Below are 144179 nucleotides of genomic sequence, written 5' to 3'. Positions count from 1 at the left end.
TCAATGCCTCTCTCGCGCCATTTAACGGGTATTAGCCAATAAAAAGTTTTAACCGACCAAAGGTCCTTTTTATTTGTTTTCTTCACAACTAACTGGCTAACCATCGTCCCCTGCCCTACTGAACCAAAATTCAACCATTTGCGACTAGTACCAAGTCGAACAGCTACCCATCTTATCAATGAAGATTTGCATACACTGCTACCTATCAGTCGATAACAAAATCATTAATTTTCCAGGTAATTCTAGTCGTTTTCACCCTTCTTTTTTAGGAATGGCTTCCAAAAATAAATCTAATTTTATGGAAAACCCCTTGCTTCCCCCTACCATCGGTTTAGATAATCAGCCTTTAGTTGACCAATACTTCAAAATTGTTGAAACCAACTATGAGTTTGATTTCTATGAACTCCACAGTTGGTTAAAACATAAATTCATTGAAAAAAGTGATGAAATAAACCTCTGGTAGTCCTCCTTACCCCAGTTTAGAATTCCATAGACCCACCATTTCCCAGATTTTGTTGTATGGTGTCATGATAGGTATATTCCCACTCAAAGAACAGTAGTTTCTAAAAACAATGAAGTTCTCTTTACCATTACTGCTGAGTCAATCAACCAAATGCTGCAGATTCAAAACATTGAACCCTTACATCCATTTTCTCTAGAATCCCTCATGGACATTTACAAAAATCTTGACTTTCCCAGAGAGCCAGAATTTTTGAAACCTTTTTACCAAAAGATGTCCAATTACCTAAACCCAACCCACCTTATTAGTCATCTATGTTTCCAAAAATGACGAAGAATATTATATCCATTGCGTCATGTCTGTTAGGTTATCATTTTGATCAATGGGTCGATGAGGTCTTAATAGGTTTTCTATCAGCTTTCTCAACAATTTGAAAATCCTTCTATGATTTTCAATTATTGTGGGTACTTAGCAGAGTCAATTCATGATCAGTTCATGAAATTACCTGCCAAAGGAATGTTCAAGTATGCCTCTATTTTAGTATACTTGTTTTTTTTAATCAGTCAGAGAGGTTCTCTTTTCCCCTACAAAAGATGGACAGTCAAGGGAATCCACACTCATTCATCCATTGGACTTCCCTAGTGAGGAAGAACACCACTAAATTCACATTCAGTGATTTTGTAGATCAATTCCTATATGTTGCTACATGTTTATTCAATAGTGACGTAGAACTAAGAATTGGGACAAAGATCAGGAAAATCCTTCATCTCAGCGAACAAACCATAATGGGAGATTGGTATTTATACCAAAATTATACAAATATTGTGATCTATGGAAGTGAGATTCCCCCATTCAAATTACCTAAATTTGTTCATATTCGTGTATTTTCATTAGATTATATCAGACAAATGATCAGCATGGATCACCTACTTTTTGTTGCAACAAAGAAAAAGGCTCAGTTTAAGATTAAAACTCAAGTAGGGCCCTTTATTTGTAATGCTAGAGCAGTAGGCAAGGAAGTAGAAGATCTCCTCAGATAGATGAAATTTAAGCTTAGTTTCACCTGGTCTTATGATCCCCTAGGAGTAATTTCAAAACTAAGGGTAGAACAAAAAACTACCCCATATACTCACACTCCTAGGCCTGAGATAGAACAATTTATGAACTAGGATGAATGGAAGGAAAACACACTTCAGGAAGCAGAGGAACGGGTTATAACATCTACATCATCATAGACTCCTCTAAGAGAAGAAAAATAGTATAAAATTCCCAAAAATAGTGCTTCTCCCATGGAAACACAAACTTCATCCAAGGAATTTAAAATTTATAGTAAAAGGCATAAGACAGCTAGTACAAGTGATACACATTCATAATACACTACATAGCAACGCCCAATTATCCTAACATCCCCATTCATATCATCATCTCCTAGGAAAGAAGAAATGGTTGTAGGCTCTCCTTTATCTTTATCCAATCCAAATGTGCCATTATCTCATATAGGAGAATTGTCGCAGAATCAGAAAGAGAAGAGTATCTTCACAATTTAAAAAGAAATCAAGCAGAGGAATGAAGCTTTGAATGCTTCCACCTACATGGTTTTGGAATCAGACATCATCTACTCAACACAGGCTACTTTCTGCCTTCGACACTGAGAAGGGAAAAATGAAAATAGCCTTTCTAGAGCCCAAAGTCACTCATCCTAGGAGTGTTGATGATTATATTAAGTCTATTGTTACTTTTGATACAAATTTGATTCATCCTATTGACCAAATTTACCTACATGAGCAATCTAGTAAAATGATATATTCTTCCCTTACAAGTTCATCTATGGCAGCATCTAAACTTCAACAATCATTAGACAATGTATATTCTCAGTTAAAGTTAGAAATAGTTTCTTCTTCAGCAAAAGATACCAGGAACAAATCCTTAGAAGATTTAGTGATCAAGTTTGGATATCATCCCACAGATGTAAAAGAAGCAGAAGAACTTATCAAGACTAAAAATGCAGACATAGTTGCTCTAAGAAAATAGCTTAAGCTGCCATCTACAGAAGATCCACAAGCTAAAGAGATAGGTCAGCTAGAAATAGAGAAAGAAAATATGTTGAAGATCATAATTGAAAAAAATGTGCAAATAGAGAAAATGGAGACTGAGATTGAAAAGCTTCTAAAGGAAAAAGAATAGCAAGGAATCCTGGCTATGATAGAACATCAGCATCTACATCAACCACTACAATAGCATAGGGGACTACATCTATTGATTCAGCAAAAGAGATGGCAATGGCTATAGAATATTTATCAATTAAGGGGCAAGAGGTCGAAAAACTAAGGAGTCAGCTTAACAATTTACAAGAACATAAACTAAAGATTGATAATGCTTATTTAGTTGAGTTGCAGAATTCATATAAGCTAACACAAAGAGTTCAATTCCTAGAAAGCCAATATGTTATGATTGATACTATCACACAGGCTAGAGAATGTATCTGGATCTAGATAAATAAAACCATCACTGAGATATGGCCTTCAATTGAAATAATCTTTGAACACAATGAACTAGTACAGAGGGCCAAGCAAGCCATAGCAGATGTAAAGAAAGATTTGGCTTCAAAACCAGGAAGAGCACATGCATTGATAAGGGTTTTGAATTCCAAAACCAAAGATGAATTGGAGGAATATGATATAGAAGACAGGACATAGACCATATTGGAAGTGAGAAGAGTTCTCACTAAGAATAATTTGATGTTGCAGCTGGAAAATAAGTGCCATAACCTCGAATCAAGTATCCATAGGTTTCACAGGAAATTTTCAGTTTTACACCAAAAGGGATTACCTGGATTACAAGGAGTGGCAGATAAATTAATTGATTTAGAAGAATATCAAACGAAATTATGTTCAATTTCCAATGATAAATCCATGTTTGCAAAGATCAAACGAATAATCATAGGTAAAGGGTTTATAGAAAGCCTCAGTTATGATTTACTTATCAAGCATGAGATAAATCATTTATTTGTGGTAAAACCAACTTTTCCAAAATATATTGAGGTAGATGAATATTTTAGAAGATTAACCAAATGCCAGATTTGAGATGAAGAAAGTTGGGAAGAATTATGCAAGTTACTGAAGTAATGAGTTAGAAATAGTCATTAGCAGATTCAGCAATAGAATAGCAGGTTTATCAGTGACATCAGCACCAGAATCCTCGAACCTAGAGACAACAGATTCAGCAGTTTCATTTCCCTATATTTATGTACTATTTTTTTAGAAACAAATATAGAAGACAGGTCAGAGACCATACTGGAAGTGAGAAGAGTTCTCACTAAGAAGAATTTGATGTTGTAGCTAGAAAATAAGTGCCATAACCTCAAATCAAGTATCCAGAGGTTTCATAGGAAATTTTCAGTTTTACACCAAAAGGGATTGCCTAGATTACAAGGAGTGGAAGATAAATTAATTGATTTAGAAGAGTATCAAATGAAATTATGTTCGATTTCCAATGATAAATCCAGGTTTGAAAATATCAAAGGCACAATTACAGGTAAAGCGTTTATAGAAGGCCTCATTTATGATTTACTCATCAAGCATGAGATAAATCATTTATTTGTGGTAAAACCAACTTTTCAAAAATATATTGAGGTAGATGAAACTTTTAGAAGATTAATCAAATACCAGATTCCAGATGAAGAAAGATGGGAAGAATTATGCAAGTTACTGAAGTAATGAGTTAGCAATAGTCATCAGCCGATCTAGCAGTAGAATAGCAAGTTTATCAGCCACATCAGCACCAGAATCCTCGAACCTAGAGACAATAGCTTCAGCAGTTTCATTTCCCTATATTTATGTACTATTTTTGTAGAAACAGATCTAGATATTTTTCCAATGTATCTAGATATTTTACTTTAGATAATTTGGGAACATTTTGTATAAATAATTCCCAATTCGAATTGTAAAGGGTTGCACCCTTGGGCTAAGTTTATTCGAAGCAGAATTACATGTATCTGAAGTTGTCTGATATCAATAAAAGGATTCTGAATTTGTTTCAAACAGCTTGTTATCTATGTGAGTTTTCTTTATGTTATTCATTCCATTATGTTATTTCAACATGTATTTGGTTTTATGAATAAATCTAAGACATAAACTGAATTTCATTCTATCTTAAATCTCCTATGAAGTTATAATATTTTACAGAGATTAGTTCATTAGACTGTTTGTCTAAACAAACTCCTCTACGTCAATTAATTGTCAATTCTTCATGAATTTGGATGCATTTTTGTTGGTTAGTGAACATAGTTTACGAGCCTCTGTCTTATGATTATTTTAAATATTCTATCCGAATACTTAAAACTCATATTTTCTCTGAATTCTTCATTCCAAATCTTTTAAAGCTAAATTACTATTTAGAAATGAAGAAACAGCCCTTTCATTGTGTCGAGAGAAATTAGGACACAATACCCGTTTACATAAGCTTAAAACATTGGTCTTTCACAAATTTAAAAACAACCAAAATATTTTAGATGCTCTGGCATAATTACCTAACCTAACATCAGATTGGCATCATTGCCGAGGAAATAAATTTGAATCTTTCTCCCAGGGACAATGATTAAAATTTTCCTTTAAGGTGAATAAAGGATTATCAGGTTGAAATATTTCACGTGGCAACTCCATAAGCCAAACTGGCTTCTTCGAAACATACTAGATCCCACTTTGACCTTGAACTCTTTTCCCCATTATCAGATCCAAGGAGACTGGTAAGAGGAGCTTTTAAGAAGAAGATTAGAAGATTCCACTTCTTTTTTTGTACTAATACAACCTAAAATTGTTTCAGTTACTTATCCTTTTGAGCTAGTTCCAATTCCCCCTAAATTGTCTGATCTACCCCCTAAGGTATTAGAACTTTTGTCCAAAGGAGTTGATTTGCAGTCAGCCCTTCTAGTCCATCAATTAGAATCTTATCAAATCCCTGAAACTCTTTCAAAATCACCTAAGTCAGAACAAGAATTAGATTTACACTTGCCTGAGTTAAAACCTACCGATTTTATCTCACCAGTTGTACATTCTTTTCCATCTACTTCTGCCAAGCCTGAAGACACTTTTTCTGTCTATTCAAATCCTTTATTTGAAACTGAAGGAAAGTTTGAACCAGAAGTATAGAAGTTAGTGCTTCGATCACCATTAATAAAATTCTCAAGAGGTCCTCCATCTCCTCCTACAGAGTCATCCTCAACATAATCATCCTCCTCTTCATCTACAACATCTTCTACAGAATCATCATCGTCTTCAGATATGGCTTTTTAGCCTACCATTCAAGCTAGGTATGATGCCTTACAGCTCCCTTGTCAATTTAATAATTTTCCTAATGGCTATTTAAAGCATCTATCAAGATTTAATGGAGAAATTGGTTTGTCTGTTGAAGATCATTTAGCTACCTTTTTAGATTTTGTTGATAACATGAATATTGAATATGAAGATGTGTATATGAGGTTGTTTGTCCAATCACTTGAAGGAAATGTTAGAATTTGGTTTAGACAACTAAGAGAAAATTCTATTCCACCTTGGAATCAGTTAACAAACGTCTTTAAAAATCAATTAGGGGTTAAAAAGGATTATGTATATTTTGTTACAGAATTTGAAGAACTGAAAAGAAAACTTGGTGAACCAGTAGCTGACTTTATAAAAAAAATTAACAAATTTTATCATAAGATGCCACCTGACTGTAAACCACCAGTATCAGCAGCTAAAGTTAGATTTTCTAAGGCTTTTGATGATGATTTCGCATTCATGCTTAGAGAAAGAACATCCATCACCCTAGAAGACATGCAAACAAATTCCATAGAAGTTGAAGCCAATAGATAAGCATCAGCCAAACTTAGGGCTAAAGAAGAAAAGGTTGAAAGAAAAATAAAAGCTAAGGAAGAGGGTTCTTCATCAAAAAGTACAAAGGAAGATCAAAAGATAGATGAAATCACTTCACTTCTTAGAAATATTTCAAATAGGATCTCAAAAAATGGAGGCTCAACCTAGAAGAATTCAACAAACAGCAAATAGACCTCAAGCTCCATTCAGAAGAACTACTCAACCTCAAATTTTGAAAAGACCTAATATTGATCAGCAAATTCAACCTCCACTAATGATTGATGATCAAGAACCTAAATACATTGGCCATCTAATTACATATGACATCAACAATTTTGATAACTCATCATTTCAAAAATCCATTGCCCCCCTCCCTCAAAATCAATTCCCACAGAAAAATCAAGAAAATTCACAAGTGTCAAAATATCAAGCCTTCTCTGAATTATTAATTGCAGAATTAAATAGAAGATAAGATTTAATACCAAGACCAAGGCTTGGTAGACCTCCTAAAAATCCCATTGTAGATGAACCACCAATTAAAACCATTGAAACTCAAACAACAACAATTCAACCATTGAATCAATCAAATGAACCAAATTCAGTTGATAAAATAGTTTTAACTACTTTCAATGTGGAAAGAGAGTTAGAAAGGGTCAAAATACCTATTCCCTTATCTGAACTTTCCAAAAATCCAGGGTATAAAAATCAAGTTTCTAAATGGATTCAATCTTCAAGTGTTGATGTTGAAGGAGATGTTATAAGCTTGCAAGATGAGAAACCTTCAATAATATTTGGTCCCAGTTCTGATATGATTGATGAAAATGTACCACCTTTTTATGTCACTTTAAAAGTTCATGATTTTCTCTTATACAACTGTATGTTAAATTCTGGGGCTTCCCATAATCTGATGCCTAAATTGATCATGGATCAACTTCAATTATAGGTTACTAGACCTTATCATGATTTATATACTTTTGACTCAAAGAAAGTACCATGTCTTGGACTTATAAAAGACTTAGTTGTCACTCTAGCACAAATCCATATTAAGAGTGTAGTATTAGATATTGTAGTTACAGATATTCCTCCTAAATTTGGCATGTTATTGTCTAGATAATGTTGTGCCAAATTAGGAGGAAGTTTGCGCATGGACATGTATTATGCTACTATCCTTGTATATGGAGGTGAACAACTAAGATTATACGAGGAGGTTAGATTCATTAATATTGTTTGTAGGGTTGATTAAGAAAGAAATCATCCCATTTATGTAATTGATCAAGATTTTTGATGTTTCACACTGTTATCAGATAATATACAAAACACTCAACTTACCATTGAACAGATTGTGGATAAACCTAAGACTGTCAAAACTGATATTTGGAAATTATACTTTGATGGAGCTTTTTCAAAAGAAGGAGTTGGAGCTAGTATTATACTTATTTCATCAGATAAAGAGAACATAACTCAATCCTATAAGTTATAATTTGATGTTACAAACAATGTAGCAGAATATGAAGCTTTACTTCTAGGGTTGGAATTAGCTAAAAGTCTTAAAATATAAAATTTAGGTGTAGTTAGTGACTTAGAGATCATTGTTAAACAAGTTAGGAATATTTGTCAAACAAAACATCCCAAACTTAGATCATACAGAAATGAGGTATGGGACTCAGTGGATAATTTCTTTCAGGCATTTAACATCATTGTTATTCTAAGAAATGAAAATATTCATGCAGATTCTTTAGTTGTTTCAGCTAGTTCTTTTAAAATTCCCAATCAAATACAGTTACAATATCATATTCAAGTAAAACATAAACCATCAATTCCTGATAATATTAAATATTGGCAAATATTTGAAGATGATGAACAACTAAAGCCATTTTTGCAGGTAATTAATGAATTTTCAATCTTACAAATCGAAGAAAAACAACTTGATGATAAAGAGCTGAATAATGAAAATGAAACTTCACAATTAAACTCAAAAATAGTTGATCATAACATCATTCAATTACCCACCAATTTCATCCCAAAGGGCTTAGTCCCTCTTGAAAAACTGTTTGACCATAATGATGTTCCAAAAAACTGATTATCAGATTCATCTGAAGAAGATATAGAAGAATGCAACATAGGATCTCAAGAAGAAACCAAAAATGTTAAAATATCTGCATCATTACCAAAGGAAATAAAAGATAAATATCTAGCTCTCCTTAGGAGTTACAGAGATGTTTTTGCTTGGTCTTATGATGAGCTAAAAACCTATGATACATCACTCATCGAACATAAAATTCCTTTGAAACCAGATGTTAAACCTTTTAAGCAAAAGTTAAGGAGAATAAATCCAGTCTTGCTACCCACAATTGAAAAAGAACTTAAAAAGCTACTGGATGCCAAGATCATAGTTCCCTTAAGATATTCTGATTGGATATCAAATTTGGTTCCAGTTAGAAAGAAAAATGGTGAAATTAGATTGTGTGTGGATTTCAGGAACTTAAACAAGTCATCCTTAAAAGATAATTATCCATTACCCAAGATGGATCAATTACTTCAAAGGGTTTCTGGTTCTAATAGAATTTCTATGTTAGATGGTTTTTCTAGATATAATCAGATTATGGTGAGCCCAGATGATAGAGAAAAGACAACATTCACAACTCCTTGGGGTACATTCATGTATGCAAGGATGCCTTTTGGACTAACAAACATTGGAGCTACTTTCCAAAGAGCCATGGATCTAGAATTTGTTGGTAATATTAACAAGTTTGTTGTCATTTATCTAGATGATTTAACTGTATTTTCAAATTCATATAAAAAACATTTAAAACACTTGAGAAAGGTTTTTGACAGGTGCAGGAAGTTTGGGATATCACTAAATCCAAAGAAGTCCTTGTTTTCCATTAAAGAAGGAAAATTATTGGGTCATATTATTTCAAAGTAAGGAGTAGTCATTGACCCAAAAATATTTTCATCCATCCAAGCACTTTCATTACCAAGGAATAAAAAGGAAGTTCAAGGCTTTTCTTGGGAAAATCAACTTTCTTAGGAGATTCATACCTAACTATGCTGAAATAGTTAAAGATATCATTGATATGCTGAGAAAGGGCCATGAGGTAAAATGGACAGTTCAAGCAAGATTTTCTTTTAACCAAATTAAGAAAGACATCTTTGAATCCCCAGTATTAGCTAGTCCAGACTATTCTAAACTTTTCAGCATATTTTCCTTTGCTTCTGAAAATGCATTAGTTGTTGTCCTTTTGCAAAAAAATGAAAATGGAGATGACCAGCCTATTGCCTTTTTTAGTAAATTCATGAGAGATGTTGAATTAAAATATGACATTATTGAGAAACAAGCTTATGCCTTAGTTCAAGCCTTGAAATCTTTCAGAGTCTATATTCTTCATTCTTCCATTATTGCCTATGTTCCAAATAGTGTTGTTAAAACTGTCTTATCACAGCCTGATACAGATGGTCGAAGAGGAAGATGGATCACCAAGATATTAGAATTTGATCTCATTATCAAATCTACAAAGTTGATAAAGGGTCAGGGTTTAGCCAAACTGTTAGCATAATCCAATTGTAAAGTTTTGGGGATAAATTTTGTGATGCAGATTTCAGCTAAGAAGAATCCACAAGAACCTTCTCCAACAGAGGAGAATCCACAAGAACCTTCTCCAACAGAGAAGAATCCACAAGAACCTTCTCCAATAGAGGAGAATCCACAAGAACCTCCATCTTCAGCTGAACCCATTCCCCTTCCACTCCACATCAATGAGAAATTCCTTCTTTCTAAATGGTACATTGATATTGTGCATTTTCTTCAAAATTTTGAGTATCCACCTGGATTCACAAAAAATCAATGCAAAACCCTCAAGCTAAAGGCCATAAAATATTGCATCATCAATGCAAATCTATATTGGAAGGATCCATTAAACATCCTTTTATTATGCTTAACAGAAAGTGAGACAGAAGGAGTTATAGATCAATTTCATGCAGGTATTTGTGGGGGTCATAATGCTTGGAGAGCAACAGCATACAAAATTTAAGAGTTGGGTATTATTGGCCCAAATAATTTGCACAAGTAGGGGCAAAGGTTAGAGATTGCATACCATGTCAAATTTTTTATGGAAAGAAAAAATTATCATCACTCCCTCTAGTTCCAGTTTTAATTGAAAGACCTTTCCTATAATGGGGAATAGACTTTATTGGGGAAATTTTCCGAGGCTTTAGTAATCAGCATAGATGGATTTTTACTACCACAGACTATTTTACAAAGTGGGTAGAATCCATACCAATCAAGAATGTTGTTGATACTGTTGTTACTAAATTCATAGAAGAGAACCATCTATCTAGATTTGGACATCCTCAACAAATAGTTACAGACAATATACAGGCATTCAGTGGTGTCAAAATGATTGAATTTTTCCAAAAAATATTAAATTCTTATATATCATTCTACTCCTTATTATCCTCAAGGAAATGGATTGGCAGAGTCATCAAACAAAAGTCTAGTCAAGGTCATTAAAAAGGTACTTGTAGGTCACAAAAGAAACTGGGATAGCCATCTCAAGTATGCAGTCTAGGCAAATAGAATTTCACCAAAAAGATCAACAGGTAAATCACCTTTTCAGCTTGTTTATGGCACTGAGGCACTTTTTCCTACACAACTAGCTTTTCTTGTTATCAAATTCTTACAAGAAGCAAACGAAGAGCCTGATGATTTTTCTAGAAGAATCAATCAGATCATAGAACATAATGAAGACAGGGATGAAGTCCAATATAAGCTTAGGAAATATCAGAACAAAATGAAAATCTTATTTGACAGAAAGGCTAGAGAAAGAGACTTCAAGGAAGGAGATTTAGTACTAAAATGGGATGCTAGAAGAGAAGAAAAGGGAAAGCATGGAAAGTTTGACAATCTCTGGTTGGGACCTTTCAGCATTGCACAAGTTAAAGGCAACAATACTTTTGTTTTGCAGAACTTAGAAGGCCAATATTCTTCATTTCAATGGAAAATATTTGAAACACTACATTCAGTATTGAGATTTCTTTAATCATTCATCATTTGTACATTACCGGTTTGTTACATTTTTCTGCAAGTGTGATTATTTTTTTCAGCAAAGACTCCATTAGCCCGAGGAGAAGGCACTTGGATTTGCATGTTCTCTGCATCCTACAGGAGGAAGCAATCCCCAGTTGGAGCTGATGTTGTAACATTATTTGTTTTTATAAGTTAGATGTTGAGATATAAAAATATATATATATAAAGATATTGTAAAAAGGGATAAAAGAAAAAATAGAAAATAATGAAAATCCCAAAGAATAAAGTGTGTTAGTTTAAATGCTGCTCATTTATTTATTAAATGTGTTTAATTTATTTTAAGCATGATTAGATTAAACTTAAATTAAATTTTAATTGTAAATAAGTGATAACATGACCTTTTGTCATTTGTGGTTAAAGTGCTCAAAGCTTTCAGCGGTTGAAGATCCCGAGCACAGAGATCAACGGCTCTGAAGCCACTCCGCACCCCCTAGCCCCTCCAATGTTTAATCAATGGGGGGGGGGGGGTGCGAAAAAGTGGTCCACCCCAAAACCACCTCCGCCACGTGCCCTCCACATAGCTACTCTGCACCCCCCCACTCCAAAACCACAAACCACCCGCTATCCCCCCCCCCCTGAAATCCACCTTCCCACACCCAGTCGACCGTTACGCCTCTTCTCCCACCATTTTCAAATGAAACCTTGTCCCACCACTCGTCACTCCACATACCATCATTCATCCATATCTATTTTGCCACTTGTCACCCCCTCATACGCCAGCTTCGAACCTATTAAAAATCTCGTTACCAATAAATGCCTCTCCCATGGCATTTAACGGGCATTAGCCAATAAAAAAATTTAACCAACCAAAGGTCCTTTTTATTTGTTTTCTTCGCAGCTAACTGGCTAACCATCATCCCCAACCCTGCCAACCAGAATTCAACAATTTGCGACCAGTACCATTCCGAACATCTACCCAACTTAACAGCAAAGATTTGCACACACTGAAACCTATCAGTCGACAACAAAATCATTAATTTTCCGGGTATTTGCAGTCATTTTCACCCTTCTTTTTTAGCCCTGGCTTACAAAAAGAAATCTAATTTAATGGAAAACCCCATGCTTCCCCCTACCATTGATTTAGATCATCAGCCTTTAGTTGACCAATACTTCAAAATTGTTGAAACCAACTATGAGTTTGATCTCTATGAAATCCAAAATTGGTTAAAACATAAATTCATTGACCAAAGTGATGAAATAAACATCTGGCATTCCTCCTTACCCCAAATCAGCATTCCACAGACCCACCATTTCCCAAATTTTCTTGTATGGTGTCATGATAGGTATATTCCCACTCAAAGAGCAGTGGTTTCTAAAAAAAAAAAGTTCTCTTTATCATTACTGCTAAGTCAATCAACCAAATGTTCCAGATTCAAAACATTAAACCCTTGCATTAATTTTCTCCAAAATCCCTCATGGACATTTACAAAAATCTTGACTTTCCCTAGAGAGCCAAAAGTTTTGAAACCTTTTTACCAAAAGATGTCCAATTACCTAAAAACAACCCACCTTATCAGTCATCTATGTTTCCATAAATGACCAAGCAGATTATATCTATTGCCTCATGTCTGTTAGGTTATCATTCTGATCAGTGGGTCGATGAGGTCTTAATAGGTTTTCTATTAGTTTTCTCAACAAATGAAAAGCCTTCTCTAGTTTTCAATTACAGTGGATACTTAGCAGAGTCAATTCATGGTCAGTTCATGAAATTACCTATAGAAGGAATGTTCAAGTATGCCTCTATTTTAGCATACTTGTTTTTGTTTAATCAGTTGGAGAGGTTCTCTTTTTCCCTACAAAAGATGGACAGTCAAGGGAATCCACACTTAGTCATCCATTGTACTTCCCTAGTGAGGAAGAAAACCATTGAATTCACATTCATTGATTTTGTAGATCAATTCCTATATGTTGCTACATGTTTATTCAACAGTGATGCAGAACCAAGAATTGGGACAGAGATCAGGAAAATCCTTCATCTTAGTGAATAGACCAGAATGGGAGATTGGTATTTATACCAAAATTATACAGAGATTAGGATATATGGATGTGAGCTGCCCCCATTCAAATTACCTAAATTTTTTCCTATTTGTATATTTGCATTAGAGTATATTAGACAAATGATCAACATGGATCAACTACATTTTGTTGCAGCAAAGAAAAAGGCTCAGTTTAAGATTAAAACTCAAGTAGGGCCCTTTATTTGTAATGCTAGAGAAACATGCAAGGAAGCAGAAGATCTCCTCAGACAGATGAACTTTAAGCTTAGTTTCACCTGGTCTTATGATCCCCTAGGAGTAATTTCAAAACTAAGGGTAGAACAAAAAACTACCCCATATACTCACACTCCTAGGCCTGAGATAGAACAATTTATGAACCAGGATGAATGGCAGGAAAACACACTTCATGAAGCAGAGGAATAGGTTATAACATATACACCATCATAGACTCCTCTAAGAGAAGAAAAATAGGATAAAAGGCCCAGAGATAGTGCTTCTCCCATGGAAACACAAACTTCAGCCAAGGAATTTAAAATTTACAGTAAAAGGCAGAAGACAGCTAGTACAAGTGATACACATTCAGAAGACACTACATAGCAGCACCCAATTATCCTAACAGGCCCATTCATGTCATCATCTTCTAGCAGAGAAGAAATGGTTGTAGGCTCTCCTTTATCTTCATCCAGTCCAAATGTGTCATCATCTTAGATAGGAGAATTGCAGCAGAATCAGAAAGAGAAGAGTATCTTCACAGTTTACAAAGAAATCAAGCAGAGGAATGAAGCTTTGAAGGCTTCCACCTACACACAGTTTTGGAAGCAGACATCATCTACTCAACACAGGCTACTTTCTGCCTTCGACATTGAGAAGGGAAAAATGCAAATAGCCTTTCTAGAATCCAAAGTCACTCATCCTAGGAGTGTTGATGATTATACTAAGTCTATCTTTACTTTTGATACAAATTTGATTCATCATATTGACCAGATTGACCTGCATGAGCAATCTGGTAAAATGATCTATTCTCCCCTTGCAAGTTCAGATACGGCAGCATCTAAACTTCAACAGTCATTAGACAATGTACAGCCTCAGTTAAAGTTAGAAAACGTTTCTTCTTCAGCAAAAGATACCAAGTTCAAATCCTTAGAATATTTACTGATAAAGTTGGGATATCATCCCACAGATGTAAAAGAATAAGGAGAAATTATCAAGACTAAAAATGCAGGCATAGTTGCTCTAATAAAATAACTTAAGTTCCCATCTACAGAAGATCCACAAGCTAAAGAGATAGGTCAGCTAGAAATGGAGAAAGAAAATATGTTCAAGATCATAATTGAACAAAATGTGCAGATAGAGAAAATGGAGACTGAGATTGAAAAGCTTCTAAAGGAAAAAGAACAGTAGGAAATCCCAGCTCTAATAGAACACCAACATCTACATCAACCACTACAACAGCAAAGGGGACTACATCTACTGATCCAGCAACAGAGTTGAAAAAGGATATGTAAGATTTATCAATTAAGGGGCAAGAGGTCAAAAAACTGAGTCAACTTAAAAATTTACAAGAACATAAACTAAAGATTGATAATGCTTATTTAGTTGAGTTGCAGAATTCATATAAGCTGACACAAAGAGTTCAATTCCTAGAAAGCCAATCTGTTATGATTGATACTATCACACAGGCTAGAGAATGTATCTGGATCTAGATAAATGAAGCCATCCCTGAGATATGGCCTTCAATTGAAATAATCTTTGAACAGGATGAACTAGTGCATAGGGCCAAGCAAGCCATAGAAGATGTAAAGAAATATTTGGCTTCAAATCCAGGAAGAGCACATGCATTGATAAGGGTTTTGAATTCCAAAACCAAAGATGAATTGGAGGAATGTGATATAGAAGATAGGACAGAGACCATACTGGAAATGAGAAGAGTTCTCACTAAGAAGAATTTGATGTTGCAGCTACAAAATAAGTGCCATAACCTCGATTCGAGTATCCATATGTTTCACAGGAAATTTTCAGTTTTACACCAAAAGGGATTGTCTGGATTACGAGTGGTAGATAAATTAATTGATTTAGAAGAATATCAAATGAAATTATGTTCAATTTCCAATGATAAATCCAGGTTTGCAAAGATCAAAGGCACAATCACATGTAAATCATTTAAATAAGGTCTTGGTTATGATTTACTCATAAAGCATGAGATAAATCATTTATTTGTGATAAAACCAACTTTTTAAAAATATATTGAGGTAGATGAAACTTTTAGAAGATTAATCAAATACCAGATTCCAGATGAAGAAAGATGGGAAGAATTATGCAAGTTACTGAAGTAATGAGTTAGCAATAGTCATCAACAGATTCAGCAGCAGAATAGCAGGTTTATCAGCCACATCAGCACCAGAATCCTCGAACCTAGAGACAACAGCTTCAACAGTTTCATTTCCCTATATTTATGTACTATTTTTTTAGAAATGGATCTAGATCATTTTCCAATGTATCTAGATATTTTACTTCAAATAATTTGGGAACATTTTGTATAGATAGTTCCCAATTCGAATTGTAAAGGGTTGCACCCTTGGGCTAAGTTTATTCGAAGCAGAATTACATGTATCTGAAGTTCTCTGATATCAATAAAAGGATTCTGAATTTGTTTCAAACAGCTTGTTATCTATGTGAGTTTTCTTTATGTTATTCATTCCATTCTGTTATTTCAACATGTATTTGATTTTATGAAGAAATCTGAGTAAGTTATAAACTGAATTTCAATCTATCTTAAATCTCCTACAAAGATATAATATATTACAGAGATTATTTCATTAGACTATTTGTCTAAACAAACTCCTATAAATCAATTAATTGTCAATTCTTCATGAATTTGGATGCATTTTTGTTGGTTAGTGAACATAGTTTACTAGCATCTCCCTTATGATTATTTTAAATATTCTATCTGAATACTTAAAACTCATATTTTCTTTGAATTCTTCATTCCAAATATTTTAAAGCTAAATTACTATTTAGAAGTGAAGAAACAACCCTTTCATTGTGTTGAGAGAAATTAGGACACGTTACCTATTTACATAATCTTAAAACTTTGGTCTTACACAAATTTAAAAACAACCAAAATATTGTAGATGCTCTAGCATAGTTACCTAACCTATAATTATCTCATAGGACAACACACCCGATGTTGGTCATGAAGTTGTTTGTACTTAGCATTTGCTTTGTCCAATATGTGATGGACCCACTGGCGAATGTGGTGAATGCGCTCAATGAATATGTTAGCACTGTCAACTTCATACTAGACATCAGTCGAATCTATCTGAGTAGCTACAAGTGGTATGCAAACATCAATGGAACATAATTTTTGGAATCCCAGTCCCACTTGAAAGGGGTTGTGGCCAGTTAGATGTGGAGAGCTATATTCTAACTATGCTAGACATAGGGGAGGATTTCGTCCCATGTGCATGGATGCTTCGAGTTGTACATGTGCAGGATGTGTACGATCATCCTGTTGACGCCTCTGTCTGGCCATTAGTTTGGGGCTGGAAGGTCATGGACTTAGTGAGCTTGGTATCTAACAATGACCAGAATTCACTTAGGAACCTATTGTCCCAATCTGAGATAATGGATTGTGGGATGCCAAAGTGTACCCACACGCGTTCAAATAATAGTTTAGTATTGGCTTATGTTGTGATACTCTTCATGCAGGCCACCATAATGGCCATCTTAGATAATTTGTCGATGACCGCGAAAACATAGTCGTTTCCATGCTTGGTAAAAGGAAGGCCTGACATGCAATCCATGGAGATGGATTCCTAGGGTCAGTTAGGAGTCAGTAGAGGAGAATATAGGCCTTTCTTCTTCATTGTAGGTTTGGAAATGGCGTGGTCAGTGCAAGATCTGATGTACTTCCCAACATCTTGTCGAAGGTTTGGCTAATAAAAATACTTTTGTAGCACTGCCACTGTCTTTTTTACCCCAAAATGTCCAGCAACTCGACTGTAGTGTGTCTCCCAAATCATCTCAGAACAATCACTTGAAGGAACACAAAGTTGTCCCAGGTGGCATAATAGCGTTGTTGGCATTATGATTCTGGTATGGCTCTATGTTACAGATGTTGTACTTGATGGCAACACCCCCAAGTGGCAATGCTCTGATCAGGCTCTCAAAATGTTGAAAATTAAGAAGTACGCAGGAGAACAGTTTAGAAGATGCGTACACGCAGGTACACCGTGAAGGGACCGCGGCCAGACACGCAAGTCACCCGTTCAGAAAGTGCGTACCCCCAGTTTCACTTACTTCAAGGCAGAGAAGCGCGTTCACGTGGGGTTTCCTATGTTTGGCCCGTGGTATTTAGCCCGCCGCTCTTGATTCTATGGTTTTGGCCCGTGGTATTGTTTTATATTATTATTATTATTGAGCCCCATGTTTTTTGGGCCCCTAGTATTGGTTATCTATGGTATTGATCCATGATTTTAGGAGGAGCTTGCCTATATAAAGCAAAGGAGTTCACTTGGCTAAGTATCTTTTGCAAATTGAATATCTTAAGATCTTAAATATTGGGTTGTTGTTTTAAAAGCTTGATCTATATGAAAGTGAAGTTAAAAGCGAATCTGTGAAGGGTGATCTCTCGAGCGCATGATCAGATCTGGGCACCTGACTAAACTGTGGCACACTGGTGAACTGCCAATTCGGCCCTAATCAGAAGTATGCAGGTGATTAACGGTGCAAGTGCGTGGGTACGCAGAGGAGAAACAGGAGAGCTGCGTGGGTACGCAGAGCAGAAGAAGGGGCACTGCGTGGGTACGCAGCGCGACAGAGGTTCAGGTGCGTACGCACAGTAAAGGTACGCGGCGCGATAGTGTATATGAGTGCGTGGCTACAGTAACAGTACACGGCGCGATAGTGTCTCTGGGTGCGTACCTACTGTAACAGTACGCGGCACGATAGTGTCTCTGGGTGCGTACCTACTGTAACAGTACGCGGCGCGATTGAAGAAGCAGTGCGTGGGCACGCGGTGCAGCAGAAGGCTCTCTGCGGGTATACGCAGGGAAGCAGAAGGTGAAGTGTGTAGCGACGCAGGCCAGAGAAAGAAAAACTGCGTATCTGTCTTAAGATCTTCTGTTGACTGAATATTTCTGTTGATAAGGTGTTCTGGGTTTAGTTCTGTTATTGTTGATCTGGTTACTGCAGTTGACTGTGTAATTTACATGTACTTGATGATCATTTGATGTTTATGGATCCAGTTTGAAAATTTATGAAAAGTGGTCCTTGTAAGAAAAGAAGTAGGGGGTTGTAGCTCCCTTCCAGGAGAGACTGGAAAACGAGAGAGAGTTGTAGCTCTCTGCAGGTTGCAGCCTGTGTACTGGTAAAGGACTGCACCAGTACAAAATCATTGTAAAAGGATTTTCTAATTTGAAAGAAGATAGAGACATATTGCAGCAGGTGGTTTTCACCCACATTGGTTTCCACCTTATATCTGGTGTTCTTTGGTGTGACTATCTGTTTTTCTTGTTCATGCTATTATTTTATGGTACTGATATGCAAAAATAATTCAAAGTGTAAATAAGGAAGATTTGTTAAAAAGAACTTGATAATACTGATTCACCCCCCCTCTCAGTATTATTTCCAACAAGCGCTTCCTAGAGGTGAAAGTTTGGAACTTGCTTACCTTCTAGGAGCATCTGGTATGTGGCACCAAATTCTAGCTCACTCTTGTAAAGATGTGGTCATTTTGAAGTCTCGTGTCCACAAGAGTCAAGCACAGTGGTTAGCGCCATGATCGACGGTCGATTGAGGCAGTCTGCAACATTATTGGTGTCGCTCATCTTATACTTAATGTTCAAATGGAACTACTGCAAGTATGTAGACCATTTTTTATGATGATCGTTCTGCAACTTTCTTTGTGTCTATATGAACTACAGGGTTCGGTGGTCTATGTGGATGACCGTTTCCTTCCCCATAATGTAATGTTTCCACTATAGACAGACCTGCACAATGGAATACATCTATTTTTCATACATGGCATACTTTCAAACTGTGTCTCAAAGTGTTTCACTGTGATATGCCACAGGATGCCCCCGTTGCGTAAGAAATGCACCAATAGCATAGTTGGAGGCATTTGTCTCAATCTCAAATGGTTTTTGCAAGTCTGATAATGTGAGAACTGGTGCAAAGCAGAGGCGATGCTTCAACTTGAAAAACGCCTTTTGTTGGAATTCAAACCAAAAGTGTTAGAAAATTATATATTACATAGCAATGGAACACATAAAATATTGCGGAAACACAAACACAAAAAATTCATAAAATAAGATAGACACATATATATGTGGTTCACCCAATTTGGGATACGTCCACAGAGAAATAACCAGTCCTTCCTTTTATATTATCCAGCAAAATTAAGAGATACAATCTACAGCAAATTCGCTGTAATTTCTTCTTCGCTCTGGCACAACCTCCTCTCTCTTTCTCGCTCTTAGTGATAATCCACAGTCGCGATATAATTCCCTCATATAAACCAAGGGTTGCTTTCTAGGACAAAAAACACTAAATTAACATAACTTATATTTTCATATCATTCGCCTAATGAAAAACCTAGATTGACTATGAAATTACAGTATTTTACAAGGAAATTTTTCATCTATTTTTAGTTGATTAAACAGACAGTGTTGTCACCCTGTTAGGAACTGGAATCCAGACATGGTTGAAACAAAACCTGTGAGAAATCAGGAAGATAATCAGGTTCCACAACCAACAAAAAGAACTTTTCTTTCACTCTGCCATTAGTGACTTGACGCAAAGGCCAAGTGATATGAGAGAAACTCAACACAAACTTGCGGTAGAAATTTGCAAAACCCGGAAAGTTGCGGAGCTCTATTAGAGTGGTTAGGGCTAGTCAATCCTGAATAACTTGTATCTTGGTTGGGTCCACATGCACACCCCTATCATCAATGATGTACCCCAGATATTGAACCTGGGTCATACGAAAAGTGCATTTCTCCAAATTGGCACACAATTTGTGTTGTTGCAGGGTTTGGAAGACCTGTCGAATATAGTGTAGTTTCTCTTCCCAACTCTGGTTGAAGATGAAGATGGCATCCAATACATTACCACTAATAGTTAATGAAGGGTCTCAAAATGTCGTCCATCAGCCTCATGAAGGTTGTTGGGGCATTCATCAACCCAAAATTCATGACCAGCCATTCAAAAAGGCCCTCCTTAGATTTGAATGCAGTCCTCCACACATCGGAGGGTAATATTGGTACCTAGTGATAACTGGACTTCAATTCAATATTTCTGAAATATTTGGCCCCCTTGAGATGGTCCAAAAGGTCATCAATCTGTGGGATTGGATACCTATTCCAAATAGTGACCTTATTCAGTGCCCAATAATCAATACAAAGTCTTCAAGTTTTTCCCTTCTTCTATACCAACACGATCGAGCTCCACAAGGTGATGAACTTGGCATGATGTGCCCTTTCTGCAATAACTCCTAAATCTGCCTCTTGATTTCATTTTTCTCCAGAATAAAGCATCATTAGATTGGTCCATTGAGAAGTAGCACATCAGGGGTCATATCGATGGAGTGCTTGACCTTACAGTGTACGAGGACCCCTGTGGGTGAGGTGAAGATGTCCTTGTACTCCTCCACAACCTTTTCCATCTATTGTTGTCGTGCAGAGGTGCCTTGTCTAGAGTTCATGGATGTGGCCACAATATTCTTCTTATCCTAAGGGCGAATCATCAGGAAGACAAATTTCTCAATCTGGGAAATGATCTTATTGCATTGCTTCGCAGAGATCAAAGAGATGGCAATAGGCAGTGCTACCTCCAGTATCCTATATAACTTATTTCCCAAAGTAATAATCATAGTGCAAGGTCTAGACTCATACACAGCATGATGCTTCCACAATTTTGGTTGTACCAATAATACATCACAAAACTCAAGAGGAGAAACATCACATAATACCTCATTTGTGAAAGGCTTGATGTTGTAGGGAATGCTACACTATCGGCTGACACAGAGATATCATCCTTGGTGAAGCCACCCAATGGTGTACGGATACGGGTGTGGTGTGTTTGGTAAGCCCAACCACTTCATGACCTTTGTTGAAATGAGGTTCTTTTGGCTCCCATTGTCGACAATGAACTGCAGCAGAGAATCCTTCACCCACATTGTGAGCGGAAGAGACGCTCCCCCTCCTCTCTATCTTCGGGCTCAATCTGCTGGACTTTGGTGGTGCCAATGGTGGCATTGGGCTTCACATCAATAATCAACTTCCCTTTGTCACTCCCCTTATCAAGTTCTAACTCAAAGTCAAAACATGGATCTAACTCTGAAGCCTTCAGCTCGGCCAGCAGTGACTACTTGGCTCGACACTCACTTGTGTAGTGAGTGGGGCTCTTATGGAACTCACAACATTTTCTTATGTCTTTCTTTGTCTTCGTGGTGTTTTTCTTTGCTTGCGGCTTTGGTGGGTTGTCCTAGGTCACCCTGCCTTGGATTTGTCCTTTGTTTTGCGGTTTGGGGGCGCCTTTCCCTTGCTTCAGATTCATAGATCCAAAGTCTCACTTCTTCTGTTTAATTTTTTGCTCGATCTTGAAAACATATCGATAGGAGGTGCCAAGTGAGGAGATGTCCAGGAACTCAATCTCTTCCTGGATGTACTTGTTATGAATATAATTTATAGAAAATAATGTAAACAATAATAACCATAATTAATGATTAATTAAATAGTAGTTAATATGAAGAGGCATGTCTCTAAGGACATGACCATTCATTAAAGGGAACCTGCCTAGGTATATAAGCAAACCCTCAATATAATCAATCATCTCATCAATTATTTTATACATTATTCAATATAAAATTACTTGTCCTAATATGGATGTTTATGTCTTCCAAGTCTTTTCAAAATTACTCTGTTGAATATATGAACCTTGTTCACTACATTTATTATATAAATATATTTGTCCTATCATGGATATTTACATATACCAAATCTTCTAAGTATTCTTCTTTGTATACAAACTTTGTTCACTACATTGGTATCAGAGCATTCCTCTAAGTATACGATCTTTGTTCCTTACTTTGGTATCAGAGCATTCCTTTGAGTAGACAAACATTGTTCATTAAATGCACCCTAAAGGCCTGAAGGCGTGAAGACATGTTCCTTCGCCCCTTCGGAGTGTGTCAGTGTGCCCTTTCTGTCTCCTTGAGTGCATGAGCACACTTTGAAGGCCTAAAGGCCTGAAAACTCACACCTTCATCCCTTCGTAGTGCGTCAGTGCGCCCTTGATAGCTTTATTCCCTTGCTTGAGTGCATGAGCACTGCAAAGCCCTGAAGGATCCTTGAATCTCCTTCATGGTTTTAAAGTGCGCCCTCCTAGTTTTCATACCTATTTTCTTATGCATGCAAGTGATTATGTATTATCATTGATATATTTACATGTTCAATTACATTTGATGGCTCTTTAAACATGATTTATGAGATATTGTTGCATAGTTAGGTTGCATTAAGCTAATCTTTTCAACATGAGTGTGTTGCCACGAGCAAGTGTTCGAGCTACAAGTATTGTCACCCTTTCATCATCTATTGGAGCCATGCCTCCCTCTACACGTAAAGTGGCCTCTAAAGAAACTTCAGAGGAAAGCATTGAGGAAGTAGTTGAAGTAACAAATCCAACCATTCCCATTTATGCAGACACACAATGCTTTATTGATAAGTATACCAAGGTCACGTGGGACAGTATAAAAGACACATTCATGAAAAAGAGGTTTGTTAAGAACTTAGAAGATATGCAAACATACATCAACATTAAGAGGTCCAGAATGCATAGGATCGCATGCAGATTCCCGGTCATCCCTTATGCAGAGGTGATTGAGTGGATTATCACACACATGGATGACTCTCATCTTGTGCTTTGTAGTGAGAGTGGTAGTTAGCTCGCCACCTATTATGGAGAAGATATTCATACATACTACAAGATGCTCAAGCCCACAAAATATGAAAACACTGACTTTTACACCAGATGGGTTGACCTCAACACAAGTGACATCATAAAATCATGGTGTCGAGAGCCTGCTAAGTTTCACCATCGCCCATCTGCAATCTATATGAATAAGATTCTCAAAGATATATATCATTATCTCATAACCATGTGTTTTTAGTTTCATGGGCGCAAGAACGCTAATTTGTTTGAGGGAAACTTGATATATATGCTCAATATGGTGGTAACCCATGGAAAAGTCTTCAATTGGGCAAATATATTGTCATTTGAATTGCAACGTCATGTGGGGCAGGAAAAAGCATCTTTAATGGCAAACTAGGCACCACGATTCTATATGTCTATGTTTCTTTTGGATGGAATCTGCACACAATATGCTTTCGTGGTGGTCTATTTGGATGAAATTATGATCTTCGGCCAGAGTTGGGAAGAGCACCTCCACCATATTCGACGGGTCCTCCAAACCCTGCGACAACACAAGATGTGTGCCAACTTGGATAAATTCACTTTTGGTATGACCCAGGTTCAATATCAGGGGTACATCATTGATGAGAGGGGTGTGCATGTGGACCCAGCCAAGATACAAGTCATTCGGGATTAGCCAACCCCAACCACTCTAACAGAGCTCCGTAGCTTTTCAGGTCTTGCCAACTTCTACCGCAGGTTCGTGTTGGGGTTTTCTCATATCACTTAGCCTTTGAGTCAAGTCACCAAGGGAGAAGCGAAAGCAAAGTTTTTTTGGTCTAAATCCCAACAGAAGGCATTTTCTGATTTGAAGCATCACCTCTGCTCTGCACCAGTTATCACATTACCAAACCCACATCAACCATTTGAGATCGAGACAGATGCCTCTGACTATGTTACTTGTGCAGTTCTTACTTAGCAGGGCCATATAGTGGCATATCACAATGAGACATAGCCCAAAAGTATCCCACCTATGATAAAGATGTATTCCATTGTAAAAGCCTGCTGACAATGGAAGTATTACATTCTAGGGAAGGAAATGATCATCCACACAGACCACCGACCCCTATAGTTCATACAAACACAGGGGAAGTTGCAAAACAATCACCATCAGAAATGGTCCACATACCTGCAATCATTCCATTTGAACATTAAGTACAAGAAGGGCAGAACCAAAAATATTTCAGACCTTCGGTCATGGCATCGACCACTGTGCTCGACTCTTGTGGGCACAAGACTATAGGGTGACCGCATCTTTACAAGAGTGATCCAAAATTGGGCAACACATACTAGACTCTACTAGAAGCAAAGTAAGTTCCAAATTTTCACCTCCAAGATGCATTGTTATGCCACCTAGGACACCTCTGTGTTCCTTCAAGTGAGCATGCCAAGATGATTTGGGAGGCGCACTACAGTTGGGTCATTGGACATTTCGGGGTAGAGAAAATAGTGGTAGTGCTATAGAAGTATTTTTATTGGCCGAACCTTCGACATGATGTTTGGAAGTACATTAGATCCTACACTGCCTATGCCATTTCGAAACCGGCCATCAAGAAGCAAGGTCTATATACTCCTCTTCCTACTCCTAGTCCACCTTGGGAATCCATCTCCATTGATTACATGTCAGGCCCGCCTTCTACTAATCATGGCAATGACTGTGTTTTCATGGTCGTCGACAGGTTCTCTAAGATGGCCATTTTGGTAGCCTACGAGAAGAGTATCATAGCATAAGCCACTGACAAGACCTTCTTTGAACGAGTTTGGGTACACTTTGGGATCCCACAGTCTATTATCTCAGATCGGGACAGCAAGTTCCTAAGTAAATTTTGGCCAAGTCTTTGGTTGATGTTGGATACCAAGCTCACTAAGTCTGTGGCTTTCCACCCCCAAATTGATGGCCAAACAGAGGTTGTCAACAGGATGATCGTACACATTATGCACATGTACAACTCGAAGCATCCATGCACATGGGATGAAATCTTCCCTTATGTCCAGCACAGCTACAATATATCTCTCCATAGCTCAACTAGCCACAACCCCTTCCAGGTGGGAATGGGATTATAGCCACTGTGTCCCATTGATGTGGCCATACCATTTGCAGCTACTCAGGCAGATTCGGCTCATGTCCAGTATGAAGTTGACAGGACTACCAACTTCATTCAGCGCATCTGCCAACAAGTCCATGACATATTTGACAGAGCCAATGCTAAGTATAAGCAACAACATGATCAGCATCAGGTGCCATACAAGTTCCAAGTGGGTGACAAAGTTTTGCTACATCTGCAGAAGGAATGCCTTGTTGGGCCCCACCACAAGCTTCACGCACTCCAATATAGGCCATTCACCATCACTAAGGTTGTAGGGGAAAATTCCTTCGAGCTCAGCATTCCATTTTTCCTTGGCTTGCCCCCTGTATTCAATGTGGACCGCCTTCGGCCATACTTTCCACCATTGTTGGACACATCCAACATTGCAGAACAACTCACATGAATAGATTTAAACCAAGACTGCATGGAATAGGCCACAGCTGATCGGATCATGGACACCCAGGTCAAGAAAACTTACCAACAAAGCATCTAGCTATATGGAGTTGTCAAAGTGGGCCAAATCCTTCACCATGGACCAAGTTCAACAGAAATTTCCTCACCTCATGGAGGCTCTGCACGCAATGGGGACCATTGCTTCCTAAGGAGGGAGGACTGATCCAGTTGGATATTGGTGGCCACCCGCAAATTCCACCTAGACCTCTATTTGGTTTCATTTGTTTCCTTGTTTATAGCATCATTTACTATTTTTAGCATTTTTCAGGTCCTGAACTTCCGAAGCAGTTTTGACCCCCTAAACGGCATTTTTTTAAGGTCCACAGTAGGTCCATTGCCATAGGAAAGAGCCTATGGAAAATTATGTAGTACTTAGAGATATATTTCCAACTTGGTATCATACGTGCCAAATAGAGATAATATGACCAAGTTACGACCCCATGAAGTTGGCTAGCCAACAAGGCCCACAAACTCTTGGCATTCCATCTCTTGGGATTAGGTTTTTGGTTGTTTATGGTTTTCCCTTGTTGTTAAATAATAAAAATTTCCTTGAGCCTCATTGTAACACAGTTCAGAGGCATGTAGCCGCCACATCTCTTCTTAGAGATAAGCTACCATCGCCCAAGCTAGTTTATTTCCATTTTTGTATGTAAGCATATTTCAATTCTTTGATATTAATGAAATGACATTTTATTTATTTTACATCTCTGTGTTTATGTGTATATCTGTATTTTGTTGTGTTCCTTCATAATTACAAATCAGTGGTATCATAGCGATCTTCTCTTTCTCTGTTTTCTTTGCATGTCCCCAATGAGGTCAGGGTATATGGAGTTAGGGCTCGAACTGGGTTAACCTTTGCAAGACCAACCTTGCAAACCCTGATGGTCTCCCATGGTGGAAAAAAAGAAAGACAAGGGGGCAGAGATCCTTTCAAAATATTGCTCGAGGAAGCCCTCAAGCGACAAAGGAACGCGATGATGGATAACTTTGCCCAGATCCTTCATTGACTACCCATAAGTGATGCATCTTCATCCAGTAGCCACGCTGGAGATGCCACTCCTTTCAAGGTACAATTTAACTTCCACATTCCCATAATTGAAGGCCAGATAGATTTAGACACCATAAATAGATGGTTAAATCTGTTGGAAGGATATGTTTCAGTTCATGACTTTTCCAGTCAAGAAAATATTAATTTTGCACTTCTCAAAGCTGCCCCACGTTTCAAGGACTGGTTGGAAACCTATTATGAACAAAAGGATGAGAGGGAATCCTCACTATTTTCATCCACACCCACTTGGAATTCTTTCTGAGACGCCATCAAGGAAAAATATTACCCTGTCAGGAGCTATGAAGATAAATACATAAAGTGGACCACACTATGGCAAGGAAGGGACTAAGATGTGATAGAGTTCACATTTTTTTTCCATACCCTTTGCACGAAGATGGGTATCAAGGATTATGAGTGGAATTTGGTACTCAAGCACTATGGTTGTCTACACAAGTACATCCAGAATGATATGGAGTTCCAGGACATCTCCTTGCTTGGTGTCGCTTATCGATACGCTGCCCCCGCAACCTTCGTGAGGTTGATGGACGACATCTTGCGATCCTTCACCAACTCATTCATGGTGGTGTATTTGGGTGACATTATCATCTTCAACCATAGTTGGGAAGAGCACCTCCACCATATTCGACAGGTCCTAAAAACCTTGCGACAACACAAGTTGTGTGCCAATTTGGAGAAATGCACTTTTGGTATGACCCAAGTTCAATATATCAGGTACATAATTGATGAGCGGGGTGTGCATGTGTACCCATACAAGATATAAGTCATTCGAGATTGGCTAGCCCTAACCACTCTAACAGATCTTTGTAGCTTTCTGGGTCTTGCCAACTTCTACCGCAGGTTCATGTTGGGGTTCTCTCATATCACTTGGCCTTTGATTAAAGTCACCAAGGGAGGAGTGAAAGAAAAGTTGTTTTGGTCTGAATCCCAACAGAAGGTGTTTTCTGAGTTGAAGCATCACCTTTGCTCTGCACTAGTTCTCACATTACCAGACTTACAGTAATTTGAGATCGAGATAAATTCCTCTGACTATGCTATCGGTGCAGCTTTTACTCAGCAAAGGCATCCAGTGGCATATCACAGTGAGACACTTTCAGACACAGTCTGAAAGTATCCCACCTATGACAAAGAGATGTATTCCATTGTATAGGCCTGCCGACAATGGAAGCATTACATTATGGGGAAGGAAACAGTCATCCACAGACCACCGACCCTTGCAGGTCATACAGACACAGGGAAAGTTACAGAATGATCGCCATTAGAAATGGTCCACATACCTGCAACAGTTCCATTTGAACATTAATTACAAGAAGGGAAACACTAGCAATGTTGCAGACTACCTCAAACGACCATATGTCATGGCGTTGACTACTATGCTTGACTATTGCGGGCACGAGACTACGGAGAGGACAGATCTTTACAGGAGTGATCCATAATTTGGAAAAACCTACCAGATTCTCATGGAAGGCAAGAAAGTCCCAAATTTTCATCTCCAAGATGCACTATTATGCCACCTAGGACACCTCTATGTTCCCTCAAGTGAGCGTGCCAAGATGATTTGGGAGGCACACTACAGTCAAGTCGCTAGATATTTCGGGGTAGAAAAAATAGTGGTAGAGCTGCAGAAGTATTTTTATTAGTCGAACCTTTGAGAGGATGTTTGGAAGTACATCAAATCATGCATTTTCTGTGCCATTGACAAACCGACCATTCATAAGCAAGGTATATATACTCCTCTGCCTACTCCTATTTGACCTTGGGATTCATCTCCATAGATTACATGTCGAGCCTTCCTTCTACTAAGCATGGTAACGACTGAATTTTTGTGGTCATTGACAGGTTCTCTAAGATGGCCATTCCAGTGGCCTGCAAGAAGAGTATCACAACAGAAGCCACTGCTAAGCTCTTCTTTGAACGAGCGTGAGTACACTTCGGGATCCCATAGTACATTATCTCAGATCAGGACAACAAGTTCCTAAGTAAATTATGGTCAAGTCTTTGGTCAATGTTGGATACCAAGCTCAATAAGTCCATGATTTTCCACCCCCAAACAGATGGCCAAACAAAGGTCATCAATAGGATGAGCGTACACATTTTGCACATGTACAAATCGAAGCATCCATGCACATGGGATGAAAGCCTCCCTTAGGTCCAACACAACTACAATAGATCTCTCCATAACTCAACTAGACACATCTCCTTTCAGGTGGGATTGGGATTCTAGCCACTATGTACCATTGATGTGGCCATAATTTGCAGCTACTCAAGTATATTCGATATGCCTAGTATGAAGCTGACAGGGCTACCAACTTCATTGAGTGCATTCAGCACATCCACCAACAGGTCCATGACATACTAGACAGATCTAATGCTATTTCAAGTAGCGACATGATCAGCATCGGGTGCCACACAAGTTCCAGGTGGGCGACAAAGTTTGGCTACATTTGCAGAAGGAACGCCTTGCTGGGTCCCACCACAAGCTTCACGTGCTCCAATATGGGCCATACACCATCACCAAGGTTGTAGGGGAGAATAACTTTGAGCTCAGAATTCCACTGTTCCTTAGCTTGCACCTAGTATTCAATATGGATCGCCTTCAACCATACTTTCTACCATTGTTGGACACATCCGACATTGCAGAAAAACTCACACCAACGGAGTTAAACCCAGACTGCATGGAATATTTCACAACTGATCAAATCATGGACACACATATCAAGAACACTCGCCAACAGATGATCCATCTATATCGAGTTCTCAAAGTGAGCCAACTCCTTTACTAGGGCAAGTGGTTCACCAGGGACCAGGCTCAACAAAAATTTCCTTACCTCATGGAGGCTTTGCACATAATGGAGACCATTTCTTCCTAAGGAGGGAGGACTGATCCAAGTGGATATTGGTGACCACCCACCTATTCCACCTATACCTCCATTCATTTTTATCATTTTCCTTGTTTATAGCAGCATATACTATTTTTAGTAGTTTTTCGAGTCCTGAACTTTCGGAGCAGTTTTTACCCCCTAAACGGTGTTTTTTTGAGGTCTCCAATAGAATCGTTTCCATAGGAAAGTGATTGCAACAAATCATGTACGACTGAGATATATTTCCAATGAGGTATTGTATGCGCCAAATGGAGATAATATGACTAGGTTACAACCCTGGGAAGTTGGCTACCAAACTAACCCCAACGAGGCCCACAAACTCTTGGCATTCCATATCTTGGGTTAGGGTTTTAGTTGTTTTTGGTTTTCCCTTATTGTTCAATAATAAAAAGGCCCTTGAGCCTCATTATAACATAGTTCATAGGCATGTAGCCACCACATCTCTTCTCAGAGATAAGCTACCATCACCTAAGCTAGTTTATTTCCATTTTTGTGTGTAAGCATATTTCAGTTCTTTGATATTAATCAAATGAAGTTTTTATTTCTGATACATCTTTTTGTTTATGTGTATATATGTATTTTTTTGTGCTCCTGCATAAGCTCGGAACAATCCTCAAAGGTCATTGTTATTTGTTGTAAACAGCTCCTCATAACTCAATGAAAGGGCTCAAATTCTTTGATTCTTACCTTGGCTTCTCTTGTAATGCATAGGAGATACATCATTCTTTGGAGAAGCAAGTTGTGGCTTGATATTCCACTACTAGATATAGTGTTTCATCTATGTAACAGTGTACTTGGGATATTTCATTCTTAATCAGAAGCTCTATGAATCAGTACTTCTTCATACATGTATTGTAGATATAGTAGGACTATTCTTGTTATGTTTATGTTCTATGTTGCTTTGATTACATACTAAGTTAATGAACTAATTCATTGCTTAGCTATGATTATTATTGAATAAGTGTTGTCATGATTTCATGATTATTTTTTATTATGTGGACTAATCTGCAGGTAATCAATAAGTCTTTATCTTCTTTTTGGGGTCCCCTTTCAGGATAGTACTATTACTTTTCTAAATGGAGACTCATTTTCCTCTACCAGTTGTGGAAGTTCTCCTGTGCACCTTACATTGGGTTTCTCACAAAGCTTACAAACTTGTTTCCCAAAGAGGTGTTATGATCTCTTGTGTGTGTGTGTGTAACTGAGGCATACCTTTGAAACTTGTCCAATGGTGGGCAAAACATATGCCCAGATGGGACTCATACACTAAACGGTGTGAGGTCTAATTGGGACTTCACATCGTGGAGATCCCCTTACATGTTAGCGACATCCATCATCGTCAACATTCTTAAAACAGGCTCCAAGGCAATGGTATCTAATTTGACAAGTTTATGTCTGAACAAGGTTATACTAGATGTCACCCTGACCACTGTGTTTATCTTAAAAAGAAAAATGATGGAAACAATATTATATTGCTATTGGATGTAGATGACGTGATTTTTGCAAGGGCTAACATGCAGGAAATAAATGTTCTCAAAGGAAAATTGGCTAATTCATTTGCAATGAAGGATTTGGGTGTTCTAAAGAAAATCGTTGGTATGAGAATAATAAGAGACAAGAAAAATCACAAATTAATATTGTCTCAAAGTGAGTACATATAAAAGCTGTTGGAAATATTTAATATGCAGAATGAAAAACTAGTTAGTACACCTTTGGCTAGTCATTTAAAACTAAGTAAGGAGGTGTGTGCCAAGACTCGGGAAGAGATGGATTATATGTCTAAAGTGACATATGCATTAGCAGTTGGAAGCTTAATGTATGCAATGGTGTGCACACAGCTGGATATTGTACATGCAGTGGGAGTTATGAGTAGGTATATGAACAATCCAGGAAAAGAGCATTGGATGGAAGTGAAGTGGATTCTCAAGTATTTGAGAGGTGCCACAAATCAAGCATTATGTTTTGGAGGCTCAAACACTATTTTACAAGGATGTGTATGTAGATATGGAAGGTGATAGATATAATAGGATGAGCACCACAGGTTATGTGTTTACTATAGGTGGAACAATTGTCAGCTGGGTTTCAAAATTGCAAAACATTGTTTCACTTTCAAAAATGGAAGCAGAGTATGTTGCTACTACAGAGGCTAGTAAAGAAATGATTTTGTTACAAAGGTTTATGGATGAGTTAGGAAAGAAGCATGAGATGAGCAGGTTATATAGTGAAATCCAGAGTTCCACTCATCTTTCAAATAACTCAACATTTCATTCCAAGACAAAACATATACAACTCAGGTACCATTTCATAAGGTGAGCTCTCGAAGGTTTATAGTTGAAGATGGAAAAGATACACACTAGCTAGAATCATGTCGATATGTTGACAAAGGCGGTAACTAGAGAGAAACTGAGTTTCTGCTCAGTTTCAATTGGTCTTCAACTATGATGGTGAAGATGAGAAATAGTCAAGTCCAAGTGGGAGCATTGTCCAACAAGTGAAGCATTGGTGGAGTTACTGTAATTAATCTCCAAGTGGGAGATGATTGGGTATGGAGCCTGATTATCTTCTTGATTCAGAGGTCTCATTTTATTCGTGTTGGATCCCATTTCCTAACGGGGTGGAAACGTTGTCCGTGGGATCACCATCAGGGGGATTCAGGGAGGCGACAATAATTTTATGAGCCCCCCTGGCAGGGCTTCAAGGAAAGTGCCCCTGAGCAAAAAAATAGATGAAAATTTGCCTTATATAAAATTATAATTTCATACTCAATCTGGGTCATTAACTAGGAAAAATACTTGTCGGTAGAAGTTATGCTAATTTAGGGTTTTTTCCCTAGAAGGCAACCCTCGGTTTATATGAGGGAATTGTATTGCGGTTATGCATTATTATTTTGTGCAAGAAAGAGAGAGGAGACTATGTGAGAGTGAAGAGGAAATTAAAACGGATTTGTTGTACATTGTATCTCTTCATTTTGTTGGATAATATAAAAGTAAGGCCTGGTTTTTTCTCTGTGGATGTAGCCCAAACTAGGTGAACCACGTATATCTGTGTCTCTCTTGTTTTATGTTTTTTGTGTTTGTGATTCCGAAATATTTTATGTGTTCCATTTCTCTATTATTTTATTTCTAACAAGACCAACGTTCCAATGATTAGTTACCCATGTATTCTAGTGGATGGTTATTCATTCATATGGATTCCAACATTTTGGTAATGTTTGTATCATAGAGGTATGATGAAATTTCCAATTTGGATTTGACGTAAACCTTGTTTATCAAGAGGTTCTTAAGTTCATAGTGGATCATGTGATGTAGAGATAACATATTGATGAACACATCAATTGATAGATTATTAAAACAAGTTAGGTGTTGAGGAGAACCGTTTACCCATAAGTGGGAGTGTCAAAGTTAATAAGATAAACGTTTTGTTCCAATGCATTCTTCTAAATACTCATCATATTTTGAATAAATGTGAGTTGTAAACTCATGTAGTTGTATGTCTCATCTATTTGTAATAGGTTGTTATGGTTATCTCTTGTACCTATCCCATTACTACAAATATGGGAAACTATTATATGTTTGATTAATGAATCAGATCGAAAAAAATATGCCTCTAGGTTCTACATCTGGAGGTGTTATTTTTTTGGTTTTCTATTTATGCCCCTAGTTATAACCTAGTGTTAGTATTCGAATAGAATTAATGATTCTCCCATCCGAGTCCCAATTATATTTTTATGGTGAGTTGTAGCTTACTTCCCGGATTCATTTAGGGGCACATTATTAATCTGATCAAGGGTATAAAAACCAAACTAGGTAGCATAAATGAGTTCCAGAAGATTCCAGAATGGTGTTTATCCAAGGCCCATGTGAACACTCTACCTACAATAACTTGAGGCAAGAATTTGTAAAATTGACCCCTTTGTGCAAAAGTTGCATTGGTCCTTGCTAAACAAAACCCTATCTCTGAATAGTCTCAAATAAATTATTTTTTAGCCAATGGAATCCTAGAAGAGGGGTGTCCCTAGTAGTAACCTAGTACTAGGAGTCCAACAGAATAACAGTTCACCCATTTGAGTCTTGGTTAGAGTTTTATGAAGAGTTGCAACTCACTTCCTAAATCCATTTAGGGATGCGCCAAAAGGAAAATCAAGCTACAATAAATGTAATCTAAATGCACAATTGAGCTACTACAAAACCGTGGATGATAAAATATTTTTTATGGAACTAAAAAGATGCATAAATCAACTATCCATTAATGTAAAGGATGCACAATAAATCTAAAAGAATGCCAACTAATTGAAACCAAGATGCATCATTTGTTTTCAAGCCTCTTTTCTTTATTTGGATTTTAACATGAATTGTTTTATTCCAAAGAATAAAAGAGCAATTGAAGTAGTAAGAGAAAAACTTTGTGTATGTATAACTTTCAAACAACATTTTTGTACTTATAATTATGAATTGTACTTTGCATAGGGATTTCTTATGGGATCAAATTTAGAATAAGTGTGATGATTTTTCATAAAGGTTGGAAATCTCATTTACATATGAACTGTAAGATGTTGGAAAACCTCATTTTGTCCTAAGAAGTCAACATAAGTTAGCATTTTGGGGAAACATTAGAGTAAGTAAACAACTGATCTTCATAAGGTTTTGTGTCATTTACAAACCCTAGTATTATTGGAGTGCTTGATGTGGAGAAGATTGAAGGATAATATTTTTGTACAATTTGTGATGTTAATGAAGCTGCTAAGGGGGACCTTTCGGTGTGTTATAACATCATGTTGTGGATCTTACATGAAGCAAAAATCTTTATTGGGAGAGATTGTTTGCCAAGAGGAGTTAAAAGATGAGGTTAAATGTGGCACTGCACAATGAAATTTATATTCTTAAGATTAGAGCTATGGTGAAAATCTAAGTGGTGTATGTCAATGTTATCATACAGATGTACTTGTTGGTAATGACCTATAGTTGTCACTACTCATAAAATGTTGAAGTGTTGTGTTAGAATGAAGATGTTATATACTAGACATAAAATAATTGTGTTCCATGTAAACATATGAAGAACTACAAAAGAGTGTGTCATTTGCAAACCCTAATATTCTTGGAGTGCTTGATGTGGAGAAGGAGAAAGAGCATAGATCATTTCTCATGTTTTGATTGTTCATGCGAAATTTAAAAACCTTTTTGATGTGGAATTTTAAAACCATAGGTTTGTGTAATTTTAAAACCCTGGCATTGTGGAATTTGAAAAACACTAGTTTTGTGGAATTTGAAAACACTAGTATTGTGACCCACGGGGCTTTAGATTGACAGTGAATGAGTGTACAATTAAAGCACTCTTTGTGATAAGTAAGTGATTCAAACCCCAAATGGTTGTTAGCCCACTAAGAAAGAACACATTAGTATTGTGTAATTTTAAAACCCCTTGCTTTATGGACTTTGAAAACCCTAATTGGTGGTGAAGTTCTGTATTTTGGTGGGTGCCCTATCTAGAGGTTGGAGAGTCTGATGTGTGCCATCTTTTGCAAAGATATGGTGGCTAATTATAAGTGTGGAAACCCTAGTTTATGGCTATAACTAAGTATAGAAAATCTATGCGCACTCTATCATAGATTTTATAACATAAGAGCACTAGGAGAAATAGGGCATAAAGATTAAGGACGGAGAGAGAAGAAGCCAAGAAAAGGTGTGTATGGGTACGTAATAAAGGATGTTGTTACAAGTTCTAGTAGGTATGTGAGAGAAATGAATGAGGAATAATAAGAAAAATACTTAGATATATGTTATGCTACATGGATGGATCGTGAAGAACATATCACGCTACATCTTATAGTTGATGATTAGCAGATTTGGAATAACCCAAGAACATGTGTGTAGGGGTATTAAAGGATGATGTTACAACCTTTGGTATGTTTTTAGAGAGGAAAATCCAACCATCAAGATTTGAGCACTTGGAATATGAGGAGTATGAGCACATTCTAGGGTTTGTGCCTCTTCTCACAATCTAGGCATGCAAGTGATGAAGATAGAGACAATTAACTACATACACTTATCAAAGCCATCTCAAGCCCATCTTTCCAAGGATCATTGGGGTCTTTTTGAAAAACACTATTGTTCTTATTGATGGATCTTTATGTGCCTATGATTCATTAGTTAACCTATGCACAATAAAGGACACCAGAGTTAGATTCATTCATTAAATAAAAATTCTAAGTTTGGAGAAAGTGTAAAAATGACAATGTTGCCAATTCCATACTGATGTAGGATTTGACTAGAGCACCAAATTTATAACATGATTTTCTTGCGTAATCAACATCACCAATATTATTTATTCCTACTCCAAAAACTTATTGGTTCCTAATAGATTTTTTTGTGGTAATCGTTGGCCTTTGAGCCAGATTTCACTAGAGAGAAAAAAGAACACAATTGAGTAGAAATGGAAATTCTAGAAGGCCATAAATTTATGCTCAAAGATCAAAGTTAAGAAAGAGAGTAGTCAATGGAAATATATTAAAGAGAATAATCCATTTATTTACCTATAATTTGGATTTGAGCAACAAAAATTCTTAATAAATCAAAAGAAGGAAACTAGTGACCTTAAAGAGCATAAAATTATGAATAATTGCAAATCACTAAATTATTTTTATCTAAAATAATTCAATTTCACACATATTTTATAGAATTAAAGATAAGGAAGAATAGAGTAGGTTTAGAATGAAGACTACATATATGGAATATGCACATGAAGCTTATAACCATGATAAGAAATTTATCGGTCTAGATATCATCTTGGGTGATGTAGAGACATAATCAAATGGGCATAGAGGAAGCAAAAAAGATCCCATGGAGCTAGAAAATACCATAAAAAGCTTGTATAAATAGGTGAATAGTTATAAGGTTGATAATGGAATGTTAATTAGAGCCCAAGAGGAACAAAAACACATCAACACATTCATTACAAAGCTTGAACAAGTTGCAAAAGAAAATTGTTTCTTAGTGACATATTTTGACCTGTTGTACTTACCGAACACAAATTCACTAGCTTGTCATACATGGCCTTGGAAGTATTTAAATTAGGAACAAATGGAACAAGATAATTTTTAATTTATTCAACTATGATCCTTTGAGATCTTACTTTCCCTTTCTTATACTTTGCTAGTTCTTGTGTCTTATGTTTCTCAGGTTCAGTAACTTCCCCAGTAACATATCATATTACCTCTTGTTCTATGAGTATCAAATCAATCCTTTTCTTACATGCTAGATAGTTTGATGCCCCAATGAGTGTGTTTCTATCTTTGCAGAAAGAAACCATTTGACTTGAAGATTCAAGAATGATGTAATAATGTGTTACTTACTTGATATTATGATTCTCTTTGATGATGTTTCCAACCTTCTTGATTATTTTCAAGGCCTTTGGAGATTTCTTAATGATGTCCTTGAAATATGTTCCCCTGGATTCTTTCACCAACAGTTTCCAAGATTGATGCCTTGTAAATAGACTTCCTTTTTGCAAGATCAACACCCTCCTTGTGAGATTGTTGTAGTCTTGATATTCTTTAATGTAGAAACGCTAGATTATAAGGGTCTTCTATGTACGAGCCTTTAACCATATCCCCTTAGGAGACAATTTTCTTTGTAGTCTTCTTCTTTCAAGCTTGAGAGCTTCGTATCCTTTTGATCAGCAATCATTTCTGGTGTCCTTCCAGTTTCCTTCCTTGTTCAACTTAGCTCTGATACCATGTTAAAGAAATCAATAGTGGCAACTATTAATCTTATTTTATTTTAATCTTGATACTTGCTTGTGAATCTTAATTATCTTCTTTGAGTTCTTTAGTTAGATCTCATCATCAAACAATTTCAAGAATAGTAAATGCAACAACAGAGGACATAGATATAGGCTCTCAACCAGGGGAAAACCTGAAAACTCTTATCTTCTTAGAATCTACTTCAAATGAGGTACAAAGACCCAATCCCTAGACCAAGTATCCTAGTACCAAGTTGACCCCTCTTCAAGTCCTTCTTTTAATCTGCACCAAACAGCTACACACTGCAACTTCGATCTTCTAGCTACAATACTGCTACTCGATCTGCAACTTCGACCCCACAAATTCAGCCTTGCAGCTTCTAAGGAAACCTTAGATCAGCCTCCTCTTGAGACCTTCCTAGACTAAGACAAATCCTCCTAAGGTCAACGATATCTAGATTAATTTTCTTTCCTTCCAACTACAATATGTTGCACTTCGTCCTCCTACAACTCAAACCTGCAACTTTGGCATGTTACTACAGCCCAGAAACCCTATAATTCCGCATGTGTGAGAGAGATAAAGCCCAAAAAACAATATATTTTGTCCTTACAACTTCTCCTTGACTTTCACTCTTCTTCTTCTTGCTTCCCACCTACATATTGAACTCTTCCTTATAGATCGAACTTGTGTGTGAGTGTGTCTCAAATGAAGTCGAACTACTCCTTTATATAGCCTTCTTAAGGGGTCGAATTCCCTTTTTTAGGATGACTTGATGATCTTGGTGCCAACTTGTACTCTTGGATATTCCAGGACTTTCTAGAATCAAAAATAATTATTTTTATAATCACAAATTGCTCGGAAGGGTCTTTTAAACATGAGGTTGACTCCATTGACTCATGACAATAAATCCTAAGACCTAACAAACCCTAGAAGCATGAAGAACATGATTTTACCTAGAATACCATCAATAATGAGCATGAAACCCATGCTTTAATAACAATAATTTTCTTTCTTTTCTTGTTTGTTACATAGGATACATATTGAAATGAGTACAACAATTATGAAGACCAAAACTAGTTACATTTCTCAACATAGTCCAATTCACTATATACCCATATAAACTCATACTCAACCTGTATATACCTATACAACCTCAATATTTATGAATGAATGTGTATGATTTCATAGGCCTCTACCAATTTTTGGGTACAACCTATGTGCAACCATGGGAAAGAAAAGAACTTGTGTCTTTTCACAATAGTCAATAAGCTTGACAACAATGTTAGAAACTAGCCATATTTATTGAACAACTCATTAATGGTAGACATAGACCTTTGATCTCAAAATAAAATGAATGGTGATGAATAGAGAGTTGTTAGGAATCTTTATTTTCTAAGGAAGAATAAAATTATGAAATAAATCTATAGAGCTACAACAGAGATTGAATTATCCCACCATTAAAATAACCAAATGGGCATTGAAATACAGAGTATAAATAGGAAAATTAATTTCTAAATGAAGCTAACAAAAATACAATGAAGAATATTCATTTTAGTCATTAATTGAACTACATTTAGCTTATTAACCATAGCAATAACTCATACATAATATTTTCTCCTTGCCATTCTTAATTGTCACTATTAACACGCTTATAACAACACATTAAACAGAATCAGAATAGAAATATCTCTCACATTAAATTTACTTAATTATCCCACAATCACACCATATTTAAACTAGAAACCTAAATGGAAAAACCAATTTTGAATTGTTGCTTACTGCTCTATTTCGACAATATCTAATTACAATATAATACAAGGCTATATGTGCATATTTTCCTCTTAGTAAAAAGGCCTTTTGAGAGTGAAGCTGCAATGACATATAGGAGAACTAGTGGGTAATCGAAAGGCTAAGACATTGACCTTTTGGTTTTCATTCTTCTATCTCTTTTACTCTCCTAATTTTATTTTTTTATTTTATGTAATTAATTGTTTTTCTTTGTCTCATTTATTTTATTTTTTCTCTTGCATCGTCTTTTATAATTTATCTTACCTCCATTAATTGTTTATAGGCATTGATTCTTACAATTATTTAATTTGTTGAAATCCATTTTGGATAGTCAAGAAAAGGAGGTGGGATGTGGACAATGCATAGATTGACATTTCCTACCTGCAAATCATTTGGATGATGAGGGAACTCTATGGAGAATTATTACGTTAGGTGATTGTAGAGAATTTATACTTGATCATCATTGGGTAAATGGTGCAGTATTTTAGAGAGGACATTAAGTGATTTTGTAGCTAACTAAAGAAAAGACCAAAAATTTAGATAGTTAGTACCTTAAGTGGGGCAAAGTGTCAAGTATGCTCAAATATCCATTACAAGAAGAGGGAGAAAATTATCTCTAAAAATCTAAAATCTAAGACCATTTTAGGAAACCATCTCACAAAAAGATAGAAAAGATAGATCAACGCCTTAGAATTCAGCCTCTTCGAGGGCGAAACCTCCTTTACATTACACAAATGAACAATTTTTGGATGATACAAATGACTAAACCTCCCTTCTATATATAGGATTTTAAGGGGTCACAATGTAATCAAGCTGACATAACAGTAATAACATAAGGGCACAAAAATAACAATAGTGGGTTTCTATGGGGCAAACTAATAACAATATGGGGACAATAGGGGCACAATAATAACAATAAGGGATACAATGAGAATAGTAATGGGGGAATCACTAGTATTATAGGGGCCTAACATGCCCCACTCCTTCCAAAAAGCATTGTCCTCAATGCTTGAGTAGTTCTGGATGCTTTTGTATAAAATTTTCATCCTCCCATGTGGAATCTTCAGCAGATAAGTTCTTCCACTTGATGAGATACTCTGAAATTGATTGATTTCGTAGTTGTCGAGTTCTTGTTTCTGTGAACGCTTCCGGTTCCAATATGATTTTTCCTTCCTCGTCAAGTTCTGGCAATATTGTTTGAACTGGGAGCTTGTCACCTATAACCTTCTTTAAACATGAAACATGGAAAACTTGGTGAACTCGGGAAGCTGCGGGAAGCTCCAATTTGTATGCCATAATACCAATCTTTTGCAACACCTTGTACGGACCATAATACTTTGGCGATAATTTGTTATCCTTCTTAGTTTGCTTGAGGTACATTTGTTTATATGGTTGTAGCTGTAGGAATACCCAGTCACCTACATCAAAACTTATTTTGTTGCGATGTTGATCTTCCTGTTGTTTCATTCTATTCTGCGCCAACGTGAGGTTATCCTTTAAGAGTTGCAGAACTTGTTGTTGATGCTCAATGTGATGTTCCATTGCTTGAACCTTAGAATTTTCTCTTAAATATGATGTGATGGATGGTGGATGATATCCATAAAGTGCCATAAATGGGGTCATTTTTGCTGCAGTATGGAAGGAAGTGTTATACCACCATTCAGCCAAAGGCAACCATTTGACCCATTGTGTCTATTTATCAGATACAAAGCAACGAAGATATCCTTCCAAACATTTGTTTACTATCTCAGTTTTCCCATTAGATTGAGGATGATAAGATGAGCTATGAGCTAACTGAGTACCGAGACAAGAAAATAATTTTGTCCAAAAATTTCCAGTGAAAATGGGATCTATGTCGCTTACAATAATCTTTGGGTTTCCATGAAGCTTTTGAATTGTTTCCATAAATGTAGTAGAAACTGTACTGGATTTAAATGGATGTGATAATGCACAAAAGTGTGCATACTTCGTAATTATGTCAACTACCACCATGATGACACTCTTTCCTTCAAACTTGGGTAAACCTGTGATAAAATCCATTGAAACCTCCTCTCAACGTTGGCTTGGAATGGATAAAGGTTGTAATAGACCTGGGGTCTTAATTGTTTCAACTTTATTTTGTTGGCAAACCAAACATTCCGCCACAAACTTTTGAATATCTGATTTAAGGCTATCCCAAAAAAGTTTCTTCTTAACCCTATGGTAAGTTTCTAAAAATCCTGAGTGTCCTCCTAAGGGAGAAGTGTGCAATTCCGTAATAATATTTTGTTTGAGTTGGGAATTCTTACATAGGTATAAGCGATCTTTGTACCATAACGAATCATTTTTCCAGCTAAATGTATCAGATGTACTGGGATCTTGTTGTAACTTTCGAATGAGTGCCCACACTTCTTCGTCATTCTTCCATTCATACCTTGCTTCGTTTATCCAATCTGGTTGGATAATAGAAATGGAGCACAACAATGCTTCCACATCCTCATCCTTTCTTGAGAGTGCATCTGCCACAACATTTTGCTTCCATTTTTGTAGATGATTTCAAAGTCATAATCCAACATCTTTGTGACCCATTTTTGTTGCTCTTTAGAGGATAATCTTTGTTCTAAAAAGTATTTAAGACTATCATGATCCGTTTTTACTTTGAAGTGTCTTCCCATTAGGTAGGATCGCCATTTCTTAAGTGCATGTAGTATTGCGAACATTTCCTTCTCATAAATAGCTTTGTGTAAATACTTTCCCTTGATTGGACAACTTTCGAAAGCAATGGGTCTTTCATCTTGCATTAAAACGGCACCAATTCCATTTCCTGAAGCATCACATTCCACAATAAAGGTTTTTGTGAAGTCCGGCGTAGCTAAGACCGGTGCTTGGCACATTGCCTCTTTAAGATGTTTGAAGGCCTTTGTTGCTTCTTGAGTCCACGAAAATGCATCTTTCTTCAATAATGTTGTTAGAGGTGCTGCTATTCTCCCATAATTCTTAACAAACTTGCAATAATACCCTGTCAACCCGAGATATCCTCGTAGATGCTTTATGGATGTGGGGATTTTCCATTCCTTAATGGATTTAATTTTGCTAGGGTCTACCTTAACACCTTCATGAGATACAATATGACCCAGATATTCCACCTCTTGTACTCCAAAGAAACATTTGGAGCTTTTTGCATATAATTGTTTGTCCTTCAATAGTTTGAGCACCCCGTCAAAATGTTCAACATGATCCTTCCAAGACTTGCTATAGATTAGTATATCATAAAAAAATACTAACACAAATTTTCTAAGAAAGTGTTTAAAAATGGAATTCATCCAACCTTGAAATGTAGAAGGTGCATTGGTAAGGCCAAAAGGCATGACCAAAAATTCATAATGACCCTCATGAGTTCTAAATGTTGTTTTCGGAATGTCTTCAGTCTTCATTATGATTTGATGATATCCTAAACGAAGATCCAACTTGGTGAAGTAAATTGATCCATGCAATTCATCCAATAATTCATCAATGACAGAAATGGGAAAGTTATCTTTAATAGTGAGATTTTTGAGCTCCCTATAATCCGAACACATGCACCATCATCCATCCTTGTGCACCAATACTACTGGAGCGGAGAAATAACTTTGACTAGGTTGAATTATATGAGCCTCTGGCATTTCTGCAACCATACGTTCAATTTCACTCTTTTGGGCATAGGGATATCTGTACGGGCTGATGTTTGGAGGAACACTTCTTGGAATCAAATGAATAGCATGATCATGATCACGAATAGGTGGGAGACCTTTGGGAGTCTCAAATACCTTGGAATGATTGTCCAAGGCTTTTTGGATATCTGGAGAAATAGATGATTTCGATGTGGTAATATCTAGCGAACATAATTATGCAATTACACCTCGTTGTTCCTTCTTTAGAAGCTTTGTCATACCGTTAGAGTTTATTATCTTTCATGGTTCCCCTACAATACCCCTTAATTCAACTTCCTTTCCTTCCGCACAAAATTTCATGAAAAGTTCTTGAAAATTAAAAGTTATTGTACCCAAGGATTGTAGCCATTGGACTCCTAGTACAACATCATCACCACCCATTGGAATGGAAAGCATTGGGCTATTCAATACATATTCTCCCATGGATAGCTTGATATTATGGCACTTTCCAGAGCAATTTATGGTTCCTCCACTTGCAACCATTACTTGACACTCTAGCGCTGGATATAGGAAGCAATTCATTTCATTTTCTATCTTACAATGAATAAAATTATGGGTACTTCCCGAATCAATCAACACTATTACCTTTTTCTTCTTGATATGTCCTTCTATCTTGATAGTTTGAGGAGTGGTAATTCCAGCCAATGCAGTAGAAGATATGGTCAGATTCATTTATTTTTTATCTAGGGTTTGTTCCTGGAGTATATCCTCTTCTTTTGACATTTCTTGTTCCTTTTCTTCCTCCTCTTCACAATCTATGTAGAATAATTTCTTCCCAGCACACTTATGACCTTTAGTGTATTTTCTATCACAACTGTAACAAAGCCCTTTTTCTCTTTTTTCTTCAAATTGTTGTGGTGTCAACCTTGTAGGTTGTGGAAGGATAGGAGCAACAACACTTCCATATTTATAGTTGTGAGTGGTATGCTTCCTCGTTGCCATAATTTTGCTTCCAATTTTTCTTGCTAACCTGAATGCCTTCTCCAATGAATCAGGTTCCCAAAGGTGAACCTCATGTTGGATATTATCCTTTAAAGTCCCTATGAACACATCAATCCTATGCTCCTCTGGAATATCTTTTACCCTTATGTTCAATTTTTGGAAGTCCTCAATGTGCTCCATCATTGAACCCTTTTGTTTGAGATTTATCAATTGGCTTAAAAAGGTGTTGCTTTTTGTATCCTCATAATGTGCTATCATTTCTTCCGTAAAAATTGCCCAAGTAACAATTTGTTTACGAGAGAAAAGCCATCAATACCATACAAATTGATTTGGTTCCAAATATAAAGTTGCAATATGTACCTTTTGTGTGTTTTGCACATTATGGAGATCGAAAAATTGCTCCATCTGTAGTATCCATGTTCTGGGATCCTTGCCATCAAACTTCCTCATATCGATTTTTGGAACATGGTGGGTCTTCAATCCAACATTAGAATCTATGAAATCATGATTAACATTTTGTTTGTTCTCATCATCAGTTTCCTTTACTACCCTTTCACCATTAGTGACCATTTCTTGTAGCAACTTATTCAAATTTATCTTCAATTCTTCCATCTTATCATCCATGCCATTCATCTTAGCGTCCATGTCATTCATCTTAGCTTCTACGCATTTCTTTAAACCATCCATATTAGCTTCCATGCCATCCATCTTAACTTGCATGCCATTCATATTAGCTTCCACGCCATTCATCTTGGCTTCATTTACCTTTAGTGAGAGTGAAATGTGTTGTACTTGGTCTTGTAATTTTGATATATCATGTTGCATTTATTCCTCTTCTTCACGAGTCATGCTAGAGCTTTCAGGTTGCTTACTAGGTGTTTCCATTTTCTTTCTTCGGGACATTAATTAATGCTAATAATTCTTCACTATTCCCTTTGAATTCCTTCAAACTAATTTTTCAAACCAATCTTATGCAAAATTCAAAAAAAACTACACACCTTTTTTTCACTTTCTAAGAGCTCGATATTGAATCTGTTGTATCTCTGTAACTGCAGATCTCGAATATTTGAAATCTCATCCTGCGGTATCCCTTTGAGTCCTCTTTCTAACCCTGCAAGTCTGATCAAGATTGGATTCTCCAAGGAAGATTTATGCCAAATCTCCCACGGTGACCTGATTATAGAATAGTTCAGTAGAGCAAACTTGTACGATCTGCCACGTGTCACTGTTTCAGCCTTAGTATCTAAAACTGATACGCCAACAACTACAGGCCGTCTTATTTCTGAAACTTCTTACAAAATTTCAATCTGATGCTCAAAACAAAAGTTATGATGATTTTCCCCAGGTCACCTATTTGGAATGTAACTCGGGAGTGTGAAAAAACGCCAACTTCCTCAAATCATATCTCCGCAAATATAGCGAGACAAGCTCTGAAATTTGGTCCCGAAGTTCAGACCGATTTCAGCCAAAATGGGTTTTTGTTTTAGCTTCTAAAACATTGCAAAAAAAAGTTATAGCGAAAATGCCACGATGACCCGTTTGGAGTAGCGAAACCCTAGAATCCAAAGCTCTGATACCAAATGTTAGGGAAACAGCTCACAAAAAGATAGAAAAGATAGATCAACGCCTTAGAATTCAGCCTCTTCAAGGGGGAAACCTCCTTTAAATTACACAAATGAACAATTCTTGGATGATACAAATTACTGAACCTTCCTTCTATATATAGGAGTCTAAGGGGTCACAATGTAATCAAGCCGACATAACAGTAATAACATAAGGGCACAAAAATAACAATAGTGGATTTCTATGGTGCAAACTAATAACAATATGGGGACAATAGGGGCACAATAATAACAATAATGGATACAATGATAATAGTAATGGGGAACCACTAGTATTATAGGGGCCTAACAGACCATAACCTATGTTCAATACATGATATAGATCAACCACAGCTAAGTTTTTCCAAACATATATGCCATGCAAATACTAATCAATGTAGCGATGACACATCAAATGTTACTCCATAAAATATTATATCCATGTTTCTCCATAAAATATTATATACATCTTTATCCATAGGGGAGGATGAACTTATGCAAAGGTGCATTAAACTAGTTTTGTAATTCAATAGTGGGGGATCATTATCCTTGTACCTATGTAAGACCTAACTGCTAGAGGGGTTGACCTTAAGGGAAGTCCTTTCTACTTCAATGGTATATTAGGCAGTTTATATGACTAAATGCTGCTCATTATCATATGAAAATTAATCATAGGAAAGATTTTTCCTACCCTAACTTTGCAAGAATTGATGGAGGATCTCTAAAAAGAGAGTATGTGTATGTTTGTGAATGCAAGATCAACAAGTAAGAAACTTTCCCTAAGGCTCGTCTCTTATATGTGTGAAAATTTCAAACATGAAATTCCACTACAGTAACTGATTTATTTCTCCTACTTATTTTCCACAATAAGTTATTTACAAAACCCTTCAGCAAACATCAAAGTAAATTTTACTACAATTGTTAACATAATAACATAGAGAAAAGAACAAATAAATACAAGCACAAGAATCAATCACATCAACACAGTTATTTTTGGACAATCGTCCCCGAAAAAACCCAATGCGGGAAAACCGGTGTAGCAGATGAGGGTTTATTTATTATTCTTCAGCAACAATCTCTTTACAAGAAATTATTTTGCAGCACATAGAGAAACCTTCAATAAAACACCTGAGATAATTTTCCTTCTCCCTTTGGAGAAATTCTGACATCCCAGAGACCCTCCAACCTTCACTGTGTCACATCTGCATCATCTGCGTGAGAACTGCGTCCCTAGTTGTGTTGTCTCTCTGAAGCATTGCATCGCCTCCTCCTCAATCTCTGACTGATGAGGATACCCTCTTCTTCCTTCACCCTACAACTCTCCCTCTGAAATCGAACTCTTACTCCTTGAGAATCGATTTCCCTCGGGTTATTAAGTATTTGCCTGGTGTGTCTCCAACTGACCCTCAAGCCTCCTCTTATATTTTTCTTGTTGATGAATCAACGGTTGTGATCTAATCTCTAACCAACGGGTAAGATTACATTAGACTTGATCCTCATCTCTTAGAAGCTTCTCACCCATATCTTCATTAATACCCATTAATATTTTTATTTTCCTAAGTTTAGACTTAGGAACCTAATTAAAAATATTAATTATTTTAATAAAATATAATACTTGTGGAATTTCACCAAACGATTTATGGGTCTTGGAGATCTCATGTGTTCTAGCCCCTCCACAAAATTTCGGAGCTAGAGAACATCCCATGCTACCCAAAATAAACACTCCCTCTTAGCGAGGAATGGGCTCTAACAATACTTCCTAGTAGAAGTATCACATTAATCCACAACATCGGTCCTCTGCGCTACTGATGCTCGGCCTGCTGCCCTTCATCCACTACGATGTTGTTGTTGATCTAAAGATGATCTGAGGTTGTCATTGATGTCAACCCAAGCAGCACCAAGGATGACCCTGAACTTCCATGGCACATTGGGCATAATCATTCATGGTTTCTTGTCTCATAACCATTATAGGAATACTCTACTCAAAAATATTTTTCTATCGGTATATAGCTCTCCTCGTAATTCCTCACGGTTTGCAAGTTATTCAAGATTGAAGTTAGTAACCCAAATTAGTGGGATAAAACCCCATGGGGTTGTGACATGGCATTTATCATTGATTTTGGTCATTGAATAGTCAATAATTAATAATTTTTTAAGCTCCTAAAATCCCTCCAACATTCTCTATAGAAGCCCCTCTCAACTCTATAAAAAGAAATCTCATATATCCTCCAAAAGTAGTGATTGTGGAATTTTCGCTATAAATTTATTTCTGTGAAGTATTAGATGTTGAAATTAAAACTCATTTGAGCCAAAATCCAAATGAACGTAGTGACCGAATTTCAGATCTTAGTTCGCTATATTTTTTGAGATATGATCTATGGAAGTTAGGGTTTTTGCAGGCTCCCAAATTTCATCTCAAAGAGGCGACCTTGGGAAAATCGTCATAACTCTCTCTCTGAGAAGCGGATTGGAATTCTATAAAAAGTGGCGGATAGTGCACCGACTGTAGTTTTCTATTTATCAAGTTTAGAGATGAAGGAGGAAACAATGACACGTGTCACATTGTACAAGTTCGTTGTACTGAACTAGTCCATAATTAGGTCATTATGAGAGATTGGGCATAACTTTGTCTTGAAAACTCCAAATCGGGTAAAACCTATGACATTGGAAAGAATAATCATAGGGCTACTATAGGACCAAAGATCACATATTGGGGACTTGAAATCATAGAGTTACACTAGATTCAATATCGTGCTCCTAGAAGGCAAGAAAAACAACTAGATCAAGTGTTGTCAAGGGGTGCAAAGGACCAGATTTTCTAGGGCAACAAAGAGAAAGGTGTACAAAAATGATGCAGAAGAGGTAATCTCCAGGTAAGTATCTTATGTATATGCATGTTCATCTCTTAATTGCATTAGGTTCTTTGTATTCTAATTTGTAGTTTTTGTTTAGCATTGACATTGCTCTGCAGGATGAGGTAAGTTTTGCTATTATCATGTCATGGGTATTTCCTTGAAGACTTTTTGCAGGTATTATATATTCATCAAGAGAAGACTCGATGTATAATCTAATGTTTTGAAGAGTGAGAAAGGGTAGCATGACAAGAGCAGCAATAAAGATGCAGAACAGTAGCAAGAAGTTCACCACATGAAGTCTTCAAGTGGGAAGCACTGCATATAGTCATTGTAAAAGAATCATTGTACAGAGTCATTGTAAAAGCATCATTGTAAAATTTGTACAAGTGTCTATCTGCCAAGAGTTGAAGAAACAGTGTCGGGAGGTCTAGGATCATCATTAGGTGGTTATGTCATAGTTGGGGTTATGGTCTAGTGTGTCTTCTTCTTCTACATCATTCTATATCATTGTAAAGAGGACCATTTTCCCTAGTATGGGAGTCCATTCTTATTTTATTCTTCTATAGGGTGGTAGGGTGGTGCTAAGTTGGTGCAGAAGTCACCAATAGGTTCAAGCCTGTGAAAACTTCAAGGTGGTAGGGTTGTGCTAGGGTTGTGCTCATTGGGTGTTGGGCATTCGTTCAGTTGACTACTAAGGAATCTCGGGTGTTGAAGCGTCCATCCAGTGGGAGCTGCAGAAGAATGCTTTTCTAGATTCTAGGAAGTTGGAGCTTTCTTTTCAATTGGAGTTGAAGATTAAAGAATTATTAGAAAAGCGTTCAGGTGGTTTTTGTCCCAGAGGGGGTTTCCACCTTAAAAACTGTGTGCGTTTGTGTTCCTTTTGTTTACCACTATCATTGTACAAACACTAATAATAATTGAAAATTAACTAATGCTCTGAAAGATTAATAATAATACTAATTGAAAGAAATATTGATTCACCCCCTCCCCCTCAGTATTTCCAACAATTGGTATCAGAGCTTGGTTCCTTCAATAGCAGTTTAACAATTGGAAGGAGATCATGGAGTTCAATGAAAATAATTATGCACTCTAGAAAGGAAGAATGGAGGTCTATCTCTTGGCGCAAGGTTACGAAGTATGGGACACTGTTCAAAATGGCTTTACACCAACCGCGGATGAACAAGGTAAGAAGAATTTGGTAAATGATGCAAAAGCAAAGAATATTATTATCAGTGGACTTATTGAATCTACTTATCATAAGGTGTTGGGTTGTAAAACCGCCAAAAATGTATGGGACAAGCTTGAGAATATATATGCAGGTGACTCAAATGTCAAAGATAGCTCATCATCCGATGAAGACAGTGACAATGAAGAAGAAGCCAATGAGAGAGTATTGTTTATGGCCAAGCACAATAAACAAGAGGTATCAAACAACGAAGAAGAAGGGTTGACCATAGAAGAATTTTCTAAGGAGGCAATCAAGCTTATAAAAGAGCTCAAGGCTGAGAAGATTCGTTCCAATACTCTTGAAGAACAAGTTCAAGGTCTCAAAATTGAAGTTGAAGAACACAAATGTATTGAAGAGTCACTTCAAAAGAAGTTGGAAGAAAGCAACCGAGAAAGGGAAGCATTAGAAGTTGAAGTAGTCTCGTTGTGTAAGGAAGTGAAGAAGGGAAACACTATCCAAAACTATGCCAACAGCTCAAGGGCGTTGGAAGAAATCAATAATACAGTGACATGAGACCTCAAGAGAGAAGTCCAACATAAGCAACAAGAACTCGACACAGCATTTGCAGAGATTAGCAGGATCACACAACAGATGCAGGAAACATAAATTGAAAGGAAGGAATCTGATCAAAGATACATATCTGTTGTTGACCAAAAGCAAAAGGAATTAGAAACATCTTCAATAGAAGTAAGCAGGCTCAGGATTGAAAATGAGAAGCAGAAGAAACATATACAGGTTCTCAACAGAGAAGTAGAGAAGACCACTCTTCTCAATCTACAGGTTAAGAAGGTAGAAAAAAGAAGGAAGATCTTGAAAAGATGGTTTCAAGAAGATCTTTATCAAAAGCAAGAAGAACTTGATGCAACCCGTGATGAGATCAACAAACTCAAGGGATCACAAAAAGAACACATACAATATAAAACAGATGAAGAAGCAAAAATGAAGGCAATTAAAGATGGTAAAGCTCTAGTTGATGAAGGTACAAGCTCCACAGTTTTGTAGGATGATTCTAAGAAGGAAGTTGATCAAAGTGAAAATACAAAAAAGAATGTTGCAACTCCAAAGAACAAGACCAAAGCAATCAAGAACAAAGGACCACAACAAACTACAACACCGCCTCCAAAGAAGAATGAAAAATCTTCCAGGTATGTTCATTTATTTAATGGTTATTGATTTTTATGTGCTAACTATGGACATATGGCTAGGGATTGTGAAGTTTTTGACAGGAAAAATCATTATTTGCAAAACCCCAGAAGCAAGTTTGCAGGATCACGAGACAGGTTCCACGATGATTTTTTCCGAAAAGAATACGTGCTATATGGGCCAAATATTGAATGTTTCAAATGCCATAACTATGGCCATAGCGCTCGCGATTGCAGATATCATATGGAATCGCCTATGGACAACATTGAATGCTTCAAGTGTCATAACTATGGGCACACGGCTCGAGATTGGAGGAGTAAGAAGGTTTGGAAAAGGAAACGGGTACAGGAAGACAAAGCAGATAACAAGGTTTCAGTAGTTATGCTTTCAAGATTTGTAAAAGCAAACGGTCATGAGGAATTAGCAGTTGCTTCAGATAATGACTCAAGTCAAGATGGCCCGTTAGGTGACTCACTATTTTGAACAATTTGTCTTGTTGACTCCTTAATGTTTGTACAGGAGGAGTCTATGCAGCAGTATATGGCACAAGTCTACGATTGATAGGAAGGTAGTTTGAACAAGATGGTAGTTTCATTAAAGGTTCAAGGGGAGCAAAACAGTTTAAGGATTATAGGTTACCAGGAACAAGGCAAGATTAGTCTGCAAAGGATAGGAATCAATTTTTATTTCGACGAAACATTTGCACCAGTTGCCAGAATGGAAGCCATCCGAATGTTTCTCGCCTATGCATGTTCAAGAAAAATAAAAGTCTACCAAATGGATGTTAAGTCAGCGTTTCTGAATGGCGAATTAGAGGAAGAAGTTTACATCGAACAACCTGAAGGTTTTCTACTATCAGAAAAAGAAGACTATGTTTGCAGGTTAAAGAAGGCTCTGTATGGTCTCAAGCAAGCTCCTAGAGCAAGGTATGCTCGTCTTGATGGATATCTACATCAACAAGGGTTCAAGAAAGGTATTGTTGATAGCAATCTTTACGTAAAAATAGACAAAGATAATCTAACAATCGTTGAGGTATATGTGGATGATATAATCTTTGGTAGCAATGATAATTGACTAAGTAAGAACTTTGCTACAAATATGCAAAGTGAGTTCGAGATGTCTTTACTTGGTGAGTTGACATACTTCTTAGGGCTTCAAATATTTCAGCAAGAGAAAGGAATATTTATATGTCAAGCCAAGTACATCAAGAAATGCTCAAGAAACTCAAAATGGAAGATTGCAAACCCGTCCATACTCTGATGGTAACAGGTTGCAAATTGAGCATAGACGACTCATATAAGGATGTGGATCAGAGGTTGTATAGATCTATGATTGTTAGTCTTCTATATGGAATAGCCTCGCGACCAGATGTTATGCAAGCAGTTGGACAAGTAGCAAGATACCAAGCAGCACCAAAAGAATCACATATTATTGTCGTCAAAAGAATTCTTCGACATCTAAAGGGCACAACAGAATATGGCTTGTGGTATCCCAAGGGAAACAATCTCATTATTCAAGCCTTTACATATGCAAAGTGGGCAGGAAGTGTTGATGATCGTAAGAGTACTAGTGGAGCAGCATTCTATCTAGGTGTTTGTCTTGTATCATGGTTGAGCAAAAATCAAACCTCAATCTCGTTATCTACAGTGGAAGCAGAATACATTGCAGCGGCAGCTTGTTGTACTCAAGTCCTTTGGATGAAACAAACTTTGCAAGATCTTCAAGTACAATTCAATGAGCCTATTCCTATCTTTTGTGATAAAAACAGTGCCATCAGCATCTCCAAGAATCCTATGATGCATTCAAAAACAAAACACATTCCGATCAAATATCATTTGTTAGAGAAAAAGTCGCTGAAAAGAATATCAAACTTGAATATGTTGGTACAAAAGAACAAATCTCTGATATCTTCAATAAACCTTTACCTCATGAAGCATTTGAATATCTTCGCCAGAAGCTTGGGATTCTCCCAAGTTCTTATTAGATTTTCCTTATTCAAAAAATAAAGGGGGAGTGGAAGTGTGTACAGGTCCGTAGGATGGTTGTGTGTCAGGGGGAGTTACTCTTTGCCATTAATGTCAAAGGGGGAGAGAAGGCAAGAGGAAGAGGTGCCCTAATCGCAGGGGGAGTACTTGTGTTGCCATCAATGCCAAAGGGAGAGATTGTTGATCTAAAGATGATCTGAGGTTGTCATTGATGTCAACCCAAGCAACACCAAGTATGACCCTGAACTTCCATGGCACATTGGGCATCATAATTCATGGTTTCTTTTCTCATAACCATTATAGGAATACTCTACTCAAAAATATATTTCTATCGGTATATAGCTCTCCTCGTAATTCCTCACGGTTTGCAAGTTATTCAAGATTGAAGTTAATAACCCCATGGGGTTGTGGCATGGAATTTATCATTGATTTTGGTCATTGAATAGTCAATAATTAATAATTTTTTAAGCTCCTAAAATCCCTCCAACATTCTCTATAGAAGCCCCTCTCAACTCTATAAAAAGAAATCTCATATATCCTCCAAAAGTAGTGATTGTGGCATTTTCGCTATAACTTTATTTCTGCGAAGTCTTAGATGCTGAAATTAAAACCCATTTGAGCCGAAATCTTGATGAATGTCGTGACTGAATTTCAGATCTTGGTTCGCTATATTTTCGGAGATATGATCTATGGAAGTTAGGGTTTTTGCAGGCTCCTGAATTTCATCTCAAAGAGGTGACCTTGGGAAAATCGTCATAACTCTCTCTCTGAGAAGCGGATTGGAATTCTGTAAAAAGTGGCAGATAGTGCACGAACTGTAGTTTTCTGTGTATCAATTTCAGAGTCGAAGGAGGAAACAGTGACATGTGGCACGCCATACAAGTTCGCTCTACTGAATTAGTCCATAATTAGGTCATTGTGAGAGATTGGGCATAACTTTGTCTTGAAGAATCCAAATCGGATCAGACATATGGCATTGGAAAGAAGCCTCAAAGGGCTACTACAGGACCAAAGATCACATAATAGGGATCTGAAATCACAGAGATACATCAGATTCAATATCGTGCTCCTAGAAGGCAAGAAAAAAAACTAGATCAAGTGATGTCAAGGGGTGCAAAGGACTAGACTTTCTAGGGCAACAAAGAGCAAGGTGCAGCAAAATGATGCAGCATAGGTAAGATCCAGGTAAGTATCTTCTGTATATGCATTTTCATCTCTTAATTGCATTAGGTTCTTTGTATTCTAATTTGTAGTTTTTGTTTAGCACTGACATATGCTCTGCAGGATGAAGTAATTTTTCTATTATCATGTCATGGGTATTTCCTTGAAGACTTTTTGCAGGTTTTATATATTCATCAAGAGAAGACTCAATGCATAATATAATGTTCTGAAGAGTGAGTAAAGGTAGCATGACAAGAGCAGCAATCAAGGTGCAAAACAGCAACAAGAAGTTCACCACATGAAGTTTTCAAGTGGGCAGCACTGTATACAGTCATTGTAAAAGTATCATTGTACAAAGTCATTATAAAAGCATCATTGTAAAAGTTGTACAAGTGTCTATCTGCCAAGAGTTGAAGAGGCGGTGTCGGGAGGTCTAGGATCATCATTAGGTGGTTTTGTCATAGTTGGGGTTATGGTCTAGTGTGTCTTTTTCTTCTACATCATTCTATATCATTGTAAAGTGGACCATTTTCCCTGGTACGGGAGTCCATTCTTCTTCTATTCTTCTATAGGGTGGCAGGGTGGTGCTAGGCTGGTGTATGAAGTCACCAATAGGTTCAAGCCTGTGAAAACTTCAGGGTGGTAGGGTGGTGCTAGGGTGAGTTGTAGCTCATTGGGTGTTGGGGCATCCGTTCAGTTGACTATTGAAGAATCTCAGGCATTGGAGCGTCCATCCAGTGGGAGCTAGAAAAGAATGATTTTCTAGATTCTAGGAAGTTGGAGCTTTCTTTTCAATTGGAGTTGAATATTAAAGAATTATTAGAAAAGCATTCAGTTGTTTTTTGTCCCAGAGGGGGTTTCCACCTTAAAAACTATGTGCATTTGTGTTCCTTTTGTTTACTGCTATCATTGTACAAACATTGATAATAATTGAAGATTAACTAATGCTCTGAAAGATTAATAATAATACTAATTGAAAGAAATATTGATTCACCCCCCCCCCTTAGTATTTCCAACGGTTACAACCTGTATTGCTGCCCATGACACTGCCCTTGTCATTGTTGCATCTGTACTACAACTCCCTCTCAATATGTCGCATCATGTTGCACATTGCACTGCCACTTCTAATTGTTGCACTGCAACTCTCTGCACTGTCTGCTTCTACTACTGAAACAAATTCTCAATCATCCCATCTTCTCCCTGAAATAAACAAACTTTGTTCTTCCTAGAGCCTTGGTGAGAATGCATGCCACCTATTCTCGTGTCGGAGTGTATCGTAACTGTACTGCCCATCGCTAGACACAGTGTCTGATAAAGTGACACCTGATGTCAATGTGCTTCGACCAATCATAAAAAACTGGATTCTCAAAGAGCTTGATGCAACTCTGATTATCACACAAAATATTGGTCGTTTCCATCCTTCGCCTGAGTAGATTCACAAGCAACTTCCTAAGCCATATGGCTTCACATGATGTTGTGCTAGTTTCCATATATTCATCTTCAACTGAGCTCAAAGCTATGGATTTATGTTTCCTACTACACCAGGAGGTCATCCCTGATCCAATGTTGAAACAGTACTCAGTGGTACTTTTCTGATCCACTGAACTTCCAGCCCAATCTGCGTCAGTGAACCCACTAACCCTGATGTCATTACCTCGAGTGTACATTAATCCATGTTTGACTGTTCCTCATACATATCTGAGAACATGCTTGGTTTCTGCCCAGTGCGCCCTCTTTGGTTCCACCATGAACTCACTAAGGGTGTTGACAGCGTAACAAATCTTTGGCCTGGTATTGACCATATACATTAGGGGCCCTATGAGCTTCCTATACAAGGTGGGATCGACTTCTATATCTTCATATGCATTAATTTTCTTCCATTTGGTAATCATTGGAGTAGCCATAGGTCTACAATCCTGCATTCTAAACCTTTTCAAAATCTTTGTAGCATATCTTCCCTGTCCAAGGAAAATTTCACCCTTCTGATGCCAAACTTCCAACCCCAGAAAATAATGCATCCATCCCAAATCCTTTATGTCGAATTCTCTATCTAGGTTTTCCTTACAATCTTTGATGAGCCTGGATGAACCAGTTAGAAAAAGGTCATCCACATATAACACTAGAATTAGAGGCTCATTCTCTACAATCAAATAGTAGAGGTTGGGATCTGCTCCCATCTTCTACAAGTAACCATCAATTCGACCGTACCATGCTCTAGGTGCTTGTTTAGGCCCATACAAGGCTTTCTTCAACCTGCACACATGAGATTTCTTCTCATGTGTCTCAAAACCCTCTGGTTGTTCAATGTATACTTTTTCTTCTATCACTTCGTTCAAGAACGCAATCTTGACGTCCATCTGGTGAATCTCCCACCCCATCTGTGCTACAAGGGATATCACGGATCTAATATAAGTATATCTGGCTATTAGGGCGAAGGTTTCTTCGTAATCTATTCCTTCCTTCTGAGCATACCCCTTAGCCACGAACCTGCCTTTGTATTTTTCCACACTGCCATCTGCAACATATTTGACCTTGTAGATACATCTTGAACCTACAACTGACATGTCCTGAAAACTAGAGGGTTCTCCAACCTGAGCCACCAAGGCTTGGTATCTATCTGGTTGTCTGTGCTCCCTTTTCTTGTTCCTTGGAGCTCCAACGAAATCCTCTTCATCCCATAGTATCTGTCGAAGTTCTTGGCTGGTTCTTCCATTGGTAGTGGGTAGATCTATTTGATCCTCCTCCTGAGACTCCACCTGTTGTGTTACCTCCGAAATCTTGTCTTTTGGAGAAATACTGGTGTTAATTTCAGTTGGTCGAAGTGGCTGGACCGATGGATCGTCTTTTGACTGCTCTTCAGAAGGCATTTCTCGGGATTTCCTAAAATCTTTGTCCTCCATGAACTTTACATCCCTCTGTACCACGATCTCCCTATTTCCTGGAAGATGGATTCTATATGCCTTAGAATTCTCACTATATCCCACAGGATATCATTTTTCTTGATCCAACTTCTTTCTCTTTTCTTCGGGTATATGGCAATACGCAAAACTCCCAAATATTCTGAAATGACTCACCTCAAGCTTCTTGCCGATGAAGACACTCTCCGGAGTAATCTTACCTAATGCCCTGTGAGGAGTCCTGTTCTGGACATTTAATGTTTTCTTGCATGCTTCTACCCATAGAAATACGGGCATATCCTGATCATACAACATTGCCCTTGTTGCTTCAACAATAGTCATGTTCTTCCTCTCTGCTACTCCATTCTGCTCTGGATTATATGGAGTTGTCCACTCTCTTCTGATGCCTTCCCTTGCGTAGAAATTAGTGAAGTCCTTATCAATGTACTCTCCACCATTGTCTGAGCACAACAGTGTTATCATTTTCCTTGTCAGATTCTCAACTAGACCCTTAAACTCTTTGAATCGATAAAAAACCTCATCCTTGGTTTTTAGAAAGTATATCCAAGTCTTCCTAGAATGGTCATCAATGAAGATGACGAAGTATTCAACACCACTAAGAGCTTTTGTGGACATGAGTCCACATATCTGAGTGTATCAATCCCAGAACACTCTTCGCCCTACTGTTACTTCTGGAATAAGCTACTTTGGCGTACTTGCCTAAGGTGCACCCTCTACATACATCATCTCGTTTGGTACTTAACTCTGGAACTCCAGTGACGATTCTTTTAAGAATTCTCAGAGCCCCATTGTGTAAGTGCCCCATCCTCTTGTGCCATAGTTCAATCAAATCTTTTTCTCCACTGCTGCCTATCAGTGCCATTGGCGATTCTAGCTATAACTTGTACAGTGTATTACTTCTGACTTCAATTTGGGTCTTCTTCTTCCAACTCAGAGGTTTGACATATACTTTCTTCCCAATAAAGAAAACATCATAGCCCTTGTTTTGTAACTGAGATACAAAGAGTGAGTTCATCCCAATCCAGGCATATGCAGCACATTGGTAACTTGAAGCCGATCCCTTGCTTGTATTTGAAAAACTATAGTACCTCTTCCTACAAGGGTACATTTTGACTTATTTCCCATGGTGATTTGGAAGTTCATATGTTCTTCTTGATAGCTCGAAAAACATTCTCTTATTCCTGTCATGTGCGCAGAAGCTCCACTATCAATATACCAAACCTCAGAGGAAGCAGAACTTGCCAAGCAAGCAACTTCTTCTTCCAGTCTGGAAGCTAACATAGAATAGTCGTGATCCATATTCTTCATGCTTTCCTCTTTCCCGGGAGAACTGCGTGAGTCCTTTTGAGTTGTTGCTCCAGCATCATGCTCCCGACTCATTGCAGATTCTCTAATCCTGTTGCCCGATCTCAGCTCTAATACCATGTGAAAATTTCAAACATGAAATTCTACTGCAGTAACTGATTTATTTCTCCTACTTATTTTCCACAATAAGTTATTTACAAAACCCTTCAGTAAACATCAAAGTAAATTCTATTGCAGTTGTCACATAATAACATAGAGAAAAGAACAGAGAAATACAAGCACAAGAATCAATCACATCAACACAATTATTTTTGAACAACCGTTCTTGGAAAAACCTAATGCGTGAAAACCGGTGCAGCAAATGAGGGTTTATTTATTATTCTTCAGCAACAATCTCTTTACAAGGAATGATTTTGCAGCACATAGAGAAACCTTCAAGAAAACACCTGAGATCATTTTCCTTCTCCCTTTGGAGAAATTCTGGCATCCCAGAGACCCTCCAGCCTTCACTGCATCACATCTGCATCATCTGCATGAGAATTGCATCCCTAGTTGCGTTGTCTCTCTGAAACACTATGTCACCTCCTCCTTAGTCTCTAACTAATGCTAATACCCTCCTCTTCCTTCACCCTGCAACTCTCCCTCTGAAATCGAACTCTTACTCCTTGAGAATCGATTTCCCTCGAGTTACTGAGTATTTGCCCTTTGTGTCTCCAACTGACCCTCAAGCCTCCTCTTATACTTTTCCTGTTGATGAATCAACGGTCGTGATCTAATCTCTAACCAATGGCTAAGATTAAATTAAACTTGATCATCATCTCTTAGAATCTTCTCACCCATATTTTCATTAATATCCATTAATATTTTTATTTTCCTAAGTTTAGACTTAGGAGCCCAATTAAAAATATTAATTATTTTAATAAAATACAATCCGGGTGGAATTTCACCAAATGATTTTTGGGTCTTGGAGATCTCACGTGTTCTAGCCCCTCCACAAAATTTCAGAGCTAGAGCACATCCGATGCTACCCAAAATCAACAATATGTACAAGACCCAAAGGACTTTTGTAGGTCAAACAAGAATGTGATGATGTTAGAGTGATTCTAGGGAGAGATTGGCTCAATATCACAAAAATTGTGTGATTAATCCTATATATCAAAGGATAGGGATGAATATAAAGGTTTCTTGGAGGACCTTCTAAGATTCCTAACCAAATCCTTAGTAATCATTTGACAAGCAGAGATTGACACTTGATATTGTAGTACAAAGAGTGGTGAAGAATCTCAAGGATCATCAAAGCATGTACATATCCATAAACATGAACCTACATCATGGTCAACATATATATCATTAAGTAAGTTATATCCAGAAGTTTGAAAACCATTAAATAAGGATAAATTAACAAACGAGATCATACTGAATTCATCCAATGGAGTAAATGGATAGACCCTTGACAACATCCAAAGGTTTTTTGGTGGCATGAGGAGTGAAAGGTACAAGACACTTAGTCATTATGATGATTTAATTATTGTAGTGGAAGAATATGAACAATGGGATCTATGGGAAAAGGAAGAGCAAATAGAAAAGACACAAACCTAGAACTTAATGTACTATAAATGATATGAAATAACATTGAACTACATGAAATAAACCTAAAACAATATAAAACAAACATGAAAAGGAAACATCATGGATTGGAATCCTAGTGCGATTCAGACATTATTGAAAAGGAAAAATCTTACTGAAGCATATGCTTATCTAAACCCACTGTCACAAAAGGAACGTTGTGAGCGAACGAACGGAAACCACCTGATATTAATCTTACTGAAGCATATGCTTATCTAAACACACTATCACAAAAGGAATGTTGTGAGCCAACAAACAGAAGCCGCCATATTTTCTTGACCCGTAAGGGAGAATGACAACTACCGGATTAAATGCATGTGAGTCATCCAGCCCATTATCAAGACAGGACACGTCATGTACCCGTCTTTAATGAGATTATTAATATGCGCAAAAAGCAATTACAAGAGGGTATGAATGAACAAAGAATATCGAGGAACAAAGGTTTGGTGGTTCAGATTGCAAGTCTTGACTAACAAGACTACAAGAGAGTTGAAAGGCTTTAGCACAAAACACTATACTTGTAAATACTCTTTAAAACCTTACAATGGATTTGATAATATATGTCTTTATCCCCCATTATATTGTTCATTGTGCATTTTTTCTTGCACTCACTATGGGTCGCACACTATACTTGTAAATACTCTTTAAAATCTTACAATGGATTTGATAATATATGTCTTTATCCCCCATTATATTGTTCATTGTGCATTTTTTCTTGCACTCACTATAGGTCGCAAGTCATTGACGTTGATATGTTTTCAAACACTCTTTATCCTTAAAACCAATAGTTTAGTTGTGTTCCACCTCAAAAACAATGTTCTAACATTTTCAAAGCACGGAGAATTGAAGCTCTACTCCTAAAATCGTGCCATATCTAAACATACAAACTCAAATGGTTACTATTAAAATGCTTTTCATTTAGCACTTAGTATTCCTCAAATCACTTGTTACTAGTATGAAGGGTTCTACATTTTCTTTAATTTGTTTGGGGAAACCTTTTCAGAAAACTATTCACAACCATTCTGAAATATAAGAAATGTGATGTGGTAGAAATCAATCATTTTTTTATTAAAGAAATACAAGCTAGTTATACCCAAAACAACCACTGGTTGCTCTTAATTTATCCTAAATACGGAGAAAAAGTCTTATAGATTAAGTAACGAATAATTCATATTATGACCGACTTGGTAGAGGATTTGATCCTAAAAGTTGAATTAAAAGGTAATTTATACCAATATAATACCAAAAAAATTAAATGACCACGATAATATTCTACCCTCTTTAAGAGGATGTAAAACCAGAAAACATGAAAGAGATTAAGGGTGGTTCTCAAATGAAAGATATATGCATCATGTTTACCAAACACATTTACTGTTATTCATTTAGACCACCCATATTCCATGTTGAATGAATATGAGTGAAGGGTACGGAAAGCACACTAAACCAGATGAAAATGTAGCAGACTAGAGGATTGCTTGTCTAAAATGATTTTCTTGTGCCATGTAAGTTTAGGCATCCAATGTTCTAAGGAAATGACCACATATTAATGTGCATTCATGATAATAACAATGTCAATAATATATTTTTGGTTATCAGAGTTTAAATGATAAAAGAGAATTAAGTCAATGAGAGTTTAAATGATATAAGAGAATTCAGTCAATGAGAGTTTAAACTGACAGAGAATTAATTCAATATGAAATCGGATACAGGATTTCACATTACAAATGCTCATTGAGAATGGAAGCATTTAATATATTTGATAAATTTTACACTTGTCTAGGGCGTAGCCATTAATTCTTGATAAATGAGATTCAAAGTTTTAATTTTCAGCTCCTTAAACCAAAAATGAAACAAAAAAAATATGCAATGCCACGTCATTACAAACACCATAAGCGATTTGATGCATATCCCCTGGTCTTTCTCATTTGTCCCATACTGTAATTTTCACCATATAGAAAGTATTGTATATTTTTTTGTAAACTTGAAAGAGAACATATATCATGCCTAGCCCCATTACAAACTCTCTTAGGAATTGATGTATGTCACGTAGTCTCTCTCGTTCCATTTTGCAATTATTTCTTTATATCCCCTGGTCTTTCTTATTTGTCCCATTGTGTAATTTTCACCATATAGAAAGTATTGTATATTTTTTTGTAAACTCGAAAGAGAACATATATCATGCCTCGCCCCATTACAAACTCTCTTGGGAATTGATGTATGTCACGTAGTCTCATGCTTCGCCCCATCACAAACTCTCTTAGGAATTGATGTATGTCACGTAGTCTCTCTCGTTCCATTTTGCAATTATTTCTTTATATTTTGTGATGTCAGGGGAACGGAAATGCCCATTAATTTTATGATCCTTTTTTGCTGCTACAAGTTTGATCCAAGTGAATATAACTGAACAATTTGTATCCCTAGCCCAACCAACTTAATTTCATGGATTCTCAATACTTCTCATGGACCTTTATGGAGCAATGATTATTAAAATATTCTCATATTAAAAATGAAGTCTCATGCAACAAGTACTTCAATAAAATTACTTAAATTTATTGAACAAAACAAAATTGCACTAAAAGCAATGATTCAAAAAGCTGCACTTTGTTGACGAGTTGTTTCTTAAATCCTAACCACAACCAACATTTTAACACAACAAATTTGTCAAATCTAGATTTACTCTATTGTATAATTTTTTCAATCTTCCCAAAACTTTTAAGGTCAGGTAAATGAAAACCCCATCTTTTCCTTCTTGTCTTTTAAAATGTCAATATAAGCTCAAAGCTTTGCAACTTAATCCATATTTCTATTGAAAGAGCATTTATTAATTAAACTAAACTATAATTATAACATTTTACAATGTTGAGAAACTAACTCTGAAATCACATAGCAAAGGCCTTTGGAAACTATTTTTCCAAGCTCATTTTATAGAATTCTCATATATGGTCCAAGTCCTTTAGAAACTCCTTTTTTCAGCATGTCCATTTTATAAAAATTCAAATTCCTTTGAATAAGAATCTCGATAATCCTTATGTAGCTCTCTTTTTGTTGACATGCTCATCTTATAAGAATCCCCAAGTTTATTTCTCTTTCTAGACTTCTCAGTGAATAATGCATGGTGACAAATGAAGACAAACCCAGAACATAATTACTGTAAGATTCGTATCGCTTATAACAGATATTCATAAATAAAAAGGAATAGAGAAAATTACAATTGCCACTCTATAGAGTTGAACGGACAGTGAACTAACATTAGATAAATGAGAATTTACCACAACTCACCCACATTCGATTCTTGGCACATTCCTGTATATTGTCAACTTGCAAAGGACCCTAACCGCTACCTATTAGTAGGATGGTTCAACCTGAGAATCCCCAATGCAACTCATCCTAACAGTTCAACTCTATCATGAGGTTCCTCTGAAAGAGCAAACGTAGGGAATTCCAATTGTTGCCAACTCTATCATCAAAGCTCAACCTATCAGATCACCAATTTAGTATGGCGTATTGGCAGTTAACCTGCTGTAACTGCAAGCTTCTTCTATCACTATCACAGTATCTTATAAGAGATCAACTTGATTACAATGAGAAGGTGCAAAATCTAATAACTACCTAATATATGTGTATCATTTTTAAGAGAAGGCCCATAAGGTACCAGCATGCGACAAGATGCACAAACTTATGACAAGTTTTCTTAACCCTACACATAATCAAAGACCTATAAAAGTTCACTTGCAATGACAGTTTAAAGTTTCAGAATGTCGTAAAAGAACCTGCAACATATATTTGCATTAAAATCCCCAGTAAAAATCAAAGTCAACACTTCAATTATATAGTGTGCTTTTCCTAACTACGGTTATCCTCAAGAAAGATCAAAATAGGCATCACATCAGTGCAAAAATAATGTCAACTTCTGTAATAACTGGGGTGACTCCAATCAAATTATTGAAAATTTCTCCTCTTGAAATAGAAAAGGTATCCTTCATTCCAAGGACTGAGAAGGTGTGGCTGAGAAGGTGTGGCCGGAGAGGCCAATGCCTCTGGGAAGGTGGCACGAGGACAAAATGCCTTGGGAAGGTGTGGCACAATACTTTGGAATAGCATATCATGTCCTACAGCCCTGTGACCATATGTATCACGAAAAAAAAAGAGAATATTACCACACCTGGAATGTCCTTGCCTAAACATTTAAAAATACACCTCATAAATTCAAAAAAAAAATGCTTATAAATTCTCTTGCCCAACCACTCTTTAAAAGCAATACTGGAATGCAACGCATCAAAAGGCCTATTTAGTATTTTTCAGCAACCTCCAAAAGCAAGATGGAAAGGGAAATAGAAAATAAAGGTTGCCGATAAATTGATTATCCTAAACATTCTTAAAAGCCCCTTTGGAATTTTGAATTCATAAGATGTGCTATATTTCCGGCTAAAATTTGTTAGATGCGGACATCCCATGCCATTGTTATAAAAATCAAACTACTATAACAAACGAGATGTATGGGACCTCGCAATCTCAAAGTTTTAACATTGTCATGTCCAGAAGATAAAAAAATGAAATGAACCATCGAAATATTATTTTTCTTGGGCACTGATAATATTATGTGGCCTGCTAGTAAGCAGACTAGAGCAGTAAGTGAAAAAAACCACAAAATTGTAACAGAACAACAGTCATAAGATCAAAGCCTAGCATAACTTACTAGATCGTGTTTCCTCATATTTAAAAACATGATGCACAATAAGCACAAAAATATACAGACACGAAATAGACACGTTCACAAGTTGGCATCAATAGCAGCTACTCAGCAATCTTGACATACTTGTATACATTTATGAAAAATACAAACATCCCACTGAACACTTATTACAACCAACCAAAAAACTGTGTTGAGCAGATTGGTTTTAGGCTTCAGCAACTTTCTCCTCCTGTTTAACCTCGGTGTCCTTAGCTCTCTTTGCTTCGTAGTCTTTAACAGCTGCCTTGATAGCATCCTCAGCAAGCATGCTGCAATGAAGCTTCACTGGTGGAAGTGAAAGATGCTTTGCTATGTCACTGAATACATAAAAATAAACCACAATAGTCAATTACTTGGAGAGAAATCCAAAACTTCCGGCTATAAGGTATATATCTACTTCATTCAGCATCAAGTTACAAATGAGTTTAATTCATGATACAGGTGATCCATCAGTGCCTTACACGGAAAATCAGGAAGAAAACAACAGCAAGAAATGGGAAATAAGAGGTACGATGCAATATTTTAAATGATATTTGCAATGAAATGAGAAACATGCCCCTCCCAAAACTGAAAAGTTTTTGAACCTAGACACTTTTTCTACCAGATTTCAGCCCCCCAAGTTTATGGATAACATCTTTTGGGACAGATTACATGCGCCCAAATTTGGTGACAAAAGGAGCATTAAAGGGACCAAACAAATAGGCATGCTCAACTTAAATTTAAAGAGAACACCCATTTATGTAAGCTTAAGTAACAACACCAAATGACCAAGCCTATACAAATATGGTGCTGAACATTGTAGTACACAAATTTTGGTATTTATAGTTCGGTTGGGTGTAAACAACATCGCAGTTGCACACCAAATGACCAAGGCTATATAAATACGGTGCAGAAACTTTGGTATGTATAGTTCGGTTGTGAGTAAACAACATTGCAGGTGCAACCTGTAAGATAGCTTCCATGTCGATACATTCCATTGTAAAAGTTCTGTTTGTGATCTGAATTAGTAAAACAAGTTTTCCTTCATATTTAGCTTAAAATCCAGGTTCAGAAACAGGAAATTCAGGTCTTACGCATCAGATATTTACATTACAAACAAATAAATTTAATAATACTATTAGCAATATAAATTACGATGTGCATTAGAAAATGAACATATCAATCAAATGACTCAATCAGACGAGTGTGTTCAATTGAAAAGAATGCATACAAACTTGTAAGATCCAGTAACCTTGTCAATCTGTATCCCAGAGAAACCTTTGGCTTCAAAGCTCTCTTCACAGGTGCTATTTCTCATTTGAAAAGCAACCATAACTATAAGGATTGACATCACAGCTAAAAAGTTCATTCTGGATAGGAAGCAGCGCGAATTGCTTCCCCCAACTTCTGACTGAAACACTTTCAATTTCTTCATAAGTAAAACTTTAGTGCTTTCTTAATCGAAATTAAAGTATGATGGTCCCATGCTCTCGAACAGGTGTTACATAAAACTTTCGTGCTTGCTTAATTAAAATTAGAGTATGATGGTCCCAAGCTCTCAAACTGGTGTTACAGAATAGTAATTTGGAAGGCACCTATCAAACCTAAAAAAACTTGTTTTGTCTGGCCGTTGGTCTGCAATGGTTTAGCCTTGGGTAATCATCTGTCCCATCTGGGTGTGCCTATAACTCATTCTTTTTGTGGCAGCTCAGAGTCAGCCAAAAACAATTTTAGTACTGAAAGAAAACCCAATTGCTTGAAGACTCTCGACCTTGACACAAACTTTCCTCCACACCAAGTCAGCCTTCTTCCTTACTTGCAGATGATCCTTCTTGACCTAGCAGCAGCGGCGGCGACGGCAGCATTTTCTTCGACCCAGCAACTTCGACCTAGCTTTAGAGACTTCGATCTTTACTTAGAACCTTTGATCTTGGCCCAATACAGCTTCCTCAGGTGACAGCATCACACGGCAACTAGCTACGGCACCAATAAGAGAACTTCGATCTTCCAAACTAGGGCACAAGAGAGAGATAGTTGCACCAAAAGTTTGATTTTCCCTTTCTCCTTCTCCTAGACCAAACTCGCACTTCCTTCTCCTCCTAGTTTGCACTTCTTCCAGCTTCAAGAGAGATTGGGATTGCTTGTGAGAGAGAGTGCTTCAAATGGAATTTGAATGGCTTCATTTATAGCCCTTAGGTGAGGTTGAATAGCCTCCTTTGAGGCCGACTTGGTGTGGAGACAACATAATTCATATTTGACTCGATACTTAACCTTTTTACATGATTCAAAAGCCCAAGAAGGGTCTCTTTAAAAGTACAATGACTCTATTGATAGTGGATTGTTCCTTGCAGATATATCAGTATATGTTTTGTAGTTATCCAATGATCATGCTTCAGCTCCACTTGGAATTGACTGAGAATATTTACTGCAAAACATATGTTTGGTCAAGTATTCACCAAGTACATCAATGAGTCAATCAATTGTCTATACTTGGTAGGATCCACAGGGCTTGATTCGGAACTCCTTAGTCTTTTCAAGTTTGTGATCATTGGGGTTGTCATTGGTTTGCAATCCATCATGTCAAACTTCTTCAACATCTTGATCACATACTTTCCTTGACCTAGAGATATATCAGTATATGTTTTGTAGTTATCCAATAATCATGCTTCAGCTCCACTTGGAATTGACTGAGAATATTTACTGCAAAACATATGTTTGGTCAAGTATTCACCAAGTACATCAGTGAGTCAATCAATTGTCTATACTTGGTACGATCCACAGGGCTTGATTCCGAACTCCTTAGTCTTTTCAAGTTTGTGATCATTGGGGTTGTCATTGGTTTGCAATCCATCATGTCAAACTTCTTCAACATCTTGATCACATACTTTCCTTGACCTAGATAGATCTCATCAAGTCCTTGCCAGACTTCCAGTCCCAAATAGTAATGCATTAGCCCTGGATTCTTCATGTCAAATTTTGTTGCTAGTTGCTTGTTACATTTTTCAATTCGACCTTCCGTACCTGTCAAGAGAAGATCATCCACATATAGAAGAATGATTACCTGGCTCTCGCTTTACAACCTTAATATAAAGGTTTGGATCAACAAAACTCTTTGTGAAGCCTAATCTTTGTAGGTATGCATCCATCCTAGCATACCATGCCCTTGGTGCTTGCTTGAGGTGCTCTAAACTTAAACAGAAACGCAACAAATCACAGATATAACCATAAATACAAAGGTGCAGCATAAATAACACTTCACTGATATCAAATACTGAAATATGCTTACAAACAGAATGGAAATAAACTAGCTCGAGCAATGGTAGCTTATCTCTGAGAAGAGATGTGGTGGCTACATGCATCTGAACTTTGTTACAATGAAGCTCGAAGGCCTATTTATTATTGAGAAACAATGGAAAACCCTAAACGTTCAAAAACCTAACCCTAGGAGATGAAGCGCCAAAACTATGGGCCCCGTTGGGGTAAATTGGTACATCAACTTCCCGGGGTCATAACTTTGGCATATGATCTCCATTTGACACGCACAATACCTCGTTAAAAAGATCTATCCGAGGACTACATCTTTCGAATGCAAACATTAGTCAAAGTCTTATGTTTCCCGATTTTCCCAAAAAATGTCATTTAAGGCCTCAAAACAGCTCTGTAAGTTCGGGAACCGAAAAACTGCCAAAATTAGTAAATTGTCCTACAATTAAGGAAACTAAAAGAGACAGTTTTGGGTTCAAGTGGAATAGGCGGGTGGCTACCAATATCCACCTGGATCAATCCTCCCCCCTTAGGAAGCAATGGTCCCCATTGCATTGAGTGCCTCCATGAGATGGGGAAACTTCTACTGAACTTGGTCCCTGGTGAGCCACTTGCCTTGGTGCAGGAGTTGGCCAACTTTGACAACCCGATATAGTTGGATCTTCTGTTGGCGAGTGTTCTTGATCTGTGTGTCCATGATCCGATCAGTTGTGGCCTGTTCCATGCAGTTTGGGTTTAGCTTTGTTGGTGTGAGTTGTTCTGCAATGTCGGATGTGTCCAGCAATGGTGGAAAGTATGGCCAAAGGCAGTCAACAATGAACATTGGGTGCAGACCAAGGAACGGTGGAACGTTGAGAGTTCAAAGGCATTGTCCCCTACAGCCATGGTGATGGTGTATGGCTCATATCAGAGTGGGTGAAGCTTGCAGTGGGGTCCAGTGAGGCGCTCCTTCTGCAAATGTACCAAACTTTGTCACCCACCTGGAATTTGTGCGGCACCCGATTCTGATCATGACACTGCTTGTACTTTAGCATTGGCTCTATCCAATATATCATACTTGTTGACGGATGTGTTGAATGCGCTCAATGAAGTTGTTAGCCCTATCAACTTCGGACTGGACATGAGTCAAATATGTCTGAGTAGCTGCAAATGGTATGGCCGACTCAATGGGACATAATGGCTGAAATCTCAGCCCAACCTGAAAAGGGCTATGGACCGTTGAGTTGTGGAGAGCTCTGTTGTAGTTGTGCTAAACATTGGGGAAGTTTTCATCCCATGTGCATGGATGCTTCGATTTGTACATGCGCAGAATGTGTACGATCATCCTATTGACAACCTTTGTTTGGCCATCAGTTTAGGGATGGAAAGTCATGGACTTAGTTAGTTTGGTATCCAGCATCGACTAGAGACTTCACCAAAATGCACTTAGGAATTTGTGGTACTGATCTGAGACAATGGACTGTGGGATCCCAAAGTGTACCCACACTCACTCAAAGAAGAGCTTAGCAGTGGCCTCTGTTGTGATACTCTTCTTCCAGGCCGCCATAATGGCCATCTTAGAGAATCTGTCGACAACCACGAAGACGCAGACGTTGTCGTGCTTAGTAAAAGGAAGGCCCGACATGTAATCCATGGAGATGGAATCCCAAGGTCGACTAGGAGTAGGCAGAGGAGTATATAGGCCTTGCTTCTTAATGGTTGGTTTGGCAATGGCACAGGCAGTGCAGGATTTAATGTACCTCCCAACATCTTGACGAAGGTTCGACCAATAAAAATACTTCTGCAGTACTGCCACTGTTTTCTCTACTACGAAATGTCCGACGACCCCACTGTAGTGCGCCTCCCCAATCATCTTGGCACGCTCGCTTGAAGGAACACAGATGTGTCCCAGGTAGCATAACAATACATCCTGGAGGTGAAAATTTGGAACTTGCTTACCTTCCAAGAATGTCTGGTATGTGTTGCGGAATTCTGGATCACTCTCGTAAAGATGTGGCCACACCGAAGTCTCGTGCCCAAAGGAGTCTAGCACAGTGGTCAACGCCATGACTAGTGCTCGGCTGAGGTAGTCTGCAACATTATTGGTGTTTCCCTTCTTGTACTTATTGTTCAAATGGAATTGTTGCAGGTATGTGGACCATTTTTTATGGCGATCGTTCTGAAACTTCCCTTGTGTCTGTATGAACTGCAGGGGTCGATGGTCTGTGTGGATGACCGTTTCCTTCCCCACAATGTAATGATTCCAATTATGGTAGGCATGCACAATGGAATACATTTCTTTGTCATAGATGGGATACTTTCGAAATGTGTCTGAAAGTGTATCATTGTGGTAAGCCATTGGATGCCCCTGCTGAGTAAGAACTGCACCAATAGCATAGTCGGAGGCATCTATCTCAATCTCAAATAAAATTGTTGTTGGTCTAGTAATGTGAACACTGATGTGCGCAACCATCTTTCCTAGTTCGCAAATTTCTCCCATCATGTTGTCAATTCTAGGATCCAAGGTAAGGAGTAAGATTATCATGTTTTGTAAATTGATGAGGGAGTGCTTTATAAGGAGAAACCAAAAGAGTAGCCTGGTTCAAAGCCTAGTGAAAATAGCCAGCTTTGAGTAAGAACTGCACCAATAGCATAGTCGAAGGCATCTGTCTCAATCTCAAATAAAATTGTTGTTGGTCTGGTAATGCAAGCATTGGTGCAGAGCAGAGGCACTGCTTCAACTCAGCAAACGCCTTTTGTTGAGTTTAGAACCAAAAGAACTTTGCTTTCATTCCGCCCTTAGTGACTTCACTTAAAGGCCAAGTGCTATGAGAGAAACCCAACACGAACCTGCTATAGAAATTGGCAAGGCCCAGAAAGTTGCAGAGCTCTATTAGAGTGATTGGGGCTGACCAATCCCAAATGACTTGTATCTTAGGTGGGTCGACATGCACACCCTGCTCATCAATGATGTACCCCAGATACTAAACTTGGGTCATGCCAAAAGTGCATTTCTCCATATTGGCACACAAATTGTATTGTCGCAGGGTTTGGACGACCTGTCGAATATGGTGGAGGTGCTCTTCCCAACTCTAGCTGAAGATCAAGATGCCATCTAATTACACTACCACGAATGCATTGGTGAAGAGTCGCGAGATGTCGTCCATCAATCTCATGAAGGTTGTGGGGGCATTCGTCAACCCGAAAGGCATGACCAACCATTCGAAAAGGCTCTCCTTGGATTTGAAGGTAGTCCTCCACACATCAAAGGGTTCGATAGGCACTTGGTGATATCTGGACTTCAAGTTAATCTTGTTGAAATATTTGGCCCCCTTGAGCTAGTCCAGAAGTTATAAATCTGTGGGATTGGGTACCTATATTCCGGACAGTGATTTTGTTCAGCGCTTGATAATCAATACAAAGTCTCCAGGTCCCATCCTTCTTCGATACCAATACAATCGGGCTCCCACAATGTGATGAGCATGGCCTGATGTGCCCTTTTTGCAACAACCCTTGAATCTGCCTCTTGATCTCATCGTTCTCAAGAACAGAGCGTCGATAAATCGGTCCATTGGCTAGCAGCGCGCCCGAGGTCAAATCGATGAGATGCTTGACCTGACAATGCAGAGGTACCCCCGTAGGTGAGGCGAAAATGTCCCTATACTCCTCCACGACCATATCCATTTGTTGTTGTTGTGCAAAGGAGCCATGTCTGGAAGTCGTGGCCACAATCTTCTTCTTGCCTTGAGGGCAAATCATAAGGAAAACAAATTTCCTGGTCTGTGAAATGACCTTATTGCATTTCTTTGCAGAGATCAAAGAGATGACGGTAAGCAACGCTACCTCCAGTATCATGTAGGACTTATTGCCCAAAGTAATAATCACAGAGCGAGGTCTAGACTCATATACAGCATGTCGCTTCCACAAGTATGGTTGTCCTAATAATACATCACAAATGTCAAGAGGAGCAAAAGGTGAAGGGCTTCATGTTGTAGGGAAGGTGGCATTGTTGGCTAATGCAGAGATATCGTCCTTGGTGAAGTCGCCCGGTGGTGTACGATTGCGAATGTGTTGTAGTCAATAGACGTCGCTTCACGACCTCTACTGAAATGAGGTTCTTTTGGCTCCCGCTGTTGACAATGAACTGCAGTGGAGAACCCTTCACCCACATTTGTATGTGGAAGAGGCGTTCCCCCTCCTCTGGATCTTTAGGCTCATTCTTCTGGATCTTGGTGGGGGCCACGGTGACACTGGGCTCCGCGTCAATGATCTGCTTCCCTTTGTCATTCCCCTTGTTGGTATCTGACTCAGAGTCGGAACACGCATCTGATTCGGAAGCCTTCAGCTCGACCACCAATGACTGCTTGGCCCGACACTCACTTGTGTTGTGACTAGAGCTCTTATGGAACTCACAATATTTCCTCGTGTCCTTTGTCTTCGGGCTATTGTTCTTTGCTTGCGGCTTCGGCCCTTTGTCCTAGGTTGCCCCGACTTGGCTTTGTCCTTTGCTCTGCGGTTTGGGGGCGCCTTTCCCTTGCTTCGGATTCACAGATCCAAAGTCTCGTTTCTTTTGTTTAAACTTCTACTCAATCTTGACAGTGTATCGGCACGCCGTGCTAAGCGAGGAGATGTCCAAGAACTCCATCTCGTCCGAGATGTATTTGTGTAGACAATCGCAGTACTTGAGTACCAAATGTCACTCAGAATCCTTGATACCCAATTTCGTGTGAAGGGTATGAAAAACATTGGTAAACTCTGGCACGTCTTGGTCCCTTCCCTGTCGCAACGTGGTCCACTTTATGTATTTATCCTCATAGCTCTCAACAGGGTAGTATTGCTCCTCTATCCCCCATAATTGCCAACATCTTTATGGAGCACTTTGAACAAAAAGCTCTTAGGTCATTTCCATACACCCCTGAAGAATGGAAAAGGTTTGTTGACGACATATTTGCCAAGTGGAGTCATGGAAAAGAAAAACTTGACCTATTCCTCAATCACTTAAATAGCCTCTCTGACCATATAAAATTCACTATTGAAATTGAAAACAACCACCAACTTCCCTTTCTCAATATCCTTCTAACTAAAAGAGATGGGTCTCTTTGTTTCCAAGTCTATAGAAAGAAAACCCATACAGAAAGATATCTTCATGCAAATTCCCATCACCACCCTAAACAAAAGATTGGCATCATTAGGACCTTAACTACTAGGGCGGCCAGAATATCTGATGCGGACCATCTAAATGATGAGCTTAACCATCTTCACAAGGTGTTTGAACTAAATGGCTACAATAGAAATACCATCAAGAAAGCTATGCACCTATCCCTAAACAAGATTAACAATGATATTAAAAATCAAAATTTATCCACTCCTCAAGTCTCCCTTGCTTACATAAAAGGCACCACTGATAAAATCTCTAAAATTCTTAATAAACATAACATTAATGTATCATTCACCCCTACTAACACCATCAGACAATTATTCAACTCTGTCAAGGATCCCATAAACCCTAAACTTCAAAAAGGTGTTTATGTGATTCCTTGCTCATGCGGTAAGGAATACATAGGCGAAACGGGTAGGTCTCTTAATATTAGAATTAAAGAACACATTGCTGACTTAAGAAGAGAAAGGACCTCTAAATCAGCCTTAGCTGAACATGTTCACTCTTCCTCTCATTACATCTGCATAGAAGACGTCAAACTGGTTAGAAAAGAAGACCACTATCTCAAAAGGAAAATCAAGGAAGCCATTGAAATAGAAAAAAGGAAGAATAACCTGAACCGGGACGATGGATTAAAACTAAGCAACACCTAGAAACCGTTACTTGAAACCTTAAAAGCCAATAATTAACTATGTTCCCTTAAAAAACTTAAAAATAAAAAGATATCTTACATTAATGTTAATTTAGCAAATCAGTGATTAATTTCAGAATCAGATATAATCAAGAATAAAGAAGCCTCTTATTTCGAAGCAGAATACAAAATTAAAAACTTGCAAGTAATAATTGATGAATATGAGTATGTATCTCGATTCGGAGTAGCAACTATGCTTAGAGAAGAGATTGACATAATTTTCGGGTTACCTTGTTTTAAAAATTGGGTACCTTTTTTTAAACATGGAGAAAAATTTAAGATGTTTCCTTATCAGAAGAAGATGATCACATTCCAAGACATGACAATGAAGTTAGAATCAATAATGTCTTCATCAAAAGAGTTTAAGGATATTTCCAAACTAATGCTTCAAGAAACTACTTGCACAAGTCAGAAAGTGTAAAACGAAGAAAAACAAATTATAACAACAAAATGAAGGTTTCGAAAAGAAACTCAATGAAATTCTATCAGAGAAAGAAGAAGAAAATTTGTGCTTAAAAAATCTTAATCAAAAGTTATCAGAACAAATTAAAGATTTAAAAAATGAGAAACTTGAGCGTCAAAAAGAAGTTGAATCAAAAGCTTAAAAACTTTCATGTTTAAAACATCATAACCAAAATCTCCTTACCGAAACAAGAAACTTAAAGAAATCATTGAAGAACAAATTCGAAGAACTTATCACAAAAGAAGCATCAAAATCTTCAAAAGTAGCAATCCAAGTTGAAGAAAATGGAACAAACACAGACCCCATTAATCTCACAATTCAGACAAATTCAATATCAGTTGAAGTAAAAACATATTCAGACGTTCCAACTCAGACGATGAAAATTCCAAGTGAAGAATTTGTAACCAACTCAACAACATTAATCCTTGAAGTAAATCATGAAATTACCACACACGAGATAATGGAAAGTCAAACCAAAATAACTCCTTTTCAAAATCTGAATCACAAGAGCATAGATCAATTAGTCTACGTATCTATATCACTCATAACATAAACAACAAACTTATGTTTTGAAGAATATTGAAGTTTGCACAATTCAGCCTTGTGATAAAAAATCACACAAAGTATCCAATAACCACAAGATTCCACAAAAATTAATTCAAGATGGGTCAAATTCCTTCTTAGTGCAACAATTATGTTTATCACTCAGAGGATCATATCATCTTATATCAACGAAGATGACAACTCCAAGAATTCGTAAAAAATGCGAACAAGATTAGAAGACAAGAAATAGATGATACGCCTCGTCAACAATAAGCTTTGAGGACAAAGCTTTCAAGAAGAGAAAGGCAATGTTATATGTATATATATATGTAATGATTAATTAGTGATTAGTATAAAAGAGGAAGACATGACCGTTCATGATGGGGCATCTGCCTAGGTATATAAGCAGGCCCTCATTCATAACAATTCCATCATCTCATATCAATTTTATATATACTATTCAATATATATTCTTATCCTCAATGGATGACTTTATATTCGAACTATTTTGGATTACTTAACTAGTATACGAATTTTGTTCGTTACACCATTGTGATAAAAATTCACACGAAGTATCCAGTAACCACAAGATTCCACATAAGATTTATTTAAGATGGGTCAAATTCCTTCTTAGTGCGACAATTATGTTTATCACTCAGAAGATCCTATCATCTTTTATCAACGAAGATGACAACTCCAAGAATTCGTAAAAAATGCGAACAAGATTACAAGACAAGAAACAGATGATACGCCTCGTCAGCAATAAGCTTTGAGGACAAAGCTTTCAAGAAGAGGAAGGCATCTGCCTAGCTATATAAGCAGGCCCTCATTCATAACAATTTCATCATCTCATATCAATTTTGTATATAATATTCAATATATATTCTTATCCTCAATGGATGACTTAATGATGCAGGGTTACCCCCGCACATACCCACAGTATGCATAAATACATCTGTCCCAGGTATTTGACTCTCAAAGGAGTCAAATATTCAAACCATAAATGATTAAGGCCCCTTTATCATCGATTCCTTTGTATCGGAACTCAATCACCCCGCCAAAACCTCCTATCGGGACTCATTCACTCCCATAAACCTTACTTTAAGCTTTTAGGCTGCATATATAACCTTCCCTCTTTAAACATTAGTTACATATATTTATCATCGATTCCTTTGTATCGGAACTCAAACACCCCGCCAAAACCTCCTATCGGGACTCATTCACTCCCATAAACCTTACTTTAAGCTTTTAGGCTGCATATATAACCTTCCCTCTTTAAACATGGGTTACATATATGTTTTAACGTATAAACCTTTCATCGGCGCTATTTCCTTATAAAACCCATTTACAAAGGAAAATGCTCCCAAAACATACCTTTCCACCTTTAGTACGGTTTCTGCACATTTCCTGAGGATTGCCTTTATCGCAATCGGCTATCGCTCCCTTTGCGGTTCATACATACATGCCTCATCACCCCTCCGACTCCGATATGCGACTATCGGACCGTTAACACCACCTTTTTACGTTAAATGACTCAGCACGACACTTTCACGGAATACAAAGGAGATTCCACTCCGAACCCTTTATTCGGATTTCAAAAACTATATACCCACATTCATCAAATCATCGGGTCCGCTCCTCCGTATTAACTCTTCCGCCGCTCCGATTGCCCTGACCTCTGATTCCTCCGATCGTCGATCAGCGCTTTATCGCTATCGGCATATCGGCCCTTCGCTATTCCACTGTCGCTAGACCTTTGGCCTCTCCGATATGCGATAAGCGATCACTTCTGGACCGTTGATCTGGACTCTCAATCCGACGGTCCAAGATCCATCGCATTATCGCAATCGCTCTTCTTGATGGTCAGACCCCTACCACTTCAAAGCGCCGATCCGATCAATCTTCCGGACCCGATAAGGGTATAAGCCACTCTTTATAAAATTTCAAGTCCGGTTTTCAGACTCGGACTATGTTTTGTGTCGATTTCCAATGTAAATCGAATTTATGCTTGAAGGACTTAATCAACGCATGAATTATTATTAAAAAAAAAAAAAAAAAAAAAAAAAAAAAACTGGCTGAACCACTACGATTCCATCTAGGTCGTTGATCTTCGAGATCTGACGGTGCCTGTGCATCAATTCTTCAATTCCTCCGCAATTCTGCTTAACTTAAATTTTACGCCATTTCCAATGTTTCTGAGGTTCTTCAAGGTTTCTTCAACCTTCACTATTTCCGCTGTGCCACTCTGATCTGTGCTTAACTCCACATACTCCTTGATCACTGTCCTCTTGGATCCTTCGAATGGATTCAATAATCCCTTACGATTCCTCCGAATCGTTCCTCTCCTTGCGTAGTTCTTCAGAACTCTGCCTGCAACCCTGATACAAAACCTACGAGTTCATAAGTAATTCATTCATGAAGTACTCGTTTCACGCACACTGACACAGTCAGGAATAAACCTCTGTATATATATATAAACAAATGATTACATTCGAGACTTCTCCGTCTCGCACAGGCCTGTTCTTCAATATCGTGGCCTCCTTTGAGCTCTACCTGTAGGCTTACATTTATGCCAATGAGTTCTGTTCAACTCATCCTGGTTCGACTCCTAAATCTATTGAACTGACTCCTAAATCCTTTGTCCACTTCTACTTCAATTAATTCCTAAAATCTCTCCTTAGTTCCTTGAATCATGGAACTGTTCTAAGAGTCCTATTTGACTTCTGACTCTTGTCATTTATTCACCACTCAGGTTCTCCTTTAATTCAAGAGTATTTACCACTTCCTCTCATTATCTAATTAATTCCTATTTTATGCTCAAAAGCCTAATATTACATTAATTTATCACTTACGAATCCAACTTCCAAAAAATACATGACCCCCTATGTCTACTTAATTACAATGATTTTCTCTTAGGTGAATGCTCCTACATCACTTTATATTCGAACTAATTTGGATTACTTAACTAGTATACGAATTTTGTTCGTTACTTAACTAGGAAGGTTAGCCTTCCTTTCCCAAATTGCGCAATGCAGCCTTGGTGAAGGCTAAGCCCGGGCCAAGGTTGGCTCGACTCGCCAACGGGAAATTGAAAGCAAGTCAATGAATGCATGGCGACACTAAGTGATAGCAGAAGTTATTGATAGTGCATGCAAAACATGAATGAAAGATTCAGCAAACAGATCAACATGCATGTGGGTGAGGCAGCTCAGCGGTTGGGCGAACGTCCGTGCAAAACAATTTCATGCATGTGACAGCAGTGAGATAGCAACGAAAACTGAAACAGAGCTAGGACAAGCAAACAGTACTCCTACAAGCGAAAACACAAAAAGCGACAGAAATGCAGCGCAAGGCATGGGAAGCGAGCTTACCCCAAAACAGCTGAGCTGAATGTGCCGACTGCTCCTAGATGTGATGTGGGATGTCAGAGCTGCAAGGTTGATGTGAGGAATGAGCTCTGCAACGTCCGATTTATGAGTTTTTATAACATCGAGGTTGTGATGCGCATGCCACGACTCCAGGGGAAGCGACACTTGGTGGGAGGTTTCAAAATTGCTCCTTGCATGTAACCTCCAACTGCTAAACATATGCCTTTGCATGCTGCCTTGGGAGAAGCAGCCCATGCATGCAAGTCTATTTTGCTCAGTCCCGAAGGGAACTGGTCAACTCAGTTGCACATGCAAGAGACTGCTCCACTGCTGGAAAAAAAAGCGCATTTCTAGCTGGGAGCTGGGTTGGCTGCCTAAGAGATTTGCGCAATTTTTGGGTAGAGCAACTAACTGCTACCCAAATTTGCGCAAATCCTAGGCTAAACATCTTTCTGCTGGGAAAATTTGCGCAAATCCTACTAGGAGGGTTGGCTGGCAGGATTGCGCAATCCTGGAGCCCAACAGGCTGTCAGAGAAGATTGCACAATTCTTGGAGGGAAGGTTGGTTGCCCTCCAGAAATGCGCAATTTTCAAGGGGAAGTTGCTCAGCCTGCAACTAGACCAAGTCCGGGTGAGCAGCCTGTGAAGGGAATGGATCAATTGTGATCGACACGCTGCCTTTGTGCAAGGAAAACACTTGAAGCTTTAGTACTTGACGAAGCAAGACAAAGTGCTGCATAAGGTTGGTAGGGAGGCTCCAAAACAAGCTAAGGCAAAATTTTGGAGGGTGGTTGTAGCCACTACAACATGTCCGTATAAAAAGAAGAAGAAAGAGACTCGGGGAAGCTACAACAGAATCAACTAAGATTGATGAATTTGCGAAAAAAATTGAGAAAGAGTTTTATCTTTTCACCTGTATTTCGGTCAGTCCTATTATTGTGTATGAGGACAGTGGGTTATGGCTAGTGGACAATAGAGCATCTTGTCACATGATGGAGATGAGGTCAATGTTTCGTTGTATTTCAAAGACAAGCTCAAATTGCCATGTGAGTTGTGGAGTTAACACCACGCATGTAGTAAAGGGGGTTGAATATGTTAGATTCCAACTAGAGTCAAGATGATTTCTAGAGGTGATAGGGATGTTATTTGTTCCAGGGATGATGGTACATTTGCTCTCAGTATCAGCTTTGGAGGATGATGGATATAGGGTTTTGTTCCAGGATGGACAAGTGCTTCAGAGGGGGCAACCTTGGATGCAGCAGTAGTGCTTAAAATCATATAGGGGGCAATCATACAAGTCATCGAGACAACATGTGGTTGTATCCGAGGGGATCTTGGATACAGGATCAGTTTCAGTTACTGAGAAGGGACCAGTGACTAGGAAGAATGATTCTTCAAGTGTTGCCGAGAGACTCGGTTGGTATGATGATATGACATTGATAGATGCTCAAGAGTGTGATAGGACTCCCCGAAGCATGGTTGGTTGTGACAGGTTCTCAGCTCAAGTTTCAATTCAGGTAGCAAGATAGGCTTCAAGGCCAGAGGGAGCAGCTACAAGTACTATAACAGGGTTGGAAGTAGATTTGGGTGGAGGAGGTTCTTCTAGAATTACCTCCCTCACTAAGAGTGCGCGTTTAAATTTGTAGCTCAGGCAGGTACTTCTGCACGAGCCTTGTGTATAGGCGTGCATAAGTCACCCACATCGCCTTAGAACACTTGCTCTAGGTTGAGCAAGTTGTTGATGTAACTTAGCCTGAGATTAACTCAGGAAAAGCACATATTAATATGTTGGCTTATTGAGCTAAAATAAAAGTTAGGAAAAGTAAAGTAAAGTAATTTACTTTAGTGAATAAGTTTTAATCTTAGTCATTGATCTCAAGTGAGGCGAGATCTAATGTCGGTCATCAATTACTTTGAGATTAGTGTTAGGGTTAGGGTTTGGGTTTTGATTCAATGTAAAATTATAAAAGCAAGGCTAAGGTGAGGAGACAACACATAACAACAGCACAATGTTAAGCGCAACATCTCAGTGAGCGTGTGTTGGGTCTGAAAGAGTGCACATGGGTTGGAGCAGGGTCGCTCCAACGTCCTCCTCTTTCTTGATTCAACCTTCTTTGTTGCTACTTCCTGCCTTGGTCACCTGTCTGATCTCTTCTTGGCGAAGAGTTGCCCGCATCTCTTCCCATCTTGGAAGATCATCTCTGCCCAAAATGCTTTGGACAAATATCTCCCAATCCTCGGAGACTACATTCAGGGCGATCCTCACCATGAACTCCTAATCCGGTGTGACCCCTATGGAAGTAAGTTGGTCCTGAATCTCTTGCAACCTGCTGAGGTATAGATCTATCTGCTCCCCCTTTTGCAATTGATACGTCCACAGCTGATTCTCCAACAGCGTCTTCCTCTGCACGGAAGTGCCCTGATACAATGTCGTCAAGGTATCCCACATTTCCTTTGTCGTGTTCTTCTCGGCAATATGCAGTATCACATGATCCTTGACCCCGTCAAGGATTATGCACTTTGCCTTCGCCATTACATCCTCATACGTTTCATTATCAACTGGGTCGACTGGCATAGCCACAGTTCTAAAGGTGAATCCTTTGATGCGATGTCTATCCAGAACAAACAGGATCCTGGCCTTCCAGATGACAAAGTTGGACGCCTCGTCTAACCTGTCCTGATCCCTCAGTCCGTTCATTGCCATCTCCGCTCTGCTACTGGACTCCCTCTGAGTCTCAACTTCCCTCCTGGAAATCCCCCTGCCAATTGTCGAACTGCTCCTCTCTGATCCTCTTTGCAACCACAAAACTCGAAACTAGATTTCTTGGCTAGAAACTACTCAAGGCAGTGGCTCCCTCTACCCTGGTTCTGTCACGTTAGGTACTATTCTGTTTTGACAGCAACAGCACCCCACTAGCTTCCCAATCCACAATCTGCCCACAGCTTCCTAGGCCCCAACGGCTGAAGAAAATGCGCCTCTTAGCTCTGTGCAACCCCGGCAAGGTTGAGTCGCTCCTCTGTCCAACTGCATCAAGCCTACCTGACTGAGCAGGATGACTTGGCTCCTCATAAGCCTCTTCTGCCTTTGCGCTGGCCCTCTCTCTGGCTCGAAATGATGATGCAGGCCCTCTGCATCACTCCTTTGCTGCTTTCTACTTAGGAACAGCTTCTATCTCTCGAGATAGTTGTTTCTGCTGCAAATTCTCTGATTTCGCTAGTGCCTTCATCTCTCATGTGATCTGCAACGCTCTATACCATGTTGAAATTTCTAAGTCTAACACGTTAGAAATTCTTCCTGCATTATCTGGTTTATTTCACCTACTTGTTTATTTCTTAACAAGTTATTTAACCATATAAATACTGAAAATAAACACAAACACGGTCTCAACCATCTACAGATCATCAACTAAAATAACAAACAAACACACAAGGGACACCATTATTTTTGGACAATCGTCCCTGGAAAAAACCCAAAAAGGGAAAACTGGTGCAGCAGTTCTGAGGGTTTTATTATTATGCAGCTTTCTTGAGTACAACTAGGGTGCCAAACTGGCTCACCCAACAGAGATTTCTACACGGCAATAATACCTCTTCTCGGAAGCAGATATTCAGCTTCTCAACACTAGTCTACCCCACGAAAAACCTTTCGGCAGTTCTCAATGCTCTGCATCACTCAACAGCCCCCTGCGCCAGCCTTCTGCTGCTCTACGCTGGCTCTCTAGCCTTTTGCATCACCCACGCAAGCCCTGCTAGCCTCTGTGCAGTCACTCTAGCCCTCTACGTGGCTCCTGTTGGCTCTGCGTAGCCTCTTCTACCTCTGCATTAGTCCTTCGGCATTATCTCTGCCTCTCTGCTATGCACTCATGCCCCTCGCTGCAACTCTGATCACTTGTTCAAATTTTCTGAGCAAACCTCGCACCAGAAAATCAAACTGACTAATCAATCTTGGTGTATCTCCAACTGACCCTCAAGCCTCCTCTTATACTTTTTCTGTTGAGTCTTCAACGGCCAAGATTAAATCTCTAATCAGCGGCTAAGATTAGATTTGGCTTGATCCATGTCTTCTAGAACATTCTCACCCAGTTTTATATTAATATCCATTAATATTTTTATATTCCTAAGTTCAGACTTAGGAACCCATTAAAAATATTAATTATTTTAATATCTCTCTAACCGAGTGGAATTTCCCCAAACCATTTCTGGATCTTGAAGATCTCATGTGCTTTAGCCTCTCCACCAATTTTCATGGCTAGAGCACATCCGATGCTACCCCAAATCAACATTTTGATGAAAGTACTATCAAATCTGACTTCATCGCTGACTTCATTGTAATGTCCTGGAGTGTCATCTTCTTCTTCTATTAAGGAAACATCACAAGCTTTTTCTCCATGTTTAAGATGAAGGTACCCAATGTTTCAAACAAAGGTAAACCGAGAATTATGTTGGTCTCTTCTTTAAATTGAGATATATATTCATAACCAATTGCCACCTGGAAGTCCTTAATTTCATAATGTCTCTTGCAAAAAATATATTCCTTTTCACTTATATTTGGCTCTAAAATTGATAATTGATTTACCAAATCAATATTAATGTAACATTCCCTCTCATTCATGTTCATAATGATATTAATATCTTTTCCTTGAATACTCCCCTTTAAAGTAAATAATCCACAACATATATTTGGGCAACCATTATAAGAGTGTTCTTCCTTCATTTTCAAAAAATGATATTCAATCCTCAAGCAATTAAATACTTGAATATTAGTTTTGTCAGGGAGTGTGATCCCTTTAGGTGGATCTACTCTGATTTTCCATGGATAATAAAAAATAAACTCGAGTAATTAAATATTTTCAAACTTTTGTCAAGTCGGTGTAGCTCCGGTGCTAAACAGTAGTCGCTATTATCCTCCCAACCCAAGTTCTAGTCCCACCGAAGTTGACATGCTTGCTCCTTTAGAGTCATTTCTACATGAAAGATAACTAGCTCCCCTAGGTGGGTTTTTCGTGGATGTAGCTAGTATCAATCTTTGGTACTGTGAACCACATGAAAATATATATATTCGAACTTTTAAAACACATTTTATAACCCCTTTTTATACTTCACTAGCCTAGATCTATCTTAACTCCGGATCTATCAAGTGCTGAGAGGGATCAAATCTCTCGAGGTGCAAACCTCCTTTTTGAGTGCAAAACTTAAAGAAAGGTTTGCACTTTGAGAGATTTGATCCCTCTTGACACTTGATAGATCCGGAGTTAAGATGGATCTAGGCTGGTTTCAGTCGTGTGCGGCCAAAGAAAATCTAACAGATTGATTTTATCAATAATATGTAAAATCATCTAATATTAATATAATCATTTTATATATGCTAAATATAATATAATCATTTTAAATATGTTAAATATGTCTCAAATTAATCAGGTCATTTTAATTTTAAATTTGCTTAGTTACTTCAGTTTGTTGAGATGATAAATATTGTGAATAACTTTAATGATGAAAAATGATGAAATAAAAATTTTGAATGTAAAGTGACAATGTAATAGTGTCGAATGATAGAAAATGTGAATAATAAGAATATAGTAAATTACAAATAGTCTTCATTGTGATTAATCTCAAACTATTTTCTTCTACTATTCTTATTGTAACCCTTGTTACTTTTGTCGTCTTTTCATATTGATTATATGAAAAGGATAGGTTAAATCGTAAACCATTTAAATCTTTAGCTCGAGATATTGTAGTAAACATCATACATTGTCTCTCTTTCTCTCCAATATTAATAATATAACACAAAATTCAATGTACATTATCAATAATATTTTATGCTTACACTGAAATCAATGCACAATATTAATCCAATCACTTTAAAATTAATGTACCATCATACATCCGATTACATCAAATCAGAAATCAACATCTACACTGAAATCAATGCATCTAATGCAAGAAATCAAATAAGATTAAAAAACAACATTTACACTGAAATCAATGCATCTAACGCAAGCAATCAAATACAATTAGAAAAAAACATTTACACTCAAATCAATGCATCTAGTGAAATTAAGCAAATAGGTTTATAAACCAACATCTACACTGAAATCAATGCATCTAGTGAAAGTAAGAAAATAAGATTATAAACCAACATCTACACTAAAATCAATGCATCTAGTACAAGCAATCAAATAAGATTAGAAATCACCATCTACACTAAAATCAATGCATTTAATACAAGCAATCAAATAGGATTAAAAATCATCTACATTGAAATCAATGCATCTACAAGCAATCAAATATTATTAGAAATCAACATCTACATTGAAATCAATGCATCTAGTGCAAGCAATCAAATAGGATTAGAAATCAGCATCTACACTAAAATCGATGCATTTAGTCAAAGCAATCAAATAGGATTAGAAATCATCTACATTGAAATCAATGCATCTAGTGCAAGCAATCAAATATCATTAGAAATCAACATCTACACTAAAATCAATGCATCTAGTGCAAGCAATTAAATAGGATTAGAAATCACCATCTAAATTGAAATCAATGCATCTAGTGTAGTAAATATTCTTCCCTCTCTCCCCCTCCATCTATATAGATATATATCCCTCCATCTCTCCTTCTTTGTCTCTCTATCTCAACCCCCCAAACACACACGCTCTCTCACTCCATATCTATCAATCTCTCTGTCCCTCCCTCTCTCTCTCCATCTCTCTCTTCCCTCACTTCATTTTCCATCTATATCTCTATCTCCCTTTGTCTCTCTATATCACCCCCAAAACATACACTCTCTTTCTCCAATCTATCTATCTCTCCCTCCCTCCTCCTCTCCCTCCCTCTCTATCTTCCCCTTCTCTCCCTCTCCCCCATTTCTATCTCTCTTCCCTCTTGTTGTCCTCTCTCCCTCTCTCTCCATTTTTCTTATCACTCCCCCTCTCTCTCCACCTTTCTCTCTCTATTTCTTTATTCTTACCTCCCTCTCTCCCCCTTCAACTCCATCTTTCTTTCCCTCCCTCTCTCTCTCTCAAACTTTGTTACTATATCCTTCCCTCTCCTCTCTTCCTCTCCCCCATTCTCTCCATCTCTTATTTTTTGTCTCTTTATCTCACCCCAAAACATTATATTTTTTTTTGTATGGTATTAATAATAATTTGGCCCATAGGCATCACCTAAATAGAACCTATTTTTGAGTGTTAGTAAGTATAAAGAGGTTTATGGAGTAAATATAAAAAGAGGTTTTATTTATTTACCATTGAAATCAATGCATCTAGTGCAGTAAATATTCTTCCCTCTCCCCCTCCATCTATATATATATCTCCCTCCATCTCTCCTTCTTTGTCTCTCTATCTCAGTGCCCCCAAACACACACGCTCTCTCACTCCATATCTATCAATCTTTCTGTCCCTCCCTCTCTCTCTCCATCTCTCTCTTCCCTCTCTTCATTTTCCATCTATATCTCTATCTCCCTTTGTCTCTCTATATCACCCCCAAAACATACACTCTCTTTCTCCAATCTATCTCTCCCTCCTTCCCTCCCTCCCTCTCTATCTTCCCCTTCTCTCCCTCTCCCCGCTTCTATCTCTCTTGCCTCTTGTTGTCTTCTCTCCCTGTCTTGCCATTTTTCTTACCACTCCCTCTCTCTCCATTTTTCTTATCACTCCCTCTCTCCCCCTCCAACTTCATCTTTCTTTCCCTCCCTCTCTCCACTCTCTCACATCCTCTCTCTCTCTCTCCTCACCCTCCAACTCTGTTACTATATCCTTCCCTCTCTCCTCTCTTCCTCTCCCCCATTCTCTCCATCTCTCCTTCTTTGTCTCTTTATCTCACTCCCAAACATAATGTTTTTTTGTATGATATTAATAATAATTTGGCCCATGGTATTTGGCCCATAGGCATCACCTAAATAAAACCTATTTTGAGTATTAGTAAGTATAAAGAGGTTTATGGAGTAAATATTAAAAAAAAGTTTTATTTATTTACCATACCTCTGGTTTATTTATATTTTTATTTATTTATCATAACCCTTTTATTTACTATGGCATTTGCCCCATAGGCTTGGTATATAATTATATGTTGATTTCTAATCCTATTTAATATATTTTTATTTATTTGTCATACCTCTTTATACCACTTTTGTATTTATTTATTTACCATACCTCTTTTAGAAAAATGGAATTTGGTCCATGGTATTAATAATTATTTGTCCTATGGTATTTGTCCCACGGTATTAATAATTATTTGTCGCATGGTATTTCGCCAGAACGTCGAAAATGAAACACAAACATTTAATATTTGAATCTAGGTTGGTCTACCAATAATTATATCAAACATTGCATTAAACAGTGTTTGGAGTATGGTATTTGGCCCATAGGCTTCATAATAATGTTCAATATAATGTTTAATAATGTTTTTTTAAATTAATTATTTGGCCTATGGTTTTTTTCAATTAATTATTTGGCCCATGGTATTTGCATTAAACATTATTAATTAATTATTTGGCCCATGGTCTACAAATAATTATATTAAACGGTGAAATTTTAAGCTCAAGTCAACGATATTTTTGTTTTTTTTTTGCTTTTTCCTACTATTTAGATTGCATTAAATTATCTTTATGCAATGTTTGATAAAATAATAACTATTAAATATATTTATTCGTTTAAAATTGGAATTGGTTGATTACTTTTAAAATTCGTTCATTTTGAATGAACAAATTTGCAGGCCTTGGGGCAAATTGGAGTGAAGTAAAAATTCATCCATTTTGAACGAACAAATTTGTAGGCCTCGAGGAAAAATGTTTATTGTGAGCCGAAATTCATTATGAAAAAGATAAAATATAAAGACAACCCAGCCGAAATTCATTATCAAAAAGATAAAATATAAAGACAACCCTCTGGATTGAACAGAACATGCCAAAAAAAATTGTCGCGTTCATGTTTTCTGAATAAAAATTAAAAAGATTCACGGAGGAAGAAATCAAACCTAGAAATAAAATGCACGGAGGAAGAAATCAAACCTAGAAATCCTTCTCACACCGAAATCGCAGTTCTTTCTCACACTGAAATCGTTTCCACTTCGCACAGATCCTAAAATATTTTCACATTGTGCTTCCTCATAAATAGAATTGGACACTTTTTTTTTAATGTTATTTATATAGATAGGGAGAGCCGTGTTTTTTACTAGGGCCGACATTAGATTAATTAGATTTAATTTTCACATTACATTTATGTTTTACATTTATTTACATTTACATGTTTGTTTACATAAGATCAATCCCATTTCATTGATTAAATTTTCAAATAACATTAAGTTTATATTTACATTTACATTTACATGTTTATGTTTTAGGTGAAATCTTTTATTTACATTTACATTTACGTGTTTATGTTTTTTTTTACATGAAATCTACCCCATTTCATTAGATTAAATTTTCAAAAACATTAAGTTTATTACGTTTACATTTGCATGTTTATGTTTTTAGGTGAGATCTTTTATTTACATTTACATGTTTATGTTTTTAGGTGATATCTTTTATTGACATTTACATGTTTATGTTTTTTTTACATGAGATCTACCCCATTTCATTAGATTAAATTTTCAAACAAATAAATTTTCAAATAACATTAAGTTTATGTTTACGTTTACATTTACATTTACATGTTTAAGTTTTTAGGTGATATCTACACCGTAGGTTTAAGTTTACGTTTACATGTTTACATTTTTACTTGAGATTACCCCCATACTGAGCTTAGGTGATATCTACAACATAGTCTTACGTTTACGTTTACATGTTTTACACTTACGTTTTTATGTGAGATCTATCCCCATTACGTTTACGTTTTTATGTGAGATCTACCCCCATACTGGGTTGTAGAGCGCCTCTCGGCGCAATAAAAAGTTACTTTTTTATTTAAACAAAAAAAGTCATTATAAAATTTTAATCCCCTTTTTATAACCTTCCTTCCAATGAATAATTGTCTTTAACCAATGTGACTTAAAATGGATTTGGGATATTAATATATAGACCATATAAACCTCAATGCCTTAAAATGGATTTAAGATACTAATATATAGACCATATAAACCTTAATGCCTTAAATTCACAAGTATTTGTTTTAGGCTAATAGTGGTGGCTCGACGAGAAAAATTGGGAGCTTAATTGTTTAATTAATTGGTCAAACTTGTGTAACGTCACATCCTTATTTTTTCCAAAAGTCACGATTCTCTATACTAGTGACCTCTATGGTGGTTGACTTGCAGAGGTATTAATGGCAGCTTGCAAAATCAAAATGCAATGTAGCTAATTTCAAATTAGTGACTTTCGCTTTGAGGTTTTTGACTGTCGAAGTGGCATATTCAATGTAAATATTCATGAATTCCATGGAATCTGGTATAGAGTCAATGACAGTAGATTTGGTAACATTGGGTGTATGGAAACCCAATACTAGATATGTTCTAGATGGACCAAATATCGATTAAAGAAGACATCTCCAAATGACACATTATTGCCCACTCTTACCCACCAAAATGGGTAACCGCTTGGGAGAAAACTACTTCTATTTTGGATAGCCAGCCAATTAGAAAACCTACAAATTTTCTTCTTGGTGATGATGATATGCCAACTCCACGATCTGCACCAGTTATTACGCCTCTCACCATCTGGCATTCCTCTTGAATGAAGGTGGGCTACCACTCAATAAGTACTTTGATCATTTTGCAATCGGGTGCTTTTACTTAATGTTTTGGGCATTTAGTATGGATAAAGGGGTGATCTGGATGATTGACCGATTTTGACTGTAAACTTGTTCTCTCACCTTACCAAGGGGATTAATCTTTAGCCCTAGTCTAGTGGGACCTCCCCTAAGGCCTTAGGGTTATAGGAGGGGCACTACTTGGAAGACCTAAATAGCATGTTCATTCTCCCTTTACCATACTTAACATTTTCCATATCATATTAATATCCATTGATAACATCTCCATTCTTCGGGTTTCACTGTCATTGGTTCATTGGGATTTGGCACCCCTCTTATCCTCATCCTTGAGTAGGGTCGAAAAACATTGCCCTAGAGGTTGACGCAACCAAAAGAACAAAAAAGAATAATACAGCCACAATGAAAGAAAAAAAAAAGTCAAAACACAAAAGAAGGTCGGGACATAGATTAGCAAGTGAATAAAAGCCTAGCATAAGCTCTACTCTCGTCATTAGTCATCACCTGGTTCCTAAGAACTTAATGCTCCATCTCATCAAAAAGAACCCTTACATGTCCCAACCCTAAAGAGTGATAAATTGTCTCATCTTAAGGGGTAATTTATCATAACGAGCTAGCTTTGATCCTTGAGCTATGCACCAAAATACAAAGCATTATCAAAAAGAAGTAAAAGGTGCCCCGGAGGGGTGGAAAAAGCAGGCCAAGTAGGGTAACTCGTGCATCCACATTTGCTCCCTCCATTACATCTATACACTCAAGATGTGGACTCCCGCTAGCTGGTCCCTTGCCCATGGCACTTGAGCATGAATTCTTTCCCCTCCATTGCCACTTACACCAACACCTATTGATTGAAGGGTTAACCATGGAAATGCCACCTCCCCTCAAGGGATGGAAGCACCTAATAGGGTCGACTACTTAGCCAACCCTACAAAGATGGTCTAGTTAGATATTTGAAGGTGTTCTTGGTTTGAAGTATCGATATGACCTTAACACTTAGTATGGTCCACTTAGATGCATTTATGATCTTATGTCTCTAATGAATGGTTGTTTTCACTTTAGTTTGAGTTGGCCTTGCTAGGTGGTCCAAAGTAATAGAGGCCTTGAGGGCACCCTCCTCCACATGATGCCTAGGCCATACATTACATTCTAGAGAACACAATGATTTAGCACATGCAGTGTTACCCATTTTGGCAACATGTTGGGAACTTGCGCCTTTTGATGATTTGAGCAGTTGATAATAGGTATACATCATAGAGCACCCCCAAGAGCCAGAATGTTGGGCTTCTCTTGGCTAGCATGAAGGATTCTTGACGTCCCAATGGACCCAGGATGCCCCGAGGCTAAACTTGGCACTACTTCATGGGCATGCCATGATTCAGGGCACAAATGAGGATGGTCATCCTAAGGATGATTGCAGTTGATGGATCCCTAACCCTAGAGAGAGGAGGCACCACTTTGCTTGCTTAACACCCATGGAGATGACATGTGGCACCCACAGTGAGATTTTGGACCCTTAGAGTGGCTTTGATGCTTGATTTGAGAATTTTCCTCAAATAAAGGATGGTCATGGTGCTTGGAGACATTTTCAGCCTTGTCTTTGCCTTAATGGAACATTTGGATCCCAAAAAGGACACTACATCATCACCTTTTTAGGCCTGTGACTCACACATGTGAGCTTCTTTTCGCATATCTTGTTGTAAAGCTAATCGGTTGCTTGTAACCCAATTTTACATTTCTTCCACTCAAAAAACAAACTTGTGGGAGGGTTTTTAGTTAGAAATTAAAACAAGTATACCTCATATAAATAGAGCATCACTTCTCTTATTTATTCATCATCACTCATGTGGAACTCGGCCTCTCTTAAAGAACTCAGCCTAACTATTTGTACTTTGCTACTTCGAGGAGATATAATCTTATGTGGATTTTTTACTAATGGAAACTAGTGCTTGTTGTGAAGACGTCATCTTGGGATGAAAGGGCATGTTCTTGAATATCTTGTGAGTACCTTTTGTGGAATCCCATTGTGATCACTGCATGTAATGAATATTGCTAGGGTTTCTATGTTCCATGTCTAATACTTATATGAAATGCTTGGTAAATTTTGCATGCTTCAATTTTGTATCCTTGAACTCCCTAACAAACCTCCTAGTGAGCTTTTCTCTAGTAAATGTATCCCCTCGTAAAGTGATAGTTATGGTTAGCAAGTGAAACCTAAGGTTTCCCCCTTACTCCCTTATGATACTTCCAAGGTCAAAATCCCTAATACTCCATCACCGAAGTAGATAGAAGGCATTGGCATCCATCTTGGTGATCAAAACTTATATAACTTTATTAAAACTTTATTTCTCTCTCTCTCTCTCTTAAAATTTTGGCCATTTAAGGAAAGTCGTTAGGGTTAGGGTTTCAGCCCGAATTTAACTAGTGCTTAGACATTAAGCTAATTTGAAGTCGTTTCACCTTGTTTGGCCTTGAAAAGTCAAAATCTAATAATTTGCATGGTTGAAAGTGATTCCCTAGGGCTGACATCATCAACCCTAGGCAATTCTAAGGCTCGTAAAACCTTAATTTTGCATTTAAGCTTCAACTTAGGGTCATTTGAAGGTTTGTTGCTCCTTTTGTTGATCATACCTTTCAAGCAAACCTTTTCCTTCCTCTTGTATGCCTAATTGTGCTATTGTTGAATCATATCTTGAAAACCATAGACTACAAGTCTCTCTTTATAGGCCTCTTCATAGGTACACTATTCCTTATCACAAAGAATTGAGCCTTGTTCCTAGTTTGAGTACCTTGACTAAGCTTATCAAAGTGTCACCTTTGACCCTTTTGACCTACAATTCCATTATTTAGGTGACCTATATTGGGAAGCCTCCCATGTGGTGAAATTCCACTAAAGAGCAAGAGCTTGAACGCTGAGGTGACAATGGCATCCACCTCATTATTGTGTCTTAGTCTAACTTTTGTCTTGTGAGGCCTCTCACAAGACCTGCTAGATTTGGAGGTAACACCCACAATAATTTGCAGTGGAATAATTTATCACATTGGTGAACTAGTGCTAACTCTCTCTCGATTCCAATGCTTATGTGATCCCTAGCCCTGCTTTCTAAAACTGCAGTGAAATTTTTTTTGCAACAAACTTCTTAGTGTTTTCTTATGACCAAAGGCCAAATGGTGGTCAAAAACCAAATAATTCAAAGAACTCAAAAAAATTGAATGGCCAAAGGCCTACAATTATGTCGTTAAGGGCAAAAAAAAATCAGCAGAGGTCTAGCAAAGAGTGGCCAGTAGTCATAATCAGATTTGGTTTTGATACCAAATGTGATAACCAAATATGGTTCACCAATAAAATATACAAAATACTTGGACTATATAGGTATTCGTTTAGGATAAATACATAATATATGTAAAAGTATGAATAAAAATGATATGATTTACAAATGAGGGCCCCATATATATATACCTAGGCGAGGATGTCCTTTCATTAACAGTGATGTCCGCTGAGACATGTCCTTTCATTATAACTAATTATACTTATCAATATTATCATTTATATTATTTTATATATTTATGTTATTAATATTTATAGCAAAAAGGTTTTTGTTCATTCATCTTATGGTGATTGTTTGTTGTTCTCTTTACTTTAATGGTTGCATCATATGTTGATTGATGATGAGTTGGAGATGAAATGGCATCTCTGTGAGCTTTTCATGCCATACTATGCATGAATGTGGTTGGTTTAATTATTAATGTTCATATACTACATAACTTGTTGATTTTTCCTTTGCATTTCAGGCATCTTCATCAAATTTTGCTTTGACCCCATTTCAATGAAGGACAAGGCAATATGTCTTGCTTGTCTTCCAATCTTTTTGCTGAAAATAAAATAGCAACATCATTCTACAAATCCAATTTTATTATCCGCTTTACAACGCAAAATTGTAGTTTTATTAGCTAATTCCCCTTCGCCCTCCCCCCCCCGGCCCCTACGCTAAAGGAGAGATAGTGTAGAGTGAGGAAGGCAACCACAGAGGTGATAGTAGGTGGTGTCCTCAAGTTCTTCTAGGGTTTGTTTATGGATGATTTGACTTATCTTTTGTGATAGACCTTGGATGTAATAAAATGGCATCATTGTTAGAGATAAAGTCCCATTCCCAAAATTTGAAGATTGGATACATTCTCCTCATCTAGCAACTCCATAGAATCTACATGTATGAAGAAGATGACCCATTAGATTGTTGTGAACATGAGGCTAAGTTCTTGTGGGTTAAGCTCATTTACATCAAAAATCTTGAACATGAGCATCATATCAAATTTCATCTCAATTTCATCAATGCAATGTTGGCAATCCCTCCATTAAAAAGGTTGGATAACAGGTATGTTCCAAAGCTTTACATTGATGTATGTTATTCACAATCTTCCTTTTACTAGAAAATAATGTGAGTTGATAAGATGAAATCAACATTCTTGGCTACTCTAGAAATAAATAAAGTTCATGGTAATCTTAAGAAGGAACATGGAATTAGGGCTTTGGAAAAACAACTAAACTCTTAAGTTATTAGATAATTTCAAATTGGTTGTATTGGAAGATGATATAACCCTAAGGAAGGCATATATGGGGTTAATGTATATTATATGACTCCAAGGGGGGTCAAATGTGGGGTTAAATGTGCATGTAATGTATAAATGTATATGTAGTAGGGTCAGCCTAATAATGAAGGGACCATGTGCAATGTGTGGATAAATATATATATAGGAATCATGTAGTAATTATTAAAGATACGCAATTTGGATGTATGACTGTATTTGGGTATTTGGAAGAGTTTCTCATGTTATTATCTATATAAATATTGGAGTTGTGCCCCACACTCACATTGTTGTACATGGTATGTACATCTAATTTTTATGTATTTGGATCATAACATTTGGTATTAGAGCTATGATCCCATGGTTTTGCTACTTCAAACGAATCATCTTGGTATTTTTGCTATAATTTTTTCTAGGAAGTTTCAGATGGTGAAATTTTGAGCATGTTAAGAAGCGATCTCAAGGAACATCTCTTAAACTTTCAGATTTGGGTGCACTATACTTTTGGAGATACGCATTGTGGAATTTAAGGTTGCGATTAGTCCATAAATCAGTTTCAAACAAGTCACCTTAGCATTTTCGCTATAATTTTTTTCCAAAGACATTTTAGATCAAAAAATTCTGAAAAGATCAAGAAGAAATTTCAAAGCAGGTCTGGTAAAATTTTGAAGTTTAGTTCACTATAAAATGCGAAAATATCCCTTATGGAAGTTAGGGTTTGTAAATGATCTGATAAGCAGTCTTGAACAAGTCATCTTGGTAGCTTTGTTGTAACTTTTTCACAAAAGAATTTCATAATGTGAAATTTTCCACGTAGAAAAGTACATCAGGTAAAAAATTCTTAATTAGAATTGAAAAATTCGACACATGGCATGCTTTACAAGTTCACTCTTAGGAAGAGGTCAAAAATCAACAAGTTTTGGGCAAGTTACCCATAACTTTCACTTGGCACATCAAATTTTGAACCTATGGAATTGCAGAGAAAACATATCAGAGTACTATATGCCAAAATTTCAGACTCAAAAGGGCCAAAATTGCAAATATACATCAGATGAAAAGTCAGCCAAAAAGGTAGATTCCAAAACAGGGTTTTCGAAGGTATCTTAACTTTAAACTATCATATCTCGAGTATTTGGAGGATTTCTTTTATTATTATCCATAATGGAGTTGTGCTCCATGCTCACATTGTTGTACATGGTGTGTACTTCTGATTTTTATGTATTTTGATCACAATAGATGATTATATTTGGCGTGGGGCATGTGAATTTCCCATGAAGCAAAAAGTTTATTATTTTACAATGGAAACCCATGTATATGAAGAAGACGAAAGCTTGGAGGCATATACCATGATTGAGAAGTGCCATAGAATGACAAAAGAATTTGATGATTTTGTGCTTATACATCAAAAGACTCTTTTGATGTTGTGTTGGTTAAAGCTAAGGAAAAGTATGATGCACTAAACTTTTTGGTTGTTGTAGAAGAGAAATACATAAAATTGACCCATTTAATGTAAGAAAATGAGCCTCGAAAGAATCCCTTGGGTAAGGGACCAGTCCATTATTTTATCAAATGAGTTGGTACTTCTTGACATTGCAGATAGCAAATGAGGTGATCAATCTCCTGAATATGTTGTTGCACATCAAGAACAAGAATGTATTGCATATCCAAAGAATGAAAAGTCAGAAGCTAATATGACAGTATTTTATGAATAAAACATCACTGGCATTCAGAATGGTGGTGAAAATTCAAGCAGAAATGATAAATTTCCTCTTGTTCTGGAAGAGGCACACTATGGTGATGGCACACATTTACATGATGAAGACATTCAAGCATCCAACTTCCTTCTCGTTTGAAGACAAGGGTTTGGTAAGCTTTGTAGAGAAACCCTTGGAGGATGTGAAGACCTTTAAGGGGCTCTCATTCTGTCATGTGATAAAGAACATGGCAGCCAAAATCATGAAAACATTGAATCTCTTTACTAGAATGGAAGACATAGATAGAATTGGAATTGACAGTATTTTGATGGAGATCCCATATATAACACTAATAATAAGTGCTTTAGGGCTAATGATTCAAAATTTGTCTATCAGACAGTCAAAGAACATGGAGATATGCCATGCACTATTTTGCATTGATCGGCATCCATACATCTTCAGTGGTCTTGGGTACATAACAGTCTAGTCTATAACAGTAATCCAAATTTTAATTACCCTTGATCTCAAAATTCTAGTATATGATTATCGTATTTTAGATATATGATAATAAAATTTAAATATCAAATTAATTATTCTTATATAACTAAATCTGCTGCTACTCTTGTACTACATATGCTGCCAGAGAAATATCAGTTCTGTTGGCACAGTCTTTGGATACATAAGAGTCTAATCTATGATAGTAATCGAAATTTTAGCTACCCCTTTATCTCAAAATTCTGGTATAAGATATAAAATTATATTTAAATATCAAATTAATATTCCCTTACAGTAGAATTTTATGCAAGCAGCAGACTCCTGGTGATTAAATTTGCCAGTGATTGATAATCAACGAATTTTAAATTTTTCAAAAAAGAATCACCAAATATGGTGAGTAAACTTTTCAGGACAAAGCAGCCTAGGGAGAAGGGAGACATGTCATTTTCCCTTGCAACTCCTGTATTTTGAATATGTATAATTATATTTAATAAACAAATTAATATTCCCTTGCATATTAGAATTTTCTGTATGATGCAGATTCGTGGTGATAAAGTTTGCCTGCGATTGATATTCAGTGAATTTTGAATTTTTCAAAACATCAAATGTGAAACTCTCAAGGACAAAGAATCCTAGGGCAATGGGAGACATCATTTTCCCTTGCAACTCCTTCACTCTTCATATATGTCTTAAAACTTAAAAGATATGCAACCACTAAAAGGAAGACAAATGCAATGCACCCATGACAATAAGATGGCCAGTATAAACCCCTTGAGGATCAAAGTGTAATATCATCATGTCTTGCATATTTGACTCTTGTTGGGTCCTTGTGCTTCTTATGAATACCTTGGATCATCATTATACTAATCTTGAAAATATTTATATGTAGCAAGCATAGTTTCACTCAATTTCTCCAGTGATATTTTTAAGATTACAAAATCAAAAACCAAGCATAGGAATCAAGAATTACAAACAAATCAAGTTTAGAGCATTATAAGAAAAAACTACGATTGGAATCAACAAACAGCTATATGACCAGTTCAACCTGCTCAGAAAAGGAATCAATGAAAATTCTGATCTTTAACTGCCTGCCCCCAAAACGAAAAATCAAACAGCAATACTAGATGGACCTATCAAGACTAGAACCAGAGAAACTCTATCTTTATTGCCCCTAAAAGGAAATGAAATGTGTGAAATACAAACTAACACAAAAGATGATCAACAAACATTAATTGATCATGTCCTATATTGCATGACAAATTAGAACATGACATAATCAGATAATATAAAAATGAGACATGTTTTCTCTATTTCCAACAAACATTGCACTATTGTGACAACTTGATGCATGTAATATTAGGAATTACCAAAGTAAAAAGAACAAAGTAATAGAAGAGAAGAGAAAACTAAGGGAAAAGTTCTCACCTATTTTTTATAGACACAACTTCCTCCATTGGCCTCCCCTTAATCCATTCAGTTGCTGTTGAATACAACAATACCAAGACAATCTTTATATTCAAAAATTTGAACATTTGAAAAGCAAATATTTGCATTATGAGTAACCCATTTCAAGTTAAGTTCTACTTATCCTTGAATAATTTTAGAAGTTATAATAGGCTTGTGTGAAAAAGTTATACTGAGTAATTACATACATCAATCAGCATTACTATATTCCAACATTAGCCCCATGTCATTCAATATAATAGTTTTGATGCCATCTCGTATTGTTGAAACTCTCAACATGCAAAAATATCCATGTCTCTCATCCACAAATTTGCACAATTATTTTTTGGGGGAATATATAGAAGAAGACAACAAAAACACACAGAAAATTATCATGTACATCTAAATATTCTGGGAGTAACCTAAGGGTTAGCTCAATCAGTTGAACCATCTGCCAAAGGCTGTTGCCAACAGGGAGGCCACAGATCACAGATTAAATCCAGGCAAGTCCCTCAGGGTTACCAGGCGCTTTTGCAGCTGTTGGTTGACACCACCCTCCATCAAGATATTCTGGGGAAGAGGATGGAATCCCACGAAGTACTTCAGAAAATTTATTAAAAGAAAACAAAAAACAAAAGTTCTTTGAGTTAGGGTGTTTAATTCATAAGACAATGCAATAATTGTTAAACACCCCTGATATGTGTTCATCAATATTAAATTTTAACGCTGTAGAACTGAAACGTTGATCTAGGTTCCTTGATATTAAAGGCTTCTGCTTGGCACATTTTTGCCCTATCAAGCATGACTGCATCCCACATTTTGGTTCCTCAATACTAATGTGTTATTGTTGTATACGCCTCTACAGTGTTATAATCCTAATTATGTAGAAGAATAATTACTTCCAACTGCGAAAACAAAAAGGAAGGAATTTCATGTCACTAGAAGTTTTACAGTCTTTGAAATTTTAAAGACTTCTTATCGAAAAAATCTATTACTGAATCAAGTTGATGAAGTACAAACTATACAAAGGTAACAGTGGCATCCCTCAAGACAACTATCCCCATAGTGGAGTAACTACCGCGAATTATGCCCTAACTAGTTAATAAAGACCTGACACACAAAGGTCCAAATAATCTAGTTTAGAGTATAGAATGAAGAATCTTTTAGTCCCGCAATGTGTATGTAATACAAAAACAGCAATTCAAGAGTGACAACATTGTAACGATGCCAAAACAAACAAGTGATTTGCACTGCAAAGTTTGTCCATCCACTTGACAATAGATCCTGGACATGTTTGTCATTACCAAACATATATCCTTGTTCAATATCTCAACAATTGGTGCACCCCAATCATCTGCATTGTCATACCCCAGCTTCCCAAACTACACAATGTCTAGATTCAGAGTGAAGAACTTATCATCATCATCTCGAGGAAATGGTTGGTGCTAATCTACCATAACCCTGAATAAAACTTGGACAAGTAAAATGAACACCTCCAAACTTGATGGCTCGGGGCCACACCAATCATCTGTAATACCATACTCTGGCACCCCTGAATACATGATGTCTAGATTCAAAATCAGGAACTTATTATGTCTTTAGGCAATAATTGGTGCTCATCCACGATGACCCCTAAGAAAAGTTGGACAACTTGGAAGAAAACCCCTCTACTTTTGCCATATGCCTTCTATCAAGAAATATTGTGGCTTTATAGTCTTCTTTTTGAACCTTTTCCTACGGAAAGACCCAACTAATTATGGAGGGGAAACTGGCCCTAGCATGATAGGAAGATCTACAAATGATTCAAGACCCAACTAATTATGGAGGGGAAACTGGCCCTAGCATGATAGGAAGATCTACAAATGATTCAAGACGCAAATTAAGAAAACAGGAACACAGGCAATGAAGCTCAATTTTTGAAAAAATCTAAAGAAAGTGATTGAAGACAAACAACAAGGTTTCACTCATCAAGTCATCACAAATATAACCGTTTGAATCTAACACATTGCCATGCAAGCTATAACTCTATATTTAAACAAAACCTTCCCCTAGTAGCATGTACTTCAATCTGATCAAAGGCTACAGCAGAGGATGAAGGCTTAAAAAACTTGAAAGTAATATCTACTCCTAAATGCCCTGAAGGCTGGTATTCATGCAATTCAAAAAGCAATGTTGGTGGACTCCGTTGCCTAGATAAAAGGAACAAAAGGGAGTATTCATGCCTGTATTGGTTAATCATGCGCCCATTGATCAATGGTGAAATAAAGACCATGAAAAAGAAAGACTCTTTCAACTCTATTGGAACTTTCCAGACTCTCTATTATGAAGATGAGTAATGCAAGCCCTAATCTATTAAAGCCAAAACTGACAGTTTAACTCCAGCCAAATCCAAAACTGGGTTGAGTCTGACCCAATGTCATCAAAACCGGACCGGTGATCGAACCGGTAGACCCCCGGACTGGGAACCGGTAAAAAAATGGACCAAAAAACCGGTCCACCAAAAACACAAAATATTCAAATTTTAAAGAAAACCATGTATATTCATGTGCATCCATATGAATCCAAACCATTTATACACAAATAAGCAAAACTTCTCACTTAGAGAGAATGTAAGGGTGCACATAACGAAAATAACACCGAGTGCAATCCATATTTGAACAGAAAATACATCAAAAAACAAGACCTACATGGCCTCTAGCATCCAAAAAGATTCATGCTACAACAAATACCTACATATCATCAAAATCTTTGCATATAATGGGATCTCCATCATCAATATCACCCTCTAAGCATTAAAATAAATAAGCAAATGCTTAGCATGTCAATTCAATATTTTGTTTGAGTGATGGGTACATTTTTAGTAGAATCATGATAAAGGATTTAACAAACAATGCCACTAACATCCAAGGTACATATAGGGATTGGTGCTCTTGATCAAAGGCTAGTTCGATACCCTCATACATGAAAAAATTCAATAGAAACATCACAATCCCTCCAATCCTGAAATCCTGGAAAACTGTTAAGTCAGCTGGATTTTGCGTGAGATCCAAAATTCTACATTCTCCATATGAAATCCAAAAGAGAGTCAAAGATCAACTAAGTCCATGACAAAGGAGTCACACTAGAGAAAGTTCAACCTAGAATACCTGTCTGGGTATGGGCATGCAAATTGTAGTGGTCACTGGTAACTCTAGCATGCATCAAAGTGACAAGTTCAGTTGTGTTGTGAACACAGTAACGAGTTCAGTTATGTTTTGGTCCGTGGATGCATTTCTATCGTATTGTGCAATTCAAATATTGTGATCCATGTGCATAGCTTAGCTTGGTGCAACCACACAACTTAGTTCGTGGAAAACACACATCTTAGTTTGGTACACACGCACATCCAAAAAGCACATGAATTTCAGGCTCACATCAAAAATGTTAATTACTTAGGTGCGAGACAAACAAGAAGTCAAGCAAATCTAATAGTGCAGCACACTACAATGAGATGGACAGACTACACAACATATGGTTACAAGTGGAAGTTCAATGGTCATATCAAACCATAACATATTTTTCTCTGCTTTCACTTTTCCAACACTCATACATTTATGTATTGTTAAATATGAATAGACCAAATGTGAAATATTTCCTTGAACTATATTGTTTATACCTTGATTTAGGATTGTAATGAACCTCATTCAGTTCATGGTGTTAGTCATAGTTGGTTGATAAACAAATAGCTTTGTTTCAAAGCTTTATGGTATTAAATTTTATTATCATTATTGTACAAACCTCTTCATTGGGAAAATAATTGGACTCAAAATTTTGCCCAATTATTCGTGATATGAATTTATTTTTTATTCATGTAAGTTAGCTTCATAGATTGTCACACCTAATTAGTTCACTGTGCATCCATGAATACCATATAGAAGTTGTTATCATGGATACGCCTATTTTGAATAGGCATATATTGGGAACAAATTAGCATTATAGGGTTAGTTCTTCACATGAATGCTAAATTGATACACAGTTGACAGTCAAGATTCGCTTTAAAAAAAACAAAGGAAAAGGTGCAAAGCAACACTGAACAACTCAAAGTAAAAGTCAGTCCTGATTCCCTAATGTAATTGAGGGACAATTTAACAATGTGGCATTATAAAATTATGGGAAGCAGAAGCGGAAGCATTAATAAATAGTTGTATTCCTATAAGTTAGCTTCATAGATTGTCACACCTAATTAGTTCCCTGTGCATACAAGAATACCATATAGAATTTGTTATCATGGCTATGCTTATTTCGAATAGGCATATATAGGGAACAAATTAGCGTTAACGGATTAATTCTTCACATGCTTGCTAAATTGCTACACACTTTACAGTCAAGATTCACTTTGAAAAAAATGGAGGAAAAGGTGCAATGAAACATTGAACAACTCAAAGTAAAAGTCAATCCTGATTCCCTAATGTAATCGGGGGACAACTTAACAATGTGGCATTGCGAAGATAAGGGAAATGAAGGCTTGAATAAATATGAAGCAAAACACACACAAAGCCAATAAATTGAACAAACTTTGTATTATTATGTTAGAGATATGTGTAACACTGTAACACTATGTGACAGCAAACGTGAAAAGAACAAAGCTTAAGTAATTGCCTATCATACAAAGAGTTGCCTAATAGTTACAAATGCACATTCATCCTCCAAGGTGAATGTTTAATTTTGTAATAATGCATCGTTATTTAGTTGAAAGGATGAGACAAGTCGAAAACAAAGAGTCAACAAGGACTGTTATCATCGTGCATTGATGTGTAATGTGAATGTCATGCTACGAGAGTTAATTTGCTCAACCGTGATTGCTCTATCACACTAATCTTGACAAGAATGTCTTCAACATGAGGATCTTTGACATGGGTGTCATCAACATGAGGATCTTCAAAAAGTGTGTTGTCAACAAGGGAGTTGTCAACAATAGAGTTACCAAAAAGTGTGATGTAGACAAGAGAGTTATCAACAAGAGTGTCACCGAAAAAAGCTTTCTATCAAGAAGAAATTCATCATCAACAAGCTTGTTGACAAAGCAGCTTCAATAAGGTTTGTCGATGTTGATAAGGCTGTTGTCAAGGATAAGGAAATGCATGGATCAATCACCCCCAGTAAAAGATCAATGAGCCCCATTGTGTTAACTTTTGGAACCATGGATGCATGTGTTTGTTGTTGCTAAGGAATAAGCTATAACAAATAAAACCTTTTTGCATTGAAATGTCTCATTGTACTTATATTGCTTTAGTTCAGGGATTTGTTACCTACTACCCCTCATTTCAACAAGGGTACATACCAGTGTTGCAAGAATTGTCCCCCCCCGGGGATCTAGAGGCAGATTCGTGTCCCAAACGGATCCACCACCAATCCTCCGACAGAACCGTGGTTCCGAATCCCCGCCAAAACTTCACGATTCCTAGGCTTTTGGAACCGTGAAAGTTTTGACACAATTCTGTAGGCCCGACCCACAGTTCCAAAAAACGTGACACGATTCCACGAGGCTTTTTTTGTTCTTTTAGGAATTTTTGAATTGTTATGTGAGGAACTATGCTTCTCGAATACTCCCAAGGTGCCCCTTGATGGTCCCTAGACGATTCCTAGATGCTCTCTAATGGTAATGTTAAATTCTTAAAGTAAAAGTTTACTTAAATTTTTAACATTACCATGAAATGACTCGGGATGCTTGAGTGGTTCCAACCTCATCAGACTTCATATGGAGAAAATAGAATTTCATATCCCATTCAAAATTCAACAGACTTAACAGTTTTCAAGATTTCAAGATCAATGGGATTGTGGCATTTCATTAGATTATATCATGTATGAGGGTATGTGATTGGCATTTAATCAAGAGCACCAAGCCCTATATGTACCCCAGTGTTGGTGGTGTTGATTGTTGAACTCCTTTGTCATGGCCTTAGCAAAAATGTACCCTTCACTCAAGTCAAAATCATTGATCAGGCATGTTAAGCTTTCTCTACCATATTATAAGGCTTGGATTAGGTTGTTTGATCAAAATTGGGCAATGTTGACTAATATCCCTAGAGAATCAAAGTAGAGGCAAAGGCTAGACAAAAGTAGAGGCAAAGGCTAGATTCGAGATGGTTGATGTTGGAATAATTAATCACTGGTGTACAATTCATGCATATCTATCTCGATTTATGCATAAATATGCATGTTTTCATATCTTCTACAACTAATTTGGTATTTTGGATGTTTTTTTAAATAAATGCAAAAAAATATTATATATATATAGATGCTTCCAACGATTTTTCGAAAATGCCGCTTCTGATGCTTTACTTCCAAAAAGTGTATGTACTTTGTCCCCACTTCGTGCAACACTGATACATACAAATATATTTTTTTCACTTTGCACGACACCATTGTGATCTCAAGGATGTAAGTTAAAGCCTTGAAGGCCATGTGATTCTTTATATTGAGATGTCCTAGGCCTACGATGGTTGGCTATGGTTGGTTCCTTCAGTTCCCGTTCTTAGCTTCTTTCATCTTGTATAAGATTGGAGGACTTGGAGTGGATTACATTGGGACTCCTGGTTTGTGGAAACATCTAGTTATATAGGGGTGATTGCAATTGTAAGGCCCAATCCAACCCATGCCATGCACACCTGTGTTACCACATGGTCATGAACCATAGAGTCTATATGCATCCTTGGCCTTGGTACAGTTTTCACCAGCCAATTTTCAACATGGCAGTCTCACAATTTTCGGCAATTCACATTTCCCGAGATAGAGCACTTCCCCAATGCACTTGGTCCAGGAAAGCAAAAAGTCAACTTAGTCTTAGATTGCTCAAAATAAAATATAGATGACATGCCACATGGAATTTTTGCAAAAGATGGAGGCATTAATCATAAAAGGGCAATCAAAGGTGTTTTAATAAAATGCAGGGCTTCCAAGTGGGAGAACAAATGTTGACCAATTGAGACATGCATCATGTCAAAAGTTATCTATAAAATTGGCCAAACAAAACCTAGGAGGAACCCTCATTTTCTCTAGGGCATTGGAGATCCACCTTTATCGCATGAATGCATCCTCATATGACGATATGTGGAGGTCAAAATTGATGGCACAACATCAAGCTACCCATTGGGACTAGTGGAACGCTAAAGTTGGACAAGTTTCCAAGTCAAAAGAGCCCAAGGCATTGAAGATCTTGCATGATGGACCAAATCGACTCCCTTCTACTAGTCGTTAGAGGTCAAAAGGGTACATTTACGTAGTTGAAGGGTCAAACGAACAATCGTGTGGACAAAAATATAGTCGTTGCAAAGCCAAGTCATCTTCTATTCCATCCACGCAAGATTCCAAGGACCAAGTCAAGTCAAGCACGCAAGTCGAACCACCTAAAGGAGCCATTGGGATATCTTAAGGAGGAAGATGGGCAATGTAAGGCTACTATTCATCACGTTTTGCCTCTCTGAAGTAAAGTCAAAGGGAACGTTGCACTCCCAAGGGTCAAACAAGTTATGCCAACTTCCTTTGTGGACAATTATTGTAATAAAAAAATTATTTGTTGAATTTACTTAGTCTATGAGTTGTAGATGACAAGTAAAGTGAGGTATGTGTTGAAAAACGTAACTAGGTTCGTCTTCATATTTGTATTTTTATCAAAATAAAGAAAAGAAAATTTCATCATTATTACAATGACTTATTAAAGCATGGGTTTCGTGCTTGGGTCATCATTTATAGGTCAAAATCCCCATTGAGGACTTCTAGGTTTTATATTGAGTCATTAAAGTCATTATCCATTTAAAGAGACCCTTATTGGGATTTTGAATCATGTAAAAAGAATTATTATTGAGTCAAATATGTAATTTGTCACCTCCACACCAAGTCAGCCCTTACCTATTGAAGTCATCCTACATGAGGACCATTCAACCCACAAGAAGAGGCTATATACACAAGTGCAATTCGATTCATTTGCTCATCAACTCAACAAATTCAATACACAAGAAAGAAGTGCAGAAAAAGTGAGAAATTCAAGAAGAAGAAGGAGAATTGCATGAGAAGAACAAGTTGAGGTTTTTGGGTTATCTCTCTCTTTCATACGAAGTTATTGGGCTATCGCTAGGGTTGAAGAGTTGTTGTTGAGGAGGTCGAAGCTTTGTTGCTACATAGGTCGAAGAGTTGTTGCTGCATAGGACAAAAATTATGTTGTTGCATAGGTCGAAGTTCTGTTGCTACAAGGTCGAAGATCTGGATCGAAGTTGCTGGAAGGAAGGGTTTACTTGGTGATTGGAGGTTAGTGTCTAAATCAAAGAGTCTTGTATTATCTCGTGAAAACTACTGAAAGAAGAGGTTTGACTGGGTTTTCCCCTAGATAGGGGTTTTGCCCTGGCTGAGTCCCTATATCTTTTATCTCTTGTTCTTGTGATCTTCATACACACATAATTTGGTAATTGCTTGATGAAATATAAAATAATGAAGAAGTAAAAGAAGCCAACATAGTTCACAAGTAATTATCAAGAAAGAGAAATCAAACCCTAATATTACTAGCATTGATTTCTCAACAGTGTGTTGAAATTTGATAGCTCGGAAGGTATTTCTTGTTGGAAAAGCCCTTGGGGCTTTCTAGTTTGTATTTTGGGCAGAGGAGAGCCTAAGGGACTTGTCCTCAACCCTAGGTGATTTGGCCAAAGGATTGACCTGATATTTTAGGTATTGTACAAGGATATAAAGGGCCATTATCCCTGGTACAGGAGCCTTGAGGTTTTCACATTAATGGACCTGTAAGAAACATGTTTGATCAATCAAATATTGTGTACTATACATTGATCTGATTCTTGTTATATTTTTGTTGGGCAAAAGTTTTAAACTTAGGCAATGCTAGTGTGTTTATGTCTCTAGTTAAGACATAGACCATACCTGGGGCGCGGATTTCTAACATGGTATCAGAGCTACTCTAATGAACAGTTTGGTCAAAGGATTGACCTGATATTTTAGGTATTGTACAAGGATATAAAGGGTCTTTATCCCTGGTACAGGAGCCCTAAGGTTTTAAATTAATGGACCTATAAGAAACATGTTTGATCAATCAAATATTGTGTACTATACATTGATCTGATTGTTGTTATATTTTTGTTGGGCAAAAGTTTTAAACTTAGGCATTACTAGTGTGTTTATGTCTTTCTGGTTTGTATCTTGGGCAGAGGAGAGCCTAAGGGACTTGTCCTCGACCCTAGGTGATTTGGCCAAAGGATTGACCTAATATTTTAGGTATTGTACAAGGATATAAAGGGCCATTATCCATGGTACAGGAGCCCTGAGGTTTTCATATTAATGGCCCTGTAAGAAACATGTTTGATCAATCAAATATTGTGTACTATACATTGATCTGATTGTTGTTATATTTTTGCTGGGCAAAAATTTTAAACTTAGGCAATGCTAGTGTGTTTATGTCTCTAGTTAAGACGTAGACCATACCTGGTGCGCAAATTTCTAACATGGTACCAGAGCTACTCTAATGAACAGTTTGGTCAAAGGATTGACTAGATATTTTAGGTATTGTACATGGATATAAAGGGCCATCATCCATGGTACATGAGCCCTGAGGTTTTCATATTAATGGACCTGTAAGAAACATGTTTAATCAATCAAATATTGTGTACTATACATTGATATGATTGTTGTTATATTTTTATTGGGCAAAAATTTTAAACTTAGGCATTACTAGTGTGTTTATGTCTCTAGTTAAGACATAGACCATACCTGGGGCGCAAATTTCTAACATGGTATCCAAGCTACTCTAATGAACAGTTGGATCAAAATCATGCACAAGTGGCAACTGTGAGAGGGAGCTATGGGACTGTTGCAGAAAGTAGCAGTGTTGCCAAGTTGGTTGGATATGCCTTGTGTAGACGTGGGGCAGAATGTTGAGACAAGGAGTTATGGATTATTGCAAATTGGGGTGGCAAAATGGAAGTTCTAGTGGATTGGTGGAGAACTCGGTACACAACAATATGTTGGGCAGTGAGTTTTCGATACCGTTGATGGACTTCTGTTGACTTGTGAAAGTAAGTTGTGATAGCTTAGGTGCCTTGGCAAGGAGTGATTTGGCATGGACAAGGTAGCTTCATGTGGATTGTAGTTTGATAAGTTTTGTAAAATAGTATCTTCATTGAGTTGTAGAGTTACACATCTGGCAATGGAGCCATGTGCATATGAGGTTTTTTACCTAGGACAATGAGGACACTCGCAGAGTCAAGTTGTGGTGGTCTAGAGTGGACTAGGCCAAGTGTTCAACCACAACTCGAGACTGTTATTGAACAAACACAAGATCAGTTGCAGGATGATCATGACCTTAGGTGAGTGGGATGCTTACCTGAAGAGGATGCATCAAGTGATATGTCGCAAGATGTAGTAGGTTGAGGATGCTTTCCAGGAAGGGAAGCAAAGTGAGCCAATGGAAGGTTACATAGGCTCTACTGTCGCAAAATCTAGCAAGCCTTAGAGACGAATTTCCCTACAAGGCTAAAACAAGACCAAGTGGTAACAATGGGGTGATGGCTCACTATCACCATAGCCAAAACCCCATGCTCTTTACGAACTTTCACTGATGGGAGGAGTCCCGGTATGGGTATAGGTCACCTAATATATATTCTAGGCTCAAGGGACCAAGTGACACAAGAGGAGGCCCTCTACAAGAAAGACATAATTTAGACTCAAGGCTCCAATAGGAGGCAATTCACTTTCTTGATAGAGACCTATTTGATGAGGCAGAAGACCTAGGGCTTGGTTGATATGTTGAGTGTTGGGGTGGTCGAAGGTCAAGGAGAGGAGAAAGGGTTTCCAACAATGATTTTCTACAAGAACGAGGCACATGAAACCATCAAGAAGCCCCCAAGTTGAAGCGAAGTCCAAACTAGGGTTAACTTAGGGATAGTAACTAGGGCAAAGAAATTTATAGACGAAATTGAAGTGAATGCCTACCAAAAGAATGGATTTTGTGGCAACCACTCTCCTCTCGGCATTTAGACTCTCCAACTCTGGAAATTCCCTTCCCCTAAGAATTTGCACCAAGCCCTAGTTTGGTCACTTGGCCTTAAAGTGGCCGAATTAGGGCAAAGGAAAGGAAGAGAGATTAATGGATTAAAAGTTAAATTGATCATCAACAAGGAAAGCCAATGCCCAAATCCTTGGGAGGATGGAGTCTATGATGTGATAGATCAGCCAACAAGCTTCTAAGGAGGCCAAAATTTTGATGCCCTAGAACCAAGATCTCAAACAATTATCTATGCAAGGGATAATGGAAATTTTGTGGGAGAGCTAGTAAAAGATCACCACTAGGGCATTCATTCACATGTTATGTATGAGTAATGTATGCAATAGGTCATCTAGATATGATCCAAGATGGATCCAAAACACTCTCTAAAGTCTTCGAAATCTACTTAAAATCGTTAAAAGACCAAAAAAAATCGCATGAGAAAACCTTTCAAAAAGGAAAAAAAACACTATCGGGAGGCGAAAAGCACAAGAAAACAGTGAAAACGGAGGCTTGAACAATGAATGCAAAGCAGCAGTCAGATTTGGCCGATCAACGGTCCAAATCTGGTCGGCAAATCGCAATCGGCACAAGCAAACAGAGGATATCGGTGCATATCATATATGAGTTGCGATGGCGATCGGCGGAGTCAACGAGGATCGTCGATCAAGCGCGCAGATCGATGGCCCACGTTGCGTCGCAACATCGCAATCAGCAACCACAATAGATCGGACCAGGGTTATTGGCAACCACAATAGATCGGACTGGGGTTATCGGCAACCACAATAGATCGGACCGGGGTTATCGCGATATGCGATTGCGATCAATCGCATCGCGATATCGCAATCGGAGCTACACAAAGGAGTGGGACTTATACACATATATGTATGCGATGCGATCAGCCGGACCCGATATATAAGCATTATTGCATGAGATTTGAGATCTACCGAAAGGCATTTTCAATGCATTTTCACATATTTCGTTATTTAACGAAATACAAAGAAACAGCGCCGATGCGATGGAACCCAAACCCGAAGGAGTTTGGGAATGAAAATGTATATTGTTTCAAGTCGAGAGGAAGCCATTTTTACGTTATTTTCAATGTTTTAACATATTTATAAAATACAAAGGGACAAGGCCGAAGCGACTTGCGATAGCGACTCATAGGCGGACCCGATATGAGTATAGACTGGATCTGAGGACTTTTGAAGTCCGATACACAGTGTTTTTGGCGGATTTTCTCAGTTTCGAATACATTTCTCTGTGTTAACAGAGAGCGGTTGTTTCAGGGGTTCCAAAGGCCCGAGGCACTCTTACGTTGCAGAATAGGTGGCCACCTCCCCTTAATGCGTTATGCAATGATTGTGTAACGCTAGAAGAGGGATTCGAGCGGACAGAGGCCGAGAGATAGAAAGCCGAGAAGGAGAAACGAACAGGCAGCCCAGATTGGCTTTAAAGCCACAGACAGAGAGCAAACAAAGGAAGTAGTATGGAAGGCAGTGCCAAAACAGAGCCAAGACAAGAGACAGAGAGCGTTGAGAGAGTCTGTGTACTTAGAGGCTTGAGAGGTTCAAGCAAACTCTTGTTGTTGTATCTGTCGTGTGTCAGAAGCGCGCTTCGCCATTTTCGGAAGCGCGCTTCCGGGGGCGCTTCCGTACGGGGCGCGCTTCGGGCCTAGGATCCGGGGGGGGCGCTTCCTGCAACATTGCCTTGGATATATGTGGAATTGTTTTAGGAAGTCCTTACTTGTATGATAGAAAAGCCATTTTCTATAGAGCTAAAAATAAGTATCAACTCGTTAAAGATGGAATAGAATATATTGTAAGAGCTCATAAACTCAGGGCAAATGAAAAGAATTGTAAATTCATGCAAGCAATTTTTACTGATGGTTGTAAAGGAAAAGAAACCTGATAAAACCAATGTATTTGAAGGTTGTGATGCTAAACAGCAAGCTGATTTAGAAAAAGTTGTTTCAGAGTATGATAATCTATTTCGAGAACCTAAAGGTCTTCCACCCAAAAGGGAAATTGTACATGATATTAATTTGCAGCAAGATGCTCCATTGCCTAACATCGGAATGTATAGGTTATCCGCTTTAGAGAATGCAGAGATCAAGAATCAGGTACAGAAGCTGCTCAAGAGAGGGTTCATAAGACCAAGCACATCACCATGCGGATCTCCAATCGTGTTGGTGAGGAAGAAAGATGGTTCGTGGAGGATGTGCATTGATTACCGAGCACTAAATAAAATAACGATCAAGAATTGTTATCCCCTTCCTCACATTGATGATCTATTGGATCTGCTGAAGGAAATTGTTTACTTTTCCAAGTTGGACTTGCGTAGTGGTTACCATCAGGTCAAAGTAGCAGAGTAAGATGCATGGAAGACTGCTTTCAAAACAAAGCAAGGGTTGTATGAATGGCTAGTTATGCCTTTTGGCTTAACTAATGCTCCTGCCACTTTCATGAGAGTTATGAATAATGTACTCCGACCTTTTATTGATGATTTTGTAATTGTATATTTGTATGACATTCTTGTTTTCAGTGAAACATGGGAAGAATATTTGAAGCATGTAACGCAAACTCTAGATGTTTTGAAAAAAGAAAATCTCTATATTAAATTATCAAAATGTGAATTTGGCAAAACATCTTTGAATTATTTAAGTCATATTGTAGGGAGTGGTGAATTGAAGATAGATCCCTCTAAGGTGGAAGTCATTGTAAACTGGCCTAAACCCAAATCTGCTAAAGAAGTTAGAAGCTTCCTAGGAGCAGCACAATATTGGAGAAAGTTTATTGCTAACTTTTCCTTAATTGCAGCTCCCTTACGTGCTTTGACAGGATTGAACAAAGTGTTTCAGTGGGGAAGAAAACAGCGGAAAGCCTTCGACACCTTGAAAGAAAAAATTAGTACAGCACCAGTACTAGCATTGCCAGATCTTCAAAGACCATTTGAGATCGAAACAAATGCCAGTGACTATGCCATGGGAGCAATGTTGATGCAATATGGTAAACCCATATGCTACCATTCTGAGACATTTAATTCTACAGTAGTTAATTATCCCACCTATGATAAAGAATTGTATGCATTAGTACAGAGTGTAAAAAAGTGGAAACATTACTTAATGGGCAAAGAAACAGTTATACATATTGATCATCAACCACTTCAATATTTGCACTCAGAAACTAAATTGCAGCAATCAAGACACTATAGGTGGACGGGCTTCCTACAGCAGTTTCATCTAGTCATCAGATATAAGAAGGGCATCAACTAGACCAATTATAAATGCATCAACTATACTTAAGCATAACTCAGTAATGCATGAAAGCTACATTGAACAGTATGCTCAAGATATAGATTTTAAAGATGTATATGCAACTTTAAGTCATGGCAAACAAGTAGAAGAATTGGATTATCATGTTAAGGACCAACTCTTGTATCATTTGGGAAAGCTATGCATTCCACAAACTGAAAGAGTTAACATAATTCAAGAAGCACATACTTCTCTGATATCAGGTCATTTTGGTGTAAGTAAAACAGTTGCACAGCTGCAAAGATTCTGCTATTGGCCAAAAATGCATGAAACTGTTTCTAGATATATTAAAGGGTGTACCATGTTTGCTAAAAGCAATCCCAGCAATAGAAAACTAGGCTTGTACACTCCACTTCCAGTTCCTTCTCATCCTTGGGAAAGTGTTCCAATTCCTTATGTGCAACATGCTTACAACCGTGCTAAGCACTCTTCTACACAAAGATCTCCTTTTGAGACTTGTTTTGGTTTTACACCAAGGTCTCCCTTGGATTTTGTCTTTAGTAAAGACATAGCAGTTGATGGACACAATGATGTGGACAAAGCAACCAAGTTCATTGAATAGATCCAAGAAATTCACCAGGCAATGCAGGAACAGCTGGAAAAGAGCCAAGCCAAGTACAAGGCAAGGCATGATAAGCATCGGATGGAGCATAGCTTCCAAGTTGGTGATCAAGTCTGGTTGTATATCAGCAAAGACAGAATGCAAGGTGAAGGAAAGAAGCTGAAGCCAATAAGGTATGGGCCTTTCAAGATACTTGAGAAAATTGGTGAGAATGCTTTCCGCCTTGATTTGCCAGCTTACATGCACATCTATTCAGTGGTAAATGCAGAAAATTTAAGATTGTTTGAACCTTCATTAATTGAAGATCCCGAAGAGCAAAGTCAATTGCCTTCTATTGATGATCTGTTCCCTGAATATCTCAATGAGTTGCAGGAAGATACAGTTCTGGACAGGAAGGTAAGAACCACGTGCAGAGGGGATGTTGAGTACCTAAGAATTGGACTCAGAGGTTCAAAACCCAGCAGTGCAAAATGGATAGAGATTGGGCAAGTGAGGGAGTTGTATCCTCACTTGATCGATGCTTGAAAACAACTTTTGCTGGTCCAAAAGCCTTTTTCAGTGGGAAGGCGTGATCCAAAATGGATCCAAAACACTCTCTAAAGTCTTCGAAATCTACTTAAAATCGTTAAAAGACCAAAAAAATCGCATGAGAAAACCTTTCAAAAAGGCGAAAAAACACTATTGGGAGGCGAAAACCACAAGAAAACAGTGAAAACAATGAAAACGGAGGCTTGAACAATGAATGCACAGCAGCCGTCAGATCTGACCGATCAACGGTCCAGATCTGATCGGAAAATCGCAATCGGCACAGGCAGACGAAAAATATCGAGGCATATCATATATGAGTTGCGATGGCGATCGGCGGAGTCAACAAGGACCGTCGATCAAGCGCGCAGATCAATGGCCCATGTTGCGTCGCAACATTGCAATCGGCAACCACAATAGATCGGACTGGGGTTATCGGCAACCACAATAGATCGGACCGGGGTTATCGCGATATGCGATTGCGATCAATCGCATCACGATATCGCAATCGGAGCTACACAGAGGAGCGGGACTTATACACATATATGTATGCGATGCGATCAGCCAGACCCGATGGATATATAAACATTATTGCATGAGATTTGAGATCCGCCGAAAGGCATTTTCAATGCATTTTCGCATATTTTGTTATTTAATGAAATAAAAAGAAACAGCGTTGATGCGATGGAACCCGGACCCGAAGGGGTTTGGAAATGAAAATGTATATTGTTTCAAGTCCGGAGGAAGCCATTTTTACGTTATTTTCAATCTTTTAACGTATTTATAAAATACAAAGGGACAAGGAGAAAAAAATGTAATCAACATAGGTCCACTTACAACATAACATGCAAAGATTCCATCCATTGATCCAAAGAATAGCTCCAAAGATAAACACATCAGCTTCAAACATCAAAATGCATTCATAGGTCCTTGTTCCTCCACAAGAAAAGAGGTTGGAATCTCTAAACAGGCCAAAATTCTAAGTGTGTGATGATGAGTTCTAACAATGAATATTTCCTCTACTTATATGAGGAATTCGACTAGTTATTTTGGCCTAATGCCCCTCAAAATAATAAAATAATGTGTAACCACAAGCTAGGTCACAACACGACCTAATAGCCAATGAGAAAATACAAAAGTCATCCCACATGTGTGAGTCGTAAGAGAGAGAATGATGACATCATGCATGCATAAGCCCTTCTAGGGCTAGCGTTGAGGGCTAGGGGTGCCATGAAGTGTGTAGAAGCCCTCTAAAATCGTCCCCTAAGGGTTGGCCCTTAGGTCTATCTCAATCTCCCTCTGTGGACCCCGGTTTTGACTTTGGGGCACAAAAGGTGGTCTCATGGGTCTCCAAGTGGTCAAAATTTTTGTCTCTGCTCCAATGTTGAGGGCTCTCAAAGTGGTGCTAGCCCTCCCATGCCTCAAGGGGTCAGACCATCCTCCTCTAGGCCCTGGATCAGCAACCAATCCCTCATGAAGTCCTAAGTCGACTAGGGGCATGCTGGGTCCAGGTGCATCATCACATAAAAGTCACCAATGTAGGGCAAAGTGTTGGAACATTGTGGGTGTCAGAGATGCCCATGGCTATGTATGATGCTCTGCTACTGCTTGGAGTCTCATGGCTCTCAACGCTCCACCTGTGGGTGTCAGTATGCTCCTCTAAAAGACTTGGGCCCCAGTTAAGTTGCCCAAGACATGGTTGTGGAACCACCTGACAACTACGCACAATATCCAGTGCTAGCAACTAGATCATTAGGTACATTTAATCATATTTGCATCGAAGTGAACCAAGCTTGAAAGTAATGGTCAATTTGACACTTCAAATAAGTCCTCCCTTCCAAAATTAAGGCTTTGAATTCGCAAAGGTGTCACCTCCCTAGGTAGGAGTGGCTAATAGACCACCCTATTAGGTGTTTCCAACCCCCAAGGGGAAATGACACGTCCTTGGTCCACCCTTCAATTGATAGGTGCCATGCGAGTAATGACAGAACAGAGGGGAGAAGACTTCATGGCCAAGTGCCATGGTCAAAGGGACCAGCTATGATGGACTCCTCACCCTGAGTGTATAGATGCGGGGAGGGAGCAATCACGGATGCATGTGTTACCAACTCAGCCTTTGTTTTTCCACCTCACTTGTGCACCTTTTACTCTTTCTTGGTTTTTCTTTGTATCACTGCTCGTAGCTCAAAGCCTCAAAAGGTTAGAGCTTGCTTTGTATGATGTATAGCAGTTATTACCCCTTTAATATTGAGGCAGCTCATTCCCCACCAGGGGTTGGGACAAGCAAGGATTCCTTCTCATAATATGAAAAGCAACATGTGCTCAAGAACTAGGTGATGGCCATAATGAGTGAGGTTGAGCTCATGCTTGCCTTTTGTCAACGTGATAATTTGAATGTCCTAACCATCTTTTGCATTTTGATGTTCTTTTTCTTTGGTTTTGCTTGTGGCCATCATATGCTCTTTCTATTTCTTTTAGCTGCATCAACCTCCGAGGGCAAATTTTCGAGCCCTACTCAAGTATGAGGATGTGTGGGTGCCAAATCCCAATGAACCAATGGTTTTGATCGGAAGCCCACCTTCCAACATGTGCTCTTGTCAGATGGGTGAGGAAACATATGACTGATGCAGGTGGCGGAGATATGAATGGCAGGTCGTCATCGACTACTAGTGGTTGTTAGGGGTTGCTGGCCGTCGGCTAGAAGAGATAAATAGGAGAAAATTTTCTCCTAGGGGTCACCCACTTTTGGTGGGTAACAGGCTCAAAGGGATTTTGGCTTTCAAAGGGAGACAGCGAGCTCAGAGGGAGAGTTAGCTGCCCAGTGGTGTTGAAGAAAGTATAACTAGGTTCGGTATTTACAAATGTAGATTTGATCTTTGTAATTGTCACGAAAAAAGAAATATTATTTTTGTAAATTATAAGAATGAGTTTCTTGCTCATTTCATAGGTCTAGGAAAGTCAAAGACGTGTGTAAAGAGCTCTTCTTGAGCATATATGTAATGTATATGAGTCAACATAGTGTCTAGATCAACCCTCCAAGACAAGCACAATCCTCTCGATGAAGGCAACAAGCAAAACAATGAAGAAACACAGTCATGTCAGCCTACAAAATGTATTAAATACACTCATGTCGGCTCAATGGAAAAGACACAACTCTTCATGAGTACGCGTCGGCTAAATATGGAGGGCAAACCACTATATATACCCAACTAGGGTCAGCGCAATAATGAAGAATAGAATCTCGGACAAGTCTCTGAAATCTCGGATGGGTGCAGGACAGAATCTCGGATTACTCTGTGATTTTGGATGGTGCAGTCTCGATGATAGTTACAGTAAAGTCCTCGCATATCTCTCTGCTGTCTCGGCCTAGTTACAAGGTCACAGTAATAGTCTCGGCATTCATAAGGAAGGATCTCGGTGAAGTATATATCATAGACACAATCATCACTGTAATCATGATATCAATCATGATCCTAATGAAGATGAAGATCTCAGTTATAATCCTAGTGAAGATAAGGTCATGATGCAAATCTCGGTGCATTGATGAAGACATGTTATAAAAGTCATGACAAAGACAAGGTAGAGACCTTGTTGACATGGTGATAACCTTAGTAAGAATGCAATTGTGATTTCGGTGAAGGCACAGCTATGGTGAGCCAGTCATGATCTCGGTGGGTCTAGGAGCAGACCTCATCGAGATCTCAGTGGTATGGTGAAGACCTCGATGAAAGTGCAGCAATGATGAAGCAGTAGTGATGATGATCTCAGCAGTGACAGAGAAGAGGATTGTTGTCTTGGTCTTGGAGTGGCATGATAGGTCAAGGGTCACAGTCTTGGTATTCGACAATTGGAATCTCTATAAGAAGAATTTTGTGCGGGTTTTCCTCTCCAAGAGGGAGAGATTTTGGCCCTAGCAAAAAGCCAACATCTTGTGTTCTTGTCTCTTATATTTTGGTAATTGTTTGATGAAGTAAGAAATACACACTCTAATAATAATAAGTGAAGATTGGAATAAGAAGAAAAATTGAAAAACACCTCACAAATAGTTATCATGACTAGAAGAGTCTCATTAACCCTAATTGCACTAGATTCTTCAACAAGTGGAAGTCTAACCTTTAGGTTCATTCGAGAGAGTGGAGTCTTCCAGTCCATGCAAGGAAATTCATGGTGCATGCAAGAAAAGTCATAGACCATGCAAGGAAGCCATGGTGCATGCAAGGAAAAGTCATGGTGCATGCAAGGAAGTCATGGTGCATGCAAGAAAGTCATGGACCATGCAAAGAAAGTCATGATCATGCAAGAACAGTCATGGCAAATGCAAGGAAGTCATGGCCATGCAAGGAAAAAACATGGAGCTGGAGATTTCTAGGAACAAGCAAAGTCATGGTTTGGATGGCAATGTAGGATGCTCTAAAGCGGGAGGCTTCTAGAAGCATGGTGTCTTCGAAGATCCAGGTCTTCCAGAAGGGTGTGGTTGCGAATCAGATTCGGAGGCAGGTGGAAATACCTTCCTCACTAAGAGGGAGTATTGAAATTTGGTAGCTCGAAAGGAATTTCTGGTTGGAAAAGCCCTTGGGGCTTTTTTGGTTTTGTATTTTGTGCGGATGAGAGCCTAAGGGACTTGGCCTTGGCCCTAGGTTATTTGGTCAAAGGATTGACCTAATATTTTAGGCATTGTACGCATATAAAGGGCCATTGTCCCTGGTATGAGAGCCTTGAGGTTTTCTTATCAATGGACCTGTAAAAAAAATGTTTGGGCAATGAAATATTGTGTACTATACATTGATGTGATTGTTGTTATATTTTCATTGTGCAAAAGTTTTAAAGTTAGGCACTGCTAGTGTGTTTATGTTTCTAGTTAGGACATAGACCAAAATTGCGTGTGCGTGGATTTCTAAGAAGGTCCAAGTAGCCATTACTAAAGAAGATTATAAAAGGCTTGTCCCTCCTCTCATTTCAATTGTTGTTGAACTATGAGATCATTTTAGGCCATAACAAAACACTTATTTGCAAACATTATGTGTAAAATTTGTGGGTTGGTTTTTTCTATTCTACTTTTTCTTGGCTCTTGTTATAACAAGTTTAAATACAAGATAAACAAGGAATACAAGTTACACAAAAGTTGGAGGGGCAATCCACCAAGGGGCTACATAGTCACATGGACGGAATAACCAAGGCACTAGTATTTGTTATTTCCCTTATTAAAGGTTGAGGATTTCTTTACTCCATAATTGTTGCAAACAACGAGAGCACTTTGCTATAAGTCACTCCTAGTTGGATCTGGAAACTTGTCCAATATCTTAAACAAAGGTGGAAACGACACAATCTTCTAAACTCCAAACTCACTTCACTATCCAAATTGCATGGTCAAGTTAAAGAATGGTTGTGATTCACAACCCAGCATTTGAGAGGTAAAACTGTGGCTAAGGTAAACCCATCTTTCTTCAAAAAAACCAGATCTTTAATTTTTTGTTTATAAAATAAAATAAAAATGAAAAAATATTGACTTGCTTGCAGTTTTCAAATTATCATCTTAAGATTAGCTAGTCAACCTTTGGTATTTTGGTCCATAAAATTAGATATTTATCCAAGGGAAAAATATACCTCATTTTGAAACTTTAAACACACATATTTCACAAGGTATTTTGAGTTATTTTGGCAGATCTGTGTTATTTTACATCATACATACTCCACATTTTGCAGAACTCAAGTCACAAGGGCTTCTCCAAGTAAGTATCAATTATCCATACCCTTGTAAAAAAACTCCATATTTGTTTTTCCAAGTTTTATCATTATTCTTGGAATGTTTAGAGCCTATTCCAGCTACTAAAATGTAAACTCAATTGTTATAAAAAAATTCTAGGTTTTTGCCCATCGAGGATTTGACCCTAGACCTCCACAACAAGTTTTTAGCTTGCTAGAACTACGGGTTTGTTGCAAATCTAAAGCTTAGGAAGGATTAATTTCACATATATATATTTTGGTCCTAGCTTCCCCCATCGATTACCAATCTAGACTTCATAAGCACTTTAGGGTGGGCAATGTAAAGGGATTTTATTATTGTTTTTTCTGCATTTTTCTACAATTTCTAGATTTGCAGTCATATGACGACAAACAGAAATACACAAAACAGCCCCAAGGTATATATATCAAGGAAAAGTCATATATTGGGTAAGTATATTAAATATTTGCTCATTTGAGCTTTTTACATGTGTATTATCTTGAGTTTTGAATAAAATGTTGGAAATAATACTGAGAGGGGGGGTGAATCAGTATTAGCAAGTCAATAATTTTTCATTTCCATAATCAGATTTATATACACTACTTCAGTTAATGGAACTCACGTGTATACGCAACTGTGGTTAAGGCAACTAGCGTATATACTGCAAACTTAAGATTCAGTTAATTCATCATATGTTGATCTTTAATCAGTGCATCAGAACCATATAAACAGTAACCAAGTGCAGTAAAACAGAACAGACAATCACACACATGAACACAAGATATAAGGTGGAAACCCAATGTGGGTGAAAACCACCTACTGCAATCGTCTCTATCTTCTTTTTAATAATAAGAAACTTCTTTTTACAATTTTTGTACTGGTGCAGACTTATACTAGTACGCAGGCTTCTACCTGCAGAAGGCTACAACCTTCTCTCGTTCTCCAGCTTCTCCTGGAAGGGAGCTACAACCCCCTAGCTCTTGTACTAGCTTATATGTTTACTAGTATGTAGGTGCCGGCCTACAGAAGGCTACAACCTTCTCTTTTCTTCTAGGGACCACGTTTCATAAATTTTTAGACTAGATCCATCAATAACATCATTCAATCATCAAATATATCTACATCAACCAATCTCCTTTTCACCAACCACAACTGAACCAATCAATCACTTTGACAACCCTTCAATCTGAACTTCCAAAATGCTGTAACCAGAATAAAGTAACCAGAACCCAAGCCAGAACCCAGAGCACTGCAACAGCAAACAGAAGCAGCTAAAACATATTTTACAAGGTATATGCTACTTCCCTGTGTCGAACCTGCGTGCATACGCTCCTTTCTTAAGGCGAACCTACGTACAGATCTGCAAATCAAACTTAAGATGTATACGTTGTTTTGATATGCAGAACCAGCGTGTATATGCGCCTTTTCTAAAGTGAACCTGCGTACAGATCTGTAAATGATGATTTAAACATTACAACAATTCCAGACTTCAATTATACCCAAATCATCATATTTATAGACTACAACATGCGCCAGTTATTCAGATAAATGATCAAACCACATAAAGATACTTCACTTCAAGCCTTAAGGTCTTCACCCATCATTAAATCTTATCCTTCATCAAGTGCTAAGGTTCATCCTTGGTTCAGATCCAGCTATGCACCATAACCCAATAACCTGTAAACTAGATCTTGCTCATCATCAGATATTCAATACTTGAGTGCTTTGACCTAATGATCTTCTCCTCCTTATATAATGTTAGGCCTTTCTCAATACCATGGTCCAAAACCACTTAGGACCAATACTTTGGACCAAATACTTGGGATCAATACTTCGCACCAAATACCATGGACCAAAACTTAGTTTTCCAGCATGTACGCGCCTTTCCTTCTGTGAAACTGCATGTGTACGTTATACGCACCTTTTGGTTTGTTAACCCGCGTGTATACGCTACTTTGTCAAGGTGAACCTGCGTATACTTCTCTTTCCTCATTCTATGAAGTTTGATCTGTGACTCTGGGTTGTTAACCTGCTGAGTTGTGATCTGTCATCTGAGTGAGTTGCCATCAAGGACAACACCTGTGTCAAATCTGAGTCATAATGCCAACATAAAATACCTCACTGGTCAGCATCAATTTTCTGCATATATATACATATTGATATTATCAGTTAAGTAAATTGTAATTAACTCCTCTCATCACCCACAACCCCATTCAAGGCACTCGTCTACTAATATTTGGATGAAGCATTTATTAAAGGTAATCCTCTCATAACCATTCAAGTAGCAATTGGGCTTAAAGAGTGGGGACTCGTGCCGAGATGACAATGGGCACTTGTCCTGTGTGTGCCAACTTAATAGCTTGTAGGGACCTTGGCAATCCATAGTATTCAAAACCAGAACCGGTGACTGGACCAATCCACCTATCAAACTGGGTTTCAAACCAGAACCAGAAAACTAGACTGGTCAAATCTCAACGAACCAGTATTTAAAAAATAATGAAATAATTAATTAATGAAAAAAAAAACTATTTTTAAGATTTAAAATCATGATTCCAAACCAATAAAGACAAAATGTGTGAAGTTTGCTCGTCTATATACATGTAAAATTGAATATATCAAAATGGCACTGAGTGCAATACATATCAGCAACAAATATATAACCAATGGGGCTCTAAATGGCCTCTAGAGTCCAAAAACAATGCTACAAGCTATGGGGCCACTAGCCTACTACAAATCTACATATCAGTGATCAACATGATCACTCCTCATCATGATCAAACTCATCGCCACTACTAGACATGGAATCATCAAATAATTTGGCTCAGAGTCTAAGGACTCCAAAGACTCCTTTGCAACCTCAGTAGTAGTGGTAGTAGTAACAGCAAAACTAGACATGAAAACTACAAATCATTGATCAACATGATCACTCATGAAACTCATCATTGATTCAGCACAACTAGAAATGGGATCATCAACAAGAGATACATAACCATCATCTGGATCAAATCTTCAGACTTGGATTGCTCAACCTTATAATATGGTAGAAGACACTTAGCATGCCTAACCAATTATTTTTTTTTGAGTGAAGGGTACATTTGTGTTAAGGCCATGGTAGAGGAGTTCAATAATCAATACCACCAACATCAACAAAGTTCAACAGTAAATGCCACGAACATCAAGGTACTTAAACGGCTTCATGCTCTTAATCAAATGCCAATCTCATACCCTCACGCATGAGAGAATCAAATGGAAACAACGCAATCCCCCAAACCTTGAAAACCTAAAAACCATGAAGTATGTTGGATTTTGAGTGAAATCTAAAATTCTAGTTTCTCCATATGAAATTTAGTGAGGTCGAAACCACCCTCGAACATCCTGAGTCATTTCATGGTAAAGTTAAAGATTTAAGTAAAAAGATGGAAATGAAAGATAAAGAAAATGTCACTTTTACTTTAAAAATTTAACATTACCATTGATTGCCAACATTGCTAGGGTTGAGATGTGTGAGGCAACTAAGAGGAGAGGCATGTTTTTCATGGAGGGGTTGTTTTTGGAGGGAAACAGCCCCAAGTTTCCCTCAAAACCACATTATGTGGGGCTCGCAGTCAACCTAGCAATAAATCGGTCGGCTCAAGACAAAATCGGTCGGTTTATGACTGGATAGGCCCAAAAACTTGGGGTTCGTCAGAAAAACCAGTTTTTCAACTAGTTCGACAGTTGGGGCTAATGAACCAGCCAATTTGACCGGTTTACGGTTTGAACCGACCGGTTTTGATTACTGGCAATCCTATTAGTTTGGGTGGTATCAATACCACCATGCTCGAATGCGCACATTCATAATAAGCAGTTGTGACTTGCATTGTTTTAAAATTTTGGCTCAAGTTCAAAACAGGCCGAGGGTCGGCTCCGACTCCAACTCCGACTCGGTATCGACTCGGTTGCTTTGATTTCAATGACTCGGTCGTTGTAAAAAATAAATTAAATATTTATTTTTTTATGAAAAAACATATTTTTAAAGATTTCCATTCATGTTTCCAAACACAAAAGCATTAGAATATAGAGAGAAAACAACATATGATCAAAGTAGGCTCATGAATATATCCTTATATCAAAATGGCACCCAGTGCACTGTATCCAATACATACATGATATAGAGATCAAAACAAAAACACACCCAAGGAGGCTCTAAATGGCCTCTACAACAAAAGTAAACTGTAAAACATCACTAGTCACCAGTACTACTAGCTACTGTTAGAGAAGCCAACATCATCTGGCTCAAACTCTGAATCAGAGTCAGATAGGGAAACCCATGGCTCCTCCTCCTCATCACCATCTCCAACTACAATTGTAGAAGTAGTAGCACTAGCAGGCGTAGCAGCTGCACATTGAGATAGACGAGATATGCGCTTTCGTCGTGGCTGAGTAGAGGAAGTGCCTGCAACTGGAGGACTTGGGGTTAGCCTAGTACAAATGGATCTGCATTCAACTGAACATTATGTTCAACAGCAACTTCAGCTAATGCCTCTGTCTGTAAATCCAAATCAATACCAAAATCCTCGTCAGAATCAAACTTTGTTGGATGACTCTCCACTACCCAATCTGATGTTGGATCAATATCTTCCAACACAATGGGATCTGTATCAGGTCTTTTGTTCAGCAATTGGTTGCGTCTTAGTCAGAGGTTGTACTGGACATAGATTAGATCATTTATGTATTGGACATAGATTAGATCATTTAACCATTTTTGTTCCAAACAGTTTCTCTTCTTCCTGTGAATCCTCTCAAAGACAGACCAATTGCGCTCACACCCAGTAGCACTGCAAGTTTGACTCAAAATATGGATTGCAAACTTCTGCAATTAAGGACAATGGCTACCAAATGCCTCCCAAACATAGTTGTGTAATGAGTTAGCTCAACAAATTATATCCAGCTTTCAAATTATAAACAATTTAACAAAATAAGAATTTGAAAATTGAAATTGTTTGTTTACCTTGCTCATCTTCTTCCATTGCAATCCTTACTAGGTTCTCGCCAAAGGTACCTGTGGCTCTGCTGAAACAAGTGATCTATAGGTGTTTCTCCAGTTGATCACTCTACTGAGGGATCATGCAGTCAATCAATCCATCTCTAACCTTCCCAGTCAAAGCTTCTATCTCCAATAGCTCCAAATAGCTTGGTCTCTATATTAGCGCAATTGCTACCATCATTTGTAAAGGTGATCCTCGTGCTTGAGAGGATAATGGACTCCTTTACTACAATGACAATGTTTTCCCATGTGACAATGTGAAGTTTCTTGTCTACAAGTCATTGCCCGTTGAACTTTTCCCATGTGACAATGTGAAGTTTCTTGTCTACAAGTCATTGTCCATTGAACTTTTCCCATCAACAATTTGCTATAATGAACATCTTTGATTTAGCAATGATTACCTTACTATTGATGAAATGGTGCATGGTGAAGTAGGTTTCTAGTTTTATTGAATTCAAAGGTCTACATTTGCTATCAACCTTTCCCTTGACTAGCGTTGCTAAAAGCGCCCTCCGATGGAGCACCCCTGAGAGAATGCTCTTGATGCTCCTAAAATTCAAGAGCTTGCTCTAAGGCTCCCTTGACACTTCCCACGCATTCCCTACACACATTGAACCATCACTCTAGTTTTTTAGTAGGTTTGACCAAAAATGATTGCACTTAATGGTAATGTTAAAGTATTAAAGTAAAAGTCAACATTTCCCTTATCTCTCCTTTACTTTTAAAGCAAATAAAATGAAAATTGGTAAAGTAGAAGGATAGAAAGGAAATGAAAATTGGTAAAGTAAAAGGATAGAAAGGAAAGATAAGGAAATGTCAACTTTTACTTAAATTTTTAACATCAACATTGATTGTTTAAGGATGTTTGCAAGAGGTTCCAACCTCATCATATCCCATTCAAAATTCAACAAACTTAACAGTGTTCAAATCTTAGTGGGATTACAGCATTTTCATTGAATTCTATCACATGAGGGTATGTCATCAACATTCAATCAAGAGCACCAAGCGCTTTATGTGCCCCAAAGTTGGTGTTGTTGAATATTGAAATCCCTTGGCATGGTCGTCACAAGAATGTACCCTTTACTCAAATCAAAATTATTAATTTAGGCATGTTAAGCTTTTTCAACCATATTTTAAGGCTTGGATAGGCAATTTCATCAAAATTGGGTGGCTCTGACTAATACCCTAGAGGATCGAGGTAGAGGCAAAGGCTCGACAAGAGGAAAAGGATGAAGGATGACAGTAATGATGAAATTTTCTAACTTCATTACAATGTAGTATTCACCTACAAGTAGCACAAAAACACATGCTTTTATATATTATGCAACTATAGTTTGGCATTCTGCATGTTTTTTAATGTAAATGCATTATGTGTGTGTGTGTCAAGAGAGAGAGAGAGAGTCGCTACCAAGGTTTTTTGGGAAATGGCACTCAGACTCCCGCTCTCACAACATTTCCCTTAAGACTAGGGATGTCACAATTCCTTTGGACTTTTCTGATACCAGTAACCCAATTCCAAGATGCAATCAAGGACAAATTAACAATTATTAAGTTACACAAAGCAGAAGCATGAAAAGAATTGAAGCACACAGAAAATAGATTGAACGATGTTTGTGTTGCTCGAAAGTAGATTTGTACACTGCTCTCTAAGAGGAAGTATGAAAAGGAAAAAGCTTTGCTAACTAACTATCATACACAGCAATACATAGCGGTTGCAAACACCCATTCAGCATCCAAAGTTTGTTCAATTCTATAAACGTCAATCACTATTGAATGGTTGAACAGATGATGCAATTGGAAAGACAAGAGTTGTCAAAGAGTTATGCCATTGTGTGATAACATTGACTGCCATATGTCAAGAGCTAATTCATTGCACTATGAACATCTTGTTGAACAGATGTCAACAAAGATGTCATTGACATGACGGTTGTCAAGAAGAACATTATTGACAAATGCACTGCCAACGAGGGAGTCATTGACAAGAGTGTCATCAACAAGCTTTCCATAAAGAAATGCAAGCTTATGTAGGATTGGAGTCTAGACAATGTTAATAAGGTTGTTATCGATGATGCGCAAATCCCTAGATTATAAGTTACTACTATTAACTAAAAATTCAGGCAAATGGTATGATCAGTTGATGAATATCACCCATTTGCTATATAACCTGAAAGCTTTGATTTAGCATTACATGCTAGCATTCATAAAATACCCTGATGAAGCAATCAAAGAAACAACCTGAGCAATACTGGAGGAAAAAATTCCTGGAGTGGAGTGGAAAACAAGGTGGAGATATCACCCTATGATGGTCAAATGGACACCAGGATCAGGGCAGATAATTTCACTGATGAAGTAAAACAAAATCGTAAATGAAGACAATGTTGCCTTTGGAAAGCTACGCAGGCACAGAGAAGCTTGCTACAAATACAGCGTCTACGAGTGCAAACTAGCCCTAGGCAACACAAACAGCATCTACCCCTTTCTGCTTCAATGTCTATCCTAGCATGTGTCTGGCATGCGAAGTGATACTTGAAGAAATTAAAGTAAGCTGCCAAAATGCATAATCTCTGCTGTATATTTTTTTGGAGAAAAGTCATAATATTAGAATTAAATACAGCAATATTTCCAACTACAATTGTCTCCAAAATATACTATCTCACAACAACACCAAAGACCTAGAATATTTCACAACTGAGTTGTTTGAAATGAGATCTCGAAAACCTGACAGCCTTAATCAAAATCCCCGATTAGATTCTGATTATAGTCTTCTTCTTTTTCATTTCAGGCCCTAAGAGAAGTCCTAGAGACCAGGCGGGCTTCAAAGGACATAAAGACTAACTAAAGTGTAATTTTATTCGTCTTATCAGAAGTGCTTGATAGAATTCAATGCGAATTAATAGGTGTAAACTGATAAATTTTAGTCTTGATGAATGCAGTGAAATGTTCGATAGCTAAGACTCATTAAATTCTTGCATTTCTAACATTGCTTCAAGCACGTTGTGAGGTGGCCATATCATAAATTAATTCATAAATTATGTGACAAGTTCCCTAAGTTAAGATTTTGTTTCATGTTAATAGTTCCCTTATCCAATACACCTATATACTCGCAAAAACTAAAAGGATTTCAGTGAAGTATCTACGACTTCAAAAATAATTTGAACAATGTCGCAAAACTGAAAAAGAAATAATAAATCAACCACCTAACAACCTCACAAACTAAACATCTTCTCAGCAAGTGCAGCAACAGCCCCTTCCCTAGCAGTGAGGCTGTTCCCCAGCAAACCCCAGGGAGGACAACTCAGAACAGTAGCTGCCATGCAATCTCAATTTTCTGTTTTCAGTTCTCGTGATGGGTTCAGTCAGTCTATGTTTTGTAATTTTTGTTTAACAGACAATATAATCAGAAGAAGTATACATAACCTCAAGACTTTAAAGCTCAACCTCTGGTCTGGTTTCCCACCGGGCAGACCAGAGACACACAACTACTGATCATGTAATATAAAGTGCCTAAAAATAAAGTAAAACAACCTAAAACCTAATTCCAACAACCAGAACTTCGTCGCCAGATTATTGTAATTTAACTTACAATCCATGTGCCAAGTGCTTTGTCCAATGCACCTCAATACTCTATTACGCAAAAACGGTGTTTTGGGGAATTTTTAAAACTAAAAATAAGAACAATAACGCGATGTTTCAAAGAGTTCTTCAAGCCACAACCAAAATCCCTAAGACAGGCCCTAAGAGAAGTCCTAGAGACCAGGCGGGCTTCAAAGGACATAAAGACTAACTAAAGTGTAATTTTATTCGTCATATAAGAAGTGCTTGAGAGAATTCAATGCGAATTAATAGGTCTAAACTGATAAATTTTAGTCTTGATGAATGCAGCGAAATGTTCGATAGTTAAGACTCATTAAATTCTTGCTTTTCTAACATTGCTTCAAGCACGTTGTGAGGTGGCCATATCATAAATTAATTCATAAATTATGTGACAAGTTCCCTAAGTTAAGATTTCGTTTCATGTTAATAGTTCCCTTATCCAATACACCTATATACTCGCAAAAACTAACAGGATTTCAGCGAAGTATCTACGACTTCAAAAATAATTTGAACAATGTCGCAAAACTGAAAAAGAAATAATAAATCAACCACTTAACAACCTCACAAACTAAACATCGTCTCAGCAAGTGCAGCAACAGCCCCTTCCCTAGCAGTGAGGCTGTTCCCCAGCAAACCCCAGGGAGGACAACTCAGAACAGTAGCTGCCATGCAATCTCAATTTTCTGTTTTCAGTTCTCGTGATGGGTTCAGTCAGTCTATGTTTTGTAATTTTTGTTTAACAGACAATATAATCAGAAGAAGTATACATAACCTCAAGACTTTAAAGCTCAACCTCTGGTCTGATTTCCCACCGGGCAGACCAGAGACACAAAACTACTGATCATGTAATATAAAGTGCCTAAAAATAAAGTAAAACAACCTAAAACCTAATTCCAACAACCAGAACTTCGTTGCCAGATTATTGTAATTTAACTTACAATCCATGTGCCAAGTGCTTTGTCCAATGCACCTCAATACTCTATTACGCCAAAACGGTGTTTCGGGGAATTTTTAAAACTAAAAATTAGAACAATAACGCGATGTTTCAAAGAGTTCTTCAAGCCACAACCAAAATCCCTAAGACGTGGCTAGCTTATCATTAATTACTCGTAACAAACCCTAATAAACCGAACAACGGTAACTCCCGTTAAAGCATTTAAGTTACTGACAAATCAAAGAAAAATTAAAACTAACCGACAGAAGACGAAGCAATGGCAGAGCCACAGCCGAAGGTCTTAAAGCACGAATCCACAATCTTTCCAGTCTCCGAGTCGACCTTTATCTGCAATTTCATGACATCGCCACAGGCGGGAGCACCAACCAGACCTGTGCCGACGTCAGGGTCGTTCTTGTCGAAGGATCCAACATTCCGAGGGTTATTGTAATGGTCGACCACTCTCTCGTGATAAGCCCTCACGCCGCCCATAGCCGACGCGTGAGCTGTGCGGGCAGCACTGGTTACGCTAGCTCCGGCTTTCCTCAACATATTTACCGATTATCAGAGGGAAGATAATTCCTGGTCGAAAGCTTCAATATCCTTCAGAATACTTGGACTCCTTGCTACTAATGACCTGTGACGCTCTAAAGATTCGATCTTGAGACGTTGGGTTTTCGAGTTCTTGTTTATGTGGACAGAGTGCAACCTGGCCGTAAAGTCATAAGCTTGATTGCGAGGCTCCGAATCTTCTGGCGAGATCGGATGGACTCGAATACTATTTCATCCGATCAATTATTTTGTTCGATGATTAATTTGTTTTGTTTTTTCGCTTGGGGTTTGGGGTGAGTTGGCGATGAAAAGCTGAAATGTGATGGTCACGCAACTTGTCAAAACATGCTTCACACCATTTATGACGGTGAAAAACAAAAAACTTTTTAATTATAATAATAATGGAAATTAAAATTATAAGAAAATATATAAGGAAAGAAAATTATTTTAATGTGTATAAGGGTAAAGATAGTCCATGGACAGATTGTTTTTTTATTTGGTTGATGTATTAGACTTTTTTCCTTTGAACCCTCACAATAAACGCTCTTAGTTTCTCGATAAACCCCTCACTAAATAGATTATCCCAAGAGCTAGCTACCATAATATCTGCATAACTTTCCTTGTTGTCTTTGAAGGCCTCACATTCTAAAATGAAATGTTTTTCAGTTTCCACTTTTCCGGAAGAACAAAAAATACATACTCTTTCCTCCCACACTTCTTTTGGCATTTTCCAGTGCCGCGTTTCACAACTGAGTTGATGAAAATTAGTCCTTAACTAAGTAATAAGAATTTTGGCTCTCCAAGAAATATTGGCATCTATGTACACTTTTTGTTGATGATTATGAGTGGGATTGAACACTTCAATATAGTATTTTTTCTTTCTTTCTAGCTCCTTATCCCAAATACGCATGTGGAACTTATCCATAACAAAAGATTTTATCTCGTTACTATTTATGGGACACATGTTCAAGCAAATACCCCATTTACTAAACCATTTGTTATTTTGTTGCATCCAAGTCTTCTTTCCTTTGCACAATATGTCATTAAAGACAACTCTTCCATTTGCCCAAAATTTTTTAAATATGTTATGGCTCTCACCATAGCAATTGGTTCAATAGGAGCAACGCTCGTTTCATTTAACAAGGTAGCATAAGCAACTGCACTTTTAATTTTGAATTTGTTTGTAATCAAATGCTTCTAAATTTTCTCAATTTGTTTCCACTGCATGTCGGATGTACTGCTGGCCCAAAATTCACAACCATAGAGAATCACCGGAATCACTAGAAGCCCAAAAAGAGTTTGAGTGGTTTTCCAGTCCCATAACTCTGCCTCTCTACACCTATTTTGAAAAGCATAAAATGCTTTCCAACCCCCCAAAGTTATTTTCTTTCTACAGCCATCCCAACTTAGATTTTTATTGAAGTCAATTTTAAGGTATTTGTAATCTACAGCTTCTTCCAGAATGTTGTCTTCAAAGTAGAACTTACGTTGGTTATGTTTTCTTTTTTTAGAGAAAACCACTACTCTCGTTTTGCTAATATTGACTTGCATCCCACCCTTCTACAAAAATGTTCAACAGATAGTAAGTGCTCTTGCAAACGAAGAGCAGATTTAGCAATCAACATAAGGTCATTCGCATACAAAAGAAGTCTTATGACAAATTTACCCAAATGGATACCATCAACCCCTTGCGAATATAATCACTCCTCAAACTTGTTGATATATAAACCAAAAAGGGTAGGAGACAATGGGCAACTTGCTTGACCCCCGATATCGCTTCTAAAACTTTCAAAAATGCCTGCTAAAGTTCTAATTTTGGCTTTCACCTCTTCATATAGCCTATGCACAGCTGCTCTCAAATGTTTAGGAACCCCAAGTTCCTCCATTTTGCGCCACAGTTTATCCCTAGGAACCGTGTCAAACTCTTTTTCTGAAATCAACAAAAGGCTTGTTCCTTTTTTTCCCAAAAATTTGCAATGATGTGTCTTAAAGTTATGCAATAATCAACTGTGAAATGTTTAGGTCTAAAACCTGCTTGCCCTTTAACCCGCTTATCTCTTTCTTCTACCCACTTGCTGATTTTATTTTCTAGCATGTTTCCAAATAACTTTACAAACAAAAAAATTATCATTAGAATCATGTAATTGAAAAGATGAATGATTTATTTGAATATTAATATTCTTGAAATTAAAATCTTATCTTTATTAAATATTTTTTAAATTAAATATTTATTATAATTTTTGTAACCATTAATCTTAGTATTAAAATAATTTTATATATGTTACTATTCTCTGTGTTAATTTTATATATGGTAGTAGTTTTCTCTGTGTCTTCATCCAGAGTTCGCAGGAAGTTCACCAAAGGATCGAAGGGACACCAAGGCCGTTAAAAGGCATGGAAGTCGTTGTTGAGGCCATCAGAGTGTGAAAGCTCCGAGTAGGTTCACCACTAGTTCACCAGGAGTTGGCATTCAGAGAAGAACAAAGAAACGCAGCAAGAGCAAGCTCGTGACAAGAGCCCCTGCTAGAAATTGGTATCAGAGCCAGTAACGTCTGGTTCTTGAGGTTGGTACTCAGATCTATACTCACTTAAAAAGAATGGAATCATTCAGAAAGTCTGTTTCTTTCCGAGAGCTTGAAGAGAAAGATTCACAAGCAGAAGAAAACCCCCTTAGAGAAATGTTTGCTAGTAGTCCCAGTAGAATTCTTAACTCTGCTGAACTAACCTATGAAGAAACTCAGCCTTCTACTAGATGGGAACTGCCTGCCATCAGTCCCTCAGATGTGTATAGTGACTTAGCTCCTTTTCATTTAATCGCTGCTTCTAGAATAAGTATTAAAGAATCTGTTAGTCAGGTTCAAGAAAACTCTGACAGTATTCAGACCATACCTCTGCTAAATCCCAAAGCCTTACAAGCAGAAGCAAAGAAGCTGAAAACAAATTATTTGCATTTAGGGTGTATTCGGGTTGGAATCAATCCTTTAATCCATAAAGGATTACATACTTTTGTGCTTGCTACTGTAAGAGACATGACGCACAATAAGTATACAGATTCTATTATTGGCGGAATCGTGGCCCCTCTATCTGACGGTCCAGTCTATTTTGACTGCTTCCCAAACTTCTCTGTGTATGTCTATGATGAAACCATTGAAGAAATATTGCAGTTGCAAATCCAGACAATGGATTTCGATATGAAGAAAAAGAGGAATAATATAGCTATACAGACCAAAGCCTGTTTCAGACATACCAATACACTGTGGCCAGCTATACGTCATACTCCCAGTAGAGACTCCAAGTCCAGTGTTGTCGTAAAAACAGATCCCAAAAACCAAAAGGTTGAACATCTGTTAATTAAATGGGAAGACTTGCAGTTTCCAGAACATTGGGTAGTAAACCATTCTAGGCCCCATATACCTAGAAATATCACCTCTGCAAATATTACTGAAAATGCTTCCAGTGCAGTCATTTCTTTTCCTAGAAGATCAACCATTGACTGCCGTAGAATTGATGTTGCTTGTAAATCTTCAAAATACTACAGAGATCCTTCCACTGTGGATACCGCATGTTCATCCTCATCTTTCTGTAGACATAACCAGTTATATGAATTAGCTCAGCTTGTAAATTTTTCTTCCTTATAAGTAAAATGTCCAGACTGTGAAGAAACCATAAATCTGCTTACATTGGCCGAACAAAATGTTCATTTGCATCATAATCCAAGAACTGGTATTGCTCCACCTTCTACTTCTATCAATTCATGTCCGAATCCCAAATGCTCTGACATTCCCTTCCCACATGAGCCAGAGCCCGATTCAGACCATGTCCTCATGATAACAGTTGAAGAAGAAGATCCTAGGCTCACTGAGATGACTTGCTTGATGAGACCAGCAAAACCAAGATATGGGCTAGGGAAACTTGAGCAATCACAATTGATTCTAGAATGCAGATTTAAACAAATCCCTTCTGATTGTAAGAAGCCTGTAGTAATGGAGATGCATAAATTCTTTTCACTTATGCATGGTTGTTTGAAGTTAGAAATTAGTGCCAAATGGATGAAGGATATGCTGAATTGGGATTTGTATACAAATCCCCAGGCAGAAGAGTTTGACCAAGCATACACCCCTGAACAAAAGAGACAGTTGGCAACTGATTGGAAACATATAATGACCATTACAATTAAAATTATTCGTATTATAATATAGATAATAATATATATATTCCTTTATTTACCAATTTTAACTATTTCTAGAAATAGTAATTACTATTTTAAGGATTTGACCAGGTTCATTAAGTCAAATTAGCCGTTAGCATTATAGCCGTTGGAGTCTCTGCACACTCTATTTAATCGAGCTGAGCCGGATTGGTTCTTCAACTTGTCCTGACGATGAACCACACTGGTTGGTTCGAAACGCGTCGACAAAAGATTGGTTATGTGATTTTGCCGAAGACTATCTTAACAAGCATACACCCCTGAACAAAAGAGACAGTTGGCAACTGATTGGAAACATTATATGGAAGCAAATAACACTTGGATATCCTTCTATTCATGGAAAGATAAGGTTGCTCCTATAAATGTTTTCACTGGAACTACCTCTAGCACTTCAGTTGATAAACATGGATGGACTGCACTTGATGGGTCAAAAGTAGAAACTCCTACTACATTTCCTCCTTATAAAGGAATTATTTTAGGAGAAAATACAAACGTAGCCAAAGCCATTCCTCTGGTCCAAAAGGATGACAATGCCTTAGGCATTGATGGAAGAATCCAGAAAGCCAGTGAATAATTGAATTGGACCAATACTGCTATCAAAGGCCTAGAGATGAATGTAGCAAAAACAAAAGATGTAAAAAAGCAGATAGATGTTGTACAGTCTTCACTAAATAGTGTAAATAGTTGCTTGAATAATATGCAGTTTGATTCCAGCATAACTCGCTCTTATACCAGAGAATCAATAAGCAAGATAGAAGAAGTAGGAGATAAGTTAGTTGGACACATAAGTACAACTAAGACCCTCCTTACTGGCTTAACAGCAAAAGTTGAAAGAATACAGTTGTCAAAAATTGAAAAGCCAGTTCCAAATTCTTTCCTGGTAAAGAGAAATATAAAAATTGAAAATCCTGTGAGAAATGTCCAGAAATTCCCTCTGTTGTTTCCCAAGGAAATTGCCTCCTCATCAAGAGCTGATGAATCAGAACATATCAGTATTGCTTCCTTATTTAAGGAAACAGAGGCAGAAGCAGAAACAAAAGAAACAGAGCAAAAAGAGCCAGAAACACAGATTCTTCCAATCTATGAACCTTTGGAACATAGATTTTCTAGATATTATGCTCCTGATATTGAGGGAAAAGGGAAAATGCCTGAAGCCCATACCTTCTTCCCTGACTCTCACAGAGAATGGAACATTGATAACATGAGCATTGGCCAGATAAGGCAAATGATAGATTTGATGTATACTGAATATAAGCTCATGTGTCTCAGAGGCAAATCTGAAATAGATGCTTGCAGAACCATCATTCAATGTTTTACAGGTACTCTCCTCAGGTGGTGGGAGACTGAATCTTCTCCTAAACTCATTGAAACCATGGAAGCAGAAGTTCTCAAGGATGAGAAAGGAGATGTTATTCACAATCCAGATGGCACTGTCATTAGCAATATGATTGGCGCACTGACATCAATGATTCTGGAACATTGGTGCGGAAGTGAGACAGAGATAGCCAATAAACATGAGGTTATTCTGATGAACCTCAAGTGCCATAAGATGTCACAGTTTGATGATTTTCACAGAGACTGGATGCAACGGATCTATGAGGTCAAAGATTCAAAGAACCTGCTATGGAAACAGGTATATCTTGCTGCTATACGTTCTAGATTTGTTGATTATATCAGAATGCAAGAGATTTTCCAGTTACCTTTGAATCATACACATGGGGTGAGATATACTCTCATATTACAAAGACACTGGTGAGTCTTTGTACTAGTTCAAAGGTTAACAAGTCTCTAGAAAAACTATCAAGGTTGCCAGACAAAAAGTCCATTTGCAACAAGTATGAACTCACAATAGATGATCCCTTGGTAAAGAAAAGAAAGTCTAGAAAAAGAGCCAAAAGAGAATTCAAAGAGACTTTCTACAAAAATAAGAGAAATTATCCAAAGGATAAAAGGAGATATCCCACAAAGGATAAAAATCAGAAATATAAAAAGAAGGGTTATTACATATATGTTCCAAAGACTCATTATTATAACCCCTCTGATATACATTTGCATTCAACCAAACAAGAAAAGTGGAATAAAATCACTTGTTGGTTGTGTGGCCAAAATGGGCATACAGCTTCCAGATGTCCCCAAGGAGAAGAATCAAAGCTCAATAAAGGAAAGAAAACAGCTGTGTATGCTCAAAAATCCAAGCAAGTCAAGCAAGAACACTCAGGACCGATTTTTTGTCTTAGATGCAAATCCAAGACACATGTTACAGAAAGATGCCCAAATCTTTCTATCAGAGATACAGCACAACAGCATCAACTAGAAGCATCTTCTCTTGATTCTTTTAGTACCACATCAAAAGAAGAATTCCAAGTCAATATGGGCCAATATTCTGAATCAAATTCATCAGAATGTTTATGTTCAGATTCAGAGGAATGTGCTTGTCATATTTTATATGAAGATGATTCTGAATATTATACCAGCTCCAGTGAAGAAGAAAGAACTAAGCCTCCAAAAGAAAAAGTACTAATGGCATCCACTGAAGAAGAAGCAGAATTGAAAATCTTATCTCAGATAAGAGCGATGGAGGAAGGAGACATGAAGAATCGCCTGATTGAAGCATTCACTGATCAGCTCAAGACCAAAGCTTCAAAAGAATCAGGTAAGAAACCTTTATTTATTGATGCATCTTACGAAAGAAATACTAAATCATTCCAAATGCATCATCAAAAGCCAGGGAAAGTAAGATCTCTGACTCTGGGAGAAGTAAGTGGTGAAATTCACCACCTCAAAGCCGAAATTTCTGCAATTAAAGCTCAGATTGCAGAAATACAAAAAGGAAAAAGAAATGCAGAAGAGAAAGAAGAGGATTCCTGGAATCCTACAGCATATCATCAAGAAATGCAAGTTGCTGAAGGAATGCAAGACCCAAATTATGGTTTCAAAGATATGAGGTTGTTCACCATCACCTACCAGCAACACCATGTCAAGGTAAAAATATGTATCCAAGGACAAATCTTTCACATGACTGCATTATTAGATTCTGGTGCAGATATTAACATTCTTAACATTAAGAATGTTCCAGCCAAATATTGGGTTTTAGCTGAAAGGGAAGTTGTAGGACTAGGAAACAAAAAACTGAAATATGAAATTCCTAGAGCCTCATTATGTTTTGATATCCACTGTGTATATATGAAGTTTGCCATTGCAGATATCCCTGTCGATTGTATATTAGGAAATGTCTTTTTAGTTGCAGTAGAACCCCATGGCTTAGCCAGGCTGAAAGGAAGAAAAGCTGGCTATTTTATTTCGGTGCCCACATCAAAAGGCAAAAGAAAAAAGAATTGAACTTCTTTATGTTTCAAGTCCAAGGATTTCAACAATGGTCCAAGCTATGCAAAAATTGGACAGAGCAGAATCTCTATTGTCAAATCTCAAGGATCTGAAAGGCACACTGAAGATTGAAGAACAACTAAAACTGCCACAAGTCAAAAGAAAAATCCAGGATCTGAAAGAAAAATTGGAGGAAACATGTTGTTCAGAAGAGCCAAATGCTTTCTGGCACAGAAAGCAGCATACTATCAAATTGCCTTACAAAGAATGGTATATTGGAAAACCCTGTAAGAGCAGAGCCATTCCAATGAGCAAGGAATATAGAAAACTTTGCCAATAAGAAATCCAGCAATTGCTTAACAGAAAATTAATCAGAGAATCCAATAGCCCCTAGAATTGCTATGGATTCTATGTGAATAAAAAAGCTGAACAGATTAGAGGTATTCCTAGACTTGTAATAAATTATAAGCCTCTAAATTCAGTTCTGGTAGATGACACCTACCCAATTCCGCACAAGGGAGATTTGATTAGGAGAATTGCAGGTGCCAAGATATTCTCAAAGTTCGATTTAAAAGCAGGATTTTGGCAGGTTGCCATTGATGAAGCTGATAAATTTAAGACTGCTTTTAGTATTCCGGCAGGGCATTATGAATGGAATGTCATGCCATTCGGTCTCAAAAATGCTCCCTCAAAGTTTCAGAAAGTCATGGATGATATCTTCAAGCCATATTTTGATTGGCTGATTGTTTATATTGATGATGTTTTAATTTTTTCCAAAAACATTGATGACCATTTTAAACATGTAAATACTTTCATGAAATTAGTTCAGAGAAATGGACTTGTACTGAGCAAAAAGAAAATAGAAGTGTTCCAGACTTCTATAAAATTCTTGGGACACACGATTTGTAACGGGCAAATTTCTCTGCAACAACATGCCATTGAATTTGCGGACAAATTCCCAGATGTGCTTAAAGACAAGACACAGTTGCAAAGGTTTATGGGATGCCTAAATTATGTCAGCAATTTCTACCAGGATTGTGCTAGCGACAGGAAGGTGCTCAACAAAAGGCTTGGTAAAAATCCCCCTGAATGGTCGGATCTCCACACCAGGGCAGTCCAAGAAATTAAAGCCAAGGTAAAATCTTTACCTATATTGTATGTAGCTGATGACCAGGCTTTTAAGATAGTTCAATCTGATGCCAATAATATTGGATGGGGAGGAATCCTGAAACAAAGAATTGGCAAAGAAGAACAAGTCGTGCAATTTGCTTCAGGGGTTTGGAATTCAGCAGAACAAAACTATTCTGTCATTGAAAGAGAAGTAAAGGCAGCGTGGAATTGTATAAGTAAATTTGAAGTTTATCTGATAAACAAACCTTTTCTTCTTAGAACAGATGCTTCAGCACTGCAAAAAGTTTTATCCAAAGATATCAAAAAAGCTGGAGAAGCAAAGTTTGCTAGATGGCAAGCACTCTTTGCAAATTTTGATTTTTCAGTGGAACATATCAAAGGTAAAGATAACAGTCTTCCTGACTTTCTTAGCCGAGAATACATCGATCAAAAGGAAGCACATGTTATGATGATTATTACTGAATGGGACCAACAACAAAAGCAAGAAATCTTGAGAACCATCCCAGATGATCAAGACTGGGAAACATACAAAAATAACTGGAGACCCACATGGCAACTAAGGAATACAAAAGTCCTTGATGCAAATCTGCAGCCTCACACCGACCTTCAGCACTATGTACCTGAAAGAAAAGTCTACCCTAAGGGCAGAAAATGGATCCATGATATGATATATGACAAAGCAAAAGCAGACGCTGGGACTGCTTGTTGGGCCCTAGAACAAAATTTCCATGATATTGTCGGCATTTTGTACCATGGAGGCCGTAGTACAGGAATTTATGAAAGCTACTATTGTATCTACCGGACAAGAGATTTGTGGAATGAACCAGGGCAATTCCTTGTCCAACCATGTGCCAGGTGGCCTGGAAATGATCCCAGGGTAATTTTTCCTGACATTGTTTATGATTTTGCAGACTACAAGAAGTTATGGTGGGACTTCCTAAATGTTGATGATAAAGAGGAGACCCATTATACAAAGCTGAAGTTTAGTACGCTGGCAGCATCCCAACAAAATCAACAATGTCAATGGTTTCAGAATTGGTGGACAGATTATGGAGTAAGCAGGACCGCTATGGACCCAATATATCATGAAAATTATGAAAGAACATACTGTGATAAATGTTTTGAAAATAATATTGGGGAATGTTTTCATAGCATCTATAAGACGGTCAAAGAAATGACAATCAAGGAGTGGGATCCATTTCATAGAATAAATTATTCACTCCAAGAGTATATGAGAGAGCATTTAGAATGGTATATCCTAATCAAAGTTCAACATCAAATTATCCTAGGGAAACCAATGATAGCCCGCCGGATCTACACCAAAGCATGTGATGATTTACTTTACAAAAGAGGCAGATTCCCTGATCTGACTGTATTTTGATTCGTACCAGTCACAAGGGCTTAATTGTGGCCAGTTTCTCGTGAGCTTTGCTGTTCCAAAGCATTCACTATGTAATTAGTCTTTTCTCGTGGGCTTTTAGTACAAAAAGCATCCACTGTGTAAAGAGTCGTGATGTCTGCTAGATTTGCTTTAGGTACAAGAATCTACTTTACAGACAATATCTTAGCGTTACCCGAAAGCAATTATTCGGTCCATTCAAATGACTCGAATATTTGTGCAGACGTCGCTCTGGTAAAGGCTGAAAAGCAATGATTCCTTTAGCTTTAAGTATTTTCTTTGTTCCAACCAACAGTAATTTTTTTCCCCCTCGCTTCCTATATAAGGAGGGTAAGGCTCATTTGGTTGGCATCAGCATTTAGAGTCTTTGTGTGTATGTGTGTTTGAGTCGAGTGTTCTCCTGCTTTGCATCTGCGGACGATCAGTCTGATCTGCTTGCAACACGAGAAATCACTCAAAGTCTTTAGGTGGTTTGGGAGCCTGCGCATCAGTGTGCTCGGCACTGGTGAGAACCTGAAGTGGCCGAACCATTAGAAGTGTCATTCATAGTCTATGTATGTGTGAGAAGTTTGATTTTGAGGCAGAGCCTATCCCTCGCCAGGAAGCCTCCGGTAGTAACTTGTTCATTGTGAACGGTGAAAAGCCCGGTAAATGCGAGATTAGTCTATCTCTGTAAAGAATCCATCTCTGTAAAAGCTTCGAGCATTCTGTAAGATTTTCCTCCATTCTGAAATAAAATGAGTAAGCCATTCTGAATCTGAGTATCTCTGCGCATTTGTAAAAGTCTGCTGTGGTAGTAGTTTTCTCTGTGTCTTCATCCGAAGTTCGCAGGAAGTTCGCCAAAGGACCGAAGGGACACCAAGGCCGTTAGAAGGCGTGGAAGCCGTTGTTGAGGCCATCAGAGTGTGAAAGCTCCGAGTAGGTTCACCACTGGTTCACCAGGAGTTGGCATTCAGAGAAGAACAAAGAGACGCAACAAGAGCAAGCTCGTGACAGGAGCCCCTGCTAGAAATTATATATTAATTTAAATAATATTAAAATAGTTCAATATTATATTTATAAAATTAATAAGATAATTTGTTTCACATGAATATTAATAATGAGATAATTTGTTTCGCATTTCTCAAATTGCTTTAAATGTCTCTTGTGTGTATAGAAAGTCAAATTAGTGGGATGTGGTGCTTTTAAGGTGATAGAGAAAGCCTTCAAACAAACCAAAAAATGTTGATAATTGTATTTTTATTTCTTTTATATAAAATACTAAATATGATAGTTATTAAAGGGATTGGAGATTAAAATAATGTATTTATTAGATAGAATGTTAAATATTGATAAGAAAAAATCAATTGATATGGAACAATATCAAATAAAAATAGATATCCCAACACCCACCCACTCATATCCTTTTTTGAAAGATAGCTTTCATATTCATATCATGATTGATTTCTTTTTGTAATCATGATATTGAGCAATATCAACAAGAATAGATATCCCAACATAGCTTTCATATTCATATCATGATATGATAAACTTGATTTCTTTTTGTAATCATGATATTGAGCAATATCAACAAGAATAGATATCCCAACATCCACTACATCTTTTTTTGAAAAATAGTTTTTCATGTCTTGTTGAGATTTTTCTTCTCACTGTAATATGTGATGTCCAATAATTTGTGTTTGCTTATGTTGACCATAAATACTTGTTATAGAGACATACACCTCCCCTTCTCATTGTAATATTTTATGTTTAATAATTAGCATTGTTGTAATATCTCATGTGTTTTTGAAAGATAATTTTTCAGGTCATGGTAAGGTTTTTCTTTCGTTGTAATAATGTGATGTCAAATAATTTTTGCTTTCATGATTATAAATATTTGTTACAGACATATATACACATTTTTTATTGTTATATTTCAAGTTCAATAATTATCACTATTGTAATATCGCATGTTCAATAATTATTGTTGAAAAAATGTAATAAGAAAAATTCTAATTTAATTTGTTTTTAAATTAAATTGTAATTCTAATTTTCATAGCAACTTGTAACAGTTAACTAAGTTAAGTTGACTCAGTTGGCTTAGTAAATTTGAGTTGGGAGTTTATTTAGAGTCATGTAGAGCGATCCCTGAATTTTAGGGGCCCGGGTTGAGTTATTATTGAGTTGTAATTATTTAATTCAGTTTAAGTGAGTTCAATTCAGTTAAACTAGTTCTAACCGATGAGGGAACTAGTGAAAGGTCAAGTGAATTAAATTATATTTAATTCACATGCAATGATCAATTAGATCACTGATAATTCACTCATAAATAACTTATGCATGTTAGTTCTGATAAAGACCTAGTTGAGATTAGAGTTCAGGGACAATGTACTATCAGTTGTAAAATCATCTAAATTAAATTGATGGTGCATGCAATCAGAGAAAGGCCTATGGATGGATTGTGCGGTTATGGACGAGGAATTTTCCAATTAAATATGGGCTAATCCCCTAGGAAACTACACAAAGAAGTAGGAGCTTGGCAGGTAATATATTTGGCTAAGTATTGGCTTGAGTTTTGTGAAGCAGTGAGATAGGTTGTACTTGTGCAGAGATTGTTCGGGTTGAACAAACATTGTGTTTTCTTCTTAGATCTTCTTATTAATGCAATATACAAATAGTAAGGGTTTTTAGCTGTGGCTTTCCCCATAAAATTATTGTGTTATGTGTGATTGAAATTCTTCCTTTTCTGCTTCGTGATTTCATCGATCAATTTTTGTTTCTGCTAATGAGTAGAGTAGATTCAAGTCAATTATTTTAGCATATTACAATCTACAGTTTGAATCTACAAGAAAATTCTACATGGTATTAGAGCTTAAATCACTATAGAAGAGGAGAATACGAGTTTGTTTTGCAGGAGAAATCGAATTTGCAGTATCATACTTCATAGCCAGCAGAATGTCATTCTATGGATTGAGACTTGAGTATGCCCTTGAGGGTAGCTAGAATTACATTGCTTAGAAGGACATGATGGAGGCAGTGTTGGAAGACAAAGGGCTTAAGGAATTCATAGACAATGATACTCCTAAGCCTCCAACAACTAATGCACAGAATCTGACAAAATGGAGAAAGTGTGTGGCAAAGGCAAGAAGAATTATCCTAGAAGGAGTTCGATATCATGTTGTCTCGAATCTCCACGGTAAGGAAACTCTATTTACAATGTGGAAGGCCTTGACGAACTTGTTTCAAAATAACAGTGACCACCGGAAGCTGGCACTAAAGGACAAGCCCAGAAAGATCAAGATGGAGAAGGGTGATACAATACCAAAGTACTTGACCAGGTTCACCCAATGTCAGGATGAGCTTGGAAGTGTCAGTGTTATTGTTTCTGAAGACAATCTGGTGAGCCTAGCACTTCTAGGACTTCCCAAGAGCTAGCACAGCTACCAGGACTCAGTTAATGGGAGGGAGAAGCTACTAGAGTGGGAGCGATTGTGGCCCAACTTGGTACAAGAAGAGATTCGACGGAACAGTAGAGATGGATCCTCATCTAAGTATGATGATGAGGAGAATTGTGCCTTAGTTCGAAAGGTGAAGAAAAGGAAGGGGAATTCATCCCATTCCAAATCAGATTCTAGTTAGGGCGATAAGAAGGAGGACATGTCGAAAATCAAATGCTTTCACTGTCACGAGTTGGGACACTATGCCACAAAGTGTCCACACAAGAAGGTCGGTAAGAAGCCCTCAGGAGGAGCGACAGGTGAAGCTCTTGCTTCACAGTTCGAGCTGGATTTCACCCTCATTGCTTGCATGGTGACATCGGTGATGGGTAGTGTGTGGTACCTGGATAGTGGAGTTGCATTCCATATGACCGGCAACAAAGAGTTCTTCAGTGACTTGGAGGAGAAGGACCTCCAGATGCACATCAAGATGGGAGATCATGGGAGGTATAGCACGACCAGCATCAGTACTGTTACCTTTCAAAGGGAGTCTGGTTCTCCCCTCACATTAAAAGATGTCATGTATGTTCTGAGTTTGAAGAAGAACTTGGTTTATGTTTCCATGTTGGAGGATCGTTGCTACAATATGATATATAGTAAGGGAAAGGCTTTCCTTCATCGCATAGCCTCAGGACAGGTGAAACAGATCGAGGTTTGAGTGAAGAACCTATACAAATTGGATGTAGAAGATTGTGTTGCTTTGAGCACTAAAGCAAAGAAGGTGAAGAGCCAAGACATCGGTGAGTTGTGGCATAGAAGACTGGGTCACTTTCACCATGGAGCTTTGAAGATCATGCATCAAATTTCTACAGGGTTTCCCAAGGGTACACTAGAGCAGAGAGACACATACAAAGGGTGTACATTGGAGAAGTACACCAAAGCTTCCTTTCATGATAAAGACAGTCGAACGTAAGCGATCCTTGATCGAGTTCACTCAGATGTGTGTGGACCGTTCTCGACAACATCCATGGCCAAACACAAGTATTATGTAATATTTGTTGATGATTTTTCTTATAAGTGTTGGATTTTATTCATGCAGAAGAAAGATCAGACGTTCGCTAAATTTTGTGAATCTAAAGCACTTGTCGAAAAATATACTAGCATGAAAGTTAAAGCTCTTAAAAGCGATAACGGTGGAGAATATGTGTCGAATGAACTCAAGAACTTATGTGCTTAAGAAGGCATTTGACAGTAATTAATAGCACCTCATAACCCACATCATAATGGGGTGGCTAAAAGGAAGAAGATAAGTATTGTGGGAGTGACACGGGCTATGTTACATGATCAAGGCCTACCATTGCACTTGTAGGCTAAAGCATGAAACACAACTATTTGTTTGTAGAACAGAAGCCCTCATCGAATTCTCAGGATGAGTACACCAAAAGAAGCTTTTTTAGGTAAGAAACCAAATGTGGCACACTTTAGGATCTTTAGGTCACCAATCTATTGTCATGTTACCAAGGATGCACAGAAAAAGCTAGATCCAACAACTAAGTTGGGCATATTTGTGGGGTACACTGATACACCTCACAACTATCGGGTGTACCTGTCATCCAACAAGATGACAGTGGTTCGTAGAGATGTGAAGTTCAATGAAGAGAAGGCCATGAGATGTTCCCTTGAGAGGGAGCTTTAGTTACATGCAGATGAGGAGCTTTTAGCTCCAAAGGAGGAACATCAAGATGATGTGGAGCAACCACATGTAGAGGAACAGAGAGTGGAAACACCCACTCGTGCATAGACTTCTAGAGATGGAAGAAAGTGCACCAGAGAAGCTAAAAGATTGATGCATGATACAAGAGAGAATGTGGGAGCACCCACATCACAGCGCAGGCAAAGGAGGTCACCAGATCGGTACACTGGCTACATGGCTCTGATGAGCGAGAGTGTATAGATTGAGCCATCCTCATTCGAGGAAGAATTGCAACAATCAGTATGGGTTGATGCCATGGTTTAGAAGTATGACTCCATTATCAGAAACTTTTTTTGGGAGGTGGTCCCAAGACTAGCATACAAGTTAGTGGCGAGTTCCAGATGGCTTTACAAAGTAAAGCAAGCAGCAAATGGGAGTGTGGAGAAACACAAGGCCATATTTCTAGCCAGAGGGTTCTCTCAAGTGGAGGGAATTGATTACAATTAGACTTTTTCTCTGATAGCAAGGTACTCACAATCATATCTATTCTAGCATTGTGAGCACAGATGGGATGGAAGATACATCAGATGGATGTAAAGACAACATTCCTCAACAACATGATTGAGGAAGAGGTGTATATTGAGTAGTCGTAAGGATTTGAGACCTTCAACAAAGAGTCTCATGTGTGCAGAATCAAGTAAGCGTTGTATGAACTAAAACAATTACCCCGTGCTTGGTACACCAGGATTAACAACTATTTCACCATGTTGGGCTTCACCAAAATTGAAGCAGATGCGAACCTTTACCATATTGTTGTTGAAGGTAAATTGTTGATTA

The 144179-nt window shown here is 37.7% G+C and overlaps 1 protein-coding gene across 1 annotated transcript; it reads right to left on the bottom strand.

Moving 5' to 3' along the window:
- Positions 1 to 64371: 64371 nt before the first annotated feature.
- LOC149246644 (iron-sulfur cluster assembly protein 1-like) lies at positions 64372 to 128493 on the bottom strand. Its single transcript, XM_089457989.1, has 3 exons — positions 127881 to 128493; positions 96904 to 96958; positions 64372 to 64877 (listed from the first exon to the last, which is right to left on the bottom strand). The coding sequence occupies exons 1-3, from the start codon at positions 128170 to 128172 to the stop codon at positions 64727 to 64729; spliced, it is 498 nt and encodes a 165-aa protein (XP_089314115.1). The 5' UTR covers positions 128173 to 128493; the 3' UTR covers positions 64372 to 64726.
- Positions 128494 to 144179: the final 15686 nt, after the last annotated feature.

The sequence above is a fragment of the Pinus tabuliformis genome, chromosome 7 (assembly GCF_031772625.1).
Source record: "Pinus tabuliformis cultivar Carrire ecotype Pingquan chromosome 7, CPIR1, whole genome shotgun sequence".
NCBI classification, from domain to species: domain Eukaryota; kingdom Viridiplantae; phylum Streptophyta; class Pinopsida; order Pinales; family Pinaceae; genus Pinus; species Pinus tabuliformis.
Note: the sequence above shows the minus strand (reverse complement) of the source record. Positions and strands in the feature narration are given on the sequence as shown.

Coding starts and splice junctions, on each gene's coding strand:
- LOC149246644 (XM_089457989.1), bottom strand. CDS start 128,172: ATGTTGAGGAAAGCCGGAGCTAGCGTAACCAGTGCTGCCCGCACAGCT. Junction 96,959..127,880: donor CATTGCTTCGTCTTCTGTCG/GTTAGTTTTAAT, acceptor TGTATTCAACAG/CAACTGAATGGATTAAGGGG. Junction 64,878..96,903: donor GTTGTGTCTATAAAAAATAG/GTGAGAACTTTT, acceptor TTATGTATTCAG/TGACATAGCAAAGCATCTTT.